This window comes from Cyprinodon tularosa, unplaced genomic scaffold, assembly GCF_016077235.1.
Source record: "Cyprinodon tularosa strain WSP-4 unplaced genomic scaffold, ASM1607723v1 ctg30, whole genome shotgun sequence".
Taxonomy (NCBI): domain Eukaryota; kingdom Metazoa; phylum Chordata; class Actinopteri; order Cyprinodontiformes; family Cyprinodontidae; genus Cyprinodon; species Cyprinodon tularosa.
In genome coordinates this window covers 1,382,787-1,524,670 of record NW_024039008.1, presented here as the reverse complement: position 1 = coordinate 1,524,670, position 141,884 = coordinate 1,382,787, and the positions used below count along the sequence as shown (strand labels likewise).

The following is a 141,884-nucleotide window of genomic DNA, read 5'->3' as shown; positions in this document are numbered from 1 at the left end:
GTACAAGTTGCTTCCTTATGGCTAAACGCTTCCAGCAAATCGCCCTGCTGCTGTCTGCCCAAATCATTTATAAAATGAATGTTTCATTGTCATTCAATGCAAAAATAATTACTCGATATCAAAGGGAATTTAAAAAGTCTATTAACTTTCTGTTGTTTTTTTTTAAACAAGTTGTTGAATTGTTGATTGCTGTCGTCAGGAAGAATCTTCTGAAACGATCTGTCTTAATGTTGTTTAACTCTCTCCTTAAGTGGATGCATTTCACAACATCACCCCAATAAGGAAGACATGTAATATAGAAAACCTAAAACAAGACACTACTTTTGAGTTTTATGCTGCATTTTAGGTTTGTTTATTTATATTGCACCAATGTTTTCCACACTAGTATTAGTTCATATTTTAAGGGTGTTACAACTAATGCTTTCATCTTTTATTTTATGGGACATACAAACATAAAGAACACTTAAATGTCATGTGGAAGAAAAATAATGCGGGTTTCTGATGATTACTCTTCCACAGGATTCTAGAGTTGCCTTATATTTAGTTCCATGTATCTACGAGGGGTGTAAATAATAATCGTTTTGTATCGATGCATCGATCCAACAGCAGACGATCCGATGCATCGATAAGTCCGCAAGAGTATCGAATCATGTTTTTCCTCCAGTCTATTTTTATCTATTTGCTCCTGGATGTAATTCTCCCTCCCGTGCTGCGGTGGCGCTAAAACTATTTTGCCCCCCTACCTCGCTTCCTGGTTATACTCTTAAAGCAGTTTGTTGCAGTAAGCTTGACACAGACATTTTTGATTTATGCCCAATATTGAAGCGTGGTCTGTGCTACACACTGTGGGTCTAGATACGGCTGAGGCGGAGAGGAGGTGGGGGCGAGGTTAGTCTGACAACGGAGGGACATGAGGGCGAAAATGAGCGGGAATCCAGGTGGAAAAAGGGTCTCAGCGTTCTCGCGCACCTCACTCTTCTAGCTGGTCAAACTTCATGAGTTGTTTTCCGCAATTTTGGTCATAAAAACAAAACAAGCTGGCCTCCTGTCTGGGGCACTGTCTGCGGTCAGCTACAATTTGGGAGAGGTGCAGCAGAGTGTCTGCGGATGGGACAGAGACGTCGACACTCTGGAGCCGAGGTATTGCATTGCGCTCATTGCACTGATTTTGTGCAGTATTTTTTGATGCAAAGCCTTTCAGAATCTATAACTCAGGGGCATTATTATTTTTCAGTGAATGAGGTTTTAATAGCAATAGGTGGAGTACAATTTTTCTACTTCTGTTATTTGCTGTTGTTTCACAAAAATAAAATACATAACGATATTACAGCTTTCTTTGATGTATTTCAAATTTAAAACATTGTCTAGCCTGTAACGGGGAAAAAAAATGAACCAATTAATCGAATCGAATCGTAGCGTGGTGTATTCTTGAGTATCGAAAATAATTGAATCGTTGGGTCAGGAAATCGATACTGAATCAAATCGCCATGATGGGTGTGATTTACACCCCTAGTATCTACCTATTATTCCCACATGATAATCAGGCTACATCCATACTTCCTGGTGGGGGGGTGGAGTGTTCAGGGATGTGTGTCGTCCTTCCATCCTTCAGAAATGCCAAATTTGTTTCCTTCAGAGTTTCTATCATGGTAGCTTCTAGAGAAATACTTTCTTGGCCTCATCTGTTCACTCCGTCAGACAGTTGTGCATCAGTAGGTTTTGTAATTGTGCAAAACTCCTTTCATTTTTGGATTTGATAGGTTGAACAGCTCGATATTAGATGGTTAAATGTTTTGATTTTGTTGGAGGAAATAATTTGCTATTTTTTTAGACATCACAAAGTAAAAGGGATTCATTTGCATATCGGAGATGGTTTTCATTAGTAAAAATCTTTCCTATAAATAGCTACACATTTAAATGTAAATAAAATATATTGAAGTTTATGGTTATGGTCTTTTTAAATGTGGAGATACATAAGCCATAACTTAAATTTTGACTACACAGCTTTGCAAACAGAGCTTCAAATCTGCAGACTTCCACATTTACTTCCAACACCTGGATCAACAACAGCGCTCATCCCTTTAAGAAGACAGGAAAACTGTGTGTGTGTGTGTGAGATGTGTTTACAGATGGTCTGACTCAAATGAGAATTTCCTTACATTTTCTAGGTTGCTGTGTTGTGTGCACGGCCATCTAAACCACATTTGCTGCTCTGTTTGGGGGATTTCTCAATACTCGCTAGTTCACTGCATTCAGCCGATGACTCACTGGTGCACTTTTCTCTGTGTGTGTGTGTGTGTGTGTGTGTGTGTGTGTGTTAGACACATGTTTTGGAAATGTGGCCATCCGTCTCCCTTCGTTTAGACAAACTCCATGTAGGCGTTCTGCAGCGTTTGCACGAACTTGTCTCCCGAGTTTCATTTTCACTGCAGCAGCTTTGCTCCCTTCTCAGCTCTGCTGCTGTTTCACTTTCATTCCTGTTTGGTAACTTTCACCCCTCCTGCTGTTAACTTTAAGCTTTCTTCCAGATTAATTTCACCAAAGTTATGTCACTTCATGGGACTTGACCATGTGGCTGCAGTGCTGCATCATTCAATCCAGTTCTGTGGCTCACTGGTGCCATCTAGTGGATGCCAATGAGGACAGTGGAGACACTTTAAACTCACTTCACCCCTGCTGATACAAAACTTTACTCCCTGGAAAAACTTGGACGTTCTCAAAACTGTGGCTCCGGATCAGAACATAAATAAAGACAAGACAAGGAAGGATTGTTTGGTGTGAAAACCTTCTCAGCTTATTGAGGAATGTGGAATTAGAAATATAGGCTATTTGATTATTTAATATCTAAAGTATGTGTCTGTCTGTTGCCATTAGTGGGGGCTGGAGGTCTGGACCTGGAGGGGGATACCCGCCCGGCAGCGCTTGGCAGACTCGGCCAGTCTTCATCTCTGAAAAGAGGGGGCAGCATGCATTACCAGCGACCGAGCAGTGAGTGCAAAATCACCCACACACGAGGCGCTGTGGAGGGGCTTCCCTGCCCCTACACTGGTGTTTATGTGTGTAACACTTTCTGTCATATACAGTGCTTAGGGGAATCTCCTCTTATCAACCAATACAGTATGGCCGTAAACAAACAAGAATATTTGTCTTCCTGGAAGGCGTCTGTTGTGTAATTACCCACACATTGTGACACAGCTTTGAGTTTGTGTGAATAAAAGCTTTTGTTTCTTCCAGCCTGGCTCTTTGAAACCCCACAGCAGGTGCAGTTTGTGGAGAAACTCTCGGACGTGGTGATTGGTCAGCTGCCAAACTTCTGGAAGCTGTGGATCTCCTACGTCAATGGAAGTCTTTTCAGCGAGGTAATGACTGCAGAAGCATCTAGAGTTTAAATGAATGGCTTCATCATAAAAAAAAACTGTTAGATTCACCGATGCACCAGGGACAATAAAAAACAAAAAAATCTCATAAGTGCATCAAAATTAAGAAGCTCAGATGTTTTCAGTCTTCAACCAACAGTCCTAGCCACCCTTTTTCAATTTATCAAAAATATTAGCTTAGGAATATCATTCTTTGATGATTGAACAAGGATAATGCTGTAATATTCCTTTCCTGTTTGATTCAAACCTCCTGCCTACAGTGAAGAACCTGCTGTATTTTTTCCCCTATTTTTATATTCTAGCCCCTGGAATAATCCAAAATACTGATCACGAAAAAACATGTTTAATGCCACTTAAGTCGGCTTGGATTAGGCTTTTGTTGATGGATTTGCTTCTATATGATGTTTTTTTTTTGCTAATGAGATTTTTCAATTTAAAAAAGGTCATTATTCTAAACCAGAGGCATTTTAAAGACACTTTACACTGAACCACTAGGGAAAAGTTTAGTATTTATTGCTTTACCCACAGGATGATACTACCACCACCATGTTTCAAGGTGAACATGTCTTCTAGCTCTGCGTTGTTCACTCTTTTATTCTCATAGTGTCTGTCCTCCTGGGGAGTCTCTCAACTTGCTAAATGAGATTTATAACCCGTGTGAACTCGGAATGCTTTGTAATATTCCTTGATGATGCTGGATATGTATTTGTAGTGATGGGCATGGATGTTTTGCAGCATTTCCAGGAACAACTTTTTCCCTGATCTAAATCTCAAAAGATGTTTCCCAGAACTAAACCATAATGGGCTCAGTGATATCATTGAAAACATCGTAAGCTGTTCCAGATGCAGAAATATGTAAAGCGCTATATTTTTCCAGACTCGCGAAACAAACTGGAAAGTTATCCTCTGTCTGTCTGTCAGTGGGTACCATTGTTTAAGGAAGAAAATGTTTCACTGAGTTTACGGTCTCCTCATTTACCATAGCAATTCTCTTAATTAACTGCTTTACAAATAAGATTTTTTTTTCCTGCAGACTGGAGAGAAATCTGGCCATGTGGAAAAATCCAAGAAGAATGCCCGACAGAGACAGAACGATTTTAAAGTACGAGGCTCTGATTTTGCTCAGAATTTAGCTCCAATTTTTAAATTATGATATCAGGTTTGCACATCTGTTTTTTTTTTCTTTGTTTTTTGTTTTTTTGTAGAAAATGATTGAGGAGCTGACAAACAGGCTTGTGAAGCTCATTCGCGGTGCTCTTCTCCCCACCACTCTGCCACGAGGAGAGCTTAATGTTTACGGGGGCTGGGAGGACAAGACGGAGCTGACCGGAGCCTGGTTTACTCAGATCATCCATACTGTCAGGTTCTCACCCCCCTAAGCCTCCTGACAGCGGACTCAGTCCCTGTTGGGGTTTCCTCTGTGTCGCATTATTATTGGTTGTCTAATATTTACGTCTCTCAAAGGGGTTGCCACGAGGCGCTGTCGACTCTGGAGATCCCCATTGATTTGCTGCAGGTGATCCAGGACCTGCTGCTAGAGCTTAGGGTCCATTGCCTGATGGTGACTCTGCTCCATACGTCAGAAGGTGAGACGATGGAAAATAAATGGGGAACGGTTCCCCATTCAACCGGCTGCATCTGATCAAATCCCTTTTATGTCTGAAAGCGGACAGTTTATTTTTTATTACTCTTTGTAGGAACAGAGAGAAACAGAGGAGCAGAGTTGTTTTTTTTAGAATTTTAGTTACGCTGCAACATTCACTGCACTTTCAGTCAACATCTGCACTTTATGTTAACCCCTGAATCAAAACTTTGACACATTCTTATTTAATTTTGTTTCAGAAAAAATCAACTATTGTTATCAAAAACTTAAATCTATTTTTAAAGTAAAATAATGTAGATATATGCATCCAAAGAATATGCTAAATGCTTTAATTGGTGGCTAATGATTTTAGGATCAAGGAAAGACGAATGTTCATGAACTCAATTAAGGAATCAACCCAAGTCTCTAAATCTGCAGTGACAAAATAGTTTAAAGCTGTTAAAGAGCAACTGAAGCTTCATTACAGGAAACATATTATCCACAACAAACTAAATATAACTACAAGTCGTTCAGCACAGACTGGAAAATCTATTGCAAATAGAAGTTTAAGAAGTTGAAAAGTAACTATAATTTTACTAAGAAAAATGTTGAAGTGTCACAACATAATACTGTGATGAAATGAAAAATAAAACCAAAAAAATATAAAGATGAAAATGGTAATTGCGAAGCAAGTGGTAAACCCAAATATTAAGGTACAAGTCTTCGGTCTGGTTGCAGAATAAGAGCTGTTCCAGGTAGAAACGCCTACCTAGAATTTTAAACTTGGACATTTTAAAATAAATGACATTTAAATGAAAGCTTTAGATTTTTCAAATTTTAGATATAACATAATGCCACTGCAATAAAATCATATTCTATGACGTATGATATCTTTATAGTTTTTCAGGTAATCCCACATGGAGAACTGCTTAGAAATACATAAAAAAATCCGTTGCAAGTTTCAACCCATCTTGAAACTTGTATTGTAACTTGTAACATGTATTGCTTCTTTCTTTACTTACTATTTCATACTAGAAGAAAAGAAATGACTATTTGAATGTTGCACTTTAACACAGATGTCCCAAAATACTTAACAGGAAATGAATTAGGGAAGTCACTGAAACTGAAGCATATTATCCAGCTGTTATATGATGTGAAGGATAACAATAATTTGTTAAAGAAAATATTGCAAGAAACAAAACTTTTGTTTTCTTACTGCATGAAGCTTTTTGTCACAAGTTGCTTGAATTTCTTCGGTTGTAAATTGTAAAAATAAAAAAAAATCAGCAATATATTTCTTTTTAAATAAATGTCAATTTTGTTTTTATATATATATATATATATATATATATATATATATATATATATATATATATATATATATATATAGCAACCTCCAGGGTTATAATGGAGAAAGTGTTATGAGACCAAAACCAGACATGTTCAGTTTCACTTGTGGTTAGGGATGGTCATTTTGAGAAGCGTGACTGGTTTTCACTGAACTCCCTAAACCCGTGTCCCATCGCTCGCACTCAACTCCAAGCAAACTGTTCCCTATGCAGAAAGATAAATTGTATTTGTCATGATGTGTTTTTTTGTTGTTTTTTTTCTTCAGAAACACCTTATTCTCTGTTTTTAGTATCAAATAATGGATTCATGTTCGGTAAATTATTTAACACTTCAATGTAATTTCCTGTGTGCTTCTAACCCATTTAGATGTGAAGAGGCTTGCCGAAAAGGAAGATTGGGTTGTAGATAACGAGGGAATCACCAGTCTGGTAAGAATGTGTTACGACGGCACCAAGCAATGCTCAGTTTCATAGAACTAGAAGCTGTAGATTCATGATCGAGCTCAGCATCACTCAGCTCAGTCTTCTTCACTTTTTTTATTACCAAGTTCCCCAATTGATTCAGTAATAATTTCATTTTTAGTATTCTGTGATATAAGTGCTTTATATTTAATAGAATCTAATCAGATCTCATTACAGTTTAGGGATTAGTTTAGTAGTTTGGAATTGAATCCATTTGTTATGAAGAAAAGCAAGACATTTTATTGTGTAGTCATTTTTGTAGAAATGCAATAATATGAATATAAGTTTCCTACTGCACATGAGTTTTGTGCCTTTTATCGAATTCTACTCAAATTACTTTGTGTTAATTCTTATTTTTATGACATCCCAAAGCCAATATTTGAGTGTCAACTCCACTCTTGATGAAAAGAAAACCAAATGAGCCAAAGCTTATCAGATTAAAACCCCTTTCAGTATTCTGTGGAATACTGATTAAAAGAGTTTCTTGATTATTTAGATTTGAACAGGAGTGTACAAAATGTAGTAAATATGAAAAACTCATTACAATCTTCCTACATTGTGTGGATTTAGGAGTTGAAATTAGTACAAGGCAATTTTTTTGAAGGTGTACTGATAAGTTTTACAGAGACAACAATTTTTTCCTGGTTGTTAATCTCCACAAAGGCAGAAACTCCACTAAATTAACCCATGCAATAGTTTAAAGAATAGTTAAAGAATTCTAAAAAAATTTCAAAGCTCCATCTCAAATTCAACCTATCTCAGTTTGTGTGTCTACATTCATTAGTTTTAATTAGAAAAAAAAAGAAGAAAGAACCAGTCTGTTGGTTTTTGGAAGTGTTGAAGGTGAAGGTCTCATCTTTCCTTAGACAATATAACCGAATGTGTTTGGTTTGCAAAGCTGCCAGGATGGTGCAGAGTTTCTGTGTGGCAGCAGGAACTGGGGACGTTGTTGTTATTAAATCAACCACAAGCTCCTTTTAGGAAAAATGTTCTAGTCAAATGTTAGACTCTCTGTAACTTTATAACCGTCCTATCGAGCTAGTAATACCTCCTTATTGCTTATGTTTGTTTAGGTTATAAGCTGATTGTAGTAAAAACCACAGAAAAAAAACTACAGCCTGCCCTCAGTCCGACTTTCTCTGAAACATTTCCTTCAGTGCATCTTTATTGCATCTTCCTGAATTCTTCTCACCTTTTTTCTTTGACATTTTTGCAGCCTTCCAAGTTTGAACAGTGCATGGTCCAAATGCTGCAGTCGCTGAAGGAGCCGCTGGAAATTAAACCAGGAGAAATCAATGTAGGTTTGAAAATTAATGAAAGTGATATTTCAAATTCCTCAAAGCAACTTTTGGAAACATAAAGGTTATTTTATCCTGTAAAAGTGAAAAAAAACAAAAACAAAACTATATTAAGCATGTAAAAAACAAATCTCAAGCCTTGCTTTGTTTCCTCTGTATCTTTAAGGTGTTGCAGTTAGACCAGGTCCAGGATCAGGCAACAGAGCTCAGCGTGAACATCATGAAGGTAAAATGTTTTAGAAAACACCTGTGGACTTTAATAACCTGCGTTTAACTTTAATAGACCCATTTCTTGAATGTTAGCAATGAGGCTAAAACTCACTTTCCTCTGTCCTCAAAATCTTAGCCGCTTCCTGTCATCAGTCTTCACACCCCTGATTGTTGTTTTTGAAAATTTTCTCCAACAAAAACCGTTCATACGCAAAAGTGTCTCTGGCTTCTCTTTTTTTACACATATACACAGCTGTGCATGTCGACAAATGGGTTTAGGCAAAATTGCAAGGATTTGCACAGATCTGCATGAATCATTGACTTTTTGTTTTTGTTTTTCGGATTTGTTTGGGTTTTTTTTATTTTTTAACCAAAATGTTAAAAACCACAACCCTTAATAGACATTCCTAAGAAAACCACAAGTGGAGCAGTAGAATATTATTTGTGTGAAAAGGTTAAGAAACTTCAAATAGAGCATAAGCTGCTACATGAAGTTTAATCTTACTCACCTTTCTACTGACCTCTGCCAGTGACTGCTAAAATGGAGGCACTGAATGGAGGGCAAAACACAAAAACCTTACACCAAAGATTATTTACACATTTTTAATGTTTAATAATATGAATGTTGTCTGATTCCACCAACTGATTTAATTAGATACATAACATGCTAAGAAGACCCACTTTCTTCTGTTTTTTTGTTGTTGTTTTTTTGTGTATTGATCACATTGTTTGTCATGGTTTTTCGGTTCACTGAAAGTCATAAGGCTGAAGCTGAAAGCTTTGATGTTTATGGAAGTGACGTGCATCTCCATGTGCTCACCTTAGGTTTTTATAAACTGTTTGGAACAGCTGAGTAGGAAGGCGGATGAAGACTTTGAAGTATCTCAGTGAGTACTTTGATTGTTTTTTTTTTTTTTTTTTTCTTTCTCTTTATTGTGGTCGCTCCTGAAACAAAAAAACATATCTCGTCTGTCCAGCAACATTTCAGTGGACCTGTCCTCTCCAGATCGGTTTTCCAGGATCCATGAGGGATTCATCCCAACATCTGTAAGCACATTTTTTTTTTTTTTTTACCATTTACTATTTTTTATTTTAAAGGCCTGAAATCCTAGAGCTAGCCTGCGCCTGGTAAAGTCACCAGAGCGTGGGCTCTATGTAACACAACGAGACGAACACACAACTCAGTCCCTGGAACCACAAAATTTTTATCAGGCTGTTTCCTGGTTGTGGACAAGCAGCAGATACGTCCTTGTTTCCTGTAACTTGGTTGAGTTGTTGTTGGCGGTAGTGCTGGTGGTGGAGGGGAGGGGAGGGGGGTGGAGGGGTAAAACGCATGGGAGGAGGATGGGAGGAAGAGGAGGGTACGGGGTGCTTCTTGTAACGGGAAATAGAGCAAGGTGCAGAAGGGGTTTCCCCAGCATCAGTGAGAGCAGCAGGAGTTTGGCAGCGGAGCTCTTGTGGATGACCAGAGTTGAGACTAATTTCACTCATATTTGGAAACTATTTGTTTTGAGAATCAGAAACCAGTTGCTTTAAAAATCATTCAAAGATGTGAACGGATCAGCCATTTATAGATGTTAGGTTTCTGTAACCCACTAAAGGTGCTTATCTCTGCCGGCCTGAAGAATGAGAGGCAAAAAGGGCTTGTAGTGACGTCAGCTCTTGTGGTTGGCACAAAATAAGCTTATCTCTCAGTTATCTCTCTGTTTCTAAGAGCTAGACCTTGTTTTTAAGTGTATATGTGTCTGTGCTCTTTTAGAGAGGTTGTTGTGAGTTTGTAGAATGTGAGACTGAAAACAAATTGGGGGAAGTGGTTTAATTAAGACAACAATTGATAGAAATGCGCACGTTCTTTAAGAACACGACAGAGTTCATATTGACTCAATAAAACTCTGGAAATATAAACAAACAACACAAGTTAAATTTAACTTATCTCCATACACAGTTTTTAGTGTAGTCTTTGTGACGTAGGGAGGCAGCGATTGATAGACAATGACTACTTACAAAAGTTGTCCAAAACCTCTGGAGCAAAAACCACAAATCAAAAAACGTATCCATTATTTCTAACATTAAATTAGTGTTTTTTTGTTTTTGTTCTTTTTATAGAACTGCTATTCTTGCCTCTCCTTCTTATCTTTTGAAGCCTCATGTTGTTGTAAGGGGAACTGAGGAACTGCTTGTTCCGCCACATATCCCGATCTCACAATGTTAAGAGAATCTTTTAGAAAATTCCTGTATCCAGATTATGATCTGAATCATCACCAAAATGTAATGGATTGTTCTTTGGCATGAGGGACACCTTTGAGAAAATATATCATTAAAATCCGTCCATAATTGCTCAGGTTATCCTCTACACAGACAGACGGACATGCAGGTAATTAAGATTAGGTCCAGACTGTGACTTTAGACCAGCTGAAAGGGAAATCTTTATCACCATTTATTCATTTTTTTTTATATGCCTCATAGATTTTCTCCTATGTGTTTTTCTCCATCTGTCTTCCAATTATTTTTGATAGCTTTGATTATTTTCTCCATCTCTTCTGAAGCAATGCAATATTTCCACCTACAGCCTCACTTCAGGGGATTTAGTATTCTGCAGTGTCAGTTTCCACCAAAAAATTGGTCTGTGCATTTCTAGTTTCCACCACACATAATATTTTGTATGTAGATGAAAATGGTTCAGTTTTGGTCTCTTCTGACCAGAGAACCTTTGATGTGTGTTGCGCCCCCTTACATGGCTCGTGGATATCTGCAAACAGAACTTTCTTTCAGTGGTTTTTCTCTTTCATAGAGCCCTACTATTAAATTTACTACCAACAAATGGGCTTTGGATCTCTGCAGCTTTTCCTCTATTTACAAGTGACTCTTCTTTGTTTTTTTTTATTAATGTTCTTCTTTTACGTTACTAAAAGGGAAAGGGAAAAACAAGCTGCATGCTTGTGGGTATGCTTAAATATTCTTTGAGATGGATTAATAATAATAATAATTGAAATGTATAGATCTCACATTGGAGAAATTTACCCCTGCATTTAACCCATCCACTTTGGGAGCACTGGGGCGCCCAGGGAGCAGTGTGGGGCTAACAGTCTTGCTCAGGAACCCAGAGTGAACTCAGAACCTCTCTTCCCTAACCACTAGGCCGCCACTCCCCCTAACAATTAATAATAATTAACAAACATGACATGCATTTGATGTCTTGATAATTGTTTGGGTAAGTAGTACTTATCTGATTATTTGCTGATGTATTTTGTGACTAGATGCAATATAAATTAAACTTTTATTCTATATTCATCTTTATTGTATAGAAGAGTCCAAATCATTACAGAGGGAAAACACACAAACATCCAATTGAAGTCTTGGTGTTGTTTCTGAATATATATTTTTAACATATATTCCTGTCATCAGTCTGAGAATTTACTTTTTCCACATGTATTTTGATCACTGTCATGCAGATGAATATAATATATCGTTTATCTTAGGATGGATACATTATTATGTTTGTATTGTTAAGTAGTTAATCAATGGCTTCCCTTTGTGATTAACCTAATTATGGGATTTATCGCTTATTATGAACCAATGCCTCCTAGAGTGTGTTTGCTTTTTGTGACATTCTGTTGATTTAATTCTTGAATAAATGGAAATTTACACATAAGAACCCCTGATAAAATTCCCTTTTTAGTGCAAAGTAAATGGCTTAAGCTTTATTGTAGAACATGGACAAATATTAAGCCTGTGGTGGTTTTGTATGTAGGAGCAGAGACTGTTGATCATCCTTAGTAACTGCCAATACCTGGAAAGACGCACCTTCCTGAACCTGGCTGACCACTTTGAGAAGCACGGCTTGACGGGAACGGAGAAGATCAACCGGGTCAGTAACTAATCCTCTGACTCTTTTAAAAAAAAAAGTATAAGAACATCAGCTAGAGGACTGGATACCCATACATTGCTGTTAATCTGATGAGAAGTGTGCTGAGTTGTTATGATCAACAAAGATGATCAGTAAGGTTCTATTTCTCAGCAAAGTGATGACTCCTAAGTTAAAAAAAAAAAAAAAAGGTAAATGTCATTGTCTTCAAAGATCATTTCCACTTTTTCACCACTTTCTCTTCAGCCACACAGACACATTCGCAAAATGGCACACAATGACTAATGGCTGAATCACATAGAAAATAAGAGTTCGGTTGATTTTCCAGTAAAAACAGTTGATCACAATGTTCTTTGAAAGCTTGATTTAGACTCTTATTAATATGTTGAAAACATAATAGTAGTCTAACGATTGTTTTCCTCAAAGGTTAAAATAGCTAGGAAAAAAAATCCTAGTAATTATCTTAATCCTGCAGTACTTTGTGACATATTATCAATGTTAACATATCAAAAAATAAATAAAAATAGATACACACATGCACAGATCACACATGTAAAAGCACAAATACCAACGAAGGGGATAGTTTAGTGTTATTTTTTGGAAAACATTGATAACAGAAGTGTTATAAGCTGACATTTTTTATGAGCTGATATTTTTTTAACCATGTTTTAAGAAAACAGATGTCTGTAAATATTTAAGTACACGTTTGCTGCTTAAGTAGAACTTAAGAGAAAAAATAACAGCAAACTTTTACTAAGTGTGTGTACTTTATCACAGCAGTTTTGTCAGCTCCGCTAAATTCATGCAAATGTTAAAACCATCCAATGGTGGAAAGACGATATCAATAATGTCAGATAAGAGTGCTGCTATAAAAAATTCAATGCCGTTTCTAAACTATGCAAAGACTATCAGTCTAAAGTGAGAAAAATTACTCACACCCGGAAAACTTGTAAAACTTTTGCAAATTTCCAAGTAAAACGTAATCCAGCAAATTCAGTGCTGAGCTGAGAGAACAGTTTTATGGAAAAAGCATATGTGGCAGGATGACTTGGCTTTGACTGAAACACAGTAGGGCTGCAAGTAACGATTGCTTTGCTAATCAGTTAATCATTCGACTGTTTGTTCGATTAATCGAGTAATAATCAGATAACCAAAGGTTCCTTAAGGAAGATTTTTTTTACAGAATTAAACCTAGTGAAACTAAAACTTTTCCACTTGAGGAGTTCTGGATAGAGCATATTGACAGACAAATGAGTTTTTCTTTAGAAACATTTTGGATTTCTTAAGTGCAAAATGTTTATACTTTTTTTACTGCTCTAAGTTGGTTGCTCTCTTAACTAAAGGCGTGTTTTAGAATCTCTACACAATTAATCGATTGCTGACTTAGCTGACAATAATTTAAATTATTGATTAATTCAGTTAATTGTTTCAGCCCTAAAACACAGCTTAATGCACGGCATTATGTTTGTAGAAAACCAAACAACAAGACCTCCTACCTCCTGTCAGGTATGGTGGTCAAAGAACGATAGCGTGAGCTTGATTTTAGGAGCTATACACCTAACCATCATTCATTCGAACATGAATTCGGGTAACTAATCTGTTATTTTTCCAGCAGTTTAAGCTTAGTCAAAACGAGGTTATCAGTAGAACATTGATCCTAAACATGGAAGTAAACCTATAACAGATTGGCTGAACCCATCCACCCCCAACAAAGAATTAAACAGCTGTGTTGGTGGAGCCAAACTGTTAAAGTGTTTTTATACATAATTTTTGGTTCGTAAGTAATCTGATGTGGAGTTTTATTTACTTTGCTATATTTAAGTACTTCTAAGAAATGTTTCTTGATATATTTTTACTTTAACATATATAGACTTTGCTTTATGAGAAGGGATACTTTCTTTTTATAATGACTCAATGTCATTAAACTGTATTTATTTATATTTAATAGTGGATAAGTCCCTCATGTGTAGTTTTATATGTCCATAATGCCAGATTTATATGTCTATAAAAAGTTTTATATGTCTATGTTTATATGTCTGATGATGCAGGGGAGTGTGGACGCTGTTCGGGAGCTGGACGGGAACCTGTTCGAAGCTTACATTGAGCGACGAGCAGATCCGATCGCAGGTTCCCTAGAGCCCGGCATGTATGCAGGATACTTCGACTGGAGAGACTGCCAGACACCCACAGGTAGTAGACGAGTGACAATTTTCTTCTTTATCTTGATAAAAGCAAGGATTCATATTTGAGAAGGGAATGCACCTACAGCTACCACCAACTGACCCTGACAGCAGCATACAAAAGCCACCAAGAGTCATGTAGCATGAGAACTAGCTGTCTGTGTTCTGATCTGTAGAGTTGTGGTTCATATGTGTCATGTGTGGAGTAAAGCTCTTTGATGGCTTACTGTAAAAATTGTTCTTCTGCTCTGCTTGAAGCTGTCATGGCCTTTATGTTGGATCTGTGGGTGTGTGTGCAAAGGTTTACTTTGACATTTCTATCACCAGATGCACTCCCAACTCAGGTGGAATGTGAATGTAAAATCCGTGGTTTATCTTGAACACAGGATGTGAGACAGCATGAGTATTACATTTTTCAGGTGGGTTGAAGGCAGGTTATCACATAACCTTTCCTAATGACAACCTTGAGCTTTTACTGTAGCCCCTAAGGGTTTGTATGCCTCGGCCACATGTGAAAGCGGAACATTTTGGACTCTAAACCACTGTTCTAGGATATGATACTTTCACTTGTTGCTCTTTGTGTGGGACTCCTGTAAGCGTGTGGGGTGCTGCAAGCATTAAAAATCCGGTTTCAGTACTTTCTTTCTGTTACTGCATTTGGCTGTTTCGTTGTCAAGAGTTCACTGGATGTTATATTTTCAACATTCAATGTTTGCACATTAACCCCCGGCCCCTAACCGCATGGAATCTTCCTCAATGAGAGAAGAAAAAAAAAAGACTAAAAACACCAGAACAGTTACTGGTTTGCATTGCTTCTATTTTTTTGGCTGCTTGTTGTTACGCCTTTCAAATAAAAAAAATAACCCATTGTTGGCTAAAATATCTTGGTTTGGTGACATATGGGGACTGTCAAATTGGCATTATGTACATTTTTCACTGAAAAGTAAAAAATGTACATAATGCCAGCCTGTTAAATGGGTCTGACCTAGCAAACAATCGAAGCGTTATATTAAAGATGGATTTTGTGGATACTGAGAGGCGACTGGCACCCAGCACACCAATGGTTACTCAATTTGAGGTGAAAAAGGTAAAAGAAAAACCTTGTGAAGTTCGAGCGCTAGCTACAAGTTTGAGCAGCAGTTTTATGTTTCTGCCACAGGCGGCAGTATCATTACAAAACTCCATAATGCCTCTTAATGCAAGCTAAAAACTGTAGATAGTTTACACCCTATTAAACTTATACATGGATTAATACCATTTATTTTGTTTTGATGGAAAAAAAGGGCCCTGTTTGTATACAATTCCTTCTCCACAGCTTTGGAAATTGATTCCTGTAAACTCCAATTCATGTAAATTAACCATAAACCCGCTGATTACAAGCATTTCTTTAAGCAGTTGATAGTAACAGTTGATAATAGTAAACCTAATAGCTGCATGTTGAAGTAGCTCAGCCAGCTTTATTCAGATATTGGATCATTTATTTCTCATGATTGTTATTTTTATTTTTTTTTATCTCTGGTATTGAATGATGTGCAGCTGAAATTAGTTGAGGCAGTCACAGTTGAAGACGTGGACTGACTCAAACCCCGAATAACATGGATTCTGATGGACATATGCAGCCCTTGCTTTTTTATCTATACATTTCATTTTGATAGCTGTGTAAAATATTGTAATATATAGTGATTTTGCAATTTAGTGATAGTGTATCGTGAGACATATTGTATTGCAGCACACATTTCAATACTCACCCCTACTGTTGCCCTGACAAAACAAACAAGCAGCTATAAAGACCCCCTCCAGTTTGCTTATCACTGTAGAGTTAGAGTTGAAGATGCTACATACACCTGCTTCAACAAACCCACTGTCATTTAGACAAGGCAGACAGCACTGTGAGGATCGTATTCTTTGATTTCTCCAGTGCATTTAACACAGTTCAGCCTGACTCACATTGTGAGAAACTCCAGAAAACTCGGTGGAGGCATCAACAATCACCTGGATCAAAGACTAACTTAAAAAACAGAGTTTGTTAGACTGAAGGTTTACCTGTCTAATAATGCAGTCAGCAGAACGGGATCACCACAGGGGACAGTTCTCTCTCCAATTCCTTTCACTCTATACACCTCTGGCTTCCAGTACCAGACTGATTCCTGTCATCTGGAGAAATACTCAATGACTCTGCAGCCACTATTTTTAGGATATTTAGTTTTCAAAAACCCTTTCTATTAGAGTTTAGGCCACTGCAAGGTATCGTACTACTTTCTTCAATGCAATAAGAGTCCTTTATTGCATGATAATTACTTTGCATTTTAGCATTTTGAGGAACCCCAGAGGATTATATCATGCTTTGTAAACACCAAACCTTCTGTGGCCTTTATAAACACACTTTTTAGAGTGAAATGTGCTTTTTAACCTTTTAAACAAAAGCCCTTTTGGCTGCAGGTAGTTCTTATCCACAATCAGCAAAACTCACACAATCATAACATATATACTGTCAATCAATGGTTTCAACACTAAAATTACAGCATTATAATGACCTTTGACCTTTTTTACATGAGGACTGTGGTGGCTAGTAATTCAATTCATTTAGTTTATTTATATAGCGCCAATTTGCAAAACAACACCTCACTGGTCAGAAGGGCAAAAAAGGGCATGTATATCCTGCGGAGGATGAGGAGAGCCGACCTGCCCCCACCCATCCTGACCTTCTACAGAAGCACCATAGGGAGCGTTCCGACCAGCTGTCTGACTGTGCGGTGTGGAGGCTGCAGCACCTCAGACTGGAAGAAGGTGAGGAGAGTGATGAGAACAGCAGAGAGGATCATAGGGGCTCCTCTTCCCTATATACAAGACATTTCATGCCAGCGCTGTGTGTCCCAATCCCGTAACATCATAAATGACCCCTCACACCCCCACCATGGACTGTTCTCCCTGCTGCCCTCTGGGAAGATGCTTCGCAGCATCGCTGCAGGTCCAGCAGATTCCGAAACAGCTTCTTCCCCACTGCCATCACACAGCAGAACTGTTGAAAAAACTCTAAATCATGTCACAGTCTCTGCATCAAACTTTCATATTAATGCATTTTTGCACGTTTTTTTTCTCCCACACCGTTTACATTTGATTACTGCTGCACTTTAAGAAATTGAAGAAATGTCAAGACAGCTGTTCAAAATGAAATTTGGTTTTGTATACACTCTGTGTAAAATGACAATAAAAGTAGTCCAAGTCTAAGATCAGTGGATAAACAACTAAATGGACTCTTTAGTGTACGTTGACTTTACACATTTCTATGCAAGTAGCTAATTTTAGTTGCATGCAATGGATTTGTTGGCTTATTACATTTTATTTCTCTTTTCACACGTTACTTTTTGTCCATATGATTGTAAAATTTGCATTTAAAGTTTTTACCATGAAAAAAAAAACATATTATCAGAGGTACAGTACGATAAGCACATGCAGGCAATGAGTGAAAAAGGAAGCAATTTCCTCAGTAGAGGTATGGAAAGGAGGAAAAGTGGAAGATCAACTGTGGAAAAGCAAAAAGAAAAAGATAGGAGTAGCTATTGGAATACAATTGTTCTCTGAGGCGGGAGTTAAATCAGCCAAGTTGATGCACTGCCAGAAGATGACAACAATGGGCAAAAATGCTTACGCCTGCTGTTTGCACCTGGTGCAAAAACTATTTTCTAAATCAAAAAGGACTGAGTCAACAAAGTTATTATGAGCTTTTTTTATATATTGCTTTATTTCAACATGAGCATATGTTTTTGGGGGGCTTTTTTTTTTAGAGGTATAGTATGTGACTAGACCCCTTTAAATCTGACTCAGATGCACTTTCTGTTCTCTGTATCACTACGTGTTTTAACCAGGGATGCAGATACTGATGGTAAAGGTGATTTAACATGCCTAGTTTTAACCTGCTAACACAATTTTACATCTCACCCTGAATCTTCTACACTATCATAAACTTTCCTCCTGTTAATAGGAACTTTAAAAACAAACTTGTAAATAATCTTTAAAACCACTTAAATGAAGCACTATTTCAGTGTCTTTAAGTAATTTATAATCTCAAATAGGTAATTTGTTCTTCAACAACTACAGAAGATAAAATTTGTGTTTTTATTTAAACTTTTAATTATGAATTACAAAATGCATGATCTCTAAGACATGTTTAGATTTGAACCTCAGACTAAGTAAAGCATAAAAGTCAAAAAATAACTAGTAAAACCCAGGCGGCATTATTTTACAATGTTTTTTATTTTTTGCAAATACTGTAGAAGCCAATTTCAAGTTTGGATGGTTTCAGAATCTTCAGATGGTGCTGATGGAATCGGATCTAGATTTTTCTTCTCTATGTGCTTTATTAGTTTAATTAATGCAGAAGAATGTTAAAAATAAAATTCGCATTGCAAAACCTTGACATATTTTCTGCTATTCCATTTTCACTTCCTGCCTCTTCTCCCTCAGGCGTGAGGAACTACCTGAAGGAAGCTCTTGTAAACATCATAGCCGTTCATGCCGAGGTACAAACACCCATGTAAACACCCTTTTTTTTGTGCACTTCCTTTTTCTTTTTTCAAACTCTCTTTTTTCTGCTCCAGGTCTTCACCGTCTCAAAGGACCTGGTTCCTCGGGTTTTGTCAAGAATCGTGGAATCGGTGGCAGATGAGATGTGTCGCCTAATGCAATGCGTGTCCTCCTTTAGTAAGAACGGAGCCCTGCAGGTACACACTGATAGATACACAAGATGAGCTGTTTCTCACTTATAGTAAGACCCTGACTCATAAGTCAACAGCAGACTTGTGGGGGGATCCACCTTTCGTTTCTGATAATGCCACATTTCAGTTCAGTTGCTAACTGCTGTCAGTTGGACATGGTGGCTCGATTTCATGTTTGCTTTGTCTTTCTTTTTCTTTTCTTCTTTTTCTAACCTAACCCCCCCTCTACCACACCCCAACCCACCCCGCTTGACATGCAGGCCCGACTCGAGCTCTGCGCTCTGAGGGACGCCATGGCCGCTTACTTAAACCCTGAGAGCAAGTGAGTACAGCTCTCACACATGCATACCTGGTGATTTATGGCTGTGCATGTCAGAGACATAAATCCTAACAGTCGCACATCCCTCACTACAATCCCTATTTATGTTAGTTGGTGGGTTCTGAAAAGGAAGTGAAAGTAATCTGGTTCTGTTGTGTGCCTGCTGTGTGGTGTGGCTTGTGTGTTCATGTAAGTAGGTTGGCGTGCATGTCAGGATATATGCATAGACTTGCCCTGAACTGTATTCTCTGGTAATAAAGGGGTAATAAACTGGACTTTTTTATAAAATATGATTTTTTTTTTCTTCCCAGAACTATCTTCAAGCAAGCTCTGGACTCACTGCCTCAGTTGCACAGCGGCGCTGATAAAAAGTGAGTTAAAAAGTTGTTTTTTCTGTACATGCAGCACATTTAACAGACTAATATCATGTGCTCTGTATCTGCTTTGGTCTCCAGGTTACTGGAGGAGCTGCTCAACAAATTTAAGAGCAGCATGCAGCTCCAGCTCACCTGCTTCCATCCCTCCAACGTCCAGCCCGTCAAGAGATAATCTCAATCCCCCTTTATTCTCCACCAGACTCCATCGGTTGGCTACAATCTGTGTGAAATCGAATAATAAACTGAAGCCATTATCAGCGCCTTTATCACTTTATTATTTACTCATCTCCCTTTTTTTTTTCACCAGTGTCACTTTCAATTTCTGCTCTACTATGATAAAGCAAGTGTCTGTAAATCTAATCTTGTCAACACTAAATGAGTGGATTTCATTGTTACTGTGCAGGGCAGTCCCATTTGTGTTGGTTATGCTAATCACGTCTGACCATAAATGAGTGCGTGTGGAGATCTCGAGTGAAATAAGAAAGTTCTGGATCACTGGTTGTATGTCGAGTCTCCTGTTATAGAACTAGATTAGAATTTGCTGAGACCATGAAAAGTTCCTCTGATTTTAACTGTGCACTAATAAAATAAACATATGCACCATACTAGTGTTTGTGTTGAATACTCTTTCAGATAAAAATATCTTAAAAGTCCGTTCACTAACTGGCTGTTAATGAGATCTTTATCACTAACCTGTCTCTAACAGGAGCCTTTTAAACTGCTCAGTTAGAATTTTACACATATCTATAGAGAGCATTTTAATTTGACACTCAATATTTTAAATAAACTGTTCCTCTAGAGACAGAAGAAGCAAATTTGTTGAAACTGCCTTTGAATTAGGATGTTTATTAACCCTTAGGAGTTTAAAACCTCAAAGCAACTAAAAATGTGAGAGAAGGACTCGGTGTTGATGATTACATGTAAATGTGTTCAGCCACGCTTGATGCAAGTGTCCAATAAGCTACTGGAAAGGGCGTCTTTGGTCAAGAACCGACTTTTATTTATTTTTTGGTCGTAAACCTCCCTTGCAATCGTTTTGGAAACCCTAAAATGGAGATCAGGTGGACATGCAGAATTCCTCAGGAAAGACATTTTTCTCCTCGAAGAGGTTCTTAACAGAGGGGATATGCTGTTGAAATCATCCAGGTCATAGTCCTTCCAACAAAGTTGCAGCAGAAAATAACGGGGAGAAGATCAAATGAAAAAACATCATCTCATATGTTGCTGGAGTCTCTGAAAAACTCTAGAAGATTTTCTCCAAAAACACAAAAATTCCAGCACATTTCAAACCAAACAAGATCCTTAGAAAGAGGCTATCGCATCATAAGGACAGAATCCCCAGACCTAAGAGGAGCGGAGTCGTGTATGCAGTTCATTGCAGTGAGGAATGCTTTGATCTTTATATTGGAGAAAACAAACCACCTCTCCACAGACGCATGGCCCAACACAGAAGAGCGAACTCCCCTGGACAAGACTCTGCTGTCCACCTACACCTTAAAGGAATAGTTCACCCAAAACATGATTAGCCTTCATTTTCTACTCACCCCCATGCTGAACAACACTCTGGAGTACTTTTTTGATATCTCAAATGCATCTGGAGATCTGGGAGGCTTCTTGCTCTCTGCTGACATTCAAATAATGGAGGTCTATGGTGACCGAGACAGAAAGGTCCATAAAAGTCCACAAAAAACGTGTCAATATTCCTCCATACTGCTCGTCCAATGTATTCCAAGTGTCCTGAGTGGGTAGCATCCAGAATTTACTCGAAACAAAGTCATTTAGAATGTTTTTAGAGCATAAACAGTAGTGTATAGGATTTCCTGAAAGCGCGCACATGCGCGCTCACGACGCTACGGAAGCCGGCAGACCAAACCAGCGCATTCAGCTCGGCAAAGAACTCATGCTCTTCCTCAACACTGAAGTCCTCAGACATTTTTCTTTCGTTGTTTCTTTGCACAGGTAAACAGCACATTTCTTCTTCTACGCTTGCATTATTGGCAGAGCAGACACTGAATGCGCACTTTCATCTGGTTTGGTCTGCCGGCTTCCGTAGCGTTGTGAGCGCGCATGTGCGCGCTTTCAGGAAATCCTATACACTACTGTTTATGCTCTAAAAACATTCTAAATGACTTTGTTTCGAGTAAATTCTGGATGCTACCCACTCAGGACACTTGGAATACATTGGACGAGCAGTATGGAGGAATATTGACACGTTTTTTGTGGACTTTTATGGACCTTTCTGTCTCGGTCACCATAGACCTCCATTATTTGAATGTCAGCAGAGAGCAAGAAGCCTCCCAGATCTCCAGATGCATTTGAGATATCAAAAAAGTACTCCAGAGTGTTGTTCAGCATGGGGGTGAGTAGAAAATGAAAGCTAATCATGTTTTGGGTGTACTATTCCTTTAAGGAAGAAGGACATTTTCCTTCGGGGACCAGAATGTCCACATTATGGACAAAGGAGACAGGCGGTTTAAAGGGGTGTGAAGGAAGAGAGAAAAACCAACCTTAAACAGCGTGTGGACTCAGGTTCATGCTCTCATAAAGCTGCAACAGCAGTGATAGAGTTGATTCCTTCCCGCTAGCATCTCAAACCTCGTGTCTATGCAGGGGACCAAGACATTTCGCCTGCGCAGCCAGGCCTATAATGACCCTGACCACTCCCTATTCAGAGGCATGGGCCAGTATCGGGTCTTGCAAGCCAACAATGACCTCTACAACCCCTCATTACAAACAGGTGGACCTGTTTTTTCGGTTCAGTTTGCATGTTTTCTAAGCCATAACACGGCTTTGTTGGGCTACTTTATAAAGCTTGGAACTCAACGCCAATCCAGAAATTTTGAATTGTAAAAACTTCCTGGATGGGAAGCGAAACATCTTTAAACTTGGAAAACAAAGTCTATTGTTTTGTTTTTTAACTTTGTACATAACATAGGGGGGGAAATACTAAGTTATTAAAATCAATGTTCAACATAGAAAATATTGATATTTCCTAGATTAAAAATATAACTAACTTCTTCCACGTGCCTCATGGAAAACGTATCCAGTGGTATTTCCCTCCTGTACTACTAATGTTAGTAGTATTCAGCATGTAAATGTCTTTTGTCTCTAGAAAATGCATGTCTCTACAATGCAGAGTTCAACAGGAGATGTCTGTGATATTGGAGGGTGATGACTTTTGAAGACTTTTTTTTTTTTTTTAAGCACTGCTCAGAGTTCCCATGCAGAGGATTTCTAGAAGCATCATTGATAACCTAACAGAGGTTCAGGATCTGCTTTTGTCATCATGGACAGCCTCCCACTTTGTATTTACTATTTTTTGTCCTACCACCCTTAAGATGTGGCAGGACGCCTAAAATAACTACCTCCTACCTGGGTATTGATGGTGACCTTAATTTGCCTTTTACATTAGGAGGTCATTACAATATGGATACCTAACAGCCTTATATAAATGATCAAATATTAGAGGATAGATCACATCTTAAAGATCAGATGATCTGATAAACAGTGAATGACCCTCACATGGCGATTTTACATGTCTGGCCATAATTAACAGCCACATCAAATACCCTTAGACAAATCAGAGCTACATACATTTTCCCTGATGAAGTCATACACTCAGCTGCAATGTCTTTAAGTATTTTTCTCTAGTTTGGGGCTGGAACCTGTTTCAGAAATTCATGCATCTGCTGCAGATTTACTGGTTGCACATCCACGCCCTGTTGCACCACTTTCCTAAGAGGCTCTATTGAATGGAGACCTGGTGTCTGTGAGGTACTAGGATCTTATTTTCAGGTTTATTTGTCAGATTATTTGGGTTTTGTGACATGGTGCTTTACCCTGCTGAAAGTGTGTGTTGCAGAAAGCCTTCATACTATCATTCCATACTATGTATGTCAAATTCTGACCAATGAATGGCGTAACTGAAATGGAGACCTATTTAACCAGGAGTCGACTTCCAATTTGCAATTTTCCAGTTTTGGTGAGCCTTAGCAAACTGTAGCCTTAGTTTCCCATTTTCTGTGGTCTGCTCACAGCTCATCTGCTCTATGATTTGACTCTTTGTGTTTTTTTAATGAGTTGTTACTTAAGCGAATGCTTTCTTTATATCACCCCCATCTGTAAAAGATGACTGCGTGCAAAAATCCCAGTAAATCAGCAGTTGAAAAACTCAGTTGGGTCTTCACATACTATTTCAAGTTAACTGTGTCCCTTTTTCAGATGCTCGGTTTAAGCTTCAGTGAATCGCCACCACATCTAGATGACTAATTGTGTTGAGTTTCTGTCTAGTGATGTGTGTTAATAAGCAATTGAACCGTTGTAACTGATAAGGTGACCACTATGTCTGAACCAAGATCTGAAAGTTTATAACGGAGCCATTTCAAGTCAGACTTTAAATTTAGCTTAGATGTGAGCCAGGAACTACAGTAGGAATGCAGGCATGCATGCAGACGGTTGGTCTGTGTGCAATTCAGTTCCAAAAAAGCAGCTTTCATTATTCATTTCTAAAGCCTCAGCTCGTCTCCTTGCACATGCTGTCCATCATGTCAGAATCTTGTGCTGCAGGATGGAGGCTGGGTTCAGGGCGTATGCAGGGTGGGGTAGGTGTGTGCCGTTAGTCAAGAGGGACCGACTTCGTTATTTTATCCCTGATAAAGATGGCTGTGGGTGTAGGGAGTTACAATGCGGGCATTGCTGTAGCTGAAAGCAGTCATGTAGAGAAGGAGACGCCTACAGCTCACATGAGGAGGTTTGATAGGATGAGAGAGGTTATTTGAGGACAGACTCGATGTGTTGCCGAGGTTGACCCATTAAATTTCAACTTCTGAATGTACGAACCGCAAATTTCTCTGTTATTTTTTCTTCTTCTTCAGATTTCTGTTATCGTCTGCATTCACACACCTGAGGCTGCTTTTTTTCTGACTTGGTTTCCCATCTTCAACTAGGGGAAAGCCATGCAGCGCAGACAAGAGTTGTTTTGATCGTCTGTGTTCTAATCTTAGCTCTCTTTCCTCCCACGGATTCATTCACAAAACGGGTTCAAAGCCAAGAACCTTATCCGCTCCTCAGCAGGCCCTTTTTTTTTTTACAGTAACGGGTAAAAAAAAGGGAGAGTTTTTCTTTTTTATAATGTTTTTACTCTGTTCCATTCAGGAGGGAAAAAAAATCACAACAACAGGTGAAAAAGTTCTTTGACGTGATGTTTTCTTCAGAGTGGGTAAATAAGCCGATGGAGAAATTTGATGCACCAAGGAGAATCTGTTTCTTCTCACCTTTGTTATGGAGCATATTTTATCTCTTTTATTAAGAAAAAAGTCCCCGTTACTAGTAAGAAGCACAGAAATGCTGTTTAAATATGCAGCAACAGACAACCCTAATATATAAAAATGTTCTAGTGTTTGAGTGAAGCTAATGTCTGATTGCATACTAGAAAAATCTGTCTTTCTTTCATTTTTTAGGTGAGGTTGTGTGGAATATTTATGAGGAGTCATTATCTTAGCAGTTGCTAAGATAAAATCAAGTAAAAATCCTTCTGTTCAAGTCAAGCTAACTTGTTGATTGTCTTTTGTTTTTTTTACATTTTGTTTATGAGATTGAAAATATTGTTTTAGAAAAATCACCAGCTTAGTTTCTAGTCTTGTGATGTTAGGTTTGGGGATGATTCCTGTGACATTAGGGTTAGTAGATTGCAGAAAGATGAGGACAATGTTCAAAAGCATGCGCTTGAGTCATGATATATAATAAGATACAGAAGATGGTGTAACACCGGCCCAGCTCTGGCTGCCAAACTGGCGTCTAGCGTGGGAAAAAGTTTAGCAGGGTTTGCGCTTTCTACTTTCTAGTTCTAGGGCAAATCTTGCGCTCCGTGCATATAACAAACTTTTCAGTCTCCAATGGCTAAGTTTTTTTCCTTTTTTATAAACTGATCCAAGTTTAGATTGCTAGACGTTCTGATACTGTTGTGTATGGGGTAAGGTCAATAACACATATGCATTAGGGGTGGAACAGTTCGGTTCACGGTTTCGTGGTCACGGTTTTCGGTGGTCCCATACAGCAGACCTATAAAGTGTTGCTGGCACGTCTTCCAACTCCTGTTCTTTCCCACTCGCCATACCCACACAAAACTCCACAACAACTGATTTTTTTCTGCTACACCCGGCTACGCTGCTTCGCTTCTTCTTCTTCTTGTGTGTCGCTGAATGTGTGCATTGATGACTGAAAGACATCTTCTGCCTCCATTTATCTGTTTACTACAGTGTGTTGAATTCTTGTTAATGTGTTTTTAAAGACATTTCAATTAGTAGAAAAAAATTGCGGTGGTGGAATATAAAAAACGTCAAATCAACCTAAACTTTTGCGACCCCTATGCAGTACCTCTGTGTACCCCCTAGGGGTCGCAGATCCCCTGTTGAAGACCTCCAATTTAGAAAATTAGGAAGACATTTTGCAATTTAGTCCAGTCAGCATTTTCATAAGTTAACGGTATAGTGGGAAGGATGTTCTTTGTCCATGTAGATCAGCAAAATAAGTGGTCCTCCTAATTGTCAGTCATTCGGGTAATATGTTTACATAAGGCCGTCCTGCGTGCACCTTTATGTGCTGAGCTACGGTTTCAGCCAGTCCTTGAAGCTCGCCTTTCTCACACGGTTCTTTGCAAATGGCCGAGGGTCACAAGAGCAAAATTGTCTACGAAGAGTATGAGAAGAAAAGAATGGGCACAGAAGAGAGAAACAAAACCAGAGTGTTTTTAGGAGATTCTTTCACTCAATGGCGTGCACTGAAAGCACAGGTCGGGCTTTTCACTAATGGCTCGGTTGTAAAGTTTGCACTCGACAGGTAAAGTTTGGCATGCTATTTGGAGAAATCCATTTCACATCACTGCTAGTAAAAGTTAACTATCTCTATATTGTAACTTTCCAAGGAAGATAACTTAATTTATTTTGTAAGTACAAGAATGTCATGCTTTTTTTAATGTACCAGTAGTCTTATTTAGGGGGAAACATTTATATATGAATATAGTTGAGATGAGATCCATCTGAGCTACCGTCTTATTGCATTCCTGCACCTCCTCGAGGAGAAATGGGCTTGTGCATGCTCTCGATGCATTTAATAGGCATTCCCTCTCTGAAGCGGGTTCAGGGTTGTGCTTTTCTTTTTTAAAACATGGAGAGAGCGGGTGTTTTCACTACACCTTTAAAGGAATAATACTTGTTTTTTTATCTAAACTAAAGTCGCCAGAGAGAGTTTGGAGAATCACGTGAAAATTGCAACCAACTTATCGCCTTCCTCATCAAGCAGCCAATCAGAGCATAGTTCTAGCAAAACTTTTTAAATGCACAATTCTGCATGCAGGCTAAATGCCCTAATAATAATTTATAAATTATTAAATAAGCAACATTTTTTAAAGAAATACATAAGTAAATGAGAAACGATTTATATATTTGAGAAAAAAAATTCTAACTTTATATGATGAAGATGCTTATTGAGTTACTATTTTTTTTTAATATACCTTTTGCTGCTTATGTTGTGTTAGATTTACCTTGGAACTGGCAAGTTAGTAATGTAATCTCCAAGACGTTGGTGTATCAGTTTCCCACTTTTAGAGGCTCATATTAGTGATTGTTTGTTTTATAGTCGCTACAACTACTCTCACAACTATAATAATGAAAAAAATGTTTAATTCTGTTTTGCGCTTTTTAACAAATTTTAAACGTCTAATCTTACAAACACCTAAAAGTGCTGCATAAAGGTTTGCATATGAAGATTGCATATTAAATACAGACGCTGTTTATGGTTTTGTTGCCTGAACTTTCGGACTCAGGAAAGCTAAATCCAAATACGTTCAAGTTCTAATTTCCTACTCCGAGCCTGAACATTTAGACTTCCAAATAGAAATGGAGCTTGCAGAGAAAAATAATCCTAAGCGTTCAGCTTTTTCAAGAATTAGTTTATGTCTTTTCGTATATCCCCACATCTTCTCAGAATATGGTGAGTTGTCCTCACCTATATGTTGACTCATAATTTCTTGTAGTTGCTGTTTTTGGGATTAGACCAGGGGATTACCATGTCACAATTAATCAGTGAAAGGAGGCAGAGAGCCCTTTCTGCAAGCAACTCATCATAGCAACTGTCTGGTAAAGATGGTGATGACAAAGCCTTTTATCTGAAATACAAAGATATACATAGAAAATTATATTGAAAAACCAGGAATAGTTCTGAGCCTAACTTCATTATATAAATATGCATATTATCACACAAATGTATGTTTGATAACATCTAGTATAAGTGTAGTTCACATGGTCAGTGTGATAAAATAATGCATCACACTAGTAGGATTGTTTAGGTTTGTTTGAAGGTTTTTCACGTCCACAAATATGTGTTCAAAATGCTTAGATTAAGACTTTTCTGAGAAAGAAAAGCTGTTTCCTTCACTTGCTTTAAAGGTGGTTTTCAAAGTAATTCCATAAGGCTTGTTTTTTAAACCTAACCTCATCACTTGATGACATCCTCTTCCCTGCTCATGTTTTGAATTGTATTTCGCCTTACAGAAATGTTTTTGTGGTGTCTTTTTTTGGTTGTTTCCCATAAAAGTGGAAACATTTCTGCAAGCAGAAGCCAGGAAGGCTTTTTTACCCAGATCTAGTCGGAAAGCGTGGCCAACCTCTTCCTCTCTTGACGCCCTTCTTGATGTCATCGCGCTGTTTGCGATAACCCGGCGTTTGATTAACCAGCGTCATCCTGCATGTGAACCACACTTCCTGCTCAAACCACGCACAGATAGTACTGACTTTATCCAGAGAGCTCACAATTATGAAAAAGAGCCTGTTTATCACAGTTTATTGTTGTTTTATTATTGTTTTTGTTTTTTTACAAACTGGGGTTAATGATATTCAGATTAACCCAAGGTTCATTCAAATGTAAAACTTTATAGTTTTCAATTTATAAATGAAAATACAAGTTAAAAAGCTTATCTACATTCAGCTCCCTGAGTTTCTCATATAAACAATAGTAATAGTGTCCACTAGCAAAAATATATATATTTCTACAAAAAAATACTATTTACAAGAGGTTTTTAAATAAAATAAAAAAAATGTACAGCTTGTTATCCTAGCTCATATTGAGATGTGTAGACAGAATGCATGTTTAATGATGTTAATTACGTACAAACATTTCCTTTTAAAATTTTGGTTCTGACAAGTATAAACGTTTTGTCTTTGGTGGATTTTGCAAGAATAGCATGGAGTCACGCTAGCAACTTTGGTTTGGCTTTAAGGCTATGCTATCAAAGGCTAAGCTAACCATGTCCTACTCACATCTTATGATACGAGGATGGAGTTTATAATTTAATCTCCTTAAAGGGAAATTAAAGGTGCATTTTGCACATTTAGCACAGAATTCTTTTTGTACAATCACTGTCGCTGTCAGTTTCAGTTCCCTAAGAAAACAATGTGTGTTTAAAATAAAAGTTATCCATCATTTTATCACGCTATGACATATTCTGTCACATGTAGATACACAGAATTGATAACAGGGTCGACAGCTGCAAAATAATCAGTTTATGTACATTGCCGTCCATGTTTGACCATTGGTCCCCGAGTTTTGCGGCCATGTTTCTTTTTTTTCTTCTTTTTTTTAAATGCTTTTGTTGCTTCGTTAAGGTTTTTTTAACAGTCACTCAAGGCACTCATGGTTCACTCTTGGAGGCTGCTACTGTGATGATGCGTGATAGCTCTTGGATAGTCCTCAGTGGCGTTTAGATGCTCTGTTACTGCAGGATGCTCGTAGCCGCGGTAGTAATGGCCGCCCGTCTGCTGGGCGTAGTACAGGAGCTGCCTGGCGAATAACGGTTCCACCTGAAATGCACAGGGCAGAAAGAAAAGGTCAATATCAACATTTTGCTCTTTCTGCAGTGATTTTGAGTTTTAATCAGTGAAGCTAAAGATTAATGTTTGAAACTCAGAGCTTTGACAGGATAAAAGCTTTAGATGACTTGGTGCATTTATCAGACTATTGCTTCTAAGGCTATAAAACATTTTGGACTACATTCAGTTTTTTCTACCCTCCCCTTACTTTCAACTCTTTTATGCACAAATTATATATAAAATGAAACAGGGATGTTTAACAAGCAGTCATGAAATCAAAATGGGTCAATTTGGTATTTGTCTAATATCAATCATAGAAGGCTAAAGGTTAATGTTATTGCAACATGCTGGCCAACAACTTCTGTATTCTTATTAGTTTTTGCCATTATTTCTAAACAATGTGTGAAAATGATCCAAAATACATAGAGAAACTATGTGTTTGTGTTGATTTATAATACATTTTACCACCTTAGCCTCTTTAAATCAAAGCCTCTGAGAGTATTTGAGATTGTTTGGGTGTGTAGTTTCTGATCATTATGTCCTAAATTAATTCATCAGCTTTCACTTTATATTGTTTCAGAAATTCAAGATGTGAAAGGTAAAAAGGCTGGAAAAAGGCTGATGATGATTCTCAGTAACTATTCCGAATCTAAATTTAGTTTGAAACCAAAGCTTGCATCTTGGCAATGAAGAAGTTCCTGCAGACTTTCAAATCCTATTTTTCAGTTTTGAAGCTAAAGTTAAATGTCCAGCGTTATTTTTTGAAACCTTTCAAATTAAAGCTTTGATTTTGACCAGTAAGTCAAATGCATGGTTAGGTTCACTAAAAATGGGGCTAAGCAATCACCTGGACTGTGAGGGTACGCCTTTGTCTCTGAGGATCCAAACACTCGTCGCCAAAACTCAGCAGGACCTGAAAGCGACTGGGCGGCCGTCCATGGAGCCCGAAACTCTGGATCTCTGGTTGGTGGGAAACAAGACGAATTCACCTCATTATTAGCTTTGGTATCTAAAGTAGATCTAAGCAGGCAAATGATTTCAGCAGAATTTCTCTTGAAGTGGCATGACATTTTGGGGTGAATCGAATGGAAAGTCCTGGTCACATTAAGTATGCAAATACAATTAGCTGTCAGTCACAGCTGGGGATGTCACAGTGCATGTGGGTGGGGATGATGTGGTGCTGCAGAGAGTCATGTGACTGACAGCTTATCATGAAATGCTTCTTTAAGAAGGTCACCACAGCTTTTCTAAGACACTGTAAATGGGCCTTTTCCAGTAAATGAGCTGGAACTTTAGTACTTATTGAAATGTCACAATCAAAACTGTTCTTTGATTTGGTGTTTTTAAATGGTTTCTGATTATAACCACATCAGTTTAGTTATGTTAGCCTCTTTTGTTCTCTTAAAAGAGGAAATGAGTAGGGAAAACTTTAAAAGTTCAGTTTTTTTAACACAATTTTGCTTCAAAATATATATTTGAAAACAAGTGTCTTTGACGCTTTTAATCTTTAGGGGAGAAAATCTATCTATAAAGGATTTTTACTTTTATTTTGAATTGTTACCTGTAAGGTAGTCCTGTGTGTGTAGAAGTTTGCAGGTGACATCTTTGTCCAGTTTGTTGGGCTTGTCTCCGTACGGCGAAGGGCCTCCCTGCCAGTAAACCCTACTCTGACAAAACCTGCGGGCGTAGAGTCCATCTGCACCCATCCACAGCAAGACCCCCCTTTCCAGGCCGGACGGTGGGCTGGGGGGACACTCATCCGCTCTCCTCTGGGCAGAGAGGGCGTCCACAGGTAGCGGCACAACGTCAGGTCCACCCGGCGACAGGTAAGGCTTCTCTGGGGCACCCGGGGTGATGTGGCACCCCTCTGGACTGGAGGTGGTCACCTCCCTCACCAGTGTGTCTTGTACATAGACCAACACATGGAGGCGGAAATCTGTTCACAAAGGGAAAATAGAAGGTAAACAAACATTTTGATGTGTTTGTCATCGACAAAATCAGATTGTTGAAAACATTTTCGAAAAATGTATCCAGGTTAAAGGCAACCTCAAAGAAACACATTCTGCTTTTTAGGAAACAGGATCTGTGTTGCAAGATTGGTGTCATACTTTAGATCTTAGACACCCCATTTCCATACTTGCATCAGAAAATGTTTTATACAATGATCTTGAACAGATTTGTGTTAAGATAAGTTTTATGCATTACCTATTTAGAAAAAAAAACAACCAACTAATAATTGAAGATTTTAATTGAATTTAACGGATGCAGTGAATGCATTTTTTCTGCAGCACAGTCATAGGCAATTGTTGGAATCAGATCTGGCCTCTGGCCCACGCCTGGCGTGAGAGGTGAAAAGGTGAAGTGAAAGTGTATTTCATGCACCTGAGAGCGCCTCTGCTGATCTGATGCTTGCGTCCAGCGGGAAGGGAGATGGCTGACTGTCTGCGGGACTGTAGGAGTAAATGGAAGCTCTGAGCTGGTATCCTGCACAGAAAGAGGAACAGAGTCGAGCTTAACATGCCAAAAAGTGGATGTAGAACAGACTGGGCCCATGCAGCTGTTACAGAGCAGAGTGACTTACCGTTCTCCATGGATGGGGTCTGCCACTGCAGGCTGCGTGGGGGACAGGGGCACTGGTTGAAGGACAGCTCAGGCAGGGACGGCTGCTCCGGGCAGTAATCTCTCCAGCTGCATTCAGGGCTTGGCATGAACTGTGGCATCTGTAGACAAACACATTTATCCAGCTTATTTTTTTTTTTAAATAATCATACTATACACAATGATATTTTTTTAAAGTTTAGTTCTATTTTTTGTACTTTTTTTAAGGACTGTCTTCCCTGCTGCAGCACATTGTTTTCAAATGCTTGTTCAGCATCATTCAACACATCATAAAGCTGTTATTTATCTGTTCATTCATGCATGCACAATATCCTATGGTTCATTCAGCAGCATGTCTGCTGTCCCTCCAAGTCCCCGCCCTGCTCATTTTCATGTGCATGTTAATTACCTGAGCTGGTACAGTGGGGTAGGGATGATGCATCGGATAGCTCACTGGGCTCAGAGGACTGTCCTCCTGCCTGGGCCCTGTGCGCAAAGAGGAAAGGGTTTAACATGGAGCACATTTCCAGATCAAACTCATGCATCACGGCATTAGGATCACTGACTTTTCTTGGCGCCCTCAGGGATGATGCGGTACACTTTGTATGGGTCAGAGATGTCCAGCTGGCTTCTCTCCACCAGCTCCTCAAAGTCGTTGCTCTTGTTGAGAGCGCAGCGCAGGCGTGTCTTCCAGGTCGGAGGGTCTGGCTTGTCGATCCCCTCCCGAAACTTGCCCTTAAAAAGCGCCCATGCCTGCAGACAAGAAGCAGGGAGAAGATTAAATAATGACCATAAAAGACTCACTTAGTCAGTTTAAGTTTCTACTTGGTTTAAGGGAAAGAATGCAGGCTGGAATTTGATTTAATTCAGATTTTATCTTCTTTTTAACGAACTGCAGCCTTTTATAATCAGGTTGGAAATAAATTAAATGTAAAAGACAACTATAAAATGTGCCAAATTGAGAACAAAAAAGCTGATTATAGATTTGATCCATTTAGCTTTTTTTCTCTTATAAGATGAAATTAGTTTAACTTTTTTTCCTGTTTACAGAATGCATGCTCTCTGGATGAACAAATTTACATAAACTCTGCAGATCAGCAGAAAATCACCCTGCATTTATAATTACACCGCAAATTAAACTAGAATGTATTCTTTAGGCCTATTTATAAGCATTTTATTAAACAGCAGGTCTGCGGCCTAAATGTTCAGTACCTTGAAAAGCGCGGCATCCTCATCCCGGTTATAATCCTGTTTCCCGGCGTGTTTCCATGGTATCCTAAAGATGCTCTTTTCATCGTTCTCCCACACCAGGCCGGGATACTTCCCGCAGTCCACCTGCTCGATCAGCCACTGGCGCAGCTTCCCGTTGCCGCTGCTGCCGGAGCCTCCGTAATCCACTTCAGAGTTCATCTCTGCGCAAATAACAAAAACAAAACTCCGCTTATAGATCCTCTACTTAATGTGATAGAATGTGTAGGCTGTGAAAGCACGCAATCAAAAGTTGTAAAAGTGAAAAAAGAAAAAAAAAGATCGCTATAAACGTGGACTCCCACGCGGACTAGTTCAGCTCTTGGATCCGATTCGAGGCTCTTCTTACCTGCGAAACTCGAAACCCGTGAAGTTTTGAAATCTGTCAGTGTCTGAAAGCCCTCACCATTCCGGCGGGCCCGCTTAAATCCCCGCAGAACGATGAGAAGAAGGAGGGGCGGAGACAGGAGGAGGATGCTGAGGAGAAGGAGGAGGACGCACCTGCCGGAGTTGCGCCTCCTGCGAAGCTTATCAGCGCCGCGCGCGGCGGCGCATCTCCAGTAAGACAGACAGCAGGGGAAACCCTGCCGGCGTCAGCCTGCAGAGTCACACAGCCGCACGGTGGAAAGTCAGAGGACTGGAGACCAAAACAGTTCTTTGAAATGATAAAGATTTACAAAAAAAATTGAGCTGCGGAGTGATCCTACGGGAGAAATGATGCGCAGAAAAATCATTTCCCGCTGGAAGAATCAACCGATAAAATACCTGGTTTATGGTTTGAAATATACCTGTGGGAAAATAAAAGCTCTGTGACATATTTAAGGTTTTAAATAAGGTCATCAATAACATGAGAAAACCAATATAGGCCAACAGTATTTGCTTTAACTGTACTGAAAATAGAGAAAGTGTCCATAAAATTCTGAAGTAAATAGTTTATTATTTTATTATTATATGAACTAAATATGTTTTTATTGTATTCTTTAATAACATTTTTGGGGTTTTTTCTACATTTATTTTCCTGCTTACTTGTTTCTTAATTCTGATTTGCATTTTTTCATAAGGAAATTTTACTTCACTTACATAGTTTCTGCTTTTTTACTGTAATCTGCTTTATAAATCATATTAACATTAAATAATCTTATGACATATTTAAGTTTTTGAAAAAAGCTCATCAATAACATGAGATAACTAATATAGGCCAACAGTATTTGGTTTAACTGTACTGAAAATAGAGAAAGTGTCCATAAAATTTTGAAGTAAATAAATTATTATTTTATTATTATATGAACTATAAATATGTTTTTGTTGTATTCTTTAATAACATTTAGATTTTTTTTCTGCATTTATTTTCCTGTTTACTTTTTTCTTAATTCTAATTTGCATTTTTCAGCAAATTTTACTTAACTTACATAGTTTCTACCTTTTATTCCTACAAACTGCTTTATAAATCATATTAATATTTATATAATCTTATCTTCTTTGTAATTATTGTTACAAACATTTTAAAAGCTCATTCAGAGGCTACGGCTACCATTAATGAGCTTGATTTCAGCAAAAAACAAAAAAAAGGAATAGCCTTTTTTTTTTTACCTTGTCTATGCTTTACTGTTGTTTAATAAAAACAGAACACCTTTAAAAATGAAATGTTTTCATATTTTAATATACAACATTACATTATGTATAAACTATTCCAGAAAAATCTGAATACTTATTTGTCTACAAAAATCCAACTTATTCGGCTACTTCTACTAATATTTTGAATTCACTTTACAAAAAGGCAGACAGTAAAGTTGGGGGAGAATGTTGAGAAGAAATTTTAATGCAGGGTTAGATTATAAAACAATATCCTAAGCAGTGAACATCTCCTGATACGATTTGATTCATCATTTGGAAATAGAAACAGTATGGAAGGAACAACAGGATGGGTAAGAAGACTATTAATCAGAAAAGCAGCCAGGTGGCCCGGCTGGAGATATCAAGAACTCAAGTAGGAGAATTGTTTAAAATGAAAACTATTAGTCATGGTTCGGATTAAACAATATGATCGGATGAGAACAAAAATTAAACTCAAAATCTACATGTGAAATGTTATATGAAGAAAAATTAACACTATATATTCCCCTGAAAAGATCATCCTTATGATGATACAAGGCCGGAAAATAATGTTATGGGAATCCTTTCCTCAGCAGGGATGGATAAAAAGGTTGGAGTTAATTGGAATTTAGGGTTTCTGTAGGGGTCCTATTAGGCCCTGCAGGTTTTAGATGTTTTCTAACTTCAGCAAAGCATTTTTTTCATTAATTGCTGATTAACAGGCTTTTACTAAACTAAAATAATCTTGATCAGGTATGCTGAAAGAGAAAAACATGTAAAAACCTGCAGGATAGTGGCCTTTGAAGGCCAACTGCACATGCCTGCTCCAAACTGGCAATAAGAGCTTCAATGGAAAGTTATAAAGTGTTAGAATAGCCCATACCAAGGTGTGATAAACTCACACATCTTCAATAATAATTATCCTAACACCAGTCAAAGTATAGAGGGAAAAAAAATCTGATTTAGAATCTGAAAATTTGATGTTCAGAGCCCATCTCCAGATACTACCTGTCCATTTGTAGAGAAGAATTGAAAATAATCTCCCCATGTTCAAAGCTGGGTGAGAATATATCAGAAGACCTGAGCATCTACCCACAACAAAATGTGCTGCTTTTAGAAAAAGATAATAAAATTCCATTATTTTCCCTTCTGCTTCACAATCATGTATATAATATAACGTCCCAGTAAAATAACCCTGAAATGTAGGGGTTAGTTTTGTCTAAGAATTATGAGTACATAGTACAAGGTACTGGTAATAAAAACAAAAAACAAAAAACGTTTAATGCATCTTAAATTCTGATGTTTCAAAAGCAGGTAACTTCTAAAATGTCAAATATGAACAAAGCTGATCGAAATGAAATCATAGCTCCCTCAGCAGTTTTTAACTTAAAAGTTCTGAACTATTTTCACCTCCTGGATGAAAGTTAACATCAATCGCACTTTATCTACACAACAAAGAATTAATTATTTTGTTTTTTTTAGGTGGAGCCTGCAGTTACTGAACTTTTGACCATTCAGATCAGTTCAAAGAATATTGATAGTATTTTAGGTAAGAAAAAAAAACTGTGATATTTGTGCTGGGAAATACAAAGTTTCTTAGTTTCTACTCTGCATAGAAACTAATACTCATAATTTAAGTCCAAGACACAGCATAACATAACTGATGGGGGGAGTGTATGCTGCTAAATGTGTGCTCACACTCAGGACTTCATGTACATACTTCTTTAGGGACACGCTTGGCTGCCCTTGCATGTTGTTTTGACAGTTGGAGGCCAAGACATGACATGACAACAGGGGTATGAAATCCCCCGGCTATTGTACACACACCAGATTCAACCATTCGTCCTCACGCGAGAAATCCTGGATAAATGTTCCTGCTGATGCAATGCCAGCAGTCCTTAGATCAGTCCTCAGGACCAGGAAGATGAGGGCAGAGAGTCTCTCTTCAGGTGTGACCTGTTCCCAGAGCTTGGGGGATGTTGGCAGAAGCAGAGCTGCTGCTGCTCCCCAGACTGCTGCTAGATTTTTTATTTAAAAGATTCTGAACTTCCTCTTCATCATTAAAGGAGTTCTTCCCATACTGTTCCATCCACCAGGCTCGATACTGAAAGGAGGGGGAAAAAGGTTTTAATTGGTATTATGAAATACTCTAAAAAGTCACCCTTCTTCCTTCAATCTGATCTTTGGGAAGCAGACCTAATCAATTCAGGAGTTATCTTTCTTCTTGACTTTGGAAAAGCATCAGCTGAAGTCACATGATCATTCGATTATCAAACTGTAAACATGTGGTTTTACAGCTGAATGGTTTGTGTTGTTTTAGCTGTAATAGAACAGCTGACAGATCAACTATACAAATGTTAAATCTACCATTCTCTGCTTACACACCCCTGTTCATCCAATCACAAACAGTCTAGAGATGTGGGAAAATGGAAGCATACAGGTTTAGTCTTTTTACTTAACAAAAATACAAAATATTTCAGAGTCTTCATCAAACATTGTTATGATAGATACAAAATGTATACATCTAGAGTTTGGTTTTCAACAACAACATACTTCTAAAAGACACCCAGACCAGTTTTACTATTGCATTGCATCATTATTTTCTTAAAGGGGCCATAGAATGATTATATAGGGTAATTGCTGTTTGTCCTTGAGGTCTCTGAATAGGGTGTGTAACATTGGTTGGGCTGAAATGACTAATTCAAGCCTTGTTATAAGCCCCAGAATGAAACGACAGGTTTTCTTCCTTTTACGGTATGCTCATGAATATTTAGATGAGCTGTGTGCTGATTCATCATTCAGCAAAGACGCATCATAGCAACAAGCACTCACTTATTGAAACATCCAATTGTTGCTATGGTAGGATGACCAGATGTCATCTTTTGCCTGGACATGTCCTACTTTTCATACCTAAAAAAAAAATGACTGGGTTGAATTTAAAAATTGTCCTGGATTTTGGTCGACTACAGTCCTGCATGTAGGCGAAACACACCAGGCACTCCCCAGGCCCCCCCTGCCTGCACGGTAAGGCAGATGGGGGGAAGCAAACCGTCACCGGGTCGGGTTCGGTCACTCCATCCCCGGCTGGCTCGGTTCGAATGCACGGTCCGGTCCAGTCAGTGAACCAAATCTGGTCACCATAGATATGCTAGCATTGCTATCAACAGCTTAGCAACAAAATATTACTTACAGCTTACGGTTGTGATGGACTTAAGCTCGGAAAAGCCCCTCGTTTCAGTAAAAGAAGTTTAGCAAATCCTGCTTTGAACCGTCCAATATTTTGAAAGCTGTCTTCAGTAAAATGCTTGGAGCACATGAACACTTAAGCATCAAAATTTGCAGGGATCTTCTGATAGAAAAAAATAATCCATGCCTGTTGAATCTTCAGATCCTTGGGATGACTGTAAAAATGTCTTCATAGTCTGTATGTGAATGTATGTCAATTTCAGGGTGTGACAAAAGTACAGGCCAGAATCAAATAAGGCAACATCATCAAATTGACGTTGATTTGACGGTGCTTCGTTTGGATTCCCCCGTTTTATGGATAAAGTTTAGAATTGTTAGATTTCCAGAGAAAGGTGTCGATGGGGTTTGAACTTCTCTGTACGTCAATTTCACCCACTGAACTATCGTTATTCATCTATGACAATGTAAACACAATTTTGCATTTTATGACCCCTTTAATGCTTTTTTTAGAGGAAAAAACATGGTGTCCTAAGCAGCAGCATCTGTATAATACATTTTATTCTCTCAGAGCACACAGGCCACTGTGCAATTAGGAAAACAGGAAAAAAAAAACAAGAAAATCACCAAGATTTAAAAAATAAAACAACACAATTAAAACATAAACGTTCCAGACAATAGGCCATGATGGTGAGAAAGTAATTTTTAACAGACAGGACTGATTTTGGACTTGAACTAAGATGGACTCTCAGTGTTGTGGACAGAAGGAAGGAATTTCCCAGTCCTCTGGTGCTGAGGCAGGCAGAAGGAACAAGGTGAGTAGAAGACGGAGATCTAAGTATTCATGAGGAAGATGTCTCATTAAAGAATAAGACACACTGCACCTTTTCCAATGTGGATGTTTCACAGAATTATAAGCATAACGTTTACATTGCATAGGACCCTTTCAGACATTTTTCTGCATTAACCACTCGAGTGTCAATGATTTTAATGCAGTTCCAACTTAAAAGCTTAAAGGCCGAGTGTTAGCAGCTACTTATGTCCAAAAGGAACAATTTGGCTAACCGCTGGCAGGAAAGCTTTATAAAACCTGACTGAATTTAATGTTGTCTTTAAAAGAACGCAAATAATTAATAAAGGAATATAAGACTACTTGAACCACAAAACATCCCTACAGCATAATACTACCACTACCATGCTTGACAGGGGTCCTCTGAGGTTTGAAGCCCTCACATTGACTCTTGCACTTCAGTAATTGTTTATTGTATAATCAGGTTGTTAAATATTTCAACATACTGAAATATTAAGATAAATGTATTAAATATACTTTAATGAAATCACCTTCCTTAAACCAAGCAGGCAAAATTTTTCGGATCTCTGACTGTCCTGTTTTTCTGTCTGCACTATCAGCTTCTTTTTCTGAGCTAAGAAGCAACAGCTCTCAAGGTGATCTTTTGCTGCAGGCGGCCCTTTTGTTTCAATGTTGATTGTTTTGTGTGTTCAGAGTTAGTATTCCACATATCTTGGTTGTAATGAGTAGTTAATTAAGTTGCAGCTGGTTTTCTATTTCATTAAACCAGCCTGACCAATTTACCTCACCATCAACAAAACATTCTCATCCACACAACTGCAGCTCAAGAGACATTTTCTCTATTTTAGAAAATTTTCTCGGTGTGTGACAACCTCTGCGGATCTGTTTCTGAAATAGAGAAGACTTAGACAACTTAGTCTTTGACAACTTTTTATTGTCATTTTGTATACACAGAGTGTATACAAACAGTAAATGAACATTTCCATTCCATAAAGTGCAGCAGTGATCAAATATAGAGTGTGGGAGAATAAAACAAATGGTGCATTTATATGGAAGTTCAGAGCATAGATATAAATATATTATGTATCAATATAAATATAATTTATGTATAAATATATAAACAGAGAAGAAATACTTTGGGTATAACATCCATGCAGTGTTTTAAGCCCCTTGGATCCTTTTTTAGTAAAAAAAAAAAAAGAGACTGCACCTATATGAATAGCATCAGAATCCAAGCACTGCATGGGAACCCCTTTAAATACTCTTTTAACCCCTAAAAGGTATTGTTTAAAAATCAGTGTCCATATACTGTAACTGTACTTAAATGTACATAAATGTGATGACTAACCTCTGCCAGTTCTGTGTTTTCAAACTCCTCCAGTTGCCTCAGAAAGCCCAGGTTGGGACCTGCACATGGCCGGGCCGCCCTGATGGCTGCCAGGGACTCCACCCAGCCTCGTCCCGTTACCGTCATGATGTAAGCGACCACCAGAGTGACACTGCGGGACACTCCTGCCACGCTGGCAAGCACAGACCCCGAGTTAGTAATTCATCTCCTGTTCAGATTCTCTGCTTTAGTGTACAAATGAAGTGAAACCCACTCCTGAAGCTGTGGTTAAATTACTGCTGTGTTCTGATTGATATAAGAGAAGATGAAAGGTGAGGACAATTTCTATGAAAGTTCTTAACTAAAAAGCCTTATAGTCTGGACCTTTTTGGTGTGGCTGAAAATGAGACCTGAACGAATAAAACCTGAGAGTTTTCAGTTATTCTGAGGTAAATCCCTATTTCAACAAGGGAATAGAGCTGACTCCTTCTGAGCTCTCAAAGTTTTTAGATTTGTCCCTTACAAGCAGTCAACTGTTCTATAATTAGGCTGTTTTCCAGGTAATCCACAAGTATTTTAAAGCCTTCAAACATCAGCTGCATTTTTCTTTTAAAAAGAATGTCATTCTAATCAATGGAACAAAAGGTTAGGTAAAAAAAAAAATGAGTACCAACCAAACAAAGACCTGAGAGATTCATCATGTTTAACTTTTGTGTCAAAATATAATCTCTTTCTATAAAGTGCCTCCATAAAGGAATCCATACTCTTACATTTCTTTTTTTTTTTTTCATACAGAGTCCTGTCTGGCAATGTGGCAATAAGAATAATGGTCTTGATGCCAAAAAGAGCCCAACAGATTTTACTTTCACAAGAGTAGCATTGTTCTTACATTTCTAAGCCTTCTCTCACATCACAGCCACTAACATTAATTGATATTTTTAAAGTTTTTATGTGACAGGCAAGCATAAAGTAGTGTGTAAGTGTGAAATATGCATAGAATCCCCATAACATGCTGCTGCCACGACCATGTTTCCCCATGGGGGTCATGTGGTCAGGATGATGATAGTTGTACCAAAATTTAAATAAGGGCTTTAGATTAACTGAGGTTAAAAACAAATTATTTACACTATTCAATCAAAAAAGTATGCATTATTTTATTTTGCTCTGTCATATTCATTCTATACAACTAAAACATTTCTAGTTCCAAATAAGTAAGTTATACTGAAGTATTATTAAGAGAGTTTTTGTGTCTGAGAACCTGCACTCACCAGTGTACAAGGCAGCCCTGTCCTTTCAGTCGGCTCTCATGGATAAAAATGATGCTCTCCCTAAAGTATTGAATCCTGAAAAAAAAACATTAAACCAATCAGCTTATCCTTAAAATAACAGAAACGGGAAAAGAAATTTTATAGATCAAATGCATATATTTTAGTTGTTATTGTTTTGCTTTGAGTTGCACAACAGGATGAATCCAGAATTAAAAATGTCCAAATGTGCGAAATCTGATTTTTATTTTTTTCAGCACTCACAGGTTTTGCTTTGAGTGGTCAGCAGCGGATATACAGAGATAAGTCATGTCCTGCACAGAAAAAAAGCAAGAAGATGAAACAGCTCAACTCACACAAATTCCCTTAAACCATGTTTGAAAATAAAGAAATAAAGATTTTATAAATATATGTTTTTTAGGGTTCTGTATTCTGAGGTCATCTGAATGCAAATGTAGTGGATTTAACACACTTCCTGTTTTTTCATGAGACCTGCCCTGAAACCTTGCAGTCCTTGCCTTGTAAGCGAGGTAGATCATGACATTTCTATATGTGTGTGTTTTTTTTTTTACTGTTCTTTGCACCTGGCAGCTGACGGTACCTAAACTGGACAGAAACCACCTCATCCTGCTATGACTGCACCCGTGCAAAAACCCCGGAGTCCTCAGGGACACAGCATACTCTGGAAGTGCTCCAGACACTTTTCATAAGCTTTGGTAAAAATATATCGACAGGCTATGCACTAATTACTTAATTTCTGACCCTATGGGTGCAGTTACTTGAGATCTTGTGCCTTTGCAAAATCAATCTTAATGCTCTTCACAGGTGTCCTTTCAAACCCAGAATTTAAAAAGGTATCCATTCCTAACTATTATGCATGCTCATAATCAAATGCTATATTTGTAATAGAAACAAATGCATAACAGATTTAAATGTAACTGGATTTTTTTTTGGTAGTTTGATCATCACAACTGAATCTCTATATGTCACATCTGACCTCTGAGACTTAGTGGTTGCAAATTTTACCTTCCTCTCTCAGGAACCATCACGTCGTCTTCCAAGAAATCAATCAGTCAGCAGTTTGACTGTTGGGTATGCAAATAAACCGTCCCATCTGGCCACTCTGTCTAAAAAAGACCTGAGTCATCCTCAATCATAGACTTAGTGAAAAAAAAAAGGGCATGCAATTTATAATAGGACATTAAGTTAAGTTTGAGTGAATAACAGTATAGAGTATATGGCTAAGAAGTGATCTGAGGCCCAAAACCTTTGAAAAGTTTTGGTGGTTGACCAGTTTGGGTAGTGATACTGGGTAATACAAGTTGCTGTTTCTCTTCAATGTTCAATGAAACATTCTGACATGGACGGAGAAAGTGTACAGAAAACTCTAAGTACTTTTCACGATCGCTTTCAGCAAGGAAAAGATGAAAGTTGTGAAAGCGAAGACTGAGGATGACAGACAGATTAACAAGCACAACCGATGTTGGAATACCTTATATCTCTCTTAGTTTCCAACCTTTGATCAAAATTGTTTTAAAGAAAAAAAGGATTTTCTTGCATTTGCAGCCACATCTGAAAGCCCCAACTAAAACCCAGAGTATTTTTTTTTATCCAGTTCTATTCTGAATAGTTTTGGAGGAATCGATGTGCGGAGCTAAAAGCATTTTGTGGGGAAAATATACCATCGAGCAGCAGCTGCATCAGCTGAAGCAGACTTTCACACACTGACTGAAATTCCAAAAAATACTGAAGCCTCCCTACTGATCATGCTTATTTTAGTGAAACTTGGTCAATTTCAGATCATATGACTGTCACACAAATGAAAATATGAACATCTGTCCATTATGGCTGACTTTCATAAGAACTGAACTTAAGCCTATCGAACGAATGATCTTGCATGAAGAATTTTCTGAATTTTAGGAAGCATATAAAATCAAAGGGTCTTCCCTTAGGATTGCATATTTTTATGAATTATTTAGGTATATGCTGAACATCTTTTTCATTCATAAAGGTATCCATACCTAGCTGCAGGGAGATATAACTCTGAAGAGACATGGCAGCTCCGCAGAAGTTTCACACTTTCATAATGAGTATTGATCATAAGAGACGCTGAGGGGAAACAACTGAGGACACTGTGTGCTCGATAGGTGGATCAAGCTTGGGGTCATGGAGTCATGAAGGCTCATATAAGAAGCCCAGCTTGAAGCGGCCTCACCTCCAGGACGGGGGCAGCTGTGTCATGGATCGAGAGGATGTGAGTGATGTTGTGCCGCGCCAGCAGATCCCGGTCTCGTGCATCTGTGGTTCACAAAGAAAAATCAAGAAATGTAAAATATTTTCTACATTCAAACACAAATATCAGCATTGAAGCTGCAACCTAAATAAAGCCTTTTTTGCCCAACAACACCCCCCTCCCTCAATGTCTTCCAAGCAAATATGGCTGTATGGTTTTAAAGTTTTGCTCCTCTTTTGAACTGAAAGAAAAACCGGAAAACCAATGTTTCTAAAACAGTGCAACAGCTTGGCCCAAAAGCAAGAAACAGTAATTGTTTTAATCAAATTTTGTTCTTTAAAAGGAAGCCAAATTTTTTCTACGATGGACAGATGTGCTTTGACTCTTTTTTTCTCATGCTTTGCAAGTGTGCAGGATGCTGCTAATGCCACCCAAAAAGACTTCACTGAGCCCCCTGACAAAGCATAATCAACAAACCTCAAATAACCTTAAACTTTAGAGATTATGTATGATAAAATATATGTAAAGAAATAGACAGTAAACTGTTCAGGGTAATCACGAAACAGAAAATTATATTAAAGCCATTGCAAAAAGGCTAAACACTCTCCAATACATAAAAAGCAAAAAATAAATCTAACAAAATGTTAGATTTTAAGACTAAAAGTTTTTTGTTTAAAAAAATAAACAGTGTAGGTGATAAAAAAGATCAAATATTCAGTTAATCTGCAAACATTTTTTTGGCTTTAGTTTGACAGACCCCATCATGAATGCATGGCCTGCAGAACCCTACTTACTATAAAATTGACCTTGCCACCTTTGGCTTGGTTTTTAATGTAAGAATATTCATTGAAGGCTGGTAACCAAACTCATCTGAACAGAAAATGACTGCAAAAAATATTGCATTGCTTTGAAGCAGCTTTAGCCTGACCTCCACAAGGCTCTTAGTTGCATGCTTGGTGTGAGGGATTGGTGTCGAGTCAATGAGTCCATGCAAGCAGCTGGTTTTCCTTAGATAGAAAACTTTGAACCAACCTGACTTTGTGATCTTGTTAAACTGTCCCTGTAAGGACTCTAGAGATGACATGTGTTGTGAATTAGCACTATATTAATAAACTGAATTGAATTAATCAGCACTGGAAAGTGATTCAAATTTGAAAAGTGAGAGTAAAGGAACTGAACCAGAATTCTAAACATTAATGGTACCTATAGACTTAATATTGGTGTGCATGGACAATACTGATCTTTGGAATCTATTCCAAATTTTTATTTTTAACTATTTTTTAAGGCAGATAGTTACAGAAACGAATTTATCAAACTGATTTGAGGCAGTTTTCATTGGATTTATTTAATAAGAATAATTTCACAAATGAGATATTAAGTTCTAGTAGGTTATGAATGGTTTCAGGCCTACTGTAACTTTTACAATACTCTGATTTGATTAATTGTCTTTAATTCTGAAACCTGCACACGTTTCAGCTAACATATTAAGTGTTCAAATTTATTCTGTTTGTTGTTTTTGTTATTTTAATAATATTATTATTGGTAAATTGCACTGTTGGGTATTGTTGTTAGGATGTGCTGCCTGATCTTTCTTGTGCTTTTTGCTCCCAATCGGCTCATTATTTTAAATAAATACTCTGTTCTTATAAACTCACAGGTTTAATAAACAATAACAAATCATTTAAACATTTTTAATCATTTGTTTTTTCAGAGCTTTATCAAATTTGTTTGATACAACACTGTGACATCTGAACACGTTGATCTTGGATGATGGCATCTATTGGAAGGATAATAGGATTCCTTTGTTTTAGTAAAAGGCAGAGTAACTCAGCACAGCAGAGAATAAACAGGCTTTCACATCTCTATTTTTATCCACAACTTATCAAGGCATATATTTATCTTCTTAATAGTGTTCAAGGACATGCACAATGTTTCCTGAAGGACAAAGACAGCTGAAAATACTGTACTTCATGTAGCTAAATTAGCCTAAGCACAACATCTATATCGAGCCATTCATTAAAGATACTGCTACATGGCTATTTGAGCAATTAGATGAGCCCTTGAATGATAAAAAAGTAAAAGTACAAAGTAAATAAACCCAGTTAACAAATGTAAGTGCCAGTATCACGATTAATGCCTCTAAAGTCATGTTGTAGCAAAAAAAATGTGTTTTTCTCACTCTCAGAGTGTTTTTCATGAATTTCTTATAGTAGCAATTTTGTTAACTTTCTTAATATATTCGGGCAAGTTGGTGTTTCCTGTTATTATATTGACATGATTTTTTTCCATCAAAATATCCATATTTTTTAATGTTAAAAATGTAATGTCTTGTCCTGGATTCCAATAACTCTATTGGCTTGAAATTTTGATTTTGAAAGTATTTCACTGAGTGCTCTATAAAGGGTTGTAGCAGAGCAGCTGCAGTTAAAGAATCCGGGTGGAATTCAATTTTTTCAATTATATACATTTATATGTCATTTATATACACGGTCATAACCAATACATTGCATTTCAATGGGGCTCCTTTGTGGGATTAAAGTTATCTTTTAAAAATAGCGACCAATGAACATACTTTATTCAGCAAACATCACTGTATTTAATTTTTTTTTAAAATATATTTTCAAGTCGTATTAAAAAAAAAAAAAAATCATAATTAATTAAAAGTATACAAAAATAAAGGCTTTAAAATATCGGGTATTTGTAATCAATATGTGTAATAATAGCTGAATGCCTTAACCTAAGTTTAAAAATTCTCCATAAGCAGAACTAGGTAGTAAAATACAACCTCATTAATAGTTTTAAGTTGTGTCAAGTTTGCTATATATACCAGACGTGCAGCCAAATTAAGAAGTTGATCCTCATTGACCCAGGGTGACAAAATATAAATATCTAAAATACAACTAATATAAGTTTCATATCTGTAATTTTTAGCATATGATGGTTTTTACAGCAGTCAGTGAAACCGTTACAGAAAGTTATCGATGGATTTAATTTATTTCATACGACTTTCATTTTGTCTGTTTACTCAGACGAAGAACACAAGTGAGAGATCCAGTTTTGAAGTGACTGCTTGGTGATGGACTGCAACCATCTGAGCACTTTAGTTCATTTACAGCCATACTTTGCTGTTTGTTTGTGTATTGCTTCTTAGTTTATTTGGTATTTCATTTGTTCCCCAGATTTTAGCTTGACCATAGTTTCACAGTTTGACTTAAGTTTGGTTTCAAAAGTAAGATGAAGGCATTCAGACCACTTGATTAGAGTTTGATTTACAATTAAAATTCATAAATTAGCGACCTGATGACTATTGTTACTAGGAGAAATGTCACTTTTGTAAAAATAAAAAGTATAGCAGACATACAAATCAGGACTTCGCTCTTCATAGATATCATCACTGTATGTAGTTATTACAACAGATCTGACAGTCTGACCTCTGCGGTCATGAAACCCTTTGAGCAATTGCTGCTGAGGACTATTAATGACATTACAGGCCTCCTGCTGGACTGCTGCATTGGGCAGTCAATGTGGGACAACTGCCTCCACCATCATGATAGGTTAGTGGACTTCATCTTCAACACCATTAACCCGCGCATTATTATCCACCAGAAGCTCACCCTGCTCACCAGCCCCCACCTGTCATTGGATCACCAACTCTCTGAGTGGTAGCAGCAGGTGAGGTCGGGGAGCATCTTCTGCTCAAGAACCAACCCAACATTTTTCCTTCATTAGGATATTATAAAAACCAAATATGTTGTTTATATTAGTATATAGACCTAATGTCTGCATTCCATCAGGACTGTTACAGAAGTAAAATGTCTTGTTTGTGCACACAATCTATAAAATAAAGTTAATACTAATACTTAGTGTAAAATATTGGTACATGAGTTATACCTCTTTTTTTGTATAATGCATGACAGGTAACCCTGAGGCGTCAACACTTGCATAGCATTTTTCTTTTCTAACACAAAGCTATTTTGAATTTGCTAGGTGACAAACAGAAAAGGACTTAAAAGGCCCCGATAACATGAAAGGTTTTATTTTTCCTATTTGGCAGCATTTTTTAGAACAGGTTACGTTTACAAAAACTCTTCCCCATGTTTTCATACCACCGCCTACGTGTTTATGGTTCAACGTGTGCCGTATATATATTTATAATGTAAGAAAACAACAACCTCTTGCTTGCGTTTGTTTTGTGGAAACATTTGGAATGCAGCTTACATCAGGGACACCCCCACAGCGTGGGGCATCCCCTCCCACGCCTACACTCTTCATATTCACAATTGTCAAGATTTATGTTCCTCCAGCAGCTGCACACCTCGAACACAGCGGAAACACTTCAGTAAAGACAAAAACAGTACCGTAAAAGCTTTTTATTTTTTCCCAAAATGCAGCACTTCAATCATTCAGCTTCACACTGTGACCTCTCTACTCTATAGAAACCAAGCTCAGTGTAGCAATTCACCACATGCTTCTCCATATGAGGAACTGAAACGTGTTCTACTACGTTATCCTAAAAATGATGAAAAAAGGAATCTTTTCTTCACTCACATGATGACTTACCTTTAACATTGCCAAGATAAAGGTCTGGTAAGATCTAAAAAGAAAGAGGAATTAGAGCTGAAAGGACAATGCAAAAAGGATTTAGGTGATTTAAACTAATTCTTCATGATACTGTACCTTATTTATTCCATTACCCATCCTCGACTAAATGTCTTATGTGAATAATTTCAGGTCTAAGAAAATTTGTAAGGTCTTTATCTCCAGATTTCTGCCTCTGGGAGAAAATCCTGATGCTCTACAGCAGCACTGGTCTCAAATGACGAGCTGCGTCTCACTGTCCTCCAACCATCCTTGATAACTTCTTCGGGGTCAACCAAAATATCACAAAGACTTTGACACGTCCACAGCTCATACGCTAAGAGATCTTTCACCAGTAGCATGTTGATAAGTATTGCATAATGTCACCTTAGTAGTGGAGCACACTGCTGGGATGTTTATATTTAGAACAGGTGGTGTCACGGGATCGTGCATAGATGCATACCAGCCAGACAAAGATGGTCGAGGGCCAGTAGAAACAGGAGAACATCTACAGCAGGGTGACGTCTGGTTGTCACTATGCGCTGAGCTGTTCTACCATAAAAGGAACACTTCTCAATCAGGCTCAAAATACTTGCAATAAATCACATTTTTAACTGGTTATGCTTGAATAAGAAAGAGGAAATCTACAATTCACCTTCAGTTGTGAAAATTTTTCATCAGATATTTTTGTAAAAATACTTTGAAACTGACAATTTTCTGTGTAAGTGCATTAAAATAAGACATTGCAATTCTTTCAGTAGATTTGATAAATAAAGAGCTCTAACTTTCAGTTTATTTAAGAAAATCATGCAAAAGCATCAGACCCAAAATATAAAGTCAGTTTAGCCGTGAAACTAAGAATCACCCCATTTAACTTTAATTCTTGCTCTCTTTACTATCTCGTTGAACACACTTCATGTTTTGCATTTCCAGTAAATCTGGCGACACCTTCAGCGCATCGCTCAGAGGCGACCAGGGTATTTTTAGCCCGGTTTTTGTCTTACGTTCCTTTATGTGGTTCAGATCATGGCACAGCTCAGACTTATTAACAAGCACAGGAGTGCAGAGGCGTTTACAAAAAAACCGGGGAGGCCTTGAACAGCTCATCAGGACGAGTCAGACATAAACATTGTTTTTTTTTTTTGTTGAGGTTTATATAAAAAGAAAAGAATACTTTTAAATCATTCCAGTAAACTCTTTTGTTTGATGGTTTTCAACAAAGCATCAAACTTCAGTTATTATTGCAACTTATTACAACTGTAACCTCCCTTATGCTATCATAGACAAAATCTATGTAGAACACCCCACAACTTTGGAACAAAACAAATTAGTAAAAATGTTTTATTTATTTGCTGTAAAATCTTGCACAGACATTTATGCTTCAAATATCATTAACATTTCAAATATTTAACTCACAGAGGATTGATCTGTAAAGGCAACAGTTTAATGTTAGCAAACAAAGGTAAATGTCTAGAAGATCAGGGGTTTTCAATTAAAAATAAATCTGTATTATTTTGATTTAGGAAGTTTATTATTTGTGTTTTGCATAACTGTTTCAGAAGATTTAGAAGAAAATTGGATGATCTTATACAGGTTAATAAAAACAAATTTGTTCAAAATTAACCACAGAAGCCAAAGAATACTTAAGAGGGCCCAGATCAGAACACTGGGATGCTTTATTGTAATGAAACTAAGAATATTACAGAGATATTCCAGCCCACAGGATATTCCATTATAAGAGCAAAGACTTTAATATCTGTATGAACTTCAAGCTGTGAGATGACGAGCTCAGTCTGTCAAATGTGACAGGAAGGTTTAAAAAAACAATTAACATTTTTCTACTCTAAGCATCACAAGTTAAGGTTATTAATATATTGACACAATGGTGCATTCAATTTCTTTACAAATCCCAAAGTGGGGTTAATTTATCCTATTACTGTTTATGCCATATGCAGAGGTGGGTAGAGTATCGGAAAATTGTACTCAATTAAGAGTAGCCCTAATTCATCATGTCTACCCAAGTAAAGTGAAACTTAAGAAATGACTCAAATAAGGTAAAATAAAAATGTATTGAATTAAAAGGCCACTTTGGTATGGAGCAACTGATCTAAAAACTATGTTAAGTTGCAAGAAATGTATAAATACTGGTGTTACAGCATACAATGATCACACAATAACAATTTCAGGTTAAAAACATCTTTTACAATAGAAGTTTAATTATATATTTTTATTATAACGATATATACTGTATTTTATGCATACAGGTTAGAAGAGGGTAAGCATACTTCCAGTAATGATACAGTATATTGTTCACTATTTGCTTCATTAAGTGATACTAGCACTTATCTTCCATGGTGGACAGTCCATCACAGAGCAGCACAGACTACGCCCTAAACTCTAGAGTAGACTCTGAACTCCTTTAGGCTGTGGGTGAATTGGGAGCTTCTGTAGTTTGTGAGGCATTTTTTCATTTATCTAGGTTTTTCTAATACTGTAAGTAGAATGTTTAATAATGTTTAGAGCTGAGTATCTTAGGTTTTCCAGAACTATGTCTTATGCTACAGGCTAAGACTGACCGCTTTGGCCAGCTGCTATGATTATGCTGTCTGCTAGATCTTTATGCATTATTTATATAATTGACCAGTCTTTAAGGTTGGAAGATCTCTTTGTTCTTAACTTGAGCTGTAATTTTATCCGATTTCAAGACTCAAATATTTTCTAGGAGTTAAAGGAACAGCACCAGACTGGTTTAAATCATATTTATCTGACAGATGTCAGTTTTTACATGTTAATAATAAATCTTCCTCATGCTCCAGTGTTACCTGTGAAATTCTACAAGGATCAGTGCTTGGGCCAATTCTCTATCATATATATGCTCCCAGTTGGTAGAATATTCAGACTGGGATTCATTTCCACTGTTATGCTGATGATACTCAGCTATATCCGTCTATAAATCCAGATGAAACTAACCATAGAATACAGGCATATCTTTAACACTTAAGATCCTGGTTGACTCTAAACTTTCTGCTTCTGATGCAGACAAAACAGAAATTATAGTCTTTGGAAAAGAATCTGATTAATCAGTCACTTCATTTTTAAGGGATTAAATTGATCTCAGATAATAGATTAAAAATCTTGGTGTTATTTGTTGTCAGGGCCTGTCATTTAAACTCGATGCCAAAGAGGTTCTTAGAACTGTCTTCTTTCATCTGTGGAATATTGTCGAAATTAGAAATATCTTATCCAGAAGTGATGCTGAAAAACTATTCCAAGCATTTACTTTAAGGCTGAACTATTGTAATTCTTTACTTTAAGAAAGTCCACAAACTGTAGTTAAAAGCCTTCAGGTGATTCAAAATTCTGCAGCCAGAGTTCAGATGGATCATATTTCTCCAGTCTGTTTACCTTAATTTGCTTCCTGTTAGATCCAGACTAGAATCTAAAATCCTCCTTCTCACGTATAAAGCCTTAAATCAGAGCCCATGTCTCTGATTAAGTCTTCCATCTGGACCCCAGGAAGACTAGCTGTTTGCCATGGCAACAGCTAATGCAGATCCTGAATAAAATTACCTAAATGTTCTGCCCAGTGTACACTTCTCAATGAACCACAGGCACCAGCAGGTTTGAAGCTTCAGAGCTGTGGAAGGTCGTCCAGAATCAGACTTCTAAGAAAACCTGAGGCTTGAAGCAGCGAGTCAGAACGTGCTGTCAGGGCTGCCGTCAGGGTCGGTCTGCTGTCCGGCCTTCAGGCTGCTGAGAAACTGCTCTGAATCGTCATTTGGTGGGTGTGCTCCAATGGAAGGTCACGGTCATTACTTGGCTCATCTGAACCATACAGAAACCTTCTCTGCTTTATTCCGGCTCTTTGGTTGTGAATCCAGCTGCGGATTCTAAATAGTAACAGTCCTCAGGAGAACAGGAGGGATCCGATGTTTTTGTTCCCTGTTGATCTATCGATCAACGGATGGAAACATAGTAAAATCTATTTCTGATGTCATAGGAAATATATAACTGAATAAATGTCAGAATGTAAGCTTATAAATCCCGTTACTAAGCACTAAACTTTACCTTAGACATACGAGTTGCCAAACGCTGCAAGAGCCGAGTGTAAAAGACAAGAATACCAATCTGCTGAGACTAGGGCTGCAACTAATGATTCTGTTAATTGACTGATCTCTCAATTCTCATTGATTCATTATTGGATAGCAAAAGGAAAAAACGAAGATTTTATACAGGAAGGTGAAGCTAAAACTAATCTGCTTAAGGAGTTCTTGATAGAGCATATTAACAGAGAACTTATTTGATCCAAAATCTAAATTGTTTATTTTTTTTGCCACTCTATGTGGGCTGCTCTTTTAGTTCATGGCGGGGTTTTTTTAGAGTCAGTTGACAATTAATCGATAACTTAATTAGTAGACGATTATTTCAGTAATCAAATCATCCCCAGTTGAGACATTAATTTTTCTTAGTTTTGTCTTCTTGCTTCTTTCGTATCAACGTCTTGTAATGGTGCTTAACGGCTCTCTCTGATGCTTTTGGTTTGGAGCTCTGATCTTTAAGATAATGCATTTTCAAACATAACCAGTAGAGGGAGCCAAAGAGAAAAAGCTACTCAGCTCTACTTTAACCCTAGCCCTATTTACATTACCCTTCAGAATCTGTGCCAAGTGCGGTCTGATCACGGTAACTGAGATACCTGTTGAGTGTAAATGGAACTGGACCGTGCCAGACACAACTGAACCGCACTAAACTAGTACTAGTTCAACAGTAGGGCTCGGCATGGTTCAGTTCTCTAATAACAAAAAGCACATGAGCAGACCGTGTCATCTCCTTTCAGTCAGCTTCCAGTAGTTGGCAGTAATGCACATCAATAAGTTGCTTGCTAACCGCCATAAATCAGAAGAAGAAGAAATGTAAACAACAATCGAATAACCTAAACACTACATTTTATAAAATGGATTCAAAAGAGCATGGTGCGACCTAGGCTGCCTTCTTCACCTGACTTTCCACAAACGAAATATTACAATTATAACCAAACATAACCTCCTGAATATTACGAGCGCCGCCATTTTGATTTGTCTGATTCCTTCTAGAGAGCAGTAGTATCGTTGATCGTCACTAGGAGGCAAGAAACCATGCTAGCAGCCTCGGCAAGGTTAAGCTTGGTCTGAACTTGTCAGGGATTGGTTTTAGAGGGTTAGTGTAAATGGGGCAAAAGTTTGTTCTTTAAAGGTTAACATTAAAGTCAGAAACTTCTTCATCTCCTATTAGAACTTTATTCTCACATTTACAAAGAAATATCCCTCAGTACATCTCTAGTAAACTAGAGATGTATTCCACACTTTTCAGATTTCTTAAGTTGAAAAAAATATCTTTTTTGTGAAGCTCCACCCACAAAAGCAGCAAACACAGGGAGCTTTGATGCTGAAATGGAACAAACTGTGGAAACCCTAAAACTGAGTGTGAACTTTCAGCTGGAACAGAACCTTTTCAGCTGTTAAATAAGGAGCTCTCTGGTTTGTGATTGGATGTTGGTCCTGACATCAGAGCTCCGCCTCGGCGTTCAGGCCGAGCGTGTCGGGGCTCTGGGTAAGCCAGAGGAATCTCAGCGTAGATCATCCACTGCTTCAGGCTCTACTGCTTTCATTTAGAAACCAAACATCTGTAAAGCAGAGCAGCTGTTAAACTCCTCCGTCTGACAAGTTGGAGGCTGAGCTGCTGATGCCCCCCCCTCCATGGTGGGGTGTGTGTCACTTCAGCAGGTGCTTCAGCTGGTCCTGCAGGTTCTTGGAGTGTTCCACGCTGGAGGATGAGGAGCAGAAGAACACGTCAGGGCTCGGTGTTGTGGCTCCGCTCAGAGATACGGACAAGCCTAAACAATGCTGTGATGTCATGAGCTGCTGGGACTTACTTCTTCTGGATGGCCTCCTGCCTGTGGGGAGGGGGGGAAACATGGTTTAATAGACTGTCCTCTACAGAAGGAAGCAAAGTGAAGCAGCTGGGTGATACTCACTGGTACTGTAGATGAGTGGTGATGATGGACATTTTCCTCAGACTCTGAGGGAGCAGACAGAGAGGCCAGCAGTGAATGAATGACCAGCAGCTAGGAAACGTGTCACAGACAGCAGTAGAGATGACTTACATCCTCTGAGTGCAGGATGGCGTCCTCCTGGATCACCATGTTCCTCGCTGCCAGGCCCAGAAGCTGAAACAGACAGGTTGCCTGTCCTGTTTTAACACTGTGTATTGTTGATAATGTTTTGCAGTGTTCTTATGTGTTGTGGAAGGCACTTTAAATAAAATGTATTAGAATTGTTTCTAAATTTCAAGACTCACATCTCATATTGGATCGTTGTTATTAAAATACATTCTTACATATCAATCCAACTTTAGGAAATTATATGGAAATCAAATCAGAACTGGAAAGCAGATTGTTTTAGCCCAGCTCTAGTATTAATAAAGCATATAACTAAGGAAACCAGTTTTTAGTTTGCTCTTCACTTCTTTGCAGGGATGATAAAGTTCAATGCAATATTTCCTTTTAAAAAATCTGTCTTATTTGATATTCCGCACCCCTTAAAAAAATGGGATCTATCTCTTTATGGCCAGAGGCGTAGCCAGCAAATTTTTATAAGAGTGGCCAGGCAACAATCAATGTACCGTACACTGATGGGGAGCAGAAAGTGGATAGGCTCCAGAATCTCAGGGTCAAGCCAAAGATAAGACTAACTTTACTTTCCTACAGCCTTTGCTGACAAACAGACGCATATATTTAAATTGAGTTCTGGGGCAAACTTCTTTTCCATTGTCATTATTTACCTACTTTTATCAATAATCATTCAGCATAAAATTCCTATTTACAGGTACTAATATCTACATAAATCGATTATTTAATACATTTTTACTAAAATAGTTATTTATCTTTGATTATACTGAAGACTCCTAGATGATATGCAGAGACACATCCTTTTCTCTTAAACCCATAAAACACAAAATCTAGTTCTGATAATAGCATGAAATCTGTACTGATCATCTTTAATGTTAGTATATAGATGTGTATAATTAACCACAGTGTTTTTGTTGTCAAGAAATTATGAGTACATGAAAAAATAGTAAGTAATATATTAAAAATTAAAATGAATATTCCACTTGAGAGTATTACTGCTGCCACCATCTGTATTAGAGGGGGAAAATGGTAGGGGTGGCCACTGATTGGCTAAGCCCTGGCCCCTCCATCTAGCTCTGCCCCTGTTTTACCTTTTTGAATAATAAACCGTTTCTGCTGAAGCAGGAAGAAATATATCTTAGAAGGTAGATACCTGTTGAAAACTAATCCTTGTTAAATTACAGTCCTAAATGACCGAGCTTTTCCAAGAGGATACTGTTGAGTGTCAATGCTTTTATTTTGTAAAGGCTCGGATGCTAGTTTCCGGTGGTTGTTTGGCCTAGAGAAGTCAGGAACAAAAATGTGTTTTTCCCCTGAAAGTGATGCCATACCTCTTGGCTGCGGGATCCCTTCAGCACCTGACGGGTCAACGCAATCACGTCCCCGCTGCAGGAGCCCACTTTGTCGGATAACAAGCCTTTGACAGACTGGCCGAACCGCGGCTGGGAATCAGCTGACGCCATTTTCTGTGTTGTAAAATGACGGTGCGCGGAGAGGTCCAAAAATATCCAGCAACGCGTTCGGGAAGCGCATGTCACGAAAAGGACAAAAGAACGCAAAATCTTAGTTGTAAATATAAAAATAAAAAAAGTTCGGTTCTCATGTTGAATCTATCGTGCATTCAGTAGTTTGTTCATTTTATTATCTGCTCAAATATTTAAAGTATTTGGAAACACCAATAATATCTGGCCTTAACTAACAGGGGCTGAGCTAGATGGGGGCCAGAGGTGGCAATGGCCACCCTTAGCCACTCATTTGCCACCCCTGTGGCCACCCTACCATTTATTTCCCTCTAATACAGATGGTGTCAACAATAATACTCTTAAGTGGAATATTCGAAACATTTAAATTTTTCATATATTAACAATTACTTGACAACAAAAACTGTGGTTAATTATGCACATTGATATACTAACATTAAAGATGATAAATACAGAATTCAAGCAGAAATAGATTTTGTGTTTTATGGGGTAAAGAGAAAAGTCATCCAGGAGTCTTCAGTGAAATCATAGATAAATAAATATTTAATAAAAACGTATTAAATAATCAATTAATGTGGATATTTGTACTTGTAAATATCAATTTTATGCACAATGATTACTTATAAAAATTAGGTAAGTAATGACCATGGAAAAGATGTTCGTCCAGAACTCAAACCTGAAAGAATTTTATCCACTATACCTTTTATCTAGAAAGCACAGATCTTTTAATATATTCATCTATTTCTTAGCAAATTCTGTGGGAAAGTATATTCTGTCTTTATTTAGAAAATATGGATGTTTTGCTCATTAATTTTCCTGTTGGAACAGTGTAGAAGTACCGTGAGGTTTGGGTGCCTATCTACTTTCGGCCACCCCTCAGTCTACATTGGTTATTGCCTGGCCACCCTCATAAAAATATCTGGCTACGCCTCTGTTAATTAATGACTGCATAATAATGGATTTAAACGTGAACAACAGCGTTATCTCACTATTCACCCACTGCGCTGGACACATCGCTCCACTCTGGTTGTTGACCAGTTTAACAAGTGTTTACGGGGATTATTCTCCCAGCAGAGCATCTGTGAGGTCACATACTGATGTTGGATGAGATGGCTCTCAGTCTCCCTGAAGTTGGCATTAAAATTCATTAAATTTGATAATCATGGCATTAAAATGCTTCGGAAAAGAAGCTTGGGGTAGAGAAAAGGCTAGAGAATGTGGAAAAAAATGCTAATTTGAACCAAAGTGGCAGGAAAACAAGGAACTCGGGACATGGCTGCACCCTGTCCACGGTGAAGATGACGAAGATTTTTGCGGTGTATATATATATATATATATATATATATATATATATATATATATATATATATATATATATATATATATATATATATATATATATATATATATATATATATATATATATATATATATATATTTATTACTTATATATATAATATATATAAGTCATGGGTACTTGTTGATGGCATTAAGATAATTTCTAAGAGCATTAAAATAGCATTAAAAAGCATTAAATAAGAGTTATTCATGTATAAACCCTGTTTGTACTTGTGAAGTGTAATGACTATAAAGATGAATTCTATTCTAAGATTCTTCTAGATTATCTTTGTGGGATTATAGTGTGAGATTTAGGTTCTAGATATGAGAGTTCTGGGCAGAAGGCTTGATCCTCAGTTCACTGTGTCTTTGTTCGAACCTACCCTCCCCTTCCCCTGGGTGGGTTGAACTTGTAGTGAACTCCTATAAGTGATAGATCCATACATCATCTGGAGCCTTCAGACACCACACAGCCCAACACGTCTGCAGCTTTCTTCAAGGATTCCCTCAGCATAATGTCTCTTATCTCGTTCATTTGGTCCCAGGGAAACAGTCAGAGTCAAGGCTCTGGCATTGACGTAGTTGAATATAAGTGGAGGGCTGCGTCTGTTCTGAGCTTTCCTTCACAGCTCTCCCAGGGATGCATGGCCACAGCTGGACCCAGCCGCTCCACCAGAACCCTCCATACACAGCTATGGCTTGGTGGTGTCTGCTCATCTTTGCCATCCTCATCCTGGTTGTGCTGACGTGGCAGATGAAAGCCAAGGTCTCCCTCGGCCCCCGGGAGCCTCCCTGTCTCCCGGCTTTGCCTTTAATCGGCAGTCTGCTGAGTCTGCGGAGCCCCCTCCCTCCTCACGTCCTTTTTAAGGAGCTCCAGGAGAAGTATGGGCAGACGTACTCTCTGAAGATGGGCTCCCACAGGGTGATCATTGTCAACCAGCATGCACACGCCAAAGAGGTGCTACTGAAGAAGGGGAAGATATTTGCAGGAAGGCCCAGAACTGTGGGTATAGGTCTTTGTTTTGTCTGTCTTCAGCGTCTCCTTCCACCCTGATGTCATGTGTTTGCATGTGGCGTGTGTGACAAAGGTAACCACAGACGTTCTGACCAGAGATGGGAAGGACATTGCATTTGGAGATTATAGTCCTGCCTGGAGGTTCCACAGGAAGATAGTGCACGGAGCTCTGTGTATGTTTGGAGAGGGCTCTGCCTCCATTGAGAGCATCAGTGAGTACACATCACTGAGCAGCCTTTGAAAGATTTCCTTGTCGTCTGCTCTGATGCAAACCTGCATGCTGTCATTGTCTTCTTGCTCGGCTACTGAATGTTCAAACTGTAGGAAAATACTCCTGTTCTAAGATATTCACTTATTCTTTCACTGTAACCTTTGCTGTGCCCAGTCTGTGCAGAGGCCAAGTCTCTATGCTCCACCGTGTCGGAGGCAGCGGCTGTCGACCTGGCTCTGGACCTGGCCCCTGAGCTGACCAGGGCGGTCACCAACGTGGTCTGTTCCCTCTGCTTCAACTCCTCCTACTCCAGAGGAGACCCTGAGTTTGAAGGCATGCTGCGTTACAGCCAAGGTATCGTGGACACCGTGGCTAAGGACAGCCTGGTGGACATCTTCCCCTGGTTACAGGTCAGTCAGTGTAAAAACACACATCCTCGTCCTGCTAAATGTGATGTGGACCACCTTAGGATTCCCACTGACTTCCATGAATTTTCAGTTTTTTCTACCCTTTCTATAACTTGACCCTGAGAATATCCACTCATCTATTACCACAGCATACCTCCCCTAGCCTGAACCTAAACTCAATTCATACCTTAGTCCTGAACCTAAGCATTGTTTAAGCTAATGCTTAGGTTCTACAGTCTTAGGGCCACGGAATAAAAGGCTCTTTCTACTTTCATTTTTTTTTTTTTTTTTTTTTTTTTGCTCAGGAGAAAAGCAGCAGGTCTTGATCACAGGACCTCAAGGCCCTGGTGGATGTGTAGGGATGTAGAAGTGCAGTGATGTGGATTGGTGTCTGCTAGATAGAAAAAGGGAAAACAGGTCAAGTTGTGTTAAAAGTGAATAAATGTCAGAACTTTGAAGATCAAGTCAGCAGATGAGCATTCAAGTTCTGCACAGACCACAGACAGTCTATGAAGGTTTTAGTTTTAACGTGTCGATAGAAATCTAGATGAGATTAAACAACAGTCTTGATTACGATTTCCATTTCTGGATGAGAGACAACAAGGCTGAGTTTCGAAAGAACTAGAGATTTGAAATCATTTTCCAGGGTCAAACCTGAGTCAAATGTTATCTCAAGGTTTCTAACTGAGGATTTGGGCAGAAAACCATGAGGCTCAAGGATCTGCTTTATCTTTAAAGTCATTTTTTTTTTTAGTGTAAAGATAATTACCTCTCTTAATCCTAATTTAGCTGAAGAAAACTTTCAGACATTCAACTTTTAGGTGAATCCAGACAATATAATAAAATGACAAGGTAAGAAACTTAATATGAAGGAAAAGACACATAAAACTAGATATCTTCAGCATAAAAATTATAGAAAATAAACTTAAAAGATGACAGAAATGGACCAACGTCCTCACTTTGGTACAAATTGTCCTCACTTTGAGGAGCACACACACACCCAAACATGTTCTCAAACCCTGGCATTATCCCAGAGGTGAATAGTAACTAGTTACATCAAGTTGAATAACTTCAGGGGAAAAAATACTTTTAGGAGTAGTTGTACTTTACTGCACTTTTAACTTTAACTTAATTAATACTTTTTTGAGAGTACTGCTACCCTTATTTGATTAAAAACTCTGGTTACCTTACCAACCAAGAATAATGTGATCTGTTTGGAGAGCAGGTGAAATGCAGTAAAGGTAGATATTGTTGCTAGAACTTCTTTCTTCTTTCCTAGCATACATATTACCTCCTGTAAGGATTGGTTTTGTAAATTTATGATTGAAAAAAAATATGAAAACATGTTATTTTGTAATCATGTTCAATTTAATTTCAATTCAGTTTATTTATATAGCGCCAACATGTCATCTCAAGGCACTTAACAGTTCACCAGATCAAACAGTCAAATTGATTAAAAGTTTTCTATCTAAGGAAAACCAGTTGATTCCATTGACTCAAAGGCAATCCCTCACACTAAGCATGCTTGTAGCGACAGAGAGGAAAAACTTCCTTTTAACAGGAAAAAACCTCCAGCAGAACCAGGCTCAGTGTGAGCGGCCATCTGCCGAGGCTGACTGGGGTTCAAGGAGACAGAAGCAGACATACAGAAAGAAGCAGAGATACAAAAGGCAACTGTAAAAGCTCTGATTCTGAAAGGCCGTCCTTTTTATCCACCTTAACATCGGAATGAAACCCCGTTTAATCCTGTGTATGCAGATAAATCAGTAAAGAAGTGTGTCAAGCACTGATGTCTGTCTCTGTGTTGCAGATTTTTCCCAATGCAGACCTGCATCTTCTGAAGCACTGTGTGGCAGTAAGAGATGAACTTCTGCAGAAGAAGTACGAGGAGCATAAGGTAGACCCTGCAGTATTGGCATCAATTACCTCCTGTTGTTGTTTAAAATAAAGCCCACATTAAACCTGTTAACAGAGTCCTGTTAGCGGTAGCCTATGTTCGAGTCTAAGCCAAGCTAATATGACTATGCTGCACTGGTCAATGTGTGGATTCTCCCTCTCCCTTTTTTATGCTACCATGAAACAATGCTGCTTTAGGAATATTTATATTTCAAACAATATTTTTGGACACAAGTCCATTCTAGATCTGTTAAAAGTGTCAGGAGCCAAACAATATCAGAAAGTCTGGTCTATGTCAAACAGACACCAACACGCTTCAGACATATTAGTTGTGTGGCTTTTTTCCTGATTCTTATATATGAGTAAGGAAAGAGATAGACCGACAGACAGACAGAAACTTCTCAATCACACAACAAAGAGTTGTGCCTGTAATCTATATTGTCCATGGAAAAGTTTATCAAATATCTTTATAATTTGCTGTTTTTCAGAATTTATTTTGTATTGTTTTGTTTTAAATATCTTCTAGTTTTCATTTTTCAAAGTTTTTCTTTTCTTAATTTATTTTACAGATATTTTTTCAGGAGACTGAGTTTTAGAAATTGAATTCTATTAATATAAATCTATAAATCTCATTTTCCAGATTTGACCCTGTGGGTGGTCAGTGCCTGGACAAATAGAAATGCTGTTGCTAAGGTCCAAGTAGAGCAGACTCATTTCTATTGGTGCATGCACAACCTCATAGACACGTTCATCAAAGCAGAAGTTTAGAGTGTAAAGTCTGTAAAACAAGATTTGAAAAAATGAATAAATAATGCAATTCATCTAACACAGTCTCACCAAAAAAAAACTGAAAAAAATAACAAATCTGAAAAAGTAGCAAATTGAAAAAGATATTATTTAAACTATTTGCACACCACTTTAAGTTGTCAACTTTCTATGAAATTCCTTTTATGGGTTAAAATGTTCACATTTTTTTTTATATACATTTCTTTAAATGTTCTTTTTTGAAACGTTTTCTCTGTTTTTAATAATATTGGAACAAAAATCTCTTAACCGGGGTCACTCTGAGGGAGTAACAGGAAAAATTGTATTCATTTTCTGTTATAGTATCAATTAAAATTTATTTTAAGAAATTAATAAAAATTCTGAGAACAAATTTCAAAGTCTGCTTCACATTAAAAAGTGAAAATATGCGAGTAGAAGTGGGAAGGTGAGAAGCTGATTTTACTTCATTCTTTCTAAGCGGTTCTGATCTTCAAGCATCAGGATAAGCTTGGTGCTAATAAACTAGATGTTAAGGAGAGCCGGTTTTTGGGCATTAGACCTTTTTGCAAAGTCTAAAGTCATCAAACAGAACCTTCCCACTGTTTTCTTTGTCTCTGAGTGAATTACATCTATCATGAATTAGATCAGCTCCATCATATTGATCTAGCCATGGAAAAATCCACTTTGTCGTCTCCCAGGCAGACTACAGCGACCATGTACAGAGGGACCTGCTGGACGCCCTACTGAGGGCCAAACGCAGCGCTGAGAACAACAACACAGCAGGCATTGATGCAGAGTCTGTGGGCCTCAGCGATGACCACCTCCTCATGACTGTGGGGGACATCTTTGGAGCCGGCGTGGAGACCACCACCACAGTGCTGAAATGGGCAGTCACCTACCTCATCCACCATCCAGACGTAAGTTAGAAAACCCTTCTGTGCTTCTGTTTAATCTGCAACGTTGTAAACTACCAGCATGTTTAATGCTGTTTAAGCTGTAGCTCCTGTTAGACCCTCTATGGGGCAGCATTACTTCTCTGAATGACATGTCCTGAACCTTTAATGCTTCCCCCCTCTCTTCCTGTGTTTATTTCTAAGGTTTTACACACCCAGATAGCATTTTTATGCATTGAAATACTTTCAACTTTTATTGTTGCAGAAAAATCTCAGAACCTTTAGGAATTATTTATTTTTTAAAACCAAACTCCTGATGTTCCTGAACTGAGTGGGTTTTCTGGGAAGCTCTGATTAGAGCTTGATGCCTTCCTGTTTCCTGGGGTTTAAAGCTGAGGTGGCCAAGTGGATGTCTCTGTAGGTTTGCTCCTTAGGAGCTTCTGACTGCAGCGGTTCTGTATTGCTATCATTCCAGGTCCAAAGGTGCGTCCAGCATGAACTGGACACCATTATTGGAGTGGACCGCTCCCCCCGCCTCAGCGATAGAGGCAGCCTGCCCTACCTGGAAGCCACCATCAGAGAGGTGCTACGGATCCGTCCTGTGGCTCCCCTACTCATCCCTCACGTAGCTCTGAGCGACACCAGGTTCAGTCCAAACTCTTTCATGATTTATCTCAGTATTTACCTGTGTTAAATCAGAACATGAGACATTTGGGCCTGTTTGCTCCCGACAGTATCGGGGAATTCAAAGTTAAAAAAGGAACCAGAGTCATCATCAACCTGTGGTCTCTACATCACGATGAGAAGGAGTGGACCAATCCTGAGCTCTTCAACCCTGGTGAGACCCAAACAATGAGCATGAAGCTACAGAAGAATAAAGGTTCTTACAAAACTAATGTCAGTAAGATGAGTCGGTACACCTGATCCCACTGGAGCTGATAACTCCAGTTCAGTTGCTAATTTCTAACTGGAGGAATAATCACAATGTGGATGAAGATGATACAGAGGTTATGATTAACTGATCCCATTCCTATCAGAAGTGATAAGGGCAGGATGATCTGATGGTTCTTCTTTTTTTGTTTAATAAACACCTTTTATTGGATCAGAAAGCAGTCTGGTTTTGGATGTTCTGTTCTGATGGGATCCATGTTTCTCCTGCAGGACGTTTCTTGGACAGTGAAGGCACCGGGCTGACGGTGCCCTCGTCCAGCTACCTGCCCTTCGGTACTGGGATCAGAGTATGTTTGGGAGAGGCCTTGGCCAAGATGGAGCTCTTCCTCTTCCTGTCTTGGATCCTGCAGCGCTTCACCCTTTCAGTCCCGCCGGACCATCCCCTGCCCAGCCTGGAAGGAAAGTTTGGTGTAGTTCTCCAGCCTGTCAAGTACAAAGTAAAGGCCACACCCAGACCGGGCTGGGATAGAGGCACCAGCCAGACCCGCTGAGAGCTGAGTAGGGTTCTGCACAACAGCAGGCCCAACAGGTTTCCCCTGATATGTTGGATTCACCTCTCCAGAACAGACAATACATCCCATGGTCCCTCCAGGGAACAGAACTTAGTTCTGAGGTGATGAGAGGCCAGCGATCCGGAAACTGTCCAGACTGACATTTTTACCTGCAAATAAGATGGCGTATTAAAGGAACTGTGGTTTTGAAGGCTTGTTGCTTTATTAATGCTATTATTATGGTTGGGTTTAGAACCGGATCAGATTTACCTTTTTAAGCACAAACATTTAATAAAAACTTAAGATGACGCTTTAAAACCATTTAATGACAGCTAAAGGGGGGTTTCTGCTCACCTTCTAGGAGCTCTGGTCGGGTCCAGAGGCTCTGCTGCTCATCGGATCCAAAAGGTCCCAACAGGAGCCGGATCCCTTTGATTAGAACTTATTGGAAGTAGTTTCATTGTGGTTCTAAAGACCTGATTTAATCATGAAAAGGAGTGGAGGAGACGACCCGGTCCAGTGTTCTCTGGTATGTACAGGAACATGGTATCAAACCATTTATTAGTGAAACGTCTAAAACAGGCTGAGATAAACATGATGGGTTTTATTCTGGAAATCAACTGTTCTTCATTGAGTTCAGTTAAACCTAATTCCTGTTTTTATTACTGATGTTTTCTTCTCCAACTTTCTGGTTGTCTCTAATACAGTTTATAAATAAATTTTATAAATTTTTCCTTGATGTTTGTCTCCATGTGGCCCTAAACACTCTGCAAACAGACAGGAAATGGGCCGTATTTAGTGAAATTACACCAGGAGAGGAAGACTAGTGTTAGAATCAATTTCTAAAAGATCTTGATCTATGGGGATGTGATATCTCCTTTTCTGATCTTTTATTTTTTAGAGTTCCTCCATCTAAATCAGGCCCATTTTACTTAATTCATGCTGAGTAATCTTTATCCGCCCAGCAGTAATGCGAGGCAGAGCGCCATCGTTTCTGCTCTGTCAGCAGCTAATCTGCACAGAGACAGCAGCTGTTCTTTTTCGTTTTACATCTTTAATCTTATAGATGTCTTCAGCTGGATGGGAAGGTTCTGACTTTTTTCAGTCTCCTAAAGAGGAGCCTTTTCATGGTCTCCTTTTATTTTGTTCTATATGAGTAATCTGGTAGTGAACTTTTTTTCTGTAAAATATTGAAAAAAGTTGAAATATAAGAAAAAACAGAACAAGAACTCTTTATCTCCTAAATTAATCATGTAAAAATGGGGGCCTGAATAGATACAATCCCTAAACTAGTAATTGAACAAACCTTTATAGATATAGGCTCTATATAGACAACTAAAGTAATTTTAAAGAGCAAGCAACATTTTTTTTTCTTTCATCACAGAATCTGAAACACATTTGTCAGGGATCACTATGAGAGTAAACCACAAGCTCTGGATTCCCTCTGATAAGGCTACTCGGTGTCTGACATTAGCATTTGGTTTTCATAAAAAATTAAAATAACAAAATTCAAAGCAACCAACAAAGAACGGTCAGATTAAAGAGCTTGACGTTCTGCTTCAATCCAACCTGTAAAAAAAAGATTATAAAAAGCTTTTTGGTCGGCTTCAGCTCTCCGAAACATCTTACTGTCAATCTGAAAGACACATTTATCCATCATGAATACAAGTAAAGAACTACTGTGCTCTGTGTTCTAGGCAGACTTTCTGGACTCCAACCTTTCTGGCTGTTTTTATTGTATAGCTGGAAATAAGTCGGCCCTATCTTGTAATCAGAAAAAAATCTAATTTTCTATTCAGGTTATTGATATTATGCTGTGTATAATAGTAAAAATATATATATTTGGAATGTTTTGGACATGTTCGGCACATCTGTACCAAAAGTACAGGTCTGCCTGCCGCACTAAACACTAAAACCTTTGTGAAACAAATAAACCCACACAGTCCAAATTTGCTGCAATCATTGTCAAGATGTGGTCCTATACATTCTGCGGCTTCATCGAGAATTTCAAAAGGGTTTTCATGATGTTGTGCTGTGTTTATCTAAAAAAGAAAATGGTGAGGCTTAAAAATTTTGATTTTTGCTCTGTTTGATCTCCTATAAATCAGAAATGATAATGCTTGTAATAGTGGTTTGACTTGAAAAATATTATTTTATAACTTTGTATCATGCAAATATTGTTTTTTACATTTACAAATTATAACTTTGGAGCTATGCTTAATTTAGTTACACATGTAATTTCAAGCCAAAATTGCTCCTAAAACCCTCTGGGCTTAATTCATAAAAAGTACACAAGTACTCAATATAAATAATAAATCTTTGTACTGTCTTTTTGACTAGATATACCTTCTGAATAATCTTCTAACATACATCTTAGATTTTATTATAAAGACAAATGTATTACTCACTAACTCCTTTTTTTCAATCAATGTCCTTAAAATGAGATGAACAAAAATAAATAGCAGAAGGACCCGTTGCATTTCCCAACAGATTTCTGATGTATTTATTTGAACATTTGTTTTCTATAAGATTAACATTTCCCAGAAGAATATTGTTAAGAGAAGCTGTTATAATACACTCAGCAGCAGATCCAATAAGGAGCTGTTAAATATTCTTTGGGACAGCAGTAAAAACATCTTCATATAACTTTGCTATAACTGCAATATCAAATTTAGAAATCAATTCTTTGAAAAGCAATAACTGTCATCAGTTGTGAAATTAAAACAACAGCTAAAATGGCCCAGCTTTTGCTTTTTACACTAAACAATACTGTTATTCCAAATATAATATCTAGTATAGGCGAGAAATGCTGTTTGTACAGCATCTTCCATGACAGCAGATAGTGATGGTGAGATGAAGCCTCATGTTAACATGTGTCACCACCTACTGGTGAAATGCAGAACTACAGTTAGTAATATAGTCTGATTTTTTGGCAATTGTTTTCCTTGTTTTTTTTTTTTCTTCCTCAAATCACTTCCTTTAAAATAGTTAATGATTAGTCTGCATAATAAAATCTTTTGTAAGTTTTTTGTGTGTAAAATGTCTTAGAAGAGAGAAACCGTTTTTCTGCCAATTTAGTGAAATAAGCAGTGAAAGTGCTTTTGCAAATTGACATCGATGAACAAAACGAAAGGTATTACTCATTATATTCAAACATAATAGTTTTTCAAGAGTTTTTGGTTTTAATTGGGTTGGAAGTTATGCATTCAACCAATCTTTTGGTCAAACCAACCAATCTAACTTTGGTAGTGTTTTTACCCAATCTATATTTGTACATGGGCAAACCAATACAAATTTGTCACATAAGCCAAAAAAACATGTTTTTTAGCAACTTTCAAAAGTCTAGGATGGGTCTTAAACCATAAACCTCAAGAGTGGACGTCTATCTGTTACAGCTGACACCACTAGCAAGATAAAAATGAGACCATAAGCAATACTAATTAAAACCCCTTACATTTGTGACCAGTGGCTTGCTCAGATTTTGATCATTACATTGTTTAATCTACGGTAATCAACTAGTTTCAGCCAACTAGATCAGTTGTTTTTCCATCCAATCTACTCTTAGAATATATCCAAACTCGATCCAACTGACAGCAGCTCTCCTACAAACTCCCACATCACTACCAATACTGCTTGCTTGTGGGAATTTGCCAACATTATAGGTAACTTATAAGGATTATAGACACATTTTAACAAGAAGTGGTGTCCTCCAATTGACTGAAAATAAATCTAGGCAAAGCATTCTTCCCCTTGAATTAACTTAATTTGCCATTTAATGTATGACTATTGTTTATGGTTTCATTACTTAAGACTTCTCAACCTCCATTGTCTTGCATTGTGTTTATTCTTTTTAGATAATGATTTGTTTCACCAAATGACACTGAATAGAATCAAATCTAGTTTTATAAATCTTGCTACAGGCGTTTCCAAAGCTTGACATACATAAACACTAGTGATATCCCTTCAGCCTTGGACAGTTAAACTCTGCCATTTTAAAGAAAGGCCCCATATTAGCCACATGTTACATTTCTTTGATTTTGTTTTACTAATGAAGCATACGTGACAATTCAATGTGGAAGACTCTTATCAGTTCACCTGAACCACCTGCAATGTCCCTTGACCAGCTCCAGCCAATCAATTCAGGGAATCACCTTTTCCAAAGCCAACCATCTTTCAAGATCCCTTTCATTTAGTTGCACTCAAGTGGACTTTCATTCCCCTCCACCCCATCTCCTTCCTCACTCTCAGATTATTCTCAGTCCCACTCACCCTCTGGCTTATTCCACCACCAGTTTTCAGGCCTTTAATCAAATACTACTCAAATTTTCCTAGGTTACTCATCCAAGTGAATGTTGATTCACAGCATGAACGGCTTCTGTCAGGGCCCGAGCACCAAAATAACTTATTTCATTATCTGCTTCCATCTCCTTGAACCCCAGTCGGCCTCAGTAGATGGCCGCTCATAATGAGCCTGGTTCTGCTGGAGGTTTCTTTCTATTAAAGGGAGTTTTTCAATGGCTTATTCAAACATAGTTTATTTACCTCCAAAAATGGAGGTAAATAATCAACAAATGTTTTATCAATTTCATTTATAATCCATCTTTACCAGGAGTAGGGGCGGATTTAGGAAATTTGGGGCCCTAGGCAAAAACAGGCCTGGGGGCCTCTGAATTGAGAAGACAATACATAAAACAAACCCATTATACTGATACAGAAAATGTATTAGAATAGACATACATTCTGTTTTCTATGTTTTGTCCCTCTCTTCTTGTCCCTTTTCTTGTTGTTTTCCCCTCTATGTTTTGTACTCAGCTGACTTTTCATACTGTCTAAACTCACTTAGCTGATTGCTCTTTCCTGTGTTTTCAAAAAGGCGACGGCAAAAGTAAATAATCAAGTCCTTCTTTTCACTTTAAACAAACCATGATCTGCTAATCTGTTCTCCATTTTCCATTTGCATGACATAGGAGGCATAGTATTGCTTTGGAGAGCAGAGTTTGGTGCTTTTATATGTTGTTGCCAATGTAGCCATTAGCATAAAAAAGTTGCTAGATTTGGCAATAGGCGCTTTTCTGAAATAAAAGTGCTGTAGGGGTCTGAAAAGTCGCTGAATATTGTGATTTTTTGGATTTTTATCAAAAACATAATAAATGTGCACAAATCAGGAATAGTTGTAGTAACTATATATGTAAACAGAGTTGTATGGGGCCCTCAAAAACTTGGGGCCATAGGCAACTGCCTTATATTGCATAATGGTGAATTCCCCCCTAACTGGGAGACATTGAGGAGGAGGAGGTACATCTTTGAATCACTGCTAGACTCACCTTCTGGTTGCATTTATTTAATCCTCAATACTTTTAATAAATAATTGGATGCTATCTTCACCTTCAGTGTGTTTAAATCATTTTGAATTTCTCTGTACCTGGGAAGTGTCCTTAACATGAATTAAAGGGAACTGAGCTAAACATTTTAAAATTTCCACTTAAAAGAAATGCATGATTATTATTATTATTATTAATATTATTATTAATATTATTATTAATTATTATTATTATTATTATTATTACCATTTGTCACTACTTGAGGCAATGCACATCTTTAAAATGATTTTCTACAATGAAAAAGGAATTAAAGTAAAATAAGCATTTGCGTTCTTTCCGGCACTTTCGCTTCAAAATTCTCCTGACGTGTGCAGAGTGAGCCCCACTCCTGCACTTCCTTAATAAACACCTACATCCAGCCCACGGACTGAGTGGACTGTGGACAGTTTCTAACCGCTTCAATCCAACGTGAAGCTGCTCCGCTGACTGACAGATGGCCTTTCTTTGGACTCTAAAGCGTTTGTTTAAATGCAGCAGAGAAACGAGGACGATCGTTGAGGCTTCGAGGCTCTACTGGTAACTGTTTGCATTGAGATCAGTAGTTTATGGTTAAATCTACTGAACAGGGATCTGTAAACTTTTTTTTTTTTTAACAAAGAGTTCAGTCAGACAGGTCTTTAGTTGCGCCTTCGTTGGCTGCGCGGCTCTGTTTTTACTTCAGCGACTGTTTATTTATGTCCACTAGATGGCGCCATTCTTCTAGTTCTTGTTTAACTGTTTAAAACGGGTCACCAGCATATTTAAGGCTGAGGGCCACTTCAAGGGCACTGATTCATAGGAAGGGCTACCAATACAGTACATTATTAACATACAGGTGCTGGTCATAAAATTAGAATATCATGAAAAAGTAGATTGATTTCAGTAATTCCATTTAAAAAGTGAAACTTGTATATTATATTCATACATTACATACAAACTCATATATTTCAGATGTTTATTTTGTTTAATTTTGATGATTACAAATGAAAATCTCAAATTCATCATATCAGAAAATTAGAATATTACTGAAGACCAATAAAAACAAAGGATTTATAGAAATGTTGGCCAACTGAAAAGTATGAACATGAAAAGTATGAGCATGTACAGCACTCAGTATTTAGTTGGGCCTCCTTTGGCCTGTATTACTGCAGCAATGCGGCGTGGCATGGAGTCGATCAGTCTGTGGCACTGCTCAGGTGTTATGATAGCCCAGGTTGCTCTAATAGTGGCTTTTAGCTCTTCTGAATTGTTGGGTCTGGTGTATTGCATCTTCTTCTTCACAATACCCCATAGATTTTCTATGGGGTTAAGGTCAGGAGAGTTTGCTGGCCAATTAAGAACAGGGATACCATGGTCCTTCAACCAGGTACTGGTAGCTTTGGCACTGTGTGCAGGTGCCAAATCCTGTTGGAAAATGAAATCTGCATCTCCAAAAAGTTGGTCAGCTGCAGGAAGCATGAAGTGCTCTAAAACTTCCTGGTATGTGGCTGCGTTGACCCTGGACCTCAGAAAACACAATGGACCAACACCAGCAGATGACATGGCACCCCAAACCATCACTGACTGTGGAAACTTTACACTGGACTTCAAGCAACGTGGATGAAGTGCCTCTCTTCTTTTCCTCCAGACTCTGGGACCTTGATTTCCAAAGGAAATGCAAAATTTACTTTCATCAGAGAACATGACTTTGGACCACTCACCAGCAGTCCAGTCCTGTTTCTCTTTAGCCCAGGCAAGACGCTTCTGACGCTGTCTGTGGTTCAAGAGTGGCTTGACACAAGGAATGCGACAGCAGAAACCCATGTCTTTCATACGTCTGTGTGTGGTGGTTCTTGAAGCACTCACTCCAGCTGCAGTCCACTCTTTGTGAATCTCCCCCACATTTTTGAATGGGTTTTGTTTCACAATCCTCTCCAGGGTGCGGTTATCTCTCTTGCTTGTACACTTTTTTCGACCACATCTTTTCCTTCCCTTCGCCTCTCTATTAATGTGCTTGGACACTGAGCTCTGTGAACAGCCAGCCTCTTTAGCGATGACCTTTTGTGTCTTGCCCTCCTTGTGCAAGGTGTCGATGGTCGTCTTTTGGACAACTGTCAAGTCAGCAGTCTTCCCCATGATTGTGTAGCCTATAGAACTAGACTGAAAGACCATTTAAAGGCTTTTGCAGGTGGTTTGAGTTAATTAGCTGATTAGAGTGTGGCACCAGGGGCCATCAATTTTGAACCTTTTCACAATATTCTAATTTTCTGATATGATGAATTTGAGATTTTCATTTGTTGTCATTTGTAATCATCAAAATTAAACAAAATAAACATCTGAAATATATGAGTTTGTATGTAATGTATGAATATAATATACAAGTTTCACTTTTTAAATGGAATTACTGAAATCAATCTACTTTTTCATGATATTCTAATTTTATGACCAGCACCTGTATTTTTTATTGTTTCAATTCATAATTTAATTTAGAGAATGCCATTTTTAAATTCTCTATAAATGATTATAAAAGAAGAGCAATAAAATAACATTTCAAACTTAGACCACTGGCAAGTTGTTCTATTTTCAGAAGACTCTTAGGAGCCACGTTGGTGACCCATTGGTTTAAAACAACAGAGAAGCCTGCACCTCTAACTCTGCTTAAATGGATTTGAAATTATTGATAGGAGATTCAAGAAGTATGTATGTTCTAAATGTCACTTATTTTTTATGTTTAAGGCTGTATTTTAGTTGATTACCTTGGTAACTGTACGAGAGCGATTTCACCGTATGCTATCTGTTAGAAGACTGTGGATTTATTGGAAACTAGATAGGCCTACAATTAAACAGCAGCAGTTCTCTTTACCATCAAACAGTAAAATGTTTGTAAAGAGAAGTGGGGCAGACTGGTTTTTGCTAGATGGCCTTGTGAATGACCCTTAACTCTTCTGTGGAGCGAAGCCCTTATTAAAGCATTATCGCTGGTTACATAAGTTCTGCTAAAATGATTTTCAGGCCCCAATTTTTTTCTTGAAGAATTGCTGCATCAGATGCGTTTCTTCTCACATTCATCACAAGGCAGGCAGACGGAAGTTCCTCCTTTCAGGGACTGGGGCAAATTGCTCTGCAGTGCAGACCAAAATAGAGAAAAGGGCCTACTACATGTTTCCCAGGTACTGAGAAGCTCATTCAAATGGTTCAACTTACATATGACTTAGGAATAACTTCAGAATTCATATAAAATTCTTGATGTTTACAAATTCCAGTGGGTCAGCTTCATTTCTAATCCCCAAGTGATGTCATCTAACCAGATACAAAAAAAAAGAGTCCAGTAGTACTTTTCATCTATTTTCGGGCTTAAATTATTTTTTAACTGTATTGTTCTTAGGAAATCCTGTGTTATATACCCGATCTTTGTAAGTAGGATGTATGTAAACATTTGTGCGAAAGGAAAAATAAACAAAGCCGAATGTCCTTTTACAAATAGAAACTTGTTTTTGAAAAGTTAAAAGTGGAATGCAGGTACATTGATGTATGTTTAACTGCTTTAATCCAGAGTGCAGCCGCTGGGCGCATGGCTGTTTTGAATTTTGTTTATCTTTTAAAGGGGTGTCAACAAAAGGATGACTGAATATTTGTAAGTCTTTGGACTTTAGCTTCTTTTTAACATTTGTAACACCCAAAAAGTTACCAATGAAAAATAAAAAGAATCAATTTGGTCTTAAGGACACCATTTGTGACTATTTGTTTAAATGCATGTACAAAAGGGGAAGATAGGTTTGATCAAATCTTTTGGAAAAAAAAGTTAAGTAACTGACACATGCCATGCTTTAGCCTATGGGATCTTTTGAATTTGCCACTCTTTCAGATTGGTTTACTTATTTATTCTAAATTTAATGGTATCTTTCTCTCTTTCTTTCTTTCCCCACACAAAATGGTTCAGGTCATCATGTTGTGATCATTATGGCCTTCTAAACCAAACACTTTTTAAGTATCTCTCCCCTTATATTTTTTCTGATGCACATTGTTTTTCTGCAGCTCTTCGATGTCCTCTGGCAGGCAACATGTTAACGGCGTTGATCTGTACTATGAGCAAACAGGAAGAGGGAAACATGCCATTCTTCTTCTCCCTGGTGCTCTAGGTAAACAAAGTAATACAGATTTACCATTCCAATTAAGTGTTTCAATAACTTGTCTAAAATACATCCTAATTTACCACAACAGGTAGCACAAAGACAGATTTCGGTCCTCAGCTAAAGTCTCTGAACAAAGAAAGCTTCACTGTGGTTGGCTGGGACCCGCGTGGGTATGGACAGTCCCGTCCCCCAGATCGAGATTTCCCTGCTGACTTCTTTGAGAGGGATGCAAAGGATGGAGTGGATCTAATGAAGGCGAGCTGTTAAACATATAATAACAATACAACCTGGCGGGGTGTGATTTGGAGGAATGGCCCCACAGCTCTGATCCCATATGGTGTTTCATTACGGGACTTTTGTGCAAGTCACGGATTGTCTATAATGAACACCATGTTTAAGCACAAGGATGTCCACCATTGCATTTAATTTCAATTCAATTCAGTTTATTTATATAGCACCAATTCACAACACATGTCATCTCAAGGCACTTTACAGTTCACTAGATCAGGCATCCCCAACCTCTGTCCTTGAGGCCCGCGGTCCTGCAGGTTTTAGGGGTTTCCCTGCTTTAGCACAGCTGATTATAATGACTGCAGTAGACCAAAAGCCTGTAAATCAGCTTTCAATTAAAATCAGCTGTGCTGGAGCAAGGAAACCTCTAAAACCTGCAGTACCGCAGGCCTTGAGGACCGAGGTTGATGATGCCTGCACTAGATCATACAGTCAAATTGATTCAAAGTTTTCTAAGGAAAACCAGTTGATTGCATCCGACTCATTGAGTCGGATGCAATCCCTTACACTAAGCATGCTTGCAGCAACGGTGGAGAGGAAAAAATACCTTTTAACAGGAAGAAACCTTCAGCAGAACCAGGCTCAGTGTCAGCGGCCATCTGCCGAGTCCGACTTGGGTTCAAGGACACAGAAGCAGACAGACAAAAAGGAGGCCCCGTCCAGGAAACACACAGCCAGGCAGACGAGCTCTGAGCCAGCTCCCAAATCAGAGGATGAAAAGAGCACATCCAGTTAGTCACAGTCAGAGAAACAGGACACTGGAAAAACAGGCCGATCTCCAACATCTATAAACAAAGATGTTGATGGCAGCAGCACAGCTGATAGTTCTCTCCAGGATGGAGTCACAGCCAAACAGGAACAAAAGAGGCGTAGCTACTATGAGAAAAAGCATAGAGAGCATAACGTTAGAGATTAAACTAATAGATTCTGCAGAGTGGAAGAATAGAGATAGAATGAAGCAAAATGATGAAATATGGGTCCCTATGTCCTCCAGCAGTCTAAGCATATAGCAGCATAACTATAGAGATAGCTCAGGATGGGGGGGTAGTAGCTTGTTATGATCCGCTTGATTTATGTGGAAGAATTGAACTGCATCTCTATTTATAGAGAATATTTATTTTAATAAAAAGATCTATGCTGAAGCTAATCCAATATGTGACAGAAAACTGGTGTCATGTTTTCTCTCATCATGAGTCTTTTTAAACTTGATCCAGTTCTAATCAGATTAAAGTTCTGATTTCTCAGTTCTAAGCTTTAAAATATCCCTGGAAAACTTCCAAAAGTTGTAATTCTGATTTGAAAAGTGAGATTTCTAATCCAACTTGAACACTAGCTGCCTGGCATATAAAATTCTAATAGCTGCCTTTATGATAAAACAATTTATGAACTCTTATGACGAAAGGTAAAACACAAAAATACATATTTTTTCAAAATTTATTCTCATAGTCTTTTACAGAAGATTGAGTTTTTTTTTTGTCTGTTATTTAGTTTGTAATTAATTTTTGTATGTATTTGGCAGACTCTGGGCTTTAAGAAGTTCTCTCTGCTGGGTTGGAGTGACGGTGGAATCACTGCTCTGATTGCAGCTGCCAGGAACCCTGAACTGATAAATAAGATGGTTGTCTGGGGATCTAATGCCTTTGTTTCCAAGGATGACCTGAAGCTTTATAACAGTACAGCAGTTTTTATTGTCTAGAAATGATGCAGATTTTTAAACTAGCCATTTCTTTCTTACCTGTTTTTTTTGTTGTTTTTTTTTCATTTTATTTGTGGGTACATCCAGTGGTCTGTGATGTCTCCAAGTGGAGCGCAAGGATGCGGCAACCCATGGAGGAAATGTACGGAGCCCAAGAATTCGCTAAAATATGGGAAAGCTGGGTGGATGGCATTGCTCAATTTATAAACAGACCAGAAGGTTAGGACTCCATGTAACAGAGGAATAATATCATCATTTAAATGACCACTTCCCCCTTGTTTATGTAAAAAACGGAAAACAAAATAAATACTTTTATGCTTTATTTATTTTAATTTTTTTTAGGAAGCATCTGCATGGAGCTTCTCCCACTGATCAGCTGTCCAACCCTGATCATCCATGGAGAGAAAGACCCCATGGTTCCCAGCTTCCACCCTCACTACCTCCACAAAAACATAAAAGGGTCAAGGTGAGAGGATGTTTTAAACAAAAATCTTTATCACATTAATTTAATCGCAAAAGATGAGCTGAAACGATTTTTTTGTCTTATTTTTTTCCAGGTTGCATTTAATGCCAGAGGGAAAGCATAATCTTCACCTGAAATATGCTGAGGAATTTAACAAGCTAGTTGAAGACTTTCTGGAAGAATGAAGCAATTCATCATTTATTTTTTTACTTTGAAAACAGTAATCTGTGTCTGAACCACTTCTGTGTAATCGTCTTGCTATTTTTCTTCTTTTTTTAACAAATAAAAAAAAATCGGAGATCTTCCAATCTGTTCACAGCCATTAAAACTGATCTAATTTTCTGCTAACATGGCTCACCATCTCCTTTTATCCTATCCATCTCCTAAATTGGGGTGGAAAGCTCCAGAATTAGAAGGGAAAATGTTAAAAAAACAGGACATTTTGAGAGAAGTTTTCTTTTGGTTCCTAAATGTCAAAATTTGGAAAAATAAAAAAAGATGTAACCAAACATTTGAAGCAAAGAAGAGAGAAAGCACTCCAATAGGGCTGGAACAATTAATCAGATTAATCCTGATGAATCAATTATTTAAATAATCGTCAACTAATTCCATAATCAATTAATCTTTAACTGGAGTATAGAGACTGTAGAACATGCCTGTAGCTGACCAGCGACCCACTTACTGAAGTAATTATACCAATTGTCAAAGATTATATAAACAAATGTGTTGATATGTTCTATCCGGAACTCCTAAAGTACGAAAGTTTTAGTTTCACCTGATTTACTTTTGTAAAAAATCTTTAAAGGACCTTTGGCTATCCGGTTATTAATCGATGAATCGAAAAAATAATCGACAGATTAATCGATTTGCAAATAATTGTTGGTTGCAGCAATATACTCATGCGATGGCATCACTATTAGCAGATGTGAAATACTGAAAAAACTTTTGAAGACATCAGTGAGGACATTATATCATTGTAAGCAAATGACTTTTTTTCAAAAGAACAGAGGAACTAGTCACATCATTGTGAATGACAATTCAATTCAGTTTATGTATATAGCACCAATTCACAACACAAGTCATCTCTTTACAGTTCACCAGATCATCCAGTCAAATTGATTTAAAGTTTTCTATGTTAGGAAAACCAGTTATTGCATGCAATCATTCACACTGAATGCTTGTAGCGACAGTAAAGAGGAAAAACTCCCTTTTAACAACAAGAAACCTCCAGCAGAACCAGGAGCACAGTCAGCTGTTTTGATTTGGGGCCATTATCTTTATACATCTGGCCAAATGTTTCCTTTATAAAAAGAATACAGGAACTTCTTTTATTGCGGTACGGTTTTTACTTAATCTTTTTTATTTAATGATGTATAAATAAATATATGTATAAAATAATATATGTGATCATCAATTTTATTTGATCATCATAAACATTAAAGTGTGACAAAAAAGGGGGAAGAATATATCTGAAAATGGGGAAATTGTCGCTGCTAGAAATGTTTGACCCTGGACACCATTCTCTAGCCAAGATCAAAGTCTTCTACAATAACAAACTAGAATTTCTGACTATTGTTAGTCAGTCCATTGATTTAGATCAGTTCAATACAAGATTAAAGAACATTTTCTGAATAACATTTGGTGATAGTTCAATTTTGTTAAATAAAAAAAAGAGAGAGAGAAACTGTTATTTGCAGTAAAAAAAAAAAAAACACAGTTATGGTAAGAAAAGAACACTCATACATTTTATTGTATTGCTCACGATTGTTTTCCAAGTTCAATCAGTCTCCTGTGATGTTTGATCGTTCCATCTCAGATCGATTGCTTTAGTCTGCCATTCTCCTCCAACCAGGAAGTGTCCGTTTTAAATGTTAGCATTAGAAAGCGCGTCAGGATGACTGAGATGCTGAATGGTTCAGACTTTAGAGGGATTTCGGTGCATAATTTCTCCGACAAGATTCTGGAGCAGGTCGTCCACTTCCACGTGATGAAGCTGGACGGCGGCTTCTTCCTGTGGGTCGGTTCGGCTCCGGTTCTGTCCAATCTGGCGGTTTCTATGAGCAGCAGATACGTGAGTAAATTAGCTAACTTATTTGCCATGTTCCCGCATGTCGCAGGTAGTCCTAAAACATCGTTAAATGTTTCTCCATTATTACTTTCAGGATTCAATGCCGTTATCTACACTAGTGATGGGGGATCCGTCTAATACTGCTGCTAACTCTTTGGCACAGAGGTTAGGTAAGGGATATTTTCAGTTTTTGCTTTATCACAATGTTTATTTTTCTATGAATAGACGTGATATTTAATCATGGAGTGGTGCAGGGTAATTATTGGCTGAATTTGCAACGGCTGTGTTTTCATTTTGTCAAAAGTGAAAGGGACCTAGTGGGTTAGAGCAACCTGAGAAGGTTGCAAGTATCTGGTTCCATCCTCACTGCCTGCCACCTGGGTCCCTGAGCAAGACCCTTAACCACACAGTGCTCCATGGGCGCCGCACAATGGCAGCCCACTGCTCCCCAAAGGGATAGGTTAAATGCAGAGGTTAAGTTCTCCAATGCAAGTTCAATAAATTTCAATTATCATTATGAAAGTGCAATTCAATTCAGTTTGTTTTTATAGCGCCAATTTTCAACACATTTCACCAGATCATACAGTAAAACTGATTCAAAGTTTTCTATCTAAGAAAAACCAGTTGATTGCATCGACTCTAATGCAATCCCTCAAACTAAGCATGCTTGTAGCGAAGGTGGAGAGGAAAAACTGTTTTAACAGGAAGAAACCTCCAACAGAACCAGGCTTAGTGTGAGAGGCCATCTGCTGGGGCCGACTGGGGTTCAAGGAGACAGAAGCAGTGATACAGAAAGCAGCAATGAAAGGCGGTCCCATCCAGGAAACACACAGCCAGGCAGACGAGCTATGAGAAACAGGACTACACTAAAAAACAGGCCGATCTCCAACATCTATAAACAAAGGTGTTGATGGCAGAAGAACAGCTGATATTTTTCTCCAGGATGGGGTCACAACCAAACAGGAACAGAAGAGGTGAAAACAGGTAAAAACAGAGAGCATAAAGTCAGAGATTGAACTAACAGATTCAGCAGAGTGGGAGAATAGAGATGGAATGAAGCAGAATGACGAAATAGGGGTCCCTATGTCCTCCAGCAGGCTAAGCCTATAGCAGCATAACTATAGAGATAGCTCAGGATAACCTGAGCCACTCTAGCTATAGGCTTTATCAAAAAAGGAAAGTTTTAAGCCTAGCCTTAAAATTAGGCAGGGTGTCTGCCTCACGGACTAAAACTGGTAGTTGGTTCCACAGGAGAGGAGCCTGATAACTAAAAGATCTGCCTCCTATTCTACTGCCTAAACAGCTCACATTTTCTTCTTTCAGTGACACCTTTGTTAATTACCTCTAAACTTAGGTCCCATTTCCAAATGTCTTTAACATTATAAATTTAAAATCTGCTAATTTCCTCAGTGTTCATATGTTTTTTGGAAAGCTAATCAGTCTAATAAACTAATCACAGATTTATCTGCTTTCCTTCACAGCAAAAAGGACCCAAAAGCAAGTATTTGTGAGTTACAGTCTACCCATGACCGACTCCAGCCTAAGCTTGTTGGTGGAAAACCGGATCAAAAAGGAGCTGGAGCTTCACCCTGAGAACTTTTAAAACACACGGGACATCCCCTTACCTTACAGTTCCTGTTTCTCCCATTGAAACTCCCAACACACACAAACGATAACATCCACTGTTCTTTTTATTGACAGAATAAATTAAGTGGTTTATTATCAAAACATGTATGCCTATGGCTTTTTGTACAAATGCATCTTATTAAAAAAATAACACTTAGAAAACAGCATTAGAGACTGAGTCTTTTTTTTTGTTTTGTTTTTTTGTTGATTTACCTGTTAAACATACAAACCAGTGAGTCATACAACACTTAGATGGTTTGAATTGTTGTCCGGATGGATAAGTTACCTGGTTCATCTAGTCAATATGCTTCTAAACCTGTGGTGATCGTAATCCACACATTATGAATAAATGGCACATGTACAAATCCTACTGTGTATTCACATAGTATAAATGTTCACAGTTAACAACTGAGCCAGATCTACGCAGCTGTGCTCTAATCTTCACACATTTTTATTTGAATAACAGTAAGTTATTGTGCTTTCTGTCTAATGTTAAACATGGAAACAACAGGATTATAACGATAAAAGTACAGTGAACGAACAGTGACGACTGGAGTGGAAATAATTGCTAATTAAGGAGGTAATTCAAGCAACAACTTTGCTCTTGGCGACATTAGAAAATAAATACTGTCATGTCTACAGCTCCTCTTTGATCTGTAAAATAAAAAAGCCAGAGCCATTGAGATAAAGCAATTAAAAAAAGCTGAGATACATCATTTAGACATGCAGCAGAACGCTGCCCTGATATCCATTCAGCTCTCAGATTTGTCTCCTAAAGTCTCTAAAGGCTACGTGTAAAAATCTGCCGTGCTCTCCGGCTGCTCGTAACGTCCCAAAACTATCATACGCCCCCCCCCCTGACAGTGGTCATGTTTAAAGAGCGTCTACACTGACCGCACCTCTCAGGATAAAGTGCCATAAAGGGACTTCAGTTAGAGAACGCAAAAGAATAAAGGAAGGGTAAACGTATATGTAAAAACCTTATGCCCTTTCCCTAAAAAGAAATAAGTCTGGTCTTCCAACATGTTGGCAAAAAATTCACAAACACTTGATTGCGTCTTTGACAATTAGTGCAAAAATAATTAGGACATACTCTGCTGTGAACGCGTCTGCCTCTTTACAGATTTCTTCAGCTTTTTGCATTTGTATCACACTTGAATTTTAAAATCAATATCACAGATAACCTGAGTAAAATACACCTTTTTCGATGATGTCATCACTAATTGTCTAAAAGTTGTCTAAGTTAAATACATTTTTGTGAAACTAACTTCAGTTTCAGACTTAAAAGTCTGAAAGCATGAAGGAGACTAGAAGAATAGCACATCATGGCCCAATCTATAGAAAATCATGATCAGATCGCCATTTCTAAGGGACACCAGCAAACAGAGAAAACATGGAGCATTGGTTGACCTTCCCAGGAGAGGCAGGTCAATTATAGGGAGAGAAAATCTATCAGGAAGGGTTCACACTGCTGACCGAAAATTACAGAAACAGGCTAATCACACATTCTTCAAAAAATCATCTAAATCAGGGGTCTTCAAAGTTTTCCAGGCCAAGGATCACCAAACTGATGGCGAAATGGAGCGGGGAGCCTGTAATTATATATATTGTATGAAATTGTGTTATATCAAACTGGTCCTATAGTCACTTTATTGCATATGGAGAAATGTAACCGAAGTAATTTCGTCCTGGGATTATTAAAGTGTTTCTGATTGCTGGTGGTTGATGGGACAGGTGTTGTGAGTAAAACGGTGCCCAGCTTGAAAGAGCTCCTGTGTGTCGCTGAATGTGTGCATTGATGACTGAAAGACATCTTCTGCCTCCATTTATCTGTTTACTACAGTCTGTTGAATTCATGTTAATTTGTATTTAAAGACATTTCAATTGGAGGAAATAACTGCAGGGGGGAATATAAAAAAAAAAGACTAATCAACCAAAACATTCGTGACCCCCATACAGTACCTCCATGGACCCCCTGTTGGAAGACCTCTGGTCTATATTATTCTAAATGATTTTCAAGAAGACCAAAAATGAAATGTTTCAAGCTCTGCTGCTTCAGGATTTGGACCTATTAATTAAATCATGACTGATTTCTACTAGAATTGAACATCGTTAACAGACGTCCAGACATCTGTCTCGAACGGCGGCTTCAAACTGAAATCTTTAAGGGCAGGTGTACCTTGCCTTACACTCCTGAATCAAACAGCTAAACTATCTCACTAGCTCTACTAAAGAGCTAATGTTTGAGCTGGGCCTGTTGAAGCAGAGGCTCAACTCAAAACACAGGATCTCACTTTCTGAGTGACCTATTGAAACCCTTACAGTTTGACGTAGTTACTGTGGTACAGCTCTAAATATGTATTTGATGCTTGGCTGAATTTACAATAATCTGCAGAGAAAAATGGGCCAAAATTCCTCCTCATCTCTATAAATCACTCCTATGCAATTATGAACTACTATGGCATTTAAGGGGCAAATGCTTTTTTACACAAACCCCTGCTGGTTAGATAAGATCTTATTTTAGTTAATAAACTAAATCATTATTGAAAAAGGCTGTTTGTATTTACTAAGGTTATCCATGACCAACAAAAAGAAGGGAGCAGAAATAGTTCTTCACACCTAAGAACTATTTAGGCCCGCTCTAATGGATCCAGAATTATAACGTTTCAACAAGTCAAACTGATCAGCTGCTGGTCTACATGCCTGTAAAAAACAAACCCTCCTCACACTCTGGGCTCCAGACAAACTTGGCCCTTACAATATTTTTGGCAACTCCTGAATGAGTCATTGTCACTAAAAAGTAGCCTAACTTGCAAATAATGTCATCATCTCAAACCTCACTACAGTATAACAGCAGTTCATCTGGTTTATCCGAACACTTTAATCACATTTTACATCTGGTTACCGCTGCATCAGTTTTTTTTTTTTTGCACAGTAGAAGACTATTGCTGTGATGCTCATACCCCATTGGCAATGGCACAATTACCTATCACCTCACCACCTGTTGCCAGAGAGTACGAGGCAGGCACCGCTGCCAGAGCGGTGGCGACTGCCGCCGTGGTGCCCCCTGTGGCTGTGAGATGTAATGGCGTGTCGTGGACACGGGAGTAGTCCCTCTCATATTTGACGAGGAGCAGATGCTGCTCCCCAGGATGGAGCAGCGTCTGACGGGTGAAGGTCTCACCGTCCACCAGGCTCTCTGGCAGCGGCTGGCCACGCGGCTCCGGCAGCAGCAGCAGGCAGATGATGCAGAGCAGGGTGCAGCAGGCAAAGATCACATGATGCAGGAAGTAGCCCTTTTGGTTGTGTAGCTCCATGATGGGGGCAGTGAGCATCCCGAAGCCGGCACTAGCCAGGACGAGGCCCAGACCTCCACCCCTGCACAAAGCAAAAAGAAATCCAGTTAACTGAAACAAAAATTTTTGGGACACTTACCCAGGAGTTTAAATAATATAGAGGACCACTTTATCTTTATTGCATCATAATAGATTCATTAATACATTTTTAGACAGGATTTCTTTTACCACCTCAGGTAGAAGGATATGGGATTAGTTTAATTTGAAATTTCTGACAGTTATACCTTCAAAAAAATAAATCAATTAGGCTAATAAGTTTGCTGTTAAAAGAAGGTTTAGGCCTCAGATGGTTACTGGTATCAGAACAGACCAAAGAACTGAAAAAGTTCTGGAGCTGTTCACATTTGCTATTGTACAGATTTTTACATTTAAAGTAAACTTCTTGGAGCAGTGCTGCCCCTCGCCTACCTGTTGCTACACACTACAGGCCACAAGTCTGAAAGAATCCTGCTTTTTTTCTTTATTTTTTTTGGCTGTTCTGAAATTGAAGAGACATTTTCTGTGTGATCTGTAAAAATATATTTATATTACATTTTCTCTGAAACAAAATGACAATAAAGGTGTATAAAATGTTATTTAAAATAGTCAAACAACCTAAACCCCATAAATTTTAATTTATCAGATATTTGAAATCGGTCTGATTACTAACAAGGCTTATCCAGTAAGGAAAGGCAAAGCAATATTATCTGTATATCACAATTCAGTACGTGGACAATTCAACGTGCTTTACATGAATTTGATGATAAAATAGAAAAATAAAAGCAGAATAAAAGCAAAAACATTTGTAAAACAAATAAAACAATTATACCTGAAAAAAGCAGAATAAAAGCAAGTTTAAAAAAAAACAGGCTGTAATGCTTGTATCCTGCTAATAGAGCGAACGTAACAGCAGCTGAATATAAAACTTCATTATTCATTATTATCTTCATCTTTTCATTTTTTTGTTTTTCTTCACTAGAATTCTCTTATGTTCAAGCTAAAAGTTTGTGCTGCTGTTTTGTTAATTACCAAATGGTTCAGTTGTTCTCATAATTCTCTGTTTAGGTAACATCACTTGATTAAGCCTTTTTTAACATTCCACACTGCGAAACAATTAATAAAAGTATGTATGCTGGTATCATATGGGGTCAATATCTGTACTGGTCAATACTCACACTTGCAATATCAGTATTCTATCAAAAATGAAAAGAGTTGTATGAGGACCTCTCTCATAAAATGCATTGTTTAACAATTAGTTTAACCGTCAACAGGATTATTTCTACATTTTAGCTCATGAAAGACACTCTAAAGCATTGCGAAGTAAAACGTTCCTTCCATTCCAGAGGGAATGATCGCATCATGTCATGTCCTAACAAGATGGGAGGAACAGATCAATCCGCTCTTCTAGTTTTCATATTTTCCTGTATATAAAAATTGTGTAGCACAACTCACATGCAAATAAATGCATTTTAAAGTTTAAATCTAATGCAATCTTCCAAATTAATGACATGACTCTAAAAAACTAGAATGTATTTCTGGAAACAGACTATAATTAACATTTATTTTTATTTTACTTAGCTAATTCTAATAATAACTCCTTTATGCAAATAAGAGCTATGTAGTCCATGTAAACGTGTCACTCTATTCTTCCATCTGCTCCCATGTAATTGTTATCAATTAAGCACCTTTCAAGCCTTTGAAACTGCAGAATATATGTTTGTTAAATTAAGTCCTACAAAATTAAATGATTATTTCATTTAAAAAACGTTATTGTTTATGCGTTAAAGGATGTTTTTACTTCATCCATCCATCTATTATCTTACACGCTTGTCCCAAGTGGGGTAGCGTGGGGTGCTGGTGCCTATCTCCAGCAGTTAATGGGTGAGAGGTGGGGTACACCCTGGACAGGTCGCCAGTCCATGTTTTTACTTATGTTACAATAAATGAAGTGCATTTCAAGATCACCCAAGTATTCAAAATAGGGTTGCACACAGATAAAATATCTAATAAAAAGTTTGCCTTTCATGAGAGAATAAAATAACAATGTTTGACGCTAATTATTTTTTAACTCATGATAGAGAGTTAGAAAGTAGTTTAATTAGAAATAAGGTGGTGAAAGAAGATAAAAAGGTTTGTATATCATTTCCTTGTTTACAACAAAGAAAAATGTTTCTCCAAAGGACAGTCATGGTGTGGACGATTAAATTGAAAAACCCATCACTGTTTTTAGCATTTTATTTAGCTACATTTTCTTTAATTTTATGGCTTAATTTGTTTAACAATGTTTAAGATGATGGTGTGTAAATGTTAGGGATAAAATGTTATGATACGGCAGCATCATTGATAATTTACTCTTTTCTGTGTCAAAAAAAAGCAGTTAGATTTAGCTTTAAATGTCTAAATAAACACAACAATGCAACCAAAAACAGGTGCTTTTATTCAGGATTGATATACTGGATTTTATTCAACACCTTAAGGGGCTGTTAGAGACAAACTCCACTGCAAATGGCTCTGAGATAAAAGCGTTAGTTGAAATCATAGAAAATGTTTTAGGGTTTAGATGTAAAACCGACTGACATGAAAAGCAGGAAATTATCAGTGATATCTATTTTTGTTTCAGTAGCAAATGTTTATTTTTTTGTCATATATTTTAAGTCATATTTTCTAATTTTACCTATAAAATAAAACAGAATGCAAAGCTCAATGTTTTTTTTAAAGATGATCTATGTTTCCTGAATAAAACCTTTTGAAGTTACCAAAGATTAACTGCTTCCCAGTGGGAAACTTGACCACCAGAGGGAGCTGTTACCCTTCATTAAAATGTTACCATTAGAACAATACTATACTGAGCTGTTGATTAAAATACATCAAGGTTTGCTTTGAACCAACAGCTGTGTGAGGACTCACCTGATGACAGTTGGAGTGATTTCAGCACAAAAGAAAATGCTGAGTGTGCTGACGGCATGAGAGGAGAACATGCCGATGATGGAGAAGGCAACTGAGAATTTTCTGTTCAAAGTGTCTCGAAGGACTGTCCAAAAAGAAATCAAAGAAACAAACAAGGCGCTGTCAGCAAAGAAAGAGATCTAATGAGGAAAAAAGTTTTAAGGTGCAGATTACGGTAACAGCAGCAGTACCTGTGTCATGGCGGAGGCTGTACTTTCCAATCACTGGATTCCATTAGTGAGCAGTGAAGAAAGGAAAAGAAAGGAGAGCAGTTCATTAGTCTGCAGAACGGGGCAGAAGAGTGCTGACTCAGAACAAGCTAAATAAAAAAAGCCATTCAGGGAATCCTGTGCAGGACAATAAATAATGTCTATGTTCTGCACATATTTGAAGTGCAATCTGTGTTGTTTTAATGTTTCACCACATTTAAAGTGTGTTTCATCATCCAGTTTCTGTTCAATATAAGATTCAATATTCAAATTAAATTTAACATTACTAAATCCAAAAGTGTGTTTAAGTGATCAAGGGACACAAGCTATGTGTCTTAAATGGGGGAGTAGAACATGATGTAATAACGTAAAATCAAGGGGCCAATGTAAAAAAAAAGAAAAAAGGGCATTTCCCTTTAAAATCAGAGAAGAATGAACTCATGAAGTGTCAGTCTTTATGCATTACTTTGCATTTTATTTTTGCTTTCAAAGCAAAACAATGAAACCCGGTAACTAAAAATGTTATGTAAAAAGGTTTATTACACAGTAAAAACTTTCAAATATCTCTGCTATCACCACAGTGCTTATGCACCTTAAACACGCTCTCTGATACATTGATAGTCAGCATTACAACATTCATGACTCTAAAACTTTTTTTTCAAGAAACTACAAGGTAGTTTTCAGAACTGACCTTATAGCTTCAGACACCAAGCTGAATTACTGGCTTTTGACTTTTTAATCTGGAAGTTTGTGGAATTTCCGAATCACTTAATAATAATTCCAGAAAGTCCAATTAAATCTTGAAAACAAACCTGTAACCTCAGGAAAGTAATTGCTATAAAATAGTCTGTAGTTACAGATGTATAACTGTGAAATGACGGGCTGTGATTTTTAGGGATATTTACCCAGGTACTAGAAAAAGCTTTTTAAGTAACAGTATAATTTGTTTATACTGTCTATATTTGTTTTAAGATAAACTGAGGTTTTATGTAACTGAAATTTTGGCCCAAATTTAACAGAGCAAGGGTATTTTAAGTCCTTATCTGTTGGAAAACATAAAGTGATTGTGGGTATTATAATAATTTGGTGTTGCTCTTGATAAGAATCCTCCCCAAGACCTTTTCCACTGGTCATCAAGGATCTTTTTAAATTTATTTCAGTTCAGTTATTCATATAGCCCATGCAATTTACAGTCGATCCGATCAAATCATGCAGGCAGAATGTTAGAAGGTTTCTACCTAATGAAACTTATCTAAATGCATTGACTTTGCAGAATTCCCTCCTCCCGAGGGAGCATTTAGTGACAGGAGACATCTGCTTGCACAGTGGTGCTGACTTTTAAGCAATCTCTCAAAATATTATTTGTAAAAATATTAACAGTACTTTAGAAACCTGGATGAATGCTCTTATATGCTGGAGCGTAAACATCCACTAAAAGCTTCTTGGTTGATTAGATTCGGTTATCTCACATCAGTATTGCTCTGTCAATCAATCAAAGCCCACTTTCCTAGTTTCCATAGCAACTTCAAAGTCCATGCCTGGGGATAAGTGTTTACTCACAGTTGAGCAGACCCAGCTGCAGCAGCGATGCCAGAGCTGTTATAATCATGAAGGTGAGCAGTCCTCCACGCCGACCCATCAGCCCCACTGCAGGGCAAAGAGCCAAGCATGTGGCCACAGCAATGCCAGCCATGGTGTAGTAGTCGGTGTGGCACAAAGCTGTGGGCTGGGCCTCCGGGTCCATCATACTGCGGGCAAAGCAGTGGTGGATCCCATAACCTGTCAGACTGGATAAATACACAGTGAGAAGAGCTGTGGAACGACTAATAAGTCTGCAGAGGATGTAGCCTGTCTACAAATGAATTAATTTAAGCTGTAAACACCGAAGTTGGCTCGGATTAGCAAAAGAACACACTTACGAGTTCACGCATAACACCACAATGTTTTTCCACAGGTTCCTGGTGCTCATCATTTTGACAATGCAGCTCCTCTGAGGTTTCTTGTGTAACTCCTGCTCCAACTCTGGAGGGAAACATGAAACACACACCTTAAGTGCTATTTTAAGTAACTAATGAGATGGACACTCTGGGACGAATTAGCACAGAGAAGCTAAAGTGGCACTGCGCCTGGAAACACTAGCCATCTTTGTTCTTTAGGACTGAGAAAACAAATGATATAAGCCATTAAAACATGAGCGAATTAACTATCTGCTCCAGAGATAAGGATGTTTTCATGATATGGATTAAACGAATAGAGACTGATATAAATTGAGAACAATTGTTATTGGCAGATGCACTAAGATTTAGTCTAGATTTAAATTTAGACTTATCACATTGTGTGAAATAACTTGCATAAGGATTAGTGTGAGGCAGCAGAAGGTAAATTTGGTAACATTCATCTGCTAAACTCCTCTTCACCTGCAAGAACTCCACTGGGCTCTGTTGTCATGTCAACCTTGTTCTTCCTGGCGATGCGCAGCATCATGGCTTTGGAGCGCCTGTAGTGTTGGGTTGCCAGCAACCAGCGAAGCGATTCAGGGAAAATCCTGCAGAATGAGAGGATGAGCAAAAAACTTGGAAACTCTGAAAGGTGTTGATGAAGCTACTGCTTGGGCATCAAATATGTACTGAATTCTAGAAATAGAGAAAAAAATGTCAGAAAGCAGAATAAGCTGTTAAAGAGGCTGAGTGATTATTCCGGTGATCCTGACGGGGGCTGGGGGAGTCCATAGCACCACTTCTCTAATCAGACAGCAAAGGGAAAAGACAAGAAAGCACCAACCAAACATGCTTTTTAAAACTCGACCTGTATTGAAACAAATGTCTGAACAAGGAGTGTTAAAAAGTAATATTGTGAAGTTACCCTGTGTGAATCTTGTGTTTTATGCAAGAAAAATTACAGGTTTAATGGACCCTGTTTAAATTAGGGTTGAACTATTTTGCCAAAAATCCAAACTGCAGTTATTTTCAACAGATGTGGTGATTTAATTGTAATTTCCCTTTGAAATAAACACAAGCATGTAGATGTTTCACTCAAGGGGTATCAGTGTTTTCATGGCATTGAAAGTTTGCCTGTCCAGCATCCATTTTTGCAGAGCTTTGCATGAAAAAAAAAGCTCTAACTTCTACTATCATGCATGGATCTGCATTCTAGCAGCTGGCTAGTTCAAGTGGTAAGTCACCCGTCCTGCAAAAAGGAAAAAGGAAGCCTGGGTTCTTATCCAAGCTGGGGGGAATGAGCTGCCAGTGTGGGTCCTTATGCAAGACCCTACTTGCTAATACCTGCTTTGGGAAGTGGCGGCCTAGTGGTAAGGGCATTGCGCTTGGAATGAGTTAAAGTTCAAGCTACTCTCCCACGGACCTCTAATTGCAAATGCAATTAATTATCCATCCCTAGTTAAAATTCATACTCATGTTTAACGTCTTCTGCTTTATCTGGGACCCCAGGACACTGGAGTTAACCATAAATATGGTGTTGAAACCTAGAGATTCCCTGACACTAAGATTAGTTGTTATCAAATGTTGTTAATATAACAGGTCATTTAGGTAAGGCTTAACTTCCATAGATACATTTTAAAGTCTGAGTTGTTGGTTCCCTATAACTGCTTATATTCCAACAGAGCTGCATTCTATAACTTTCTCACTAAATTATTATTTCAGTATAAACAGAAACAATCTCTCTGGATTTTAACGTTTGTAAAATGTGTTGAAATAACCTTTCAATTATTTCTGATCCAGTCAAAAATGTCAAGGAATTGTTTACTGAAAATAGTAAGACATGAGTGACTAGAAGGCAAGATAATCTGATGCAGCTACTGGCTGAAAATAAAAGACAAGTCAACCTTTTTTTGTCTTTAAAATGTGAGAAACTGTGGATTTTATGATAACACAATAAAATAAAACCCACTGAGAGGGTTGTATTATGGGTTGTAACGAGATTTACTATGTTGAATATCACCCTTTCTAAGTATTATGTGGAGAAGGTGAGCGTACCATTAGCACCACTGTTCATCAAATAGAGAAAAAGAACAACTGGCAGCATAGAAATAATAGCATCTTTGCAAAAACGTTTTGTCATGTAAAAAAACATTTAAAAGAAAAAGTAGCAAACTCTGTGTTGTTTGTTTTGACTTCGTAGCTCAGAATATCTGACTTGGTAGTAACAAAAAAATGCATTAATATTGTTCAACTTTCCCTGAACTTTAAAAGTTTTGCTTTTACTTAAACGTACAGTTGATGAATGCAGCTCCAAAGAGTGATGTTTTTATCCCGTTTAGCCTAAATAATTAAAAAGAAAATATGCAGAATTTTTTTGAGGATGGGGGTAAATTTAGCAAACAAAGTGAACTGCTTCATCACAAAAAACATAGCTAGTGTAAAAAGAAGTGCACAAAAGTGGTTATTATATATTCCAGTGAGTTACCAATGTTCCAGAGCACTTCTGATGTCTTATATTTAGACAGAAGAAGAAAACAGACTGTGATGTAAGAGCAAGACAGAAATTAATGAAGAAGAAAACAGCAGGAGAAAGGGAGCTTTGTTTCTGCGTTGACTGCTTCATACTGTGTGTGTGTGTGTGTGTGTGTGTGATGTGTGTGTGTGTGTGCATGTGGGTGTGTGTGTACTGTACAAGCCGTTGCCTGGCTCAGTGTGAGAAACCCTGGATTGATGTGTTGAGAGGGTGGGACTCACCAGACATATGGCAGCATCAGAACAAAAGGGCTGATGATGACGATCTGCAGCACCTGCCAATCATCCCCATTTGGCCAATGGCGGCACAGAGAGGCCACCCCTGGCATCAGTAGCTGCCCGCCCACCTTCAGAAAACTGGCCACCATGGTCATGGAGAAGCGCCAGCCCGGCAAGCACAGCTCAATCCCTAGATGAAGAGGCGGAGCAAAAAGAAAGAGGAAGATTTAGACTCTTTATGCTGTTTCAGTCAGAGAATGGAGAAAATCAGCGTCCATGGTTTAAAAGAGGAAGATAGATGTTTATTTAGCTGAAGGATATACTGTTTTCACACCATGTTTAAAAAGGTTTAACATCACTTCAGTAAACGTATGCCTGACTCAAAGGTTTGAAATAAATCACCCCTTCAATAATCTAATTTCTGCCTAAATAGCTGAAGTGCCCCATCTTAATGCCTGCAACGCCTTCCAGTCCAGATGGCCTGGTCCATATGGGGACGTCCTTTCTGAAGGTGAGCATTGCACGTATGATAGGAGAGAGGAAGGAAAGATGCAGAAACTTGTGCTGTTTGTGACAAATGTTGACTAATACAAATAATAATGAAATGGAATAATAAAAAATAAGAAATAATAATAAAAGAGTTACGTGTAATGAAGCAGAATGCTAATAAGTTTTGTCGTTAGAAATCACAAAAGTTTTAGCAATAGAGAACTGGAAAAAATATGGATGCATAACAGGAAATGGTTAAGAGAGAGAAATGTGTGTAGGTGTTGCAGTAAAAGGTTTACAAGAAATCCTTTATTCTTCTATTTACAACAAACTTCCCCTCAGATACAACAAACATTAAATCCTCTGCCTGAAGTCTAGGAGATAGAAGCATTTGAATATTCCCTCTGGTCAAAGTAACCCTTATCACAATTAAATGAACAAATGTTAAACTTGGATCTTGTAATTTATTTTATCTAATTTACCTTGCAAATTATTGTTCCCCTTGTTTTAGTGAATAATGATAAAAGGTGGCTGAATTAAAACAAACAACCCAAGAGTTTCAATACATCTTGGGCAAAAAACCTGATATGTAATTAGATTTTTCTAACATTTCATTGAAATTAAATCTATTAAAAGAAAAAACTTGTCCCTAAAGAGTCGAAGTCAATTAAAAGAAAAAGATACAATGCCGATCCTTTCTCCCACCATAGATAATAGTTTGCTAAAATCTTATTTGAAACCACTGATGTTCAGTTTTTTCTAAAGGTGCTTTGATAAGGCTCTCACTGACTGATTTCTTTATCCCAGCTGGTTGAGTATCTTGCAAAGGGACACTTTGACATGTGGCGACAATATCATCGCGATTTTTTGCTCTCACCCACAGCGTCACTTAGAAGTAATGGTTTTGCACGTCTAAGACTGTTTTTCTGAGTGTCACTAAACTTAAGAAGCAGAAGATAGTGAATAAAAGAACATCTTGATACCCAAACATTTTTTACTATGATGCCTTTAATGACGGCTGAAACAATTAGAATAATAACAATTGAACTTTATTGATCTCACATTGGAGAAATTTACCTCTGCATTTAACCCATCCCCTAATGGAACGGTGGGCTGCCACTGTGGGGGGCCCGGGGAGCAATCAGGGGTTTAGGGTGTTGCTCAGAGAGCCAGAGTGGCTGTATGTGGGAGTGGGTTTCAATCCCACAACCTCAGGATTCCAAGCTCTATGCCCTCACCACTAGACCACCACTGCCCTTGTTGGATTAACTGTGATTAATCAGTCGATAAAATAATCATCCTCTAATTTAGTAATCAAAAAATCATTAATTGGAATACACAGAATCTAAAAACAAACAATTTGCTGATTGAATAAACTATTCAAAGCACTAATTAAAGTATAAAATAACTCCACAAATATGCAATCCACTTAAATTATCTTATTATGTAAATACAAACTTCTATTGATTTATTTGTGATATTGCTGACAACCCAGTGTGCTGTAGGGCTCCTTGCTCTTTTAGTGTTAACCAGGTAGCTGAAATCAGATAATAGAAAAGAATAGAATTTTAATGGCAGATGAGGATAGCCTTACCACTGACCATTTGTATTCAAATCTGCAAGGAGTCATGTAAACAGGGACATACTTTCAAAAAGGGCTCTATCACTTCTGAATGTAGGAAAGGCAGTGAGACAAAAGACCCTGCCCAATTCTCTGAGGAGGCGCCTGATCCCACTGATTGCACAGGCATATCAATACACAAACACACAAAGGTCAGGGTTTTTTCTTTTTGTTCCAGCTGACTGTGAGAACTGTTCTCTCCCCCGTGAGCCGATCCTCCCTAACTCCCCTCCTTCCTCCCCCTCTCTGTTGCTCTGAAGTGGCTCTGACTCGCTTTAAAAAGCTACCATCCCCCACTTTCATCCTCCTCCTTTCACCAAGCAGATTCTCCTCTGACTTCACATCTAAAACTTGCAGAGGCTTCACCGTACAAAAAACAGCTTAGAAAAAAATAGACAAAGAGAAGAAAGAGAACATAATGGAAGATAGAGTGATCAAACTAGTCTTTAAAGAGAAAATACTGAGAGCCTTGCTAGACATGCCACGTTCTGCTGCTGCCTCGCTAACCTTGCCTGAGGCATAACAAAGTAAAGGCTATTGATTCTCTGTCAGCATGAGTTCAGAATGAAAACTACAGTCTGGTTTAGTTTCTCTGATGCAGAACAAGCACATACCTAGATTTCCTACTGGAAGATTTAGTTAACTTGGGCAGTAGGCCAAATCTTTGGAAACAAAACAAATTGGCCTTATTTATTTCGCCCTTGATTCTGCAGCAATAGTTCCTCAGTAAAATAAACTGCCTTAGCCTTTATGTAAAACATATAGCTATGGACAGGGAATGCCAGACTATATTGCTAAAAGAAAAGAAGAAAAAGGTTCGGTTTGTTGATGGACCTCATCTTTCCAGAGTAGAAACTTTTACTCTTCTGTAAAACACTTTCAAAAGATTAATATGGTAGGGGAAAAAAGCTGAATTGCAGCATTAATTCCAATTCATAAAATTCCCCCAAAAGGTGTTCTATAAGTGGAGATTAGAACCAGGGACCAAGTGCTGCTGGCCCCTTTACTGAAAACATACACTGCAAAAATGTTAATATATTTAAATATGTTTTTCTTTACCCTGTCATTTTGGGCTGTGTGTCTGAGGGGACACACAACCCCTTATGGTCCGTCATAATGAACTTTTTTTTTTTTTTGAACCTAACCCTAACCCTAACCAGTTAGGTGTTAGGAGATGGTGATCGACTTCAGGAGAAGATTCTAACCTCATGCTCCTGTGAACATCCAGGGGTGGGACATAGAAACTGATGAGAGTTTCACATACCTGGGTGTTCATGTCGATAATAAACTGGACTAACACCAATGCCCTGTATCAGAAGGGCCAGAGCCGCCTCCACCTCCTGAGGAGGTTGAGGTCTTTTGGAGTTAGCAGACCCCTACTTAAAACCTTCTATTGCTCTATGGTGGCATCAGCCCTCCTCTACGCAGCGCAGAGCGGGACAGAAAGAGATGGAACAAGCTGGTGAGGTGGGTCAGTTCTATCCTGGGCTGTGCTCTGGAATCAATGGAGGAAGTGGCTGAGAGGAGGATGCTGTCCAAGCTTACAAACATCATGGAAAAAACCTTCCACCCTCTGAAGGGTGGAAGGTGAGCAGCTCCTTTAGTGAGACTTTTACACCCTGTTTATAAAAAGGGGCGCTACTGCAGGTCATTCATCTCTGCTGCAATCGGACTCTACAATGCCACAACACTATAATAACACTGCAATAATCTATACTATTAATCCATTTAACAAACCAGAAGCCACACTTTACCTGTCATCACTCTATTGTAAATAAGATAATGTATAAATAAGTCAACTTAAATCGCTGCTTCTTTATTTTTTACAATCCACTGTATATATCTGGGTTCACTGTATGTACTTCATGCACCTTTTCCTTATTTGTGCACCTTCTGTTGTTTATAAGAGCCAATGTCACAAGTTAATTTCTCCATTGTGAGATCAGTAAAGCTCTATTCTTGAAATAAGTGTATTTTCCCTTGAATTAAGCGGGTAACCTTGACAAGGTGAAATAAAATGATTCTGTTTAAGAGAGGAAAAAAGATAACCTATTTCAACTGCAGAATATTTATCTTATTTTCTAAGGGCAATAATACAGATCAGCATAATTACCAGGTCAAATTAAAGGCAAACACTGTTTTTTTGGATCAGTTTTTGAAGTGTAATACCACATATGTTATGTTATGTTATATGATATGTGGTAAAAGAAGAGACCATAACTGATTCGTCCCTTGGACCAATTTTAATATTTCACCTTTACAATTTACTTAAACAATTATTTTGAAATTGCATTTAGCTTTAAACTTCAGTTGTACCGAAATAGGATCACAGTTTTCCTCCATAACCTCTGCTTAGTTAAATTATGTGCTCTTACCATTGCTTTTTTTTTTCCTTTGTGTAATTATTCGTTTTTTTTTTGTATGTTCATGAAAAAACATGCGCAACTACATGAGTCATTTCCCTGAAATATTTGATTTAATATATTTAATATGAGAAATCTATAAACAGTACTATGATTTACTGTATCACATGTAGGAATTAAATCCATCAAGAGGCTCAAATTTCATGAATCAGTAAAAGCTTAGACTAAACTTCTTAACTGCAGGGCTGTGGAGTGCTTTAAAATCTTTAAAAAGTGGAGTTGTAGAATGACACATTCAACCAGTAATAACATAAAAAGGCAACTTATAAATAAGTTTAAAATGGATAAAAGTGTGAAATCTTAATGAATCTGGTCAGGTGCTGACATATTGCAATGTTCATACGAGGAAAAATATCACAAATATTAGCCGATTGAGAAAAATTCTCAGCTAAGTTAGCATTAGTGCGGAAGCTGATCAAAACTAACAACAACGACTGTTTAATAACTTATAAAAATAGTTGTCTTTATGTTTAGAATTTAAAAAAATAGAACAGTACCTTGAAGAATGTTCTTTGATGATTCTGGTGTTTTTTGTTTTTTTCTGGTGTAATTTTAAGCCTTTACTATTCATTTATTTATTGATTATTAGAATAAGAAGACTACACAATGACAAAGCCAAGTAAAGTTTAATACTGACAATGTTATATCAATGTAAGGAGAAACCCTCTTCAGTAACTTGACCTTAGAAAAGATAAGAAATACCTCAGCAAGGGCACAGCATGACAGCAGCATTTAAACCAGCTGAGTCAGCAAAGTCACCCCTCAATTCAATAAAACACAGCCTTAGTACATGCTCCACTTTCCTTGTCTTTGTCATAACCTGAAGGTCTCAGAGAGGGGAGGACAGAGAGGACAGAGGAAGAATGTGAAGCTCAGTTTGCAGCCATAACTCACTGTTTCAACCTTTACTATGGTTGACTCACTGAACATTATGCCAGTGTGGCAATAAAATATACTCCCATAATTTCTGTCATTTAAATCGGAGTCTACTATTGATTATATATGTTGACCTGTTTTACTTTTAAAAGTGTCTCTTCTTCTGTCGTACCCAAACTGAGTTGTCCTCTAAAAATCTAAAATAAGGGTTTTATTTAGATGCTTTATTAACAATTTTTAAGAAGAAGGTCTAAGTCATATCTATATTTTCATGACTTCAGAATGACCAAATCTTTGGGGTTATTTGACCTGAGAGTCATATTTTTCTTCAGCTACATTATTCTTGCTTTGTTCATTTTTTTTAAATTTTGATATTTATATTTTGTGTCAAATCTGCCATACTTTGTGTACATTCTGGTCCTTTTTGATGAAATTATGGCTTTCCCACTGACTTTTATCTGGACTTTCATTTGTATGGGGTAAGGTCATGTCCTTCACTCTCTCTGTTGGTCCTCTTTACTTGTTTTTTTTTTCCGAAAACAGTTTTAGTCCAAAATCTTTGTTTTTGGCCTCTTTTTGCATGACTTACTGGATCAGTGAGGCGTGGTACGGAGCAATTAGCCAGTGGCTCTGGTGAGTAGTTCAAGAAGCCCATGCTGCTTTGATAGTGGCCTTTAGCTTATCTGCATTGTTGGGTCTGGTGTCCTGCATCTTTCTCCCTGCATTAGCTGGGGTTTAGGTCGTTTGCTGACCGTTCATATACAATGATCCCGTGGTTGTCAGACCAGGTACTGGTAAATCATGTTTCGAACAAGAGCAACACACAAAACAGATATCCCCCTTTTTGAATCCAGAAGGCATTCAGCCAGTTGGATGTTACTACGCAACAGAAACGCACCTGGACAATGCCAGTAAAAATTGGGACTACAGCCTTCCAAAAAAGAACAATGAAGACAAAAGTTACTGAAGAAGTCATAAAGCGCTCCACTATAAAACCTAAAGCATATGAAGGTGTGTACATGTTAAACAATAATATATATATTTTCCAGTATCTGTGAGATGGACTGTGGCTAAATGTCCTTTCATGCAAAGGAGTACAGGTGACCACATAGCTGCTATGGGGCGGATAGGAATGTCAGGAGGTCTCTATGCTAAATTAACCATCGGTAGGAAGCATCCCTCTTCCTCTTCTACCCAATTCCTTACTGTCAGCAATATTCAGATAGCTCTGATGCACTTCCTCTTTGGCTTAAGTGACCTAACCTATTTGCACCATTCAAAATCAGCGATTGTTGGAGGACAGGACTGATCTCACTTATGGGAAAATTACTTCCATCCCGGGTTACAAATGAGAATGAGTTTAGCTAATTTTAGTATTTGCTTCTAATCTCACAGAGCATCTGAACTCCTTTAATTATTGACCCATATTTACTTGTATCTACTTTTCCAATAAATGCAGAAGTAACTATAGCTTTCCATTTGGTTCTTACTCTGATTGAAGCCTTTATTCTCTCAAGCGACGGAGCAATTCTGTTACCTAGCAGCTGCATATTTACTCATCCAGAAGATGCTTTTCAGATTTCCATCTAGACAGCCACACCTCTAAACCTTTCTGTCTGTTCAGGTAAGAAAAGAAAATTTGCAGTTGTATGTTTTTTTTAGTACATATGAGGAGTAAAAGCAGAGAGCTGCTTTCGTCAGGACGGAGACTTAGTGAAGCAGACAAATTGCTTCTCCTTCTGCAGGAACTACAAAAACCACATTGAATCAATTACTTTATGTTTTTTGATAAAAATAAATACAAAAAACTGTTAAGAATGTGCAACACACCTTCACTTTCTGTGTGCTTTGTTTTTTATTTTTATGGGTTCACTGTTGTAAACCAATATTTTCCATCATCCACAAGATACCTGAAAATTATGCCTTTTCCAGATTCTGATAAGAAGCTGGAAAACATTAAATTTTTTAATATGTGACATTTAAAGACATTTTTAAATGCCTTACATTTTAGAACTTGTTTATTACCGTCTGCGAATTTTAAAAAAAATATGCAAAGAATTCAACTAAAGGAGTAAAAAAGCTGCTAAGCTTAACATAAAACTGGTAAAGTCAGGTTTAAATGTTGGGACTCTACATTCACTAAAGTATTTCAACCAAACTTTAAAATTAATGTAATTTGATTACTTTACAAAATCCCATTTAGTTGTTTATGATAATGTGTTTAAGTAAGACAAACCTATTAAATAAACCTTACATGATGCATTTTCATTAGTTTAAATCAAAGTCAAAGTCAAAATACTTAAATGTCAGGTTTATGTATTTAGAATTAATAAAGTATACTTAGACAAAAATAATAATTAGTGTATTTATTTCAAACACATATATTTTATTAGTTTGAACTGCATAATAATCAGATTCCTTTATGTAATTCAAAAAGGAAACTTTATTTAATTTAAACAAATACTCATTATTATTGATTTTAAGTAAGTATGCTTTATTAATATTCAATATATAAACCCGATTTTTATGTATTTTAAATAAGTATAGTTCAACATTTCAAATATTAGGTCAGAGCAAAAATTGCCAATAAGCAGATAAATATACCACAAACACATTTTATTTATGAGAGAAACTAAGCATCCGTCAGACTGCTCCAGTAGAGTTCATTATGTAGTGCGTGCTGCAGAGAGATAAGCAAACACAGAGATTTAATATGAGCGAGAGGTGGTGTGGGTGTAATAAATCGGGAGGGGACGAGGTAGAGGAGGGGGGTTAATGGGGAGCAGGGAAGATTTAGAAGCAGAAGTTTAGGACTTAATTTACAACAGCAGCGGGTGAAAAGAGCACAGGAGGCATGCAGAGATATTTCTGGAATACTCCTCCTTCATCTATAATACAGTAAGTTAATCCTACATATTTATTTCTACCTTTCTGTGTGACCTCCCCCCATCCTGTTTAAAGCAGGATATCTGTGCCCCTGAGCGTCCAGCTTTACAACCACAGGGAAGTTTGTATTTAGCTCGATCAAATTACATTTAAAGACTATTTTGTGGATTAATTCAAAAGTTTTAACTTTTTCATCCTAAGAGGCTTTAAATATCTTTTTTTTTATATATGTTTTCTTGAAAATGGCTTGTTTGTTCAATCGGGACAGTAAATAAGTATTATTTATTATTATTATTATTATTTAGAGGCTAAAGCTGAAACGAAAAACATAAATAAGAGAGAACTGACAATGAATCTTTTTTCTCTTTACCCATATTCTTGCATTAATCATAATATTTTTACTAACTTTATTTAAGTGGCATGTAGTGGATTGTGATGATTAAAGGCTTGCCTTGCAGAACGAAGGTCCTGGGTTTGATTCCTCGCCTGGGGTCTTACTCCATGGAGTTTGCATGTTCTCCCTGAGCATGCGTGGGTTCTCTCTGGTTACTCTGGCTTCCTCACACAGTCCAAAAACATGACTGTTAGGTTACTTGCCTTCTCTAACTTCTCCTTGTGTGTCTCCCTGCGAAGGACTGGCGACCTGTCCAGGGTGTACCCCGCCTGTCGCCCGTAGACAGCTGGAGATAGGCACCAGCACCCTTCATGACCCCAGCAGGGATAATGCGGGGTGGAAAATTAATGAGTGGATGGCTTTTTAATAAGAACGCATTTGCTGGGAATAATATCCAAAAGAGACTAATATGGGCTAAAGAATCAAGTTAAAGCAGCTTTTTAACTTTTGGTTCTTGTCTTTTTATCTCATGTATATAATGACAAACAAAATGTTTCTAGACTAGTGGGGTCCAATGAGTACAGACTGCTTGAATGAGAAGGAAGCATAACATACATGTCATACATACATGCAAGGAAGACTTAATTTTAAAGCAATAGTTGCATAACCAGGTTATAATTTAGTATGGATTACATTCACACTACAAAGGGTTTACAATTAATTCTACAGGCAAAGATATCTACATAAACCTGACTGCAGCTAAAGGGGGGATGCCTTGGGGGTCTTAAACCCTCGAAAAGGGCTTTGCCAAATCCGTCTCCACTCAACTAGTTCTGATGATTGTTGAATCATTTTTTGTGGTTCGTTGTTTTTCTGATTCAAAGTCAGATCAACTCATGGCACTCCTGTCTTTGTGTGCTCTCATGCCAATCTAACTCACCCTGGACCTGGACATATTTTGTAGAAAAATGCATATCCATGAAACTGCCGGTCCTTTATGTGCAATTTGATTGGTCAGATCAGCTTTGCTTCAGGCTGCTGAAGAAATTAACTAGTGACAGTGTAGTGTGACATAATGAGGTGCTTTACCTGCAGCAGCATCACCTGACAGTGAGTCAAAGGCTAAAAATACATTTGGGCACCTGTGGTACTGTAACTGCGCAACTATGCGCTAAGGCAGACTGGCACCCATATATAGAGAACACCATCCATTTTAGAGCAACAACTGAATCAGCCAGATTGTGGAGAAAAGTGGGTTGTCCTGCAGAACAATCATCACAGACTTACTTAAAAACTTGGTTTGAGGATGTTTTATCAAGCTTTCTTTGACCAGCTATGCCTTTACCATAAGATGCTTAAGCAAGTACATTTTCTAAGAGTCCATCTACATCTTTACTGCTAGTCTTGTTTTAATTTGATAAATAAAAAAAAAATAAAAAAGCATTTTTGTTGGAATGAGGTGCTGGAGAAATGTCATTTAATGAATCGTGTTTAAACCTATTTTGTTTTTACTGTAAACATATACAACACACCTCCCCTAGCCAACAAACTCCTAACCCAAACACATTTTGCTTCACTTCAAACTGCATCCCTGCACATAATCAGGACCCCTCTTATCCAACCAAAGACATAGATGCATATTCAGAAAAAAGGAAATGCAGTTTCTGATTTATGCTTTTTGAGTTAAATCAACACAGAAATGTTTTTGTTATATTTCATCCCATTTATCTCACTGACTTCACATCCCATTGCCTTTAGCTGGTGTTTACATCACTGATAAATCCTAGTCCTCAGAGGTGTCTCCATAGACGGCTCCACTGACTTTGCTTTGTCTGTTTGTTAGGTAGAAGGGAGCCATTGAAAACGTATCAGGGACCCCTGCAGAGGGAAGACAAAACAACACCCTGCCACCTGAGAGAGTCTGAGCTTCCCACATCATGTCTGACTAATCTCACAGTGGCCTGAAAAGGCCCGCAGAGGGTGACGGGGGGGACGGGACGTCATCTGCCAGTTTTCTGTCAGCCTGACGCCCCGAGGAACCTATTTGATAAAGCATTTAACATAAAATTGAGATACTTTAGTTAAGAAATGAAAGAAAAAAATAATTCTATTACAATCTTTGCAATTTAATTTTCTCTTCATTTTCTCTAATATATTAGAAACCCCATGAATTTCCTAAAATATGTTTAAAAGACTTAAATTAAGGCCAAGCCAGAGTCCAGAGAAAAATCAAGTAAACCATTCAAAAATAATAACAATATATTGTAATCACTCCCCCCAACATTTTTTTAAGTTATCACAATGGGATATATTGTGTAGGATTTTGAGGAAATAGAATAATACTGTTGAGTATAAGGCTGAAACATAACCAAATGTGGAAAAAAGTGCAGTGGTGTTAATATTTACCAGAGGCAATGCAGTTTTTTTTTCTGCCAAGAGGGGGAAAACTATTGATTTGGTTAATTAATTTCATGGGAGCAGGCTGGTCTAGATAGCTTGTTTCACATAAACAAAACCATTACTTAACTGTTTTGTGTATTTATCTAAGGTATCCTTGTACAATGAATATCTTTGATATTCTGAAATATTTGAATGCAGCAAAAAAAAAAAAAAAAAAAGAAAACTAAACTAAAGCTTCAAGGAATTAAAATGTCTTTCTTAAGCAGTTAAATGTTTTAAAACTCTAGGTTTGTTTTGTCTACTTTGGGATTAATTAATCAATTAAGTTTCTGTGTTAAATTAACAAAGGGGCATTTTTGATGGGGGTTTTTTTGTAGTTTTTTTCTCCTTTTGTCCTTTGTTCCCATCAGTGTTTCATAGCTGAAGAAAAAATAGAGGAAGATAAACTGCAGCAGGAGAGCAAGAAGACAACTAGCAGGAAGAGAAAGCTTGTACTTACTGAGCACGTAGAGGGAGAGAGCGAGGCCCGCCAAGCAGAAACCCTCAAAGAAACGCAAGGTGCTGAACATGGTGACATTTATAGAGAAGGCGACAGAAAGGCCAAACACCAGCATGAAAAGGGCCGAGAGAATCAGCACGGGGTGTCGGCCAAACCTTGGAGACAGAGACAGAGAAGCAGCAAAGAACTTAAAGAATGAACTAGTGTGATTTACTCACACACATCCCAACATATCGGGCTTATACGTACAAAATTCCCCATCCCCAAATCATCTGTCATTAAATATTATGCTGTAATATCTTAACACTTCACTGGAACTGAGCTTTCCTTTCAACATCTCCACAGATTGTTCCTCTGATTCTGCTTCAGAGATCGTCCTCAACTCTGGGTCAGAAAAGGTTTCACATTGAAGTTTGGACGTCCTCAACTCTGGGTCAGTGGAGGATTCACGAAAATATTAAAACTAGTACCTTTTTCATATGTAATTAGTCGAAATCTCTTCACACTTAACCCAGCAACAGTGGAATTTGTTAGAATCAAGCGGTTTAATGCAGAATTTTGCACTTTTACAGTTTTGCTTCAGTGAAGTTTCAAACGTTTTACTATTTTTTTTAATATTTTCGGTTTCATAATGGAAGTTAAATGACGGAATCTTTGCGCTCCTAGAGTGAGCCAAGTAGAGCTTTCGAACATTTTACTTTTGGCAAACAACTTTTGCTAACTCGCTGAATGTTTAAACTACCCATTCGAATTATACATCAAAACGTAGGTAATTTTGTCAGGATTCAGGAAATGGAACTCTCATTGGTGTGGGATTTACAGTTTTCCTACAGTTTGGACTAGACCACCAAGACTAATGTAGCCCACGTTGTTTTCAGGACACCACCTAGACAACCAGCGGATGAATGACGACATGCGGCCAAACATGTCATCACTGGTCAGATCAGGGAGGGGACCAGAGAAAATTACCGAGTCCAACATTGTTTTGGCAAACTTACACACCGAAGCAACACTAATTTTAGTGACTTCCGATCGGCGTAACCGGGTGTCATTACCGCGTGAATACCCAGTGGGTACGTCATTGAGCGGGGAAAATCGGATAGAAATATGGATGGGTTAGTGCTGACCAGTGGGCAGATATCTACGACTACGTTTTCTGCGTACGGTTACCCAATCGCATAGCTGCTCAGGCAATGTTAGAGGACAACTACGTGGGGCTTCTTGGTGGCTTAAAGGTGGGCCTATGTTAACACCTGGATGTTCAAGCTAGGCTTTAAAGTGCTTCTGGACAGTAAGAGTTACTTAGATAAGGAGATATCACAGAAAGAAAAAGACGGAGAAGCCTGAACAACAGCTCAGCAGTCAAAACAGCAAGTGAACTCAATACCGCAGTGTGGGACTCTCTAGTGACATAACCAAAAATCACAGAATGGCAGATCACTAAAGTTGGTCCACTTCATGTGGGGCAGTAACATGATGCCCATGTTTAACCGTTCTCCCAAGCCAGACCAATCATATCTTTCCTGCTGGAAAACCCTAAACCCCTGTGAAAGGATGTTTGACACACTACTGTTCATCCAACTTAACAGAACGAGATATTTTAAGCTGCGTAAGCAGGCAGCAAGGTACCAGAAGAAAAGACTAGTGATATTACATTTCTACAAACTAGTAAACCAATCGAGGAGGTTTTAAAACCCTGTGGGCGAGCCAGAGCCCCTGGAGAGAACCCACAGATGCACAGTCACAGCACACCAACATCACAGAGAAACACAGCAGGTGAGCTTTGAACCCTGTAGTGCAGTGATGCAGCAGTGTTAATAACTATGCACAAGCTTTTTTAAAGAATAAACTAGTGTGATTTACTCACACACATCCCAACAAAGTGGGCTTATACGTACAAAATTCCCCATCCCCCAATCATCTGTCATTAAATATTATGCTGTAATATCTTAACACTTCACTGGAACTGAGCTTTCCTTTCAACATCTCCACAGATTGGTCCTCTAAATCTGCTTCAGAGATCGTCCTCAACTCTGGGTCAGTGGAGGATTCACATTCAGGTTTGGACGTCCTCAACTCTGGATCAGTGGAGGATTCACATTGAAGTTTGGACAGCTCTGAAACCTGTTCTATTTCTGACTCACTGTCTTGTGAGTCTTGTGAGTCGGTTTCCTCAGATGTCTCACTTGCGATGGACAGAAAGTTGTTCATGAGCGTCGGGTCTTTTCTAAAATAGGGCTCAATATGATCAAGATATTTTTTCATATCCTTCATTTTCTTCATGATGGAAGTTATTTGCTTTTCAATCTTGTGTTGTTTCGTTTTTCCCAAATAAGCGAACCATGTAGACATCCCAGGTTCCAAGTTTTGTTTTTTTTCCTGAATCTTTTGTAAAAAACTTGCTTCAGTTTTCTCCAACTCACCAAGCAATTCTTGAGTCTCTCTGTAACTCTTATCCAGTTTAGTTTGAAATGACAGTTCTTTTGTCAAGCTCTCAACCTTTTCCATCAATATCTTGTTGTTTTTCTTTAACTTTTCCTCCTGCGCTTTTGCAATTTTGAACTGAAGCTTCATTACAGTTGTATCGACTAACTGTTCTTCTGCTGTTTTTGCCTGCTGCTTAAGTTCAGCATTTCTCTGACGTAAAGCTTCTACTTTTTCATCTTCCTGATGTTGTTTCATCCGGAAAGCCTCCTGGGCTTTGAGTTCCTGTTGAAGCCCATGGGCCCTTTTTTCCAACTGTTTGCTAAACTTCATCTCAGCTTTAATCCAGCTGTTAGCATCACATGTAAAGTCTATTTCAGGTAAATCCCTTTCAAGTTGCTCGTACAGTCCACAGAGGTGTTGGACGTTTCTCCTATTCAACTCACGCAACTCTTTTAGTTCAATATACTTTTCCCGGGAAGGCATTTTGTGATTTCTTGCAGTTTAAATCCAAAATAGCTTTGAGGAGCAATAATAGTCAGCTTACCGCTGGGAGCCGCAGCTAGAATGCTACCACCACCCTCAAGGAACATAGAAATGATCAAAGGAAATCATGACATCATCAGTGAATTCCACACCCTTTGACTCCGCCCACATTTTTGTGGACTCCGCCCACATTCTTTTTGTGGGCGGAGTCAAAAAAATTTTTTGTTTACACGGGTGTAAACAAAATGACAAAATAAATCTGTCTAAGTCTAAGTCTTAGGTGGTTGGCCAAGGCTTGGAGCCTTTGTTTGGCACTTTCCAGTGCTTCAGTTATGGGCATCTGGCTATACCTCTTGGGTACTTGCTTTTTCATTGTACCTCTTAAAAAAAGAGCAGAACTGCAGAGAGGTTAGATGAAAGATCACTCTGTGTACTTGTTCAAAAGGAGAAAGGGGTCATTAGGTTAGCAGGTCAGGTCAGAGCTGCTGCATTGTTTCCATTGCTACTTATCCATTTCCTCCCACGGTCCAGCTCAGGTGGTCCCCAAGCCTGCAGACGTGACCATATTGAACCAACATCGAAAGACCAGACAGAAACCTCAGAGAACAACAACAGACTCTTATTTTTATTGGTATCTAAGAGAAAAACACTGATTTATTTATTTATTTTTTATTAATTTAAAACTCTTCCCGTGGGAATTTGAGGATTATGTAAAGCTTCTGGAAGCGGATCTAAGAACAGCTGGTTAGAACACAACTTTAGAATAAATGTTTACTGAAGAAAATATGACCAAAACAGTTAACTTTCAGCAAACTATCTAATAAAGAATTAAACTTTCACCTTATAATCCAATTCCTGCATTAAAAAAACATTCATACTGTTCTATGTTTCAGCCCTTAAATAATCCAAATCCTGTTTGGACAAAAAAAAAGTCACTTTTTATGTGATGAGCTGATGATTATAAGGCTGTTTCTGCTTGTACCAATGAGGCTATCCCTTTGTATTTGTTTATGTCAAGTCTTTAAACTGGTAAAAATCAGTCATTAGATCATAAAATCAATGTTATAGAGCTCTGTTTTTGCAGTTAAACGGCATAAACTATTGAACTACCCATTAGCTGAGTAAGAATTTTTAATATTAAACTCCTGTGAGCCTGCAAACATGAAGTCATGAAGACAAGTTACATAAAAATATGCTGGTTCACAGCAGATAATATGGTCGCCTTAGCTCTAATAAATCAGAGGGAGCAAAGGAAGGCAGCACCCTGAGATACAGGATGCACCTGGTCTTTGTCTTCTTGATTTTTATTTTTGCCAAAAATCCAACTGAGAAAACGCCTAGGGATGTATGTTTAAATTTAGAAAGACCAGCTACATCTACAGTCATACTGCGTATTTAAACAAAACAAAAATCAACCTTTGAGAGCTTGAAACAAAGCCATGTACTCTTGAAATCCATCTCAGCAGCATTTGATGTAGTATATTGGAGGTAAAGTAGAAGGAATGGTAATTCTATTACTTTTTTCCATTGCTTTTAATTGACAAAAGTGTGTTAAAAGAAGTTTAAAAAGCAGTAAGAAATGGTAAAGAGTGGTATTTTAACAGGTTTCATCCTTTCGCAACTGATGAATGTGATTATTAATCCATTTGTATCAGTGCAGGTTTGGCCTTTACTGGTGTTTAAGATAATTTAAATATTTAAAACAAGAAGTAAACTTGTTAACAAAGAAAACCAGCTCTTTTTTGTGTAACATTACAGAACCAAACAGCTGTGAATGCATGCAGATGCTGTCCCAAAGTTGACCCTCTGATTTACAGAGGGACAGCTTCCTGAACCTGAGTTCTGTGGTTTCACATATTATTGGTTTCAGAACAAAAGCTGATTTTTTCTTTTCTTTTATGTCTTGTTATAAATGAATCCAAGTGGGGGTGGTGCTAGCAGGCTGAATTTGAATAAAGTAACAACAACAGCTAAAAGTTTCTTGTATAATTCTGACATTTGGGAAACAGAAATAATCTGTAGGTCTAAAATTAGGAAGTGTCTGGTAAGACAGAAAAAAATTTGAATTTTTTTTTATCGATGCTAAATATCTAAAATGTTTTAAGTGGATTTTATTTAACCATAACTGAATATTTTTTTATTATAAAGTAGTTAATATCAATCAATGGTAGGATGCAGCAAAATACATAAAACAGGTGCTGCTGCCAATTCCCCGTATTTGAATTTTGCATTTAAACTAGTTTTTATAACTGAATTAAACAGGGAGGCATTAATGCTGTAAAAAAGTAAATCTTATTTGGGACTAGATACGACTAAATGAGTTAAAAGAAAATTATTCTGGTTCCATGAAAACATTTTAGAGCAGACTTTATTCTTTTTGACACTTTAATAGAGTGGACCTTACCAGTCAGCCATGACACCCATCACCAGGTAGCCAAAGATTGAGCCCACCAGCAAGGAGAACTTGGCTATGTGCACCTTCCAGGCCGAGTCACACACCAGGTGCCACTAAAACACAAACAAGGAGCAGCTTTAGTAAAGTGGAAATTCTCCAGGAAAAGGAAAGTCAGCATCAGAACATGCAACAAGGGGCAACAGCAGCATAGGATGAAAAAGTTCATCTTCCAACCCGAGGGTTGCTGGTCCAAACCCCAACTTTCTGTTCAGTCACTGTGTCCAAAACACTTAACATTTTAGTCAGCATTGCCTATTAATGGTGGGCAGAGGGAGCCTCATTTCTGTCAAAGTGACTAGAGTGCATTAATAGGCCAGTACCTATAATAATAATAACTAACTTGAAAAGTACAGGCCTTTTGGCAGGACACCTCAGGTGAAAACCGAAAACAAACATTTATCATTAGATCTTTGGATTATTCTGAAACATTCACATGGAAATCTATTATATCAAGAGAAAACATTAGCATGTGTTGGAATAAAATAAGGGCAAATGAAGGGAAAAATGAAAAGGTGTGAGCTTGACCACTCTGACAGCATTTACGTTTTCCTCTCATGGGTTAGTGAACACACCACTGAGGCCCGCCTCCTCTGAAAGGCAGACAGCAGACAATGAATCAAATGTGAAGGTACATCTTGTTCTATATCTGCTAAAGAACTCTTAAATCAGTAACCCTGCAGTCCATTTTACGTGTGTAGACACTGATTATTATTTAGAAAACTCCCACCCAAGCTTCCTTTAGTTGCTTTGCATGATTATTTTAGAAATAAAAATAGCCTCTGGTGCAGATATGGAATACACCTCCAACATTGTTTTTTTTATGCTGAGTGAGGAAATCTATGTTGCTGATGCATGCAAAGCAAATATTGGTTGCATTCATTTTAAGCCGTGCATTTTATAAAAACATTTCTCCAAACTCAACCAACTTGAATCATTCACCATCACTGCGCTGCATATGGCTCCCAGCTAAACTTCTTCCTTTCATGTTTGGTCTTACAGTATATGTCCACCTTCTCCAACATGTTTGATGCTTTCTTGAATTGAAGCCGATAGGAAATAGGGATTCTTAGTGCTTTCATTCAACCATGTCTTTCTTTATATTATCATTCCATAAAGTCCAGATTTCCTCTCTCACCTAACTTCTCTAATCTAGGCTGTGGTTCAATACAGTTCCTGCAGAGTTACAATTGTCTTTGCTGGAATCTAAATGCACACAGTTGGACTTTATTTTCAATATGTTGTTCTAGATTTCCCTTACAGCCATTAGAATTAAGGATTTTTCAATAAATTATTTTAAAAAACAACACATTTTTAAAATTATCTTATTGTTATTTTATTACAGAAAATCCAAATAAAAATGGTTGCAAAAATATGGTGCATTAAGCTGTTTATTTTCAGAACTGTAACCTTGACGCTTGGAGCAATGCCTTTTAGTTTTTATTCTGCCATCCTAATTTGCAGCATTTACCTAATTATTAATGATGTTGATTTTCTATAAAAGCTTTCAGCAACCCTCCAAACCTTCAGCTGCTGCTTGTCATATTAAGGTCAGTGGGTAAGCTGCCAGTCAGCTGTTTGTTCTACACTCAGCATCGGAGCACACTGATGGTGAGGATGAGGAACAGAGCGTTACCTTGGTAACCACATTCTGAAGGAGTCCCGTCTGCAGCTCCAGCCTCTGCTCCTCACAGGCGCACAGCAGTCCAGTACCGTCCCCGGGTCCCTTCGCGGTGCCGTTGGCCCCGAGCTGCAGTGCGGGCGCCCCAATGGCAAGCAGCGGTGACCCGGTCCAGTTACTATAGTTACCCGCGGGCATCACGCACGTGCCGTTAGGCTGCGCCAGCAGAAAGTGGTCCGAGAACTGGCTGAAGCCGATGAACAGCGCAGGTATCCAGGTCAGGACCACCAGCTGCTTCTGGTGTCTCCCGAACCCCCCCAGAGATGGCAGAACGCACCCGTCGATGTGCGGCAGCATCCGGAGCGCGGGTCGCTCCAGCGGGGTGAAGCCATTCTCGGGCGGGTGTTCGTGTGCCTCCGGTCGGCTGTGCGCCATCGTGACCCGGGCACAAAAACACAGCAGCTGTGCGCAACCGAAGCCCCTCCACCCCCTCCCGCTTCGTCGCCCCTTGCGCACCCTGTGCTGAACCCTTTGGCACAAAGGAATCCCAGAGCGCAGACGAATCCTTTGCGTTACATACAACAGCAAGAAGCCAAAGAGAGCAGGGTCCACCGAATCACCGAGCAGACACCCGCATGTCGAGAGGCTGCGTCAGGAGGAGAGGCTTCTGGAGAGAGGCGGACTCAGCCGGGCTTTGTATTCCATGAGTGCAGCTCCTGAATCCATCCATGTGGGGCTGAACCGTACCAGGCCTCGGGGAGCGTCTGGCGGGGTGCTTAAAAAAACGGGGTGACCTTCATCCTTGTGCGCCACAGGTCTCACGCGTGTCCCCACGCTACCCTACCCTCCTGCAGCTGCAAATCATCCAGATCCCCAGGTACCCACCCGTTCTCCTTTAACCGGCGTGTCTCTGTGTGTAATTCAATGGGACTGTGAGCCAAAACTGGGTTCGGAGCAGATACGGAGGGTGGGAGCAAACCCCGCCCTCCATCAGTGGCGCTATTCGCAGCGATTGGAGGAGCTTTAAACAGCGACTGCGCCACTGACTGACATCTGCAGGCAACAATAGCGCCCTTTGTCCAGCCTATGAGTATTAATGCTGTTAGGATCATTCAGTCATTCATGTTTTCCAACGAAGCGGGAGGATTTAAAGCGCACAGACTAACTGCTGAAGGTGCTTTTCTTTCTTTTTGCGTGTGCTTTTAGATAGGCCATCCCGCTGCGCCCTAAGGATTCAGTAATGCGTCATATGCTCCTTTCATAACCTTCATATAAATAGATTTGTGGGTGGTTTGGGAAGACAATAGTGGGGTGGCTGTTTTGGATGTTGCTCTGCCTTTTAGCCACAAGAGGGCGACAGACATGTTTGCTTCCCTCTGTTACAGAAGTTGGTATCCAGACTGTGGTTTTTAGGCTAAATGGTTACTTCACAGCAAAAGCTTTGGTGAAGGTTTAAATAAAAGAGGAGAAATTCAACATGCTGTTGCTTCTTGAACTATTTTCTTTAACAGATCCCATAGGTGGTAATCACTCAACCTGTTTACGAATTGAATAAAAGCTGTACACATGGAGGCTTATTATCGAATGTCCAGGTGTGGATTGTCAAACTGGACCCAAGCCATCTAGGTTTGCTATGTGAAGGTGTTAATCAGTTGAAGGTAAAAGTCATCAAATATTGTTTTTTTTTTATAAAGAAAAAAACACCTTAACCCCCCCCCCCCCCTTTTTTTTATTATTTATAGACTGATTTAAATTTACACAGATGATAACTTGCTTTCTAGAAATGACCATGAGCTTAAAATAGTCCAATAATGTTGGAAAGTTTTAAGTGTGATATTTATCTCAAACATGAAACAAAATGAGTTTGGATTCATTTAAGCAGCAGAATACCCATTTAAGCCTCATATTCAATTAAATTTATTTATATACTGCCAATTAACAACACACAATCTAGTCATTTTACAGAGACAATAAAGTCAGATTGGTTAAAAAATGTTATCCAAGGAAACACAGCTGATTGCATTGAGTCATTGCATTGAGTCATTGAGATTGCAGGATTCGCTCCTCCTGAATGAGCATGAGTAGATATTTGTTGATAATTGCTTGCATTTTGTTGCAGACTCCATTGGCTAGCCCTCGCACCATGCTTGCATTCGGCAACAGTAGAGAAGAAAAACTCAGTTTTAACAGGAAGAAACCTCCAGCAGACACCAGGTTCACTGTGAGCTGTTCTGTTCTGCCGAGGCCGACTAGGGCTCAAGGAAACAGAAGTAGAAATACAAGAGGAGCAGAAAAGCACTGATCTATAAAAAACTTTCAAGGCAAGAAAAGGTGACAGTAAATGAGCTTCACAAGGGGCTATAACTACAAAAGACACAGTTAAGGCAAGCTCTGAGACAGATTTCATGTCAAAGGAATGAAAGAGAAAACATACAGTTAGTCACAGTAAGAGCTGAGCCTATTGCTATGTCTAAAAAGGCCCAACTCTATTATCTATAACAGGGGTCTTCAACGTTTTCAAAGCTAAGGACCCCCAAACTGATGGCGAGATGGAGCGGGGACCCCCTAATTATATATATTGTATGAAATTGTGTTATATCAAACTGGTCCTATAGTCACTCTATTACATATGGAGTAATGTAACGAAAGTAATCCCTCCCTGGGATTATTAAAGTATTTCTGATTCCTGGTTGATGGCACAGGTGTTGTGAATGAAACGGTGCCCAGGATTGAAAGAGCTCCTGTGTGTCGTTGAATGTGTGCATTGATGACTGAAAGACATCTTCTGCTTTCATTTATCTGTTTACTACAGTGTGTTGAAGTCATTTTAATGTGTATGTAAAGATATCTTAATTAGTGCAAAAAATTGCAGGAGGGAATACAAAAAAAAGTAATCAACCAAGACTTTCGCGACCCCCATGCAGTACCTCCCCGGACCCCCTAGGGGTCGCGGACCCCCTGTTGAAGACCTCTGATCTATAACATAGAAAATCAGAAAAAATAAAGTTAGAGGTTAAGCTAATGGAGAATTTGACAATATAGAATAAAACAGAATGATAAAAAGTGCTTCCCATGTCCTCCAGCAGGGTAAGCCTGCGGCAGCATAGTCATATATCTCAGTATAATCTGAGCCACTTTATCAAAAAGGAACGTAGGGCGTCGATTATGTTAGGAACATAAGGCACAAACAGATCTCTAATATACGATTGAGCATGGCCATTTAAGGCTTAATATGGGAGCAGGAGAATTTAAAATTATATTCTGGATTTAACAGGAAGTCAATTAAAAGAAGCTAGGATAGGAGAAATATGATTATTCAAAACTTTGGCGGCAGCATTTTGTATCAGCTGAAGGTTTTTAACTATGGATTTGGTCTTCCTGATAGTCAAGAACAATAATCCAGCCTTGAAACAACAAATATCAAATACAAACCTCAGCATCGTCTGGTCACCTTCGGATGAATCTGAGAGAGTGGAGCTGTTTGCAAAGAGCTTTGTACTCTGTGAAACACCGAAAACTGCTATTCATGGCACGCCCATCACATGGTTCAGCAGAGATGAAAACCAGCTCATTTTAAATGAATGTTCATGATATCTTGTAGGATCTAAGTAACTTTTTTGAAGGTCACAATTTAGGGTTAACCCAAATAGGGCTTTGGTAAACTTTTCTTTAAGGTTTCTGGTGAACTTCTGAAGATTTTCTTTGTTTTGCCTTTTCTTTCATATTTTGGCTTCCTAAATCTATTAACTCTGACCAAAGAGTCATTTAGGTGTAAAAAGACTGCAGAAATCAAGTTTAATGTGGTGCTTAAACCTACCAGGTAACTGAGCAAAGAACTAGGAATTTATTATTTTACAAACATTTCAGTGCATGAATTTTAGTCAGGTGTGGAATAACAGAGATAAGTCTTCTTCAAAAAAATGTAGACATTTTTATTTTTGAAAATTTGCCAAATGCAAACGGGAAAAACATTAAGTTCAAAGTTGTTTTATACAATAAATCTCATACCATTTCATTTCCTTCTGCTGTCCCCATAGGGGATAAGCGGCTTTGTAGAAAATGTTTTGTTTTCCTACCTCTAGAATTAACCTCTTGTTGTCCATAGCAGTAAATAACTCTAGACACTCCATGTCTGAATTATCTGTGATGAAATGTCAGAGGTTCTGACCTAATACTTCCAATGTGATGTGGTTGTCTTTGGTTTTTTCTAATCTATTAGATGCCTTTTTTTTTCCAGTCTTCCCCTCTGACTTTTTTTTTTTTTTTTTTTTAGAAATGCAAAATGCATTAAAAAAAATGTAGTTATGCCAATGACATGAGAAATGTTGAGAGGTTACAATGCTGTGTGGAAGGACCACTGAATGTCCTCAAAGGGAGGTTCTGGGAACCATACTTTATCGTTATAAGAGGCCTATGAAAAAAAAAAAATTTTAAGACATATATTTACAAAATAAATACTTTTCACTGACACCAGAATTCTAACACACACAAAAAAAAAAATAAAAAATCCCAGCTGCTTCACACTAAGCTGCAAACCTCTCAAGGGAGAGCTGTAGATCATGCCTGATGAAGCCAATAGAACCACATCATGTGCAGATAATAGAAACAGGACCATAAGGCCACTGAAATTGACCCTCTCAATACCTTGGCTGGCCCTAGAAATTCTGTCCATTAAAGTTACTTTGGTTCATGATGTTAAATCATCTTGCTTTGCCAAGGCACACAGCCCTCATCAGAGTTGAAAAATGTGGTCAAGGTCTCCCTGACACCAATGGCCGCCTTTGATGACCTGTTCCCACCCATATTTTGCACTGCTGCCATGCGGTGCCCTAATTGCTCTGCTTCATTAAGGATTCTCTGGTTCTCATTTGGGTCTATCAGGAAGTTGTGCAAAATGCATGCCGCAGCAACCAGCGTTTCGACACGTTGTGGTTGCAGGTTGATGTGACGAAAGAAAATCCTCCACCGTGATGCGAGAATGGCGAAAGCATTTTCCACCACTTTCCTTGCTCTCGAAAGTCGGTAGTTAAATATTCTGTTTTTGCCATTTAGCCTCACTTCAGGGTAAGGCCTCATCAGATACGTCTTCAGCGGGAAAGCTGCATCACCCACCATGACAAATGGTACATCACCCAGATGTGTTGCACCGGGCAGAGGTGCACTGGGTGGCACATGGAGAGTTCCACTTTTTATGCTTTTCGCCAGATCGGACCCAGCAAACATCCCTCCATCATCGGTTCTCCAAAAGTCTGCAACCTGAAAAAATCGGAACCTGCAGTCAGCATCCACAAGTGCCAATAGCAAGATTTCAAAAGTTCTGTCATGATTGGAGTTCTGACAGCCGGCTCGTGGCGGTGACTGTATGGAAATGTGTTTTCCGTCAATGGCGCCGAAGCAGTTTGGAAAATTCCACTTTTCCCAGAAGCCTTGTGCCACTTCCTTCCACGTGTCTTCTGTTGGTTTGGGGAGGAAACGCTCCATCATTACCTTCTCAATGGCTGAATAAACCATGTGAACAGAGTTTCTCACAGTGGAGTGACCGAGCCGATAGCTACAAGCAAGGTTGACCATGGAGTCCCCAGAGGCCAAGTACCTGTGTAGGAGAAATAAAGGGTCACATTTTAAATAAGATAAAAACGTGGGTCTCTTTGTTTTCTTATTGAATTTCGCAAGTCTCAGTGGAGAAAATTCAGGGCCTCAGTTCATATTTTCACCACTAGATGTAGCTGTGGCACCAGAGATGTAAATCTAAAACTTATTTTAAGTGCTCTGAGTTCTATTTTCAATACTTCTGTAGTATTTATGAGGGTAAAGAAGTAATAATATTTTATATTTAGTGTTCGTTTGAGTAAACTAAAAATTGTAAAGCTGCTAAGTTTAGTTTAAAAGCAAAATGACATCTCCTCAAGACCCCATTTTGACAGCAACTGATGTGTTTTCAAGCTTACTGGTTTCTCCACCAGTAGGCTCATGGTATTTTTATTCTATGTTTTGTAAATAACATTTTATGTATAAATTGAAGCAACTATGCAAATATTCTGTACATCCTCTATATCAGGGGTCGGCAACTGTCACACAGCCCCCTAGCAGCTCCCTGCAGCTTTTTAAAAAATTTATGAAAATGGAATAAGATGGATTTTTTTCTTTTGTTTGTTTATTCTAATATGGTGTGCATGAAGTCAAACAAACATTCATTATGTTTTCCAGTGCTTTAAAAATGCAGTTAGTTTTGTTGCAAGCATGGAAAACTGTACATGTAGTGCTCTTATACAGGTAAGTACATTCTCTTCCATTTTTTCCACAAATCCTCAAAATAAAAATAAAAACACCAAGGAACACTGGTGATGGAGGATGTGGGATTACGAGGTTAGAGAGCTCTGCTCTAATGGATGTCAGTTCCTGGTTGGTTCCTCGTGACTCCTCCAAACAGAAACACATCCACCATAGAAAAGATTCCTTTATCGTGTTTCTATAATTTCATTAAAGCAACAAAACCTAATGGACACAAACCCTGCGATGAAGCGGCAAGCTCCACGCAGTGAGAGCATTCACAGGTCCTCCCTCACCCCATGCTACTATGGATTTTAAAATTATAGCACTGAATACTGTACAGGAGAGTAGTCACATGATGCATTTGCTCCATTAAACATTTAATCATGAATGCTTATTATAACGCACTTGCAACCCGTGTTGCCATATGAGGCCTATATAAGACTTTTTCATTTTTGCGGCTCAAGATGGATTTGTTTTGTTTTTTTTGGTCCAATATGACTCTGAACAGTTTGGGTTGCCGACTTCTGCTCTATATGCATCACTAGTTCTATAGCATACTTATGGTTTAAACCGAAGAAGCCACAACACAGTAAATATCAGTCAAAGGACCTCTAATGTCTTTCTGCCACAGACATCTTTGTGAAACAGTAGAGAATCAGCCAGTGGCATCCAAAAGGAGTGACAATATTGTCATATGATGTCATTCCTGCAGCAAGGTCTGTGAGACTTTTACATGTACTGAATACCAAAATCAAAAATGTGAAACATGTACATGCATATAGGGCTGGGCCACTAATGCAATGTTCAAATCGCAGAGGTAGTAAATTTTAGTCACATTACATTTAACAAAAGTGAAACATTACATTTTTCACTCCAGCCTTTTAGACGGTGAGTGGGTTTAAGCGTACCACCAGAAGAGAGAGTAGCAGCTAACATGCAGATCCATGCATTTAAGAAGTAAGCACTTTTTCCAAACAAAGGTTCCAGTGTAGTCTTGCAACAATGGACTCTGGGCAAGCAAGCTATCTAAAACTCAACGTTTGAGATAAATGTGATGATTAGAATTAATAAATACTTCTATAGGAAGGTGAAGAGTATAATCATATGAATTTTACTTCTTCATACCCCTTTTCAGACATAAGCACTAAATTATATATGCATATACAACATTAATATACATGTCATTAATCATGCACAATGAACCCTAACTTGTATTTGTCACAAAGCTTTTTTATTGTGTTAGCATGGTTTGTAAATTTAGAATGTAGTAAGGAAGCTTTTAGTTTTAAAAAGATCCATTTGTAAGTTTTGCTACCTAACCCTAATTATATATATTGTATGAAAATTGTATTATATAAAACTGGTCTTATAGTCACTCTATTACAGATGGACAAATGTAACTAAAGTAATTTCTCCCTGAGATTATTAAAGTATTTCTGATTCTTATTCCTGGTTGATGGGACAACACGGACACGGACCACCTGTTGAAGACCTCCTGTTCAGAGGCTTAGCCAGAATTTTTTTTTAAGAGTGGCCCGGCAATAACCAATGCATAGAAAGCGCATAGGTGCCAGAACCTCAGGGTCAATCTATACTGTTCCTACAGGAAAATTAACGACACAATATCTATATTTTCCACATAAAGACCACTATTGTTTCCTACAGCCTTTGCTAAAAAATAAACGCATATATTTAAACATCCGTGCCTCCTGGATAAAAGGTATAGTGGATAAAATCCTTTCAGGTTTGAGTTCTGGGGCGAACATCTTTTCCATTGTCATTACCTACCTACTTTTATCAACAACCATTCTGCATAAAATTTATATTTACAAGTACTAATAATCTACATAAATTGATTATTTTATAAGTTTTTATTAAATAGTTTTTTTTATATATGATTTCACTGAAGATCTTAGATGTCTTGCACAGAGACACATCATGTTCTCTTTACCCCATAAAACACAAAATCTAGTTCTGCAAAGAGCATGAATTCTGTACTTATCTTTAATGTTAGTATATCAATGAGCATAATTAACCACAGTGTTTTTGTTCTCAGGTAACTGTTGATATATGAAAATTGTTAAATGTTTGAATATTCCACTTGAGAGTAGTACTGCTGCCACCATCTGTATCAGAGGGAAAAAATGGTAGGGGTGGCCAATGATTGGTTAAGGCCACCACTGGCCCCCCATCTAGCTCCGCCCCTGCTTTTAGTGCATTTGGCTTATGTATTTGTATATATGTTTCAGACCAACCTTAGTCCAACTGCCAGTCTTTGTTTGGGCTCTATAGGGGCTCTGAAAGAGGTTGATTGCCGCCTGAGCTCAGGACCAACTAGAGACAGCAGTTCGTCCATCTTCTCTACACTCATCCTGAAGTATTCCTGATGGCGATTCCTGTCCAGCCTCAGCTCTGCCACAAGGTGATAAAAATCCCCTCTCTGCTTCCTTCGCAGGTTGAAGGGATGCACCCAAAAGCGCCTCTTTCGTTCCCTCCTCCTCCTCAGTGCGAGAAGGAGAACAATCGCGAGGGCTCTTTTCTTGTTAAGTGGCACTACATGTCACACATAAAAAGAATTAGGTTAACTGGTGAATGTATAACAATAAAAAACAGTCACACATCTTTCATGAATATGTGTCAAACACGAGTATAACAGCAACACTTCTGAAATATACAATGTTTATAGACGTAGCTTTCTTACCCATCGTAGAGACATAAAGGTCACGTCAAATGAGGAGACCGTGCAAGAAAAATTTAAAAAATTCTGTATCAAGTGAGCCTCTCCGAATTCATAATAGTTACTATCGCGTGAGCTCACGACTTCGCGAGTGAGCTTGCTACTCTCGCGCGACCTCGTGATCTCGCGATTCCAGACGTCAGTTCCCGCTGCTTTTTTCGCCTGCAAGAACGGACCTCACTTTGAATTCACACAGACTCCGTCAATCCTCCTTTTTCCATCCGTTGCCTAGAGAAACCATTCTAGACTCTGCTGTAATCAACACTGACTCCGTGGTCCTGGGACATGACTAGGAGCAACCTTAAGTCACAGAAATGGATCGAGGCTATTTTTCACGGATGACGGAGCAAAATGCGTAAATTTCTCTAAAGAAAACAGATCAAGACAGCCAGGAAGTCAGAAATCGGAAAAGTAAAGCGCATCCGGTGCATTTCAAAATAAGATACACGCAATCAGATCATAAATCAAGAGGTGAAACATAAGTCAGGTGGAGGGTCTTAGAGATTGGCAATATGGACGACGAGAAGTTGATTTTGGAAGTGGAAAAACACAAAATTTTCTATGATGCCAATCATCCTTTTTACAAGGATAACGGCAGGAAGGAGATGGAATGGGGGGGAGGTAGCAGCAGTCATTGGAATGGAAGGTGAGTTCATCCTGCTGATTATTTATAGAAAGTATTTCAGCCTTTCTAGTTTGCTAAATCAAAATTACTTTATCAATTTCTTGTGGGAAATTCCTTTACTTTTAGCACAACCATTTAATGAAGTACAATAGTGCTAAAATAAAATATTATAAGACAGAATAAAATAAGTATCACTCACATAGTAAAATTACACCCTTCCCATATAAACAGTGTAAAATAACTTATAGAAATTCATTAAGAATAAAATCAGGATCTCAGAATATACAATTATCAGTATTTACAATGATGCTGAGTATTTCAATGACTATTAATGCACATGGCCGGGTTAATGTGCGTGGTAAAGTAATGAAATAAATAAATAATAATTGTTTCATTACAACTAAGACAGTTATAAACATTAATTCTGTTTAGGTTAAAGAGCCTAATACAAAATTGACAATTAGACAAACTAATATTCATGTATTTGAAGGCAGTATAAAAGTGTTTAAAGGAAGGATTTTAGAAACATTTTCATGGTTTATCGTATAATTGAAAACTTTTCTGAAAATGCAAAAAAGACGCTTAAAAGTTTCAGTTAAATCAAATGTAAATTATATTGTAAATTGTTTTGACAGGTTGCAGAACCTCTAACCTTCACAGGCAGATATTAGGTACCATACTTTAATTTTGTAAATGGTTTTTTAAAATAATTTTTTTATATAAATTTCTTCACCTTTTTTGTAACTTTCCTTATTCATAAAACAGAATACACATAAAAAAAATGTTTAAAGACACAACTTTGCGACTGAAGATCAGGTTATAAACAATTACAATACAATTCTAACATAATAACAAATCAAACCTAATAGTTCGCTAATTACCAACAAACTACACACACATTGTCTATAGAGTCAACAGGAGTTCCAGATCACCATACATCAGAATCTAAAACTACTAGATGGTGGCTGTATTGGAGCAACTACTACCATTTTTCCATCAAAGTGTCTTCTTTTAGTATGGGGATGAAGCTCTCTATTAGTTCTTCTGAATGGCTGAACACAACACCTTGTGTAAAAGCAAGGTTGATCCAGAAGGGTTAAGTACCTGTACATGGCAAGAAACGTTGTGTGTTAAATTATGTTTCTAATACGTGTTTCTTCTATTTCTAGCTGACATTTGTAAGGCTCGCTGGAGAACTCTCCGGGATTCCTTTGTTAAACATGAAAGAAAAAGCTCTGTTGGAAGTGGATCCACAACTGGGACCCAAAAGGAATGGAAATATAATGAACTGATGTCCTTTCTTACGCCTTTCCTGCAGCCAAGAAGGTGTGTGAGACGCAGACATCGTTGATACCTGGGGTTGTTTCAACTTAAAGAATTCAGATTCCTACTTTCGATTTAATTTCTTCTCGATTTCCATCCTTTTAAGAGAAAAAGTCGTGCATATTTTAGTAATGTATTCCCAATGAAGTTTAATTCTATACCATTTTACCTTTTATAAACGTTGGTATAAATTATACATTTTTCAACCAGTATATGAACAGGAAACCTACCTCTCAGGAAACCTACCCGAACTCTTATTTAAATTGTATGAATATTTCTTTTCACGAGGTTACACTTTCATATGGAGCTTATTGAAAAGCTCATTAGGGTGAGTCAGCTGGAGGAGAAACGGCTTAACAGGTGTTGTGTTAAGGAAGGTATCCATACAGAATTTATTTCCTCAATTCCACTCAACTGTACGTAGAAGCAGTGATGTTTTAAAATTATTTTTATTTTGTGCACAGATTTAAAAAGGAAATTCCCTACTCTTTCCTTGAGTTAATGGGTTTAAACAGGATTTGAAACAGTTCCCAAATGAAATAAAATATATAAATACGGTTACGTTTATCAATCTGGCAGATCAAAAAGAATATTTTTCAATCTATCAAAATCTCTAAGGAAAACATAAGACAGAGTATTAGGGCCTGGCTAGAGATCTATTTATTTTTTTACTTTGAGAATAAAGTTGCAATATTACGAGAATGAAGTCATCATACAACAACCCATTTGAGAAAGAAAGCTTGGAGATCCGACCAGCATATGACGGCTAACCAGCAGCACCAAACAGCAACCTGAGAACACTTTGACATCCTGCCCAATTTAATGCTGGTGCTAAAAGATTTCCTTATTTGTCAAACCAGAGCCAAAGTATAGACTTAGACAGATTTATTTGTCATTTTGTATACACAAGTGTAAAACAGAAAGAAATTTCGTCAAGAACAGCTCTCTAGACAAATTTTTTTTTTTTAAGTGCAGCCTTGAAAAATAGTAAGAAATATATATATAAACAATAATATAAACATATGATTGTATATTTCAAGTTCTAACAAATGAGCATTGTTCAATTCAATTCAAATGTCGAGCATCATGTGAATTATAACTTCACATGATGCTCGAAATTCTTCATTTTAGGGAACACGGTGCTTTTTGTAAGAGTTTTCATAAAATGCAACTTGTTTGTCGTAGTTTTAGGACTTTATTCTCGTAATGTTAAAAATTTATTCTTGTAATTTAACCACTTTATTCTTGTAATATAACGAGTTAATTTATGTAATTTTATCACTTTATTCTCGTAATTTTATTACTTTATTCTTGTAATTTACAACTTTATTCTCGTAATTTTATTACTTTATTCTCATAATGTTACAAATTCATTCTCCTAATTTTATGACTATTCTGTGACTATTTGTGACTATCCTCGTAATTCTATTACTTTATTCTCGTAATTTTATTACTTTATTCTTTTAATATAACGACTTTATTCTCATGATGTTATGAATTTATTCTCGTTATGTTAAGACTTTATTCTCGAAATAGAAGAAAAAATTTTTCTAGCCTGGCTCTAATACTCAGTCGTAAAAACAAGTACGTTTTTATTTAAGATATTTACAGAGAGACCAAATTTAAAAAGCTCCGCTTTTCCTTGAAGAAGCGCGCCCTGAATGCAGGGGGAAACATTCCCACGGGGAGCATATCGCGGCACAACACCGGTGCATCGAGCCAAAGCAGTATTAATCCATTATTCCGGGCCTCCCTCTAAATGAAATCAAATCAGCCCACAGTTAATTAATGTGACGCTTCAAACTACCGCCGCACGAGATGTACTTGCAGCTGCGCGCACCACTACTGTGGATTCTTCTTCGTTGGTAATCTGGGGGCTTCTACTTCCGGTCGGCGGACTGGGCATCGAAATAAGGAATCAAAAATGAAAAATTCAAACCATTCAGGTAGAATTGAAAGGTGAGAACCGGTTACAATCGAGTCTTGGTGCGCAATTCTATAAAATCAAAACTGTAATGTGGTAAATTTAGCTATTATAACTAACTTTGTATTCTCTACTATTGTAAATTGCTTAAAATTGCATGCAAACATCTTCCTATGCAATCTGTTACTATGATATTTAATGGGATATTTTTTCTCTCTGTATTTTTTTTTTTTTACTGTTTGTTGCAGATCCAAACGCAGCTTGCAGGCTTCAACTTTAGTAGATGTCGATGGAGAGAAATTCTGGACCCCTCTGTCACGAGCTGGATCTGAGGAGCAATCTACTACCCAAGATACTTTGCAGCATCAAAGAACTGCATCATCACCCTCTCCTCCCCGTAAGTCCCTCAGCCCCAGTAGGAAGGCTTCAGAAACACGGGGTCAACATGGTGCAAAGGAAAGCAGGAAGAGGAGCTCCATGCAAGTTGCAGACCTCGAGGAGCGAATCATTTCTTTTTTAGAAGAACCACCTACGAAACCACATGTGCCTATTACTGAACACGATGAAGCATATCACTTTGCTCTCAGCACTGTGCCAATGCTTCTCAGTTTAAATAAATGCAGACGACGAAGGGCCAAAACCGAAATTCTAATGACTCTAGACCGCCTTAATGAAGAGCAAGAACAAGAGGAAACAGCTGTTCCACTTCAGTATTGATATGGACGTCCAGGTTAAAACAAATACTTTTCTAATTGATAAAAAGGAACTGCTGTCCTGAATCATCACAGTGCGTGGAAATCAAAAGATGACCTTCCCAGAGCTCCCCATAGTTCATCTGCATGACGGCGCCAAATGATGAGGATGGTTTAATTGATTACAAGCTGTAAAAATTTCATTTTCAGGAGACTGACAATGTCATTTTTTTGTGAGGCCAATAAGACGATGAATCATTTTAAATTGTTTTCGACACCTCGCTTTTTAAGTTTAACTTTTTCTCAGTAATATTTTCATTTAGCTTCATTCATTTGTTTTTAAAGCATCAAGAATCCAATGAATATATGTGCATATGGTTTAACCAAAGCTACGGTTTGTAGAGAGATCAAAGGATCCTAATTTGCACTGCTACCAGTCGTTAAAAGGTTATAAAACAGTTTACAAACAATAGAACGACTTAGATAGTCATAAATAAGTCAAGTATTTTGCCTTATGCTAGTTCTGATGTTGTTTCTGGTTCTGTCTTGTTTTTTCCTGTTAACAGAGACCTTAAATCAGGGTTTTATTAGCTTTAGGGGCTGGAGAAATCCTCTTCGAACAGAACCTGTTTATGTTCCTCTTTTTGTGAGTATACATCTCACACAGCCAACCAGTACTTCATCAATCTCCTTTTTGTTGCAGTTAAAACTACTTCCAGTTGACTTTCATCCAAGCACAGATATACTGCAGATTTGGATGCTTATCGAATAAACTTTGAGAAAACAAAGAAAACTCAGTTTTGTGGTCATTTTGCTTAAATTAAGCCTAAATTGTCCAATCTGCTCCCATTTTGTACAGTGTAATGTTTATGTTTTCTTTCAAACACTAATATTTGTTCTGAAGAAAGGCCTGTAGCCCAGTTTTTGACCTCGCCAATATTCTTGTTGTTTCTGTATGCTGCCATTGTTTATTTGCTTTGCTTCTGACACATCTACGCCCCCAAAGTATGAGACAATGAAAGGGATCTCTAGTTGTCTTACATGTATTTAATTCGTTGACTCTTTCCGATCTTCTTCTTGTTTTGTCTGTTAAATAGAAGGTGGCTGTTTAAAACTTTGTAGGGACCCCACTTATAAAGACAAAACTTCCCACTGGCTGAGCTTCCCACATCTCACAGTGGGCTGACTGTGTTTGTCACTAGTGCTGTGCCGATGCCATTTTTTGGCCCCGATACCCGATATCTGGCTGTGCAGTATTGGCCGATACCATACCGATACTATCTGTTTGAAATTGATGTGTGTGTATGTGTATATGAAGAGCTGCATACTACTTGGATGTAAAACAATTGCCATCATGGCTTTGTCAAGCTGCTGTCTACCTTTGTGAAGCAGGAAAAAGACTAATATGAAGTGAATCCACTAGAACTTTTTATTGCCTAACTGAAATGGGTGACAATAGTTGAATAAACTTTTGGCTCCCAGAATGGAATCGGTGCCCTACTCACCAATACCACAATTTTAGTGCAGTATTTGGGCCCTGGCCCGATACTGGTATCAGTGCAACACTATTTGTCACATAGCTGAATATCCAACACAAGACAATGAGAAAAACAGAAACTACAAAAGCAGGTTTCATATGATTATATTGGGGGAATGAAAATGCCATCCAGACTAAACTACCAGATAATCCCCTAGTTCTACAGTTACAGGACTGTAACAGTCAGCCCACCATTACATTGACCCTTATCCACCTCACAGGGTTGTGGCAACCTATAACCACTGTGAGCTCTAAAGGGCGATATATGTAGTGTATATTCCATCCATCCTTCTTCCGCTCATCCAGGGTCGGGTCACAGGTGTAGCAGCTTCCGTTGGGAGGCCCAGACGTCCCTCTCCCCAGCCACTTTGGCCAGCTCCTACGGGGGAACCCCAAGGTGTTCCCAGGAGGCATCCTAACCACATGCCCGAGCCACCTCAAGTGGCTCCTCTTGACATGGAGGTGCAGCGGCTCTACTCTGAATCCTCCTTGGTGTATATTCATTCCCCTTTACTTTGATACCTCAAAATAAAACTTAGTTCAGCCACTCTCTTTCTCATTTTTATTCCAAGATTGCCCAGTATTTATGTATTTAATTACATCTATATTTGCACCTAATACATGCTTATGTTTAGAAACATATTTTTAGATGCAAATTCATTGTCATTTGTTTGTCTGCGCTTTAGGGTTTGTTCTCCTGTTGCTCTCTACTTATTCAGCGATGATGTGTCATATACTTTCAAAACATTTCCCTATCAAAATAGATTAGTAAGGTGGATGTTTGTTTTTTTTGGAATTCTTTCTGCCTGTTAACCACTAGAGGGCAACTGACCATCACATTATGCACCTTGAATCTATGCAGGTCTTAATCAGACATGTAGAGAAAATTAAAAAAATGTAAAATGAGTGCAAAGGCAAATTAGATTTAAAGGTTTTTGAAAACCGATAACATTTTTGTTTAGCTGGTCCAGCACAAGTTTGAGAATTGAGATTTTCACACATGATCATGCTCAGAAGTTAGCATTCAGACTGTAGGTTTTAGATTAAAGGGTGTGAGACAGAATTACACGGCTTTAATGAAAAGAGACCAACTATAACGATTTTATGTTCTTCATCTCCTTCTTTTAAGATGGACCCTACCAGGGGGTAAACATCTTTAAATAAAACTTTAATGATGTAAAAAAAGCTTCTGAACATTTTTTTTAAAGAACGACTCCTTAGTGTGTAATGCCTTTGTCCAGGTTTGCCCAGTGTTGTTTATGAATTAGTTCACTTTAATTTAGTGTCATTGTCGTACATATTTGTTTTATTAGGATGTGAGATGAACAGGAATTGTGATAAAAAAACTGAAGACCATTTAAGATGGTGAAAAGGTCAAGAGGGATACTTAAAATTCCTTTATTATGAATTTATAGACACATCTTAAAATGTAAAGCTGACAGACTGCTCTATAGAAATGGCATAGAGTGAAAAATAGTCTACTTCGGTCTTTTGTCCAAGATCAAGTGTAGTATCTGTTCTTATGTGTTTATCTGATACGTCCCCTACCTGTGGACCATAAATTAAATGAATTTTTTGGAACAGGGAGATGGAATAGGGGCTTACGCCGTCCACTCCATGCATCAACCTGGTATTGCAGTACTTCTTTAAGGGAGAGTGTCAGCCCATTGGTTAGGGCATAAAGCTTGGAATCCTGTGTTTGTGAGCTTTAAACCCACTCCCACGGAATGCCACTCTGGCTCTCTGAGCAAGACCCTTAACCCTGATTGCTCTCTGGGCGCCCAACAATAGCAGCCCACTGCTCCACAAGGGGATGGGTTAAATGCAGAGGTAAATTCCTCCAATGTAAGATGAATAAAGTACAATAAAAAAAAATGTAAATTATTATATTCAAGTTTGATCATGTAAAAAATGTGAGCAGTACACATATACTAACACAAAGAAGCCCTGATTTATTTTAAATAATGGAGCTGTTCAGTCCAGCTCAAACCAGATACTAACTTCAGCGGTCTCTAAGAGGTGTCAGATATCACAGTCTAGGTCCGCGGTTCTCAAAGTGTGTGGCGCGACCCACTGGTGGGGAATTGAGACGTGACAGGTGGGGCGCGCCAAGTTCCGGTGTGTGTGTGTGTGTGTGTGTGTGTGACTATAAATGTAGAACGTGTGAGAGAAAACTGTCCTTATAGCTGTATGTTGCCGCTTTTTAGACCAATCAAACCCACAAAGTAATCATTACTAGCCTACATGCAGTCTAATTAAAAGAACATTAGATATGAGAAAAATTTCACCTGGAACTGAAGTGCCAAAATAATGATTGACGTGACGTCGGCATATTATTTGTAACGGAATAAACTTTCGCGCCCCAGTGTTGCCAACTCAGCGACTTTGTCGCTATATTCAGACCCCTCCAGCGACTCTTTATCAAAAAAGCGACTAGTGACAAATTAGCGACTTTTGGAGACTCTTACGTGAAAGCACGTATCGTTCCTTTTCTTGTCCTCCAGCGGCAGGTGCTGCCGTGGGGCGCCTCCCCCATCCCAACCCCGTTCTCCCCCGCTATCGCAGGAGTCCCTCTCAGCGCTGCAGAGACACAGCATGTTTACCCTCAGCGTCCAGACTGCAAATAAAGCGCACATGCGCCGGGATTGGCGGCGCAGGTTGATCATAATTAACTGAATTTGAAATATTTTATCTTAAATAAATAGGACCAGTTTATTGAAATGACGTCTGACTCCACCCTGAGGCTCAGGTTTAATGCTCAGACTCATAGTAAATTCTGGTTTGGAGTGGAGAGGGAGTATCCACTCATCGGGCAGAGAGCTGTGTGCATTCTTCTTCCCTTTGCCACATCATATCTCTGTGAGATGGGCTTTTCAACTGTTGCTTCACTGAAAACAAAATACAGATCTCAGCTGAACATTGAGCATGACTTGAGAGTGGCAGTATCAAGCCTGCAACCCCATTTTGAGAAACTGTGCAATGCAAAACAGGCTCATTGCAGCCACTAATGCAGGGATAAATACAGGTGCTGGTCATAAAATTAGAATATCATGAAAAAGTAGATTGATTTCAGTAATTCCATTTAAAAAGTGAAACTTGTATATTATATTCATACATTACATACAAACTCATATATTTCAGATGTTTATTTTGTTTAATTTTGATGATTACAAATGACAACAAATGAAAATCTCAAATTCATCATATCAGAAAATTAGAATATTGTGAAAAGGTTCAAAATTGATGGCCCCTGGTGCCACACTCTAATCAGCTAATTAACTCAAACCACCTGCAAAAGCCTATAAATGGTCTTTCAGTCTAGTTCTATAGGCTACACAATCATGGGGAAGACTGCTGACTTGACAGTTGTCCAAAAGACGACCATCGACACCTTGCACAAGGAGGGCAAGACACAAAAGGTCATCGCTAAAGAGGCTGGCTGTTCACAGAGCTCAGTGTCCAAGCACATTAATAGAGAGGCGAAGGGAAGGAAAAGATGTGGTCGAAAAAAGTGTACAAGCAAGAGTGATAACCGCACCCTGGAGAGGATTGTGAAACAAAACCCCTTCAAAAATGTGGGGGAGATTCACAAAGAGTGGACTGCAGCTGGAGTGAGTGCTTCAAGAACCACCACACACAGACGTATGAAAGACATGGGTTTCTGCTGTCGCATTCCTTGTGTCAAGCCACTCTTGAACCACAGACAGCGTCAGAAGCGTCTTGCCTGGGCTAAAGAGAAACAGGACTGGACTGCTGGTGAGTGGTCCAAAGTCATGTTCTCTGATGAAAGTAAATTTTGCATTTCCTTTGGAAATCAAGGTCCCAGAGTCTGGAGGAAAAGAAGAGAGGCACTTCATCCACGTTGCTTGAAGTCCAGTGTAAAGTTTCCACAGTCAGTGATGGTTTGGGGTGCCATGTCATCTGCTGGTGTTGGTCCATTGTGTTTTCTGAGGTCCAGGGTCAACGCAGCCACATACCAGGAAGTTTTAGAGCACTTCATGCTTCCTGCAGCTGACCAACTTTTTGGAGATGCAGATTTCATTTTCCAACAGGACTTGGCACCTGCACACAGTGCCAAAGCTACCAGTACCTGGTTGAAGGACCATGGTATCCCTGTTCTTAATTGGCCAGCAAACTCTCCTGACCTTAACCCCATAGAAAATCTATGGGGTATTGTGAAGAAGAAGATGCAATACACCAGACCCAACAATTCAGAAGAGCTAAAAGCCACTATTAGAGCAACCTGGGCTATCATAACACCTGAGCAGTGCCACAGACTGATCGACTCCATGCCACGCCGCATTGCTGCAGTAATACAGGCCAAAGGAGGCCCAACTAAATACTGAGTGCTGTACATGCTCATACTTTTCATGTTCATACTTTTCAGTTGGCCAACATTTCTATAAATCCTTTGTTTTTATTGGTCTTCAGTAATATTCTAATTTTCTGATATGATGAATTTGAGATTTTCATTTGTTGTCATTTGTAATCATCAAAATTAAACAAAATAAACATCTGAAATATATGAGTTTGTATGTAATGTATGAATATAATATACAAGTTTCACTTTTTAAATGGAATTACTGAAATCAATCTATTTTTTCATGATATTCTAATTTTATGACCAGCACCTGTAGACCTGTATTGCCAGATGGATTTCACTTCTTTTCTTTTATTAACAGATTGCAGAGTGGCACTTTAATTTTTTCTATCTTTGAGCTTGATACAAATTTTGACACAGCTGCATTTTTATTTTCTTTATTTTTGAGCTTGCTGTTATTTGATGTAGATAGTTTGTATTTAGATACTACTTGTTACTTCAATAAAATTGGAACATTTTAAGATTGTTGCATATTTCATTAGCATTGTGTTGGGGCGATGGGGACAGGCGGGGCTTGAAAATTCCCCCTTGTCCAAAGTGGGGAATGACAGAAAAAGTTTGAGAACCGCTGGTCTAGGTGAATGTGAGAAAATACGCATTAGAGAGAAAAGAGCTGTTTGCAAATAAAACTCGCTTATTTTTGCTTTGGCACCACAGCGCCACTTACAGGCCTGGCATACATTTTGCAGCGTTTTCATGCATTCGTGTGGACGCTCACATTTATTTTACGTCTCCGTCTTTACGGCAAACGTTTTGGAAAAAATCAGCGTTTCGTGTTCGTTTTGACTTCGTGTGGACGGGGCCTGAAAGATGCCAAGTTTATATTCAGGGCATGGCTGACGGTGCTGCGGATAAATGACAGCAGCTCTTCTCACAGTTTCTTTCCAGTCCTGTTTTTTTCTTTTAGTGTGGGGAGGAGATTCAGAGTAAACTATGAATGCAGCTTTTACTGTTAAGGGATGCCAACCACACCCATCCAGAGCTGGCTCTCTCATCACCAAAGACCTCAGGTAACCTCAGCAAGCATGGAAATGTAATTAGATATGCCTTGACTGAATTAAAGAGGTTTTGAAGTTTTATATATATATATATATATATATATATATATATATATATATATATATATATATATATATATATATATATATATATATATGTAAAAAACTTCAAAACCTATATATATATATATATATATATATATATATATATATATATATATATATATATATATATATATATATATATATATATATATATAAAACCACATTTTATTCAGGAGATAGGCACCAGCACCCCTTGCGACCCCAATTGGGACAAGCGTGTCAAATAATGGATAGTTGGATGGACATTTTATTCAAAAACTAGGGAAAATAAAACCAGTAAAAGCTGCAGCAATACATATAAGATGTGCAACACAATGGTGGCGGCTTAAAACATAGAGGAAATCAGCAGCAACTGAATGCATGTAGGCCTTTTAATGTAACGAAGAAAACTTCCTGAGGTCCAAACTGATCATCAGAGTGAGGCATACCGTATTTTCACGACCATAAGGCGCACCGTACTAAAAGGCGCAGTCTCAGTTATGTGTGCCATTTCTGTATTTAACACACACATAAGGCGCACCGGACTATAGGGCGCATTTTTTATATACAGGTACATGTCCTCTACTACCTTTAAATACCTCTACTGCGTATTTTAAAAATACAGCGGGCCCAAAACTGAGTATGACTGTGCTTTATTCATGTATTTATTACAAAGTATTAATCAAACCTGCGAGCTGGCCGTGAGACAGACATATCGCAGATGACACAGCTCTGTGATCACTCCTAAATTAACTTAAAATCCTGAAACCTGCCGACGGAATATGTTCGCTTTTATTGCCGGTATCCTGGTGCCTGCAGTTTAAATTATTTAGATGAAAAACACCTGCCAGCCGCCGCGGTGAGGCTGCTGTTGAAGGGATTTCTCTGTCGGTGCACCGCTGGTATGTGGGGGTCTGAGCGCCTCCAACAGAAATAGATAATCTGGATGAACTGACTGCAATTAAGTTTTCAGGTGGCCTTTCTCACTTAAAAACATATTAAAACTACTTTATTCCCACTGATCACAGCAAATATAGCTGCAAGATTTAGATTATTTAGATGAAAAAACACCTGCCAGCCACCGCGGTGAAGAGGAGGAGACCCGCCCAGAGGCTGCTGTTGAATTAAGTTTTCAGGTAGAAAAATAGAGCGGGAGCAAAACTGAGTATGATTGTGCTTTATTCATGTATTTATTACAAAGTATTAATCAAACCCATCAAAGTCATCCTCCTCTGTTTCTGAATTAAACAGCTGCGCTAAATCAGACATGCCAGTTTCCCATTCTTCGCTGTCAGAGTCACTTTCCGTGCAGCGCAGCTCCTCAGAAATAATGCCGGCTTTTGCGAAAGCTTGAACAACAGAGCCAGCAGACACATTAGTCCAAGCATCTACAATCCATCCGCAAATGGTGGCGTAACTTGCCCGGCGCTGCCTTCCACTTATCCTGAAACTGTGGTCTCCGTCTGTCATCCATACAACACATACACACAACATACCTGAGTCTCCAAGATTTCTTTAGCTTAATATAAGTTCCCTCCAGTGTTTTCCACTAGATCTTAACGGGATAAACTGGTGTCAGGATATGGTGAAACGCTAAATTATTATCATAAATCTACAGCAACAGTGTGATGCTATCATATCAATATGCAACAAATTATCCCTTGAAAGATCTAAGTGATAAAGAATTAAGGAAAGTTTAAAGGCAAGAGAGTTAGGAAAGGTAATAGCAAGGTGTAAATAAATTGTCCAGTGTGTCCATATGGAGATAGTTTCTAACTTTCCTAATTCTGTGTTCCAGTCTGTGCCTTAATCCTCTTTGACTTCACTCAACATTATAAATGCATATGCATGTATATTTGTATATATGGAGATGACAAGCTTTACTACTGGGGGAAAAAAACTACAGCTGTTTATTGACATGGATCAACTGGTGAGCAAGCTTTCTTTTAAGGATTTTCTATGTCTTTTTGCTGCTTTTATACTAATTTATATTCCAGTACATCTGATAAATTTTAGCTAAATGTATATATATATATATATATATATATATATATATATATGCTTGAGAAAGTTTTATAAAAGTTTTAATGAACTGCTGAACTGTAAAGTACCTTGAGATGACATATGTTGTGAATTTGCGTTATATAAATAAACTGAATTGAATTGCATTTAATAAATTAATAATCAGCAATTTAAAATATAGTTTGAAATCTAACCATTAAATGGAACAGAGCCTTCTGCGGAGAAGACCTGCACTATATGAGCAAGAGCAAAACTTTGCAATGAGAAAGAGGTTTTGCAAGACAGGTTTTTTCACAGGTCAGAGAGCATGCGATGTTTAAGCACAGAAAAATGGCACATGGTACTTAAACAGTGAAAATAAAGTAAACCTGTAACACCAGACTTTGACAAAACTCTATTGTCATTTGTGTATACAAAACAAAATTTCGTTTATACAGCTTTACGACAGTGAATAGAGAGTTAATTCTTTTTTAGCAGTAACTTAGCAGTGAAACAGAACAATAAAGTGCAATAAAGTGATCAAAATGTAAACAGTGATGCCTTATACTGATCTAGCATATAGTCTTTTCTGGGATACAAAAACAAATGTATGGATATGCATTTTGTGTGTTTTTTGAAATAGATTTTGTTGCGTTAATTTATTTGTGTGAAACAGATAAACCCCAGAGAAACAAAGGCAATAACACTGTGTCATTTTAAGATATAAAAAGATTTAATAAATTGATGTGTTAAATGTGCTCCACTGTGCGAAAAAAAAAAAAAATCTGTTCCTTTAAAATTATTCCAGTTAAAATTATATTAAAATGTCTTCCCGTCCAGACCTGTGCTGAAAGAGTTTCAGTGTTTTAGGAGAAGAATCATGTGACCACTGACCCACATAGGTTCAGGTATCAGAGCTCTGCACTGTCGCTCCTTTCTATTCACTTCCTACACCCTGGCGTTGCCTCTGTACCCCCTGAAGGCATATCCATATCACCTGCAGCACAGGCACGCCTCTGTCACAGGATCAGAACGGTGCAGTGGCTTGAAGCCTGTTGGTTACCCACTTATGGTAGACAGTCAGATCCTCAGCAGAGAACAGTGTCTTTAAAACTGAACCAGTTTCCACTTTAAGCTAAGAGAGCAGTTTGATTCCAACTCCGCCAAAAAAGAAAATACATATTAATGATCAGATGGAGCAAACAAAGGGTTCCAACTTTGTTCTTCTGTACCTCTGAATTAAAACCCTGTAATTTTTGCAGCATCTTTAAAACAAAACTGGTGATCTTCCAGTTGTAATATCTGTGTGTGTGTCTGTGTGTGTGTGTTGGTATGTTTTTAGTTTGTGGTTACTGCTCCACCCAAGCCTTCACCAAATAGTCTGTATGAGGACATTCAAAGTGTGTGCAAACAGGGCCTGTGCACAATAAACAAATGACAGGATCAGTACTAAGCACGGACACACAACTGACCTTATGAGTAGGATCTTTTATTCTTAGTCCTGGTATTAATTTCTTTATGAATTTTGCTCTATTATTTTACTATTTTTAACACTTTTTCATCTCTAAACTAAGCTGGACAAGAAGGATTATCCAAACTCTTCATGTTGTTTTCTTCGGAAATACTGTCAGTTTGGAAGACAAACTATCAGGGCTTTAAAACTTGGTTTTAGCTTTCTATTTAGCTTACATGATGCTAATTTACTTATGTTTTGAAATAAAAAGTCATGCAACAAGTTCAGATGAATAATGCATTCAGCATTTGAAGCATACCTCAATGCATACTGCAAAAACATTCAATTTCTGGATTTAGTCAATGGAATAGGACATCAGAGATTTTCTCATAATTAGGATGTAAGGTAAATAAATATTTTTTTTTCATTAACTTAGTTTGAGTAATATTGTTCATGTTGCATTAAACAACAAGAGCTAACCTACTTAAAATCAGACAATTATTACTATGCCACATAAAAATCTGAAAATTAAGATGAATTGAAAAAAAAAAGTTGGGCTAAACTTTTTTTTTTCTTGATAATTTAAATTTTGATAAATATACCAAAAAACAAACATCTACTTAATGAATTATTTATAATTAGCAAAAAAAATAAATAAATATATATAGGATCAATTTAAGAAATTAAATACATAAACTCTTTAGACAACCACCTAAATTAAAATAAGATGAAAAAAAGAAAGTAAAGCTAAACTAACTGGGCTTGTCTGTGTATCGTGCTCACTGGGTGCTTGATGCGTTTACTTCCAGGTTGTTTTTTTTCAGGTATTCAGGTTTCATTCAGAGCTTCAGATTACATTCCCTGTCATTCCCCATTAAACAGGCTTCATCCCTGTGCCATTATTCGTGTATTCTCTTTGTTGTTTTCATTAGTATTAAAACCTCAACGAAAAGACACTTTCAGATGATAGATTATATTTCATTATTTTAGTCATTTTCATAAAACTTTTTCCAGTTGGATGTAAGAAAACAAAAATTAAAGCTGTTATGACATCCATTGTTTAAATCCGTATTCCGCAAAAATACTCACTGAAGCATTTTGTACATTGCAGGACACATTTATTAGATACGTAACAACCTTTTATTATGCTCTCCTTTTTTGTACATGTTCCTGCTGCTCCACCTGGCTTTGCAGGTGCAGAAAAGGGTGTTAGCTTGGTATGCCATTGGCCTTCCGGGTGAAGAGACACAGCAGGAACACACCTTGGTGTTAGTCCCTGAAAAAAGCTGCTGTCATTTTATTGAATTTACTCACATTCTAGCTCTGGAGCCTCAGAGATATTTGAGAAAGATTGACCGTATTCTATGCAACAACAAAGTATGTCTTTCAGTTACAGATTTCTACTATTTAGACTAAGCAGAGAAGCATTGAAAGGTAATATTGTAAGTGTTACAACCTAGCTTACGTATCTGTCTTTAAATACTCAAATAGCTAATCAACAAAATCCAGTCACGAAAGCACTTTTCCTTATATTATCTAGTAATAACGCCGTAGAACAATATCAAGCAGGCAGACACACCCTAAACATCATCGTCTATCACTGTCACTCATCATTCTTTTTAATCCTTTTTTACAGGAAGAAAGTCACTTTCAAGTGCACACACAAGAAAATGTAAATGACTAGACAAGATGAGACAGCCCTTTCAGACTTTACAAAAAACACGAAATTATTAAAAAAGCCCCTCCTGTTGCAGAATGAGCTGCCTGAACATGTTGGGATGTGTTCTGAATCATTACAGTTTGATAAAAACATGAAGTGTGTGTGTGATGTGATTGTGTGTGTGTGTGTGTGTGGCTGGGTGTGGAAGGTGAGTTTTTTCCAGGAGCTTCCCACAGTTCACCTGTGAGTCACTGCCAAGTTGGAGATAACCGCAGAACGCTTACCAATGTTAATCCAATGATTACCCCTCAAAGGGATCAGAAAGAACAGGTTGACTACATTACAAGCAGTTGTTAAAGCCAAGTTTCAGGATGCTCGCCTCAGTTAACCCCAGTGATTCCATCATCTAGCAGAGACTCTGTGGATCGGCAAAATATGCAAACCTACGTTAAATTATTTTGGCGAGGTTAAAAAAAATATATATATCACAACAGATCATTTTTAAACATTTCCGATGTAAGCAAATCTAAAACAAACTTAGATTCAGTTTTACCACTTCTTTTTGTCAGTAGAGGACTTTGCATAAGAGACAACAACTCAGATTATACCAAAGGACAAGATAGCAGACGATGCACAGCTCATTATAAAGCTACACAGTGACCATGAACCCATTCTAGAACTGGTTGGATGTTTATATAGAAGAAATCACTGTGAGAAAAATACAATTTTCCTCAGCTAAATAAGAACAAAAATAAAGTGATAAATCTGACACCAGTTGTGGTTCTAGATTACATTTTCCCAGGGGGACAGGGTGGGGCCAGTGTTTTTTCATAGGGGCACAAAAAAAAGAATGATACTAAAAAAAGGGAGCGGGGCAAATCATTTATTGGATTAAGTGGGCCAGAAAATCAAGGTTGCAGACCAGACACCTTGATCTAGAAGATAAAAACTGTGAAAATATATATCTAAATATAGCTGAAGCTCAGACACCATAATTTCATAAATAATTACTAACTACATTTTTTTAACCAGTTTTGAAATTATTTCCTTTTACAAATCAGACCTGTCCCTTAAATGTCACTTGAATAACACACTGATGTCTTTTTGCATATCTCTGCTTTTGCTGCTATTGTCACATATCCACTACTGTAAAAATGTCCACAGCTTTATAGCGATTATTTATCCATCGGGTGGCTGCATAGTATTTATATTGTAAAAACACTGTATAGTACATTATTTTATTTTGTTAAACTTGCCACTTATTCTGTTATTTGTATATACAATACTTTTAAGGTCCTCATTTGTGTGACCATTTTCTGTATTGCTTTTGTTGCTGTGACACCACAATTTCCCCATTGCGGGACAATAAAGGGATTTTCTATTCCATTCTATTCTAATCTGCTCTTAATGGTCTGTTCCTTCTTTTTCTTGCATTATATTTAAAATCTGAACATTAACAGTACTGATTTTAGACAGTTATGCTACTGCAATGTAATTTTGAATGTTTCCTAATTCATTTAAACACTTTCAACTGTCCTGCCTGGCATTCAGCTTTCAATCATAGTTAAGCCATTAATATAAGAAATTAAGTTAATGTGTCTTTGTAGGATTTCCTAATAATTTCAATTCAATTCAGTTTATTTATATAGCGCCAAATTCACAACACATGTCATCTCAAGGCACTTTACAGTTCAACCAGATCATACAGTCAAATCGATACAATGTTTTCTATCTAAGGAAAACCAGTTGATTGCATTGACTCATTGACTCAAATACAATCCCTCACACTAAGCATGCTTGTAGCGACAGTGGAGAGGAAAAACTCCCTTTTAACAGGAAGAAACCTCCAGCAGAACCAGGCTCAGTGTGAGCGGCCATCTGCCGAGGCCGACTGGGGTTCAAGGAGACAGAAGCAGAGATACAAAAAGCAGCTATAAAAGGCGGCCCCGTCCAGGAAACACACAGCCAGGCAGACAAGCTCCAAGGCAGCTCCCATGCCAGAGGACGAAGAGAGCACATCCACTCAGTCACGGTCAGAGAAACAGGACCACACTGGAAAACAGGCCGATCTCCAACATCTATAAACAAGGGTGTTGATGGAAGCAGCACAGCTGATGTTTCTTTCCAGGATGACGTCACAGCCAAACAGGAACAGGAAATGGGGGTCCCTATGTCCTCCAAAAGTCTAAGCCTATAGCAGCATAACTATAGAGATAGCTCAGGATAACCTGAGCCACCCTAACTATAAGCTTTATCAAAAATGAAAGTTTTAAGCCTAACCTTAAAAGTAGACAGGGTGTCTGCCTCACGGACTAAAACTGGTAGTTGGTTCCACAGGAGAGGAGCCTGATAACTAAAAGATCTGCCTCCCATTCTACTTTTAGAAATTCTAGGAACCACTAGTAAACCTGCAGATTGAGAGCGAAGTGCTCTGATAGGAACATAAGGAACAATCAGATCTCTGATATAAGATGGAGCTTGGCCATTTAAGGCTTTAAATGTGAGAAGGAGGATTTTAAATTCTATTCTTGATTTAACAGGAAGCCAATGAAGAGAAGCCAGGATAGGCGAGATATGATCTCTCTTTTTAATTTTCATTAGAACTCTGGCTGCAGCATTTTGGATCAGCTGAAGGCTTTTAACTACAGTTTGTGGACTTCCTGATTGTAAAGAATTACAATAGTCCAGCCTTGAAGTAATAAATGCATGGACTAGTTTCTCAGCATCACCCTTGGACAGGATATTTCTAATTTTTGCAATGTTCCTCAGATGAAAGAAGGAAATTCTAGAAACCTCTTTGATATGGGATTTAAATGACAGGTCCTGATCAAAAATAACACCAAGATTTTTTAATTTATTATCTGAAATCAGTTTAATCCCATCCAAATGAAGTGACTGGCTAATCAGTTTCTTTTTCAGAGACTCTGGTCCAAAGACTATAACTTCTGTTTTGTCTGCATTCAGAAGCAGAAAGTTAAGAGTCATCCAGGTTTTTATGTCTTCAAGACATGCCTGTAATCTATGTAATGGGTTAGCTTCATCTGGATTTATAGACAGATATAGCTGGGTATCATCAGCATAACAGTGGAAATTAATCCCATGCTGTCTAATAATTCTACCAATTGGGAGCATGTATAAAGTAAAGAGAACTGGTCCTAGCACTGATCCCTGTGGTACTCCACAGGTAACCTTTGAGCGTGTTGAAGATCTATCATTAACATGAACAAACTGAATTCGATCAGATAGATAAGATTTAAACCAGTCTAGTGCTGTTCCTTTAATTCCAACAAAATATTCAAGTCTTTCTAAAAGAATATTATGGTCAACTGTATCAAATGCAGCACTGAGATCCAACAGGACGAGCACAGATACAAGTCCATTATCTGAGGCCATGAGAATATCATTAGTGACTTTCACCAGAGCTGTTTCAGTGCTATGATGAGCTCTAAAGCCAGACTGAAACTCTTCAAAAAGTTCATTATGGTGTAAGTGATCGCAAACTTGTTTGGCAACTACTTTCTCAAGAATTTTGGATAAGAAAGGAAGATTGGATATAGGTCTATAATTGACCAAGTCATCTGGGTCAAGAGACGGTTTCTTAAGCAGAGGTTTAATTACAGCAACCTTAAAAGCTTTAGGTACATATCCCTGTAACAGAGATAGATTAATCACATCTAAAATGGAGGAGGAGATCAAAGGGAATACCTCCTTAAATAACCTTGTTGGAACTGGATCTAACATACAAGTTGAAGGCTTAGATGAAGACAATAATTTTGCTAATTCAGAAAGTTCAACTGGATCAAAGCAGTCTAAACCCGGTTCAGATTCCATGACTACCTCAGGTACAATCGCGGATAGAGGAGTGCTTATGATCTTATTTTTAATAAGATCAATCTTATTTATAAAGAATCCCATAAAATCATTGCTGCTAAGAGCAGGTGGAATGGACGGTTCAACAGAGCTATGGCTCTGGGTGAGTTTGGCAACTGTATTAAAAAGAAATCTAGGATTATTCTTATTCTCCTCTATTAATGAGGAGAAGTATGCTGCTCTTGCTTTACAAAGGGTCCTCTTATACAGCAGTAAACCATTTTTCCAGACTAGGAAGGACTCCCGCAGGCCTGTGGAGCGATATTTTCTCTCCAGTTTCTAGCATTTTGCTTCAAAGTACGCAGCTCCGCATTAAACCAAGGAGCAAGCTTTCTATTTTTAACGGTTTTCATTTTCAAAGGAGCTGCATTGTCTAAGGCAATACACAGAGAACTAGCAACCCCATCAACAAAATCATCAACCTGTGAAGGGGAATAAGCTATGCTTTTGCACTCTGCAGCACTGCTCAGTGACACAGAGGAGAGAGAAAGTGAAGCAGATTCTTTAAAATTTATAACTGCACTATCTGATAAAGATCTACTAAAATTGAACCTTCTTTTGGGGGAGGAGAACTCTGTTAAAGTAATCCTGAAGGTTATTAGAAAGTGGTCAGAGAGGACAGGGTTGTGAGGAAATACTGTTATTTCTTCACATTCTATGCCGTATGTCAGCACAAGATCCAAAGTATGAAGAAGAGAATGCGTGGGACCACTCACACTCTGAACAAAGCCAATAGTGTCTAAGATAGCATTAAAGGCTGCTCTTAAGCTATCGCCTTCAATGTCAGCATGGATGTTAAAATCTCCCACTATGATGACCCTGTCAGTATTTAATACCAAATCAGAAAGGAACTCTGAAAACTCATCTAAAAATTCAGAGTAAGGACCTGGTGGACGATACAAAGTTACAAAAAGAAGAGGTTTTCTTGCCTTGAAATTTGGATCAGGGAAATTAAGGGTTAAATGTTCAAAAGAGTTGTAGGTATTAATTGTTTTGGGAGTAATCAGTAAGTCAGACTGGAAGATTGTTGCTACTCCTCCTCCTCGCCCAGAACTTCTGGGTATGTGAAAATTTAAATAGCTTGAAGGAGTTGCCTCATTTATGCTCACATAATCCTCTTGCTGCAGCCAGGTTTCTGTAAGGCAAAACAAGTCAATGTGATTATCACAAATCAAGTCATTAACTAGTAGACTTTTAGAGGAAAGCGATCTTATGTTAAACAGACCGCATTTAATTGTTTTAACTTTTTCCCCAATTGGAGTTATTTTGATTTTAATTAGATTATCATGATTTACTCCTTCTAGTTTACAATCTTAACTTAGCTAAAGCCATGCTTTGAGAGATCACAAAAGATCAAAATGATCCAACTATACAAATGTATCAGTCAGGAGAAAGTAAAACATATTAGATCAAATTATAAAGGTGTCTATATAACAGTAAAGACAGTCATAAATAACTGAAGACACTACTCTTGTGTGAATACAGTGGTAAAACACAGTGGTGGCAGCCTCATACTCTGGTCTCATTTTTTTTCAAATGTCTCATGGCTTTTTTACAAAGTGGATGGATTAGTGACATTTCCACATACTTTTTACCTTTTTTTTTATCCCATTTCCTTTAAAACAATAAATTAATGGGAAAATAAATCAAAGGTTTAGTAATGGATGGCCAAGTCAAAGCCCAGAGGTAAAATCTAAGGAGTGCCCAAGATGCTGTGGTTAAGATGTTCTCACAATGCTTATACATTTGGTGAACTTCATTAAATGTATGGATTGTGGACAAAATAAAACTACATCAAAATGTTCACAAAAATTTTCAGAACACTAGAAATCATAAAATAAAAGAAAAATAATTATGTTTATGGGGATGTTTGCATTTGTTATTTCATTAATTTCCCCCACTAACAGTTATTTAGATGTTTTTATTTAGACTGGGGAGAATTTATATCATAATAAATGAGAAAAGTATAATGAAATTATTCATTTGGGAACTGCTGTATAGAGGAAGAATGAAAACGAGATTTATGCTCTGATATCACTTTGTTGTATTTTTCCAAAAACAGTTAAAAAAGTTTAACTGCTGCAGACTATTTGGGTTTATTCAGTGAAATACCTACAAGACTGTTACAAGAACCTCCTCAGACAGGTTTTGATTGGTTTCTCAAACTGCTGTATTTCTGCCACATTTTCCATTTCCATTTTAATTATTTTAAAATTCGATTTGATCAAAATGCACAATAATTTGTTAGCTTTTTTTTATAATCTAGTTGTCCTCTTTCTGGATCAGCTTCATTTTAAAGACATCAGTACTACCATCTATTTTTGATTAATTCTCTGTGCATAAAGTCCTAGATTTACAGCTTTCAGGTCCTTATTTTGGTTTTCTTTTATCATTCATCCAGTTAACATCCTACTTAGATTTGATGTTACACTTTTATTTAGCTAAATTGGTTAGATTGTCTAAATTGGTGATTAATTTTTGCCTATCTAATGTACACACTACTGCTTGGCGCAATCTGGTGCAATGAGTTGTAAAAGCTTTGAAGAAGGATTCAGATCTTTAGATTTACTACAGAAATATGACAAAAAAACAGAGTTTTTGAACAAATGAAACAAAATAAGATTTAAATTCATTCAATAATTTATAACCTAAATTCCTTCATTCCTACTTAAATAAGTAGCACTTTTACCTCCACTGAATAGAGCATCATTTAAATGGCTTGTTATGCTGATAAACACAATGAGTTGTTTTATAGATTAACCAGATATGTTCCTATTTCCAGTGTTATTTGAAAATATTTCTCCATCCCCAGTTTTCTTAATATATTTTCATAAATATTTCAAAACAATATTTATCAGTAGATCTACAGGTTTTCTGAAGGTATTCAGAGTTGCATCTATAGATCATCACACATTTAAAGGCAAAACAAGCAAATTTATTCTATACCAATTCCATCAGATCTTTGTTTACTAAA

The 141,884-nt window shown here is 38.0% G+C and overlaps 11 protein-coding genes and 1 non-coding gene across 15 annotated transcripts in view; 6 read left to right on the top strand and 6 right to left on the bottom strand.

The window, feature by feature from the left end:
* exoc2 (exocyst complex component 2) overlaps window positions 1-20,339 on the top strand; it is a 77,716-nt gene extending 57,377 nt beyond the window's left edge. For 2 of the 3 annotated variants that reach the window (XM_038291688.1, XM_038291689.1), the window contains exons 12-28: window positions 2,875-2,988; window positions 3,235-3,359; window positions 4,411-4,479; window positions 4,583-4,740; window positions 4,842-4,963; window positions 6,676-6,737; window positions 7,987-8,067; window positions 8,235-8,294; window positions 9,104-9,165; window positions 9,256-9,325; window positions 12,030-12,146; window positions 14,192-14,333; window positions 18,788-18,843; window positions 18,922-19,044; window positions 19,299-19,360; window positions 19,669-19,728; window positions 19,813-19,906. In XM_038291688.1, the coding sequence (XP_038147616.1) occupies window positions 2,875-2,988; window positions 3,235-3,359; window positions 4,411-4,479; window positions 4,583-4,740; window positions 4,842-4,963; window positions 6,676-6,737; window positions 7,987-8,067; window positions 8,235-8,294; window positions 9,104-9,165; window positions 9,256-9,325; window positions 12,030-12,146; window positions 14,192-14,333; window positions 18,788-18,843; window positions 18,922-19,044; window positions 19,299-19,360; window positions 19,669-19,728; window positions 19,813-19,906 (1,577 nt within the window). Of the gene's footprint in view, window positions 1-2,874; window positions 2,989-3,234; window positions 3,360-4,410; window positions 4,480-4,582; window positions 4,741-4,841; window positions 4,964-6,675; window positions 6,738-7,986; window positions 8,068-8,234; window positions 8,295-9,103; window positions 9,166-9,255; window positions 9,326-12,029; window positions 12,147-14,191; window positions 14,334-18,787; window positions 18,844-18,921; window positions 19,045-19,298; window positions 19,361-19,668; window positions 19,729-19,812 lie in introns of all 3 variants that reach the window. The other variant, XM_038291690.1, reaches the window with a different exon arrangement.
* Window positions 20,340-28,575: 8,236 nt separating this feature from the next.
* Window positions 28,576-33,859, bottom strand: LOC119787750 (interferon regulatory factor 4-like). Its single transcript, XM_038291784.1, has 9 exons — window positions 33,793-33,859; window positions 33,408-33,607; window positions 32,762-32,948; window positions 32,605-32,681; window positions 32,179-32,317; window positions 31,980-32,081; window positions 31,159-31,533; window positions 30,445-30,557; window positions 28,576-29,588 (listed from the first exon to the last, which is right to left on the bottom strand). The coding sequence occupies exons 2-9, from the start codon at window positions 33,603-33,605 to the stop codon at window positions 29,427-29,429; spliced, it is 1,353 nt and encodes a 450-aa protein (XP_038147712.1). The 5' UTR covers window positions 33,606-33,607; window positions 33,793-33,859; the 3' UTR covers window positions 28,576-29,426.
* Window positions 33,860-35,233: 1,374 nt separating this feature from the next.
* LOC119787751 (dual specificity protein phosphatase 22-B-like) lies at window positions 35,234-48,860 on the bottom strand. Of its 2 annotated transcripts, none has more exons than XM_038291785.1 (7): window positions 48,533-48,860; window positions 48,404-48,449; window positions 43,838-43,920; window positions 41,887-41,936; window positions 41,626-41,700; window positions 40,379-40,550; window positions 35,234-37,140 (listed from the first exon to the last, which is right to left on the bottom strand). In XM_038291785.1, exons 1-7 carry the CDS (start codon window positions 48,551-48,553, stop codon window positions 36,982-36,984), a joined length of 606 nt encoding a protein of 201 aa, XP_038147713.1. In that variant the 5' UTR covers window positions 48,554-48,860; the 3' UTR covers window positions 35,234-36,981. The 2 variants fall into 2 exon arrangements, with proteins under 2 accessions (XP_038147713.1, XP_038147714.1); XM_038291786.1 differs by having other exon boundaries at window positions 48,416-48,449; window positions 48,533-48,854.
* Window positions 48,861-53,689: 4,829 nt separating this feature from the next.
* Window positions 53,690-56,094, bottom strand: borcs7 (BLOC-1 related complex subunit 7). Its single transcript, XM_038291547.1, has 5 exons — window positions 55,931-56,094; window positions 54,576-54,638; window positions 54,447-54,490; window positions 54,345-54,365; window positions 53,690-54,235 (listed from the first exon to the last, which is right to left on the bottom strand). The coding sequence occupies exons 1-5, from the start codon at window positions 56,060-56,062 to the stop codon at window positions 54,184-54,186; spliced, it is 312 nt and encodes a 103-aa protein (XP_038147475.1). The 5' UTR covers window positions 56,063-56,094; the 3' UTR covers window positions 53,690-54,183.
* Window positions 56,095-58,061: 1,967 nt separating this feature from the next.
* On the top strand, window positions 58,062-64,246 carry LOC119787729 (steroid 17-alpha-hydroxylase/17,20 lyase). The gene is made up of 8 exons (XM_038291758.1): window positions 58,062-58,421; window positions 58,507-58,645; window positions 58,819-59,054; window positions 60,862-60,948; window positions 62,411-62,629; window positions 63,081-63,250; window positions 63,340-63,443; window positions 63,767-64,246. The coding sequence occupies exons 1-8, from the start codon at window positions 58,113-58,115 to the stop codon at window positions 64,045-64,047; spliced, it is 1,545 nt and encodes a 514-aa protein (XP_038147686.1). The 5' UTR covers window positions 58,062-58,112; the 3' UTR covers window positions 64,048-64,246.
* Window positions 64,247-69,720: 5,474 nt separating this feature from the next.
* bphl (biphenyl hydrolase like) lies at window positions 69,721-76,317 on the top strand. Its single transcript, XM_038291723.1, has 7 exons — window positions 69,721-69,944; window positions 73,422-73,525; window positions 73,608-73,774; window positions 75,330-75,483; window positions 75,594-75,725; window positions 75,849-75,972; window positions 76,064-76,317. Exons 1-7 carry the CDS (start codon window positions 69,862-69,864, stop codon window positions 76,152-76,154), a joined length of 855 nt encoding a protein of 284 aa, XP_038147651.1. The 5' UTR covers window positions 69,721-69,861; the 3' UTR covers window positions 76,155-76,317.
* A 1,475-nt stretch (window positions 76,318-77,792) lies between these two features.
* On the top strand, window positions 77,793-79,828 carry psmg4 (proteasome (prosome, macropain) assembly chaperone 4). The gene is made up of 3 exons (XM_038291725.1): window positions 77,793-78,040; window positions 78,132-78,207; window positions 79,519-79,828. Exons 1-3 carry the CDS (start codon window positions 77,864-77,866, stop codon window positions 79,638-79,640), a joined length of 375 nt encoding a protein of 124 aa, XP_038147653.1. The 5' UTR covers window positions 77,793-77,863; the 3' UTR covers window positions 79,641-79,828.
* A 2,751-nt stretch (window positions 79,829-82,579) lies between these two features.
* LOC119787712 (solute carrier family 22 member 23) lies at window positions 82,580-110,336 on the bottom strand. Its single transcript, XM_038291737.1, has 10 exons — window positions 109,368-110,336; window positions 107,684-107,787; window positions 102,370-102,524; window positions 90,845-91,031; window positions 88,571-88,698; window positions 88,073-88,175; window positions 87,714-87,940; window positions 86,136-86,168; window positions 85,906-86,029; window positions 82,580-83,041 (listed from the first exon to the last, which is right to left on the bottom strand). Exons 1-10 carry the CDS (start codon window positions 109,785-109,787, stop codon window positions 82,621-82,623), a joined length of 1,902 nt encoding a protein of 633 aa, XP_038147665.1. The 5' UTR covers window positions 109,788-110,336; the 3' UTR covers window positions 82,580-82,620.
* LOC119787713 (immunoglobulin G-binding protein H-like) lies at window positions 103,314-106,141 on the bottom strand. The gene is made up of 2 exons (XM_038291738.1): window positions 104,469-106,141; window positions 103,314-104,423 (listed from the first exon to the last, which is right to left on the bottom strand). Exons 1-2 carry the CDS (start codon window positions 105,277-105,279, stop codon window positions 104,287-104,289), a joined length of 948 nt encoding a protein of 315 aa, XP_038147666.1. The 5' UTR covers window positions 105,280-106,141; the 3' UTR covers window positions 103,314-104,286.
* Window positions 110,337-113,263: 2,927 nt separating the features above from the next.
* On the bottom strand, window positions 113,264-118,742 carry LOC119787718 (protein ANTAGONIST OF LIKE HETEROCHROMATIN PROTEIN 1-like). The gene is made up of 3 exons (XM_038291745.1): window positions 118,327-118,742; window positions 117,881-118,178; window positions 113,264-114,945 (listed from the first exon to the last, which is right to left on the bottom strand). The coding sequence occupies exons 1-3, from the start codon at window positions 118,328-118,330 to the stop codon at window positions 114,048-114,050; spliced, it is 1,200 nt and encodes a 399-aa protein (XP_038147673.1). The 5' UTR covers window positions 118,331-118,742; the 3' UTR covers window positions 113,264-114,047.
* On the top strand, window positions 118,487-124,258 carry LOC119787719. The gene is made up of 3 exons (XM_038291746.1): window positions 118,487-119,008; window positions 120,157-120,313; window positions 122,483-124,258. Exons 1-3 carry the CDS (start codon window positions 118,924-118,926, stop codon window positions 122,949-122,951), a joined length of 711 nt encoding a protein of 236 aa, XP_038147674.1. The 5' UTR covers window positions 118,487-118,923; the 3' UTR covers window positions 122,952-124,258.
* Window positions 124,259-125,940: 1,682 nt separating this feature from the next.
* Window positions 125,941-126,130, top strand: LOC119787771. The gene has a single exon (XR_005281363.1). It is a non-coding gene; the product is annotated as a U2 spliceosomal RNA (small nuclear RNA).
* The last annotated feature ends 15,754 nt before the right edge of the window (window positions 126,131-141,884 follow it).

Coding starts and splice junctions, on each gene's coding strand:
- LOC119787712 (XM_038291737.1), bottom strand. CDS start 109,787: ATGGCGCACAGCCGACCGGAGGCACACGAACACCCGCCCGAGAATGGC. Junction 88,176..88,570: donor GCCCAGTGGAGTTCTTGCAG/GTGAAGAGGAGT, acceptor GTTTCCCTCCAG/AGTTGGAGCAGGAGTTACAC. Junction 86,169..87,713: donor GCAGCTGGGTCTGCTCAACT/GTGAGTAAACAC, acceptor AATGGAATCCAG/TGATTGGAAAGTACAGCCTC.
- LOC119787719 (XM_038291746.1), top strand. CDS start 118,924: ATGATGCCAATCATCCTTTTTACAAGGATAACGGCAGGAAGGAGATGG. Junction 119,009..120,156: donor AGCAGTCATTGGAATGGAAG/GTGAGTTCATCC, acceptor TTCTATTTCTAG/CTGACATTTGTAAGGCTCGC. Junction 120,314..122,482: donor CCTTTCCTGCAGCCAAGAAG/GTGTGTGAGACG, acceptor TGTTTGTTGCAG/ATCCAAACGCAGCTTGCAGG.
- LOC119787729 (XM_038291758.1), top strand. CDS start 58,113: ATGGCTTGGTGGTGTCTGCTCATCTTTGCCATCCTCATCCTGGTTGTG. Junction 59,055..60,861: donor ACATCTTCCCCTGGTTACAG/GTCAGTCAGTGT, acceptor TCTGTGTTGCAG/ATTTTTCCCAATGCAGACCT. Junction 63,251..63,339: donor GTAGCTCTGAGCGACACCAG/GTTCAGTCCAAA, acceptor TGCTCCCGACAG/TATCGGGGAATTCAAAGTTA.
- LOC119787713 (XM_038291738.1), bottom strand. CDS start 105,279: ATGCCTTCCCGGGAAAAGTATATTGAACTAAAAGAGTTGCGTGAGTTG. Junction 104,424..104,468: donor AGAGCTGTCCAAACTTCAAT/GTGAATCCTCCA, acceptor CCAAACCTGAAT/GTGAATCCTCCACTGACCCA.
- psmg4 (XM_038291725.1), top strand. CDS start 77,864: ATGACTGAGATGCTGAATGGTTCAGACTTTAGAGGGATTTCGGTGCAT. Junction 78,041..78,131: donor TTTCTATGAGCAGCAGATAC/GTGAGTAAATTA, acceptor TATTACTTTCAG/GATTCAATGCCGTTATCTAC. Junction 78,208..79,518: donor CTCTTTGGCACAGAGGTTAG/GTAAGGGATATT, acceptor TTTCCTTCACAG/CAAAAAGGACCCAAAAGCAA.
- bphl (XM_038291723.1), top strand. CDS start 69,862: ATGGCCTTTCTTTGGACTCTAAAGCGTTTGTTTAAATGCAGCAGAGAA. Junction 69,945..73,421: donor GAGGCTTCGAGGCTCTACTG/GTAACTGTTTGC, acceptor GTTTTTCTGCAG/CTCTTCGATGTCCTCTGGCA. Junction 73,526..73,607: donor TCTTCTCCCTGGTGCTCTAG/GTAAACAAAGTA, acceptor TTACCACAACAG/GTAGCACAAAGACAGATTTC.
- LOC119787750 (XM_038291784.1), bottom strand. CDS start 33,605: ATGAACTCTGAAGTGGATTACGGAGGCTCCGGCAGCAGCGGCAACGGG. Junction 32,949..33,407: donor AGGATGCCGCGCTTTTCAAG/GTACTGAACATT, acceptor TCTTGTCTGCAG/GCATGGGCGCTTTTTAAGGG. Junction 32,082..32,178: donor GACCCCATCCATGGAGAACG/GTAAGTCACTCT, acceptor CTTTCTGTGCAG/GATACCAGCTCAGAGCTTCC.
- borcs7 (XM_038291547.1), bottom strand. CDS start 56,062: ATGGCGTCAGCTGATTCCCAGCCGCGGTTCGGCCAGTCTGTCAAAGGC. Junction 54,491..54,575: donor CCATCCTGCACTCAGAGGAT/GTAAGTCATCTC, acceptor CTGCTCCCTCAG/AGTCTGAGGAAAATGTCCAT. Junction 54,366..54,446: donor ACCACTCATCTACAGTACCA/GTGAGTATCACC, acceptor CCCTCCCCACAG/GCAGGAGGCCATCCAGAAGA.
- LOC119787751 (XM_038291785.1), bottom strand. CDS start 48,553: ATGGGTAATGGAATAAATAAG. Junction 48,450..48,532: donor TGGGTAATGGAATAAATAAG/GTACAGTATCAT, acceptor CTTTCTTTTTAG/ATCTTACCAGACCTTTATCT. Junction 37,141..40,378: donor AAAACACAGAACTGGCAGAG/GTTAGTCATCAC, acceptor CCCTCCTTTCAG/TATCGAGCCTGGTGGATGGA.
- LOC119787718 (XM_038291745.1), bottom strand. Junction 114,946..117,880: donor AGACTGGCAGTTGGACTAAG/GTTGGTCTGAAA, acceptor TCTCCTACACAG/GTACTTGGCCTCTGGGGACT.